Below are 121142 nucleotides of genomic sequence, written 5' to 3'. Positions count from 1 at the left end.
CCACCCACTAAGTTCACATTAATGGAATTTTGTGGTTCGTCAGTGAGAAAGACGATGTATCCCATGAATGATGTTTATTATTTATCACTGTGTTAGGTGAAATGGGAATGCTCAGTCATCGCCCTCTTGTTATTTTCAACCTTTGATAAGTTTGGATGTTGCATCTATAAGCAAAGAAAAAAAAAGAAAACACAAAGGACGTTCTGGTAGTTCCCTGGTAGTCCTCTAATGCCGAGCTGAGCTTGATTTTTAAATGACAAGGCTGTTAACATGTCTGCTGTGACGGAATAGATTGCGTCTATGAGCGCTGAGAAAGGAGAAATGAAACGGCCCAGTTCATTTCATCATCCCAAGTGCAGATGAATATTAGGCCACGGGGAAAAAGGTTTACAATGACGGAGGTGAAAAAAAAAATCTCAGACAGTATTTCAACAGAAAAGGATTATGCAAGACAGACTGAAAATACAAGCTTGCACAAGTCATCATGAGTAAGTTTAATTGTAAGAAATGACAGAGGTTTTTAAAGCAGATTTTCTTTTTTTAAAAGTGCTCTGAAATAGAGTTTGCACCAAGAAATGTTATTTGCACAACAAGAAAATAAGAAATCATGATCAGTTGAACCTGACTTATGAGCTTTAAGCAGCATTTAAACAACGAAGCAGTTTAACTTAAAATACCATGTAGGATTTAGTAGCATCTAGGAATGAGCTTGCAGAATATAAACACCTTACATCACTCTCCCCTTCCAAGCTTGCAGGAGAAACTATGGTGACTATACACTAATTAAAATATAATTAATTACTGACTGCCATATCCCTGTAAATCTTAAACACTAACATGTCTAAAGGGAAAGGTGGATTTATTATCTTGAGAAAATTCAACTTAAAGGCAGCTGACTTCACTATTTTTTGGGAGTTTTCAAATCAAACTGAAACTCCTACATCTTGAAATAAAATTCAAGCCTATAATACAAAAACCTATTTTGAGATAATTTACTTTTCCTCTTAGAAAAACGTGAATCTTTCAGTTTTACAAAAAAAAAAAATCAAAAATTGTGTAAATTCATTGAAGTGAAAGTGAATGATCATCGAAAATTTTATATTTTCAGTTGCAAGGATTTAGTTTTCAAACACCCAAATAATGACAAACAGCTCACCATTTTTTTTTAATTTTTAAAATACAGAATATTGGGGGTTTCTGAAACTCCAAGATTCAAATTCAGAAGAGAGAAGAAAAACAAAAGATTATAAATTGGGAAAACTTTGCAGAATTTGAGTCTGATTCAAAACTCAAAAGTCTGGAAATTTGGTGAAGACTTCTAAAAAATCCAAATTTCTTCTGAGCCTTGATGCAAGCCCTTAAGGGCGGATATTTCAGGCCATTATTAGTGGAGACAATAAACATGTCCCAGCTGGAGCTACAAGCCAGGAGGTGGGTGAATTGTGAGCTGGTTGGAGATGTAGACTGTCTCTGTAAGCATAGTAAAAACTGTCAGTCTCCTGTCTGAGGTGCACGGTGTGAGGGGAGATGGCAAGATGCTGCACTGCTGCCAGAGAAGTGCTGACTGTGATTACAGCATGCATAAATGACAAAATAACAGATTTGTGTAGATTTCTGTCTTTCGCCTCGTGGTCTGAATAACACACTAGATTGATCACTCCTCACTTAATTAATATAGACACTGTATTAAATATTTTGACTGTAAAAGGAGACCTCTGGTAATAGGTAGGTGGTGATATAGATAGGTAGTGGACCAAACCACTGGGGAATACACAATCTTTCAATTCTTAAAAAGGCATTGTTTTGCGTGTATAATTAACGCGTTTTTATTGCTTGGGAAAGTTCAGTAGTCCCTAGATATTGGTGGAGACACGTCCCTAACATCCCTACCCTACACCCTTGCCCTTATGTCCTTTTCAACACCAAGTGATGCCCTTGGTTTTATTTATTTACAAAGTTGTTAAAACTTAGTGGACCTCCTTAATTCCAAGCATTGCTGAGTAAGGTCTATCAAACATAGCTTGATAGGTCCAGTGGGAGTATAGGTTCACCACTAACTAATGAAACAAATCTATGTTGGCTATTTATGTCTCTAAAGATGCCTCAGTGGCGTCAGCATGATTGTTTTTCTTCACAACTCTGAATTTTTTCCCGGGTGGTCAGACCAACCTGATGAAAGTGTCTCGAAAAAATGTTTCATTTCTATCTGGTGGTATGAATTTCATAAGCCGACATGTTGATACGAAGACCTTTCTCATGCTTTTAGTTGGCATCTTCACCATTTGCTAATGCAAAAGAAAGAGCTGCCGGGAGAAGCCTCATGCTGTGCTTTATTGCTATCTTGTGGGAGTTGCTGTGTGCTGTATATTCTGTCCTGACTTTCATCTCCCTCTGCCCACATATCTGTCCTTGGTTTGGTTAGAAAAAAGCAAAGTAAGTCAAAATATTAGGGAGTGATGCATAAAATAGTCTTGATTTGTTTCTTTTCTCAGCCTGAGGGAAATGTACAGTTCCTTGACCTTCTGAAATGGCACACGGGGGAATAAGCAGGAGGGATTTGTCCCCTCCTCCACCAGATGGTGTAGCCATTGGAGGCAGTGGAGGCATTTATAGCAACAAGGTGGGGTCTAATGTGCAACCGAGGTGGGAGACTGTTGGGATACAATACTGTCTAAGTCACATACTCCCTCCACGTGACACAGGTCAGAGTGACTCCCATCACAACTGAAATCAACATAATGCCCGAAACAACTTCCCGCTGAATAGATCTCATTGTTTATGCTGGTGCAAAAACTTTAAATAGCAGAGTGCTTGAACTTCCGCTGCATTATGCTTTGTGATTGCATCCGACTTCAAAACATGTCCATGGATATTTCCCAACAGGCTTTTCTTCAATGTGGACAACGTAGCAATCACAAGACTCACAAGACTTGATTTCCATCTGAATTCCACTCATTCCAGATGCAGTCTGAGATAGAAAATATGCACTAGGTTCCTGCAACATGAGATAACGGCTCAGCACTTGAACTTCTGGGTCACTGCTCTCGTCTCCCTCACCATTGCCCTCTAGTGAACATGAAATGAGAAGTGAGATCAATATGTGAGGCTGTCAGTTAAGGTGCTTGGAGTTTTAGCTGCATAAGAAACAGCAACTCCAGCCATTTAGGCAGGCAAACGACATAACTGCATGTACTGCTGTGTACCTCTCTTTAAAACACTTGTAATTTAAGTCCAAGCCTTCAAATGATTGGTTTTGCACTTATGCTCTCATTAAATTGTAACAAAAGTAGATGTAATTGGTCAGAAAACAACACTTCAGATGCTAACATTGATTTCATAATTGGGCCATAACAGTCTGTGCCGCTGCCATGATAACTAAATTCTAACATTTAACACATGCATTAGTAAATAATGAAAAAATCAACATAATTGTACCAAAGTCGTTCCATTCCATGAGTGTTAGATGTAAAGATGGTTTCTGTCTTTGCACCTTAAAGGTGCAATCTGTAAAATGTTTAGCAACATTTAGTAGCAGCAAGTGGAAACTGAAGCAACAAATACAAAATCTCTTCAACTATGCTTTATTTTCTTAAGTAAACTTTATATTGGGGTTTAATTTTATAGTATAGTATACAGTATATAGAGTTTCATAGCAATACTATGTAACTTTTGAAAGGAAAAAATAACACAATATTCTTGTTACAAATTAAAAGTAGTAGTAGTGAAAACTCATAAGCAATAAAATGCACATTTGCTCAGTTCATCAGTCTCAGTTCTTCTATTGCTACAGTTTTATTTGGTCATTCATGATAGCTGATGTTAGCTAATGTAAACCAGCTGTAACCTCTATAATTGCTAAGGCTGCAGTGAATCTCATTTTTGAGCATACATAGCCTCGAGCAAGGTTTCTGAATGAAACTTTGAATGTTGTTGTTGAAATAAAAAATCCTGAATTTGAATAAAGCAGAGCTGCTCAAAATGGGGCATGTGCACCAAAAACTGGCCTCTCATGAGGTCATAAGGTGCTTTTTAATTTTTTGTGAGGTAAAAGGCTCTTTAAATATAGATCCTTAATTACTAATTAATTAATTGATTGATTAAGGTGTTTGCTTTTGTACCATGTGAAAAAGACTGAGCACCCCTTGAATAAAACGATTCATGGCATTAAAAGAGTTAGTATGTTTTTAAATCAACTTTCTTTGATAAATATAACTTGTCAGATTTCTGAACATAAATGTAATTTATGGTGCTGCTAGAACACCCTGTTAGTGCAGGTGCATGCCTCCCTTTGTGGGCAGCAAGCACAAGTTTTTGACCTCAGTCAAAGTTTTTTTTTTTTTTTTTAAAGGGTAATGCATGCAATATTACAGTAGATAAAACATGCTGTGAATTTTGAAAAATATAGCCCTTTTTCAATAAATTTTGACCAAACAAGTTGTTGGAGTTGTTGGGAATGAGCAGCCACCACTGGAATGTAATTCAACAAATAGTGTATATAATACTAATATTATTAGTGTAGCCTGACCTTTACTGAAAAAGGTGTGCTGCAGTCAAATGTTGATTTAGAATCTGAATGTCAACATTATGAACGAAACTTCAAAGCTTGAACTAACGTCTGAGCCAGCTCACTGACTTTCTTTCTGCTAACTGTTAGTACATTTTATCAGTATGATATAATCTGTGGCCACAGAGGCTGGTGTTCAGCAAAAGCTACACAGATTCAAGCTCTGACAGCACTCACACCTCAAGCTTCTGTAAACACAGCTTGCAAGACAAAGCGCAATGAGAGCACTGCTGCTGCTGGATGTGGGAAAAAGTGTCAGTGACGAAATGTCGTGATGAGCTGATGTGGTGATATATCAGCCACAAACATTCATCCAGTTTGTGTAACTAATGTTAATGACATTCTGAACGTTTTGTCCAACAAATAAACTGCCAGCTCATTACATGTTTTGAACTGTCTGTAAACAATTACGCTGCCAGTGACTTGACTGCCAACAACCCTGTACTTGAGGCCCTTGTCAAATCATTTTCTCTCCAATGAGGCTGTTTGCACCCCTGCTACTGTTGACAATAGTTTGGCCTATTTATCTAAAGCTACAAAAGTTTGTGATATGTTTTACTGGCAGTCATGTCTGTACCCCATCCTTCTCCTGACACTTTGACATATTCACCCCTAATCACATCAGGCCACAGTACATTCAGCCTAAACAGTTTAAAAATAACTGCTGTTATTAAGCATGCAAATTTCATTTACGCCACACTTCTATAAAACAATACAATAAATAAGCAGAGCAGCTGGGGGAACGAATCATCTAATTACTCATCTCTTCATGGCTCTCAATTTGAGTTTATTTCACCGCCACAAGTTGAGTTGAATCGTTGCAACAGGGTCGTTTTATGGGCTCCCTGTGAAATTGATTTCACTTGACTTCAGTCCGTCTGCATAGATTCTGAGTGACTGGGTTTTCAAGTCACTGAGAGTCATAATGAGACAGAAGTCTGTTCAGACGCTGGGAAGAGAAAAGCATCACAAATAACTGAAGTGAGATCAGTGAGCGAGACAAAACGTTTGTCCCCCTGCTGATGTTGTGATTACTGAAAAGCCCTCTTTTTTTAGATGCATCGTGCCGCAGCTCACTAACTATTCACTGACTCCCAATCCTGTCGAAAATGTTTGTGAGTGAAGGTATGCTGCATTGGAATTCAACAGTGTAGTTTTCATACAAGCAACCCCCCCCCCCCCCCCCCCCTTTTTTTTTTAAAAATTACATAAGCCATGAAATGGAAGTCATATTACGGTCATTTAATTTCTGCATAATTTTTTCATTAGGACAGTTCACAGCTTTTTCACAAATCAGCTCCACATTTTGCAACAGTACACATATTTTAGGGGCAAGGTATTGCATAATACAGCACAAGACACAGTGTCTAAAAATAAAAAAAAAGATTAGATTTATTTTCTCAACATGATTTGACCATAATTCCTACATCCCAAGGACAAACAACACTCCCTTTAAAGGAGAAAACTGTAATAAATCATAAAATGACCACAATGTGACGCTGGAGATCAAAGAAACATGTTTACAACAACAGTACAGCCATGATGTCCTCCTTTGATTTTTTTTTTTTCCGGCAAGAGTGACTGTTTCTTCATGTTTATAAGAGTTAAAATTAATGTCAAATGTTCACAGAATGAGTGTCTGGTTATGAGTCATAAGAAATCCTTAATAATCTTTTAGAAGTCATAGATGTTTATAATGGTTAAATTGAGGAATATGTTAATGGGGTCTGGCAGGCAGTGAGACAGGCAGTCACTCAAAGTCCAGAGTGTGTATTTTCAGGACAGTGACATTTGCATGCACAATTGCTTCATATTGCTCCTTTAACATTTACTTGCATCTAGAAGAAGTAAAGCTTTTGTCTGGTGTCTGTCATTAAGTTAATAGTTTGAAATCCACTAATATGGGTGGCAACAACTGCAGGATCAGAAAACACCTCAAGCCAGATTCAGTATTATAAAACAATATTAATACAATATTACACATTATAGCCTGTGGATTTTTAACTAGTGCTATAGAGTGATGTTTCTATTAGTGAGACCCAGTTTTGTTTGTTTCTTGCTGTCAACATGATACACATTAACGCCACTACTCCAGGATATTGGTAGTGGTAACTGACTGAGAAATTTAGCAATGAGCCAGCAAAGGTGCAGAAGACAAAGACTGCTAACGAACAAATATCGAACAAGAACAAACAATGCAGGTTCTAAATTTTCAAAAAATGCAATGAAACTGTTTAATGAGGAAGGAAATACCTTCAACATTTTGTTAGACCTCATAACATTGTGTGTTTTGGTCAGAAACTTTAAATATAATGTTCAAATCTCCATAGGGCCCCTTTAACATTGTGCACACAGGTAATATTGAAGTATTTAAAAGCAACAAATACAATCTAAATATATACAGAAAAATATGTAAATACAAACAAAATCTCTAAGAAGTCATACATAAATACATTAACCAAAAGAAGACAATCAACTTGAAAAAATGGGATTCAAATATGTAAATGGTCATGTTGTTTCACTGTAAAAAAAATAAATAAAAGATCAGCTGTAAAAAATCTGTCTGGACTGAGAAGCTGTCTTGTTGCCTCTCACTGAGGGTGAGACTGGTGTCCAGCAGAGGGCAATAATGGATCAACATTTCTGTTTTAATATTCTATACATACAAACTGTTGCTCACACCCTTTGCACAATCCTGACATGAATGTGTTTGCATATTTTCCGCTGCATTTGATTGTTTTAAGTAATCATTTGTTATCTGCATGTTGTATGCTGCCTATGTCTAACTGTCTCCTACTTCACTATCTCTGTTGACTGAGTTTAAGTTCTCTTGCCTCTCGCCAGGAAACATGCAATCTTATCTTGTCTCTTTACTTTTGCTGATTTCCTCCAATTCCCCATCTCTTTGCTGACCTTCAGCAAGAATAAAATTCAGTTTTTAATTGACTTGCCTGTTTGAAACGGAGGTTAGATTAATAATTTTCCTCCCCTCTTGGCGATGTGGAACTTAAAAGTGAGGTTTTTATGTACTTGATATAAATACCTCTGTGAGAGGAGATCTTTATAAAACACGCAGGAGCAACTATTAATCCCAAATCCCATCAAGAATTCATTTGAACTTCAGGTGAAGAATTTATTCAAGACTTAAGTGAGGGTCTGCCTATCTGTACTTATCATATGGTATCAAATTAAAGCACTGTCTCATACCCTGCAGGCAACTGAAATATGCCTTTTACATAAAGTACGGTCTCATTTCATCATATCCTCCTCACCAGCTGTGTCACTGACATCAGACTTCAGAATCTATGTAACCCTATCACCCCCCCCCCCCCCCCCCAGACGTGCAAGTGAAAAAAAAGAGACTCCTGTCTAAAGAGTTTGTGATAAACAAAATCCAAAAGCAAAATTCAGCTGTCACAATCGAAATGGTGCAAATCATTTTACATGTTGTGATGCTTCAGCTTTTAATTTAGCTCTGCAATATTTCAAATGAAAATAATGTTTATTCAACAGGATGTCTGAATTCAGAGGTGTTACTGCGAGGTGCTAGTTGTTCTTAGAGCAGTGCAGTGTCTGCCAAAAACTACACAGGATATAATATTAATATTGTGAATATTAAAGGCGCTATGAAGGATTTCTTGACAATCAATGTACAGATTCATAATAAAAATAATAGTAAAAATAGTACCTTTCAGTTGTCACTTTCAACTCACTAGACTACTAACACAACACATTAAATTGACAAACATGATATGTATAATTCATGGTGCAGTCCAGACAGAATTAAAGAATTACTTGTCTCTCGTCAATGATTTTCATTAACACGTCATAGTTTTTTAGAAGTTAAGTCCCATGGTAGTCCATCAAAAGGGGCGTGACTTCGCCTCTCTGTGTATTTTAAACAGGTAAGTCATTTAAAAGCTCATCCCCTGAACAGTGGTCATGAACAGGGAAATTAGCTATAGAGACCAAAACTGTTTTTGTACCAGGCTGATGTGTATTTCTGCTGTAAAGTTGGGACTGACTCACTATGGAGCCAACTTCAAGGAACTGCAGTTTTTGGCAATTCCACCTTAGCTTCATTTTTCAGACAGGAATATTATTATTTTATTTCTCTGATAGATTGCTTTGTTCTTTCTAACACTGCTCCTTCTCTTCATTCACTCTAGCAGTGTCTGTCTAGCTAAACTACGTCATCAATATTAGCTGCAACATCTTTGAACCATTTTAAAAATGTGTTTTACTTTTCATCATAGACGAGCGTAGCACATAGCTGTATGTACACTAAACAGGAAAGGAGAAGCCTGACTATGGTGCTGCTGGGTACTAAGCTTACTCCACTGTCACTGGATCACAGAGTGAAAGGGGGTGGGACTACAGAAGGATCAGCTGGACATCATGTCAATTATGAGACGTTTGGTGCATCTGATGTAATGTAGAGGCTGGGTTACAGTATCAGAGATCTGAGCCCCAACTCTGTTTAACACTGGAAGAAAACATCATGAAACACTTCTATTGTGATGACAGGATAAGCTGCTGCACATGCTAATCCAACTTTCTCCCCCTCTTACTCTCTCTGTGTTTCTAGGTCTTAGCTAAGCTTTAAAGTTCAATCCTGCACTGAGCCTGTAGTTTATTGCAGTTCAGCTCTGGTTTATTGCACTTCTAATGAGACTGAAATATGTCTCCATCAAACCCCTCGTTGCCTTCTGCCTGCATATCAACCATTTTCACACCAATGTGCCTTTAGTGATGACTGGATAATCTGCATCATATGCTAATCCAATTTGTTGCCATACCTAAAGGATTGTACAGCGCAGCTGAACAGATGAATTTCTTCCACACTTGGCAGACTACTGCAATTAGACACACAATCGTGCATGCACACACATGCACAGGCACACAAACACATTCACCATGCATGCACAGTTAAATACAAAAGTCGCAATTCCTCTGATGTGCAGAAGGGATGTTCCCCACAGTGTCTGGAGGCTGTGGTAGAGAAATACATAAACAGCAATTTTCCTCATGAAACTATGGGGGATTATTCACATTCATTTCAGCTCCTCTCTCTCAGGGGACCCCAATTCACCATCCAGCGATTTTCCATGATCGCAATCAGGTGTTGTGCAGACAAAGACATCACAAACTGTTTAGCAGAGATGACTTGGTTCCTTACTATCTGTCGTGATGCTTGTACAATACACATACTGTACTGTACAAAGTGTAATGTATATAATATGAAGTCTGTCTACCTGGAAACATTTCTACAGTATGACAAAGATTTTGTTCAAGGTTCAAAGTTTACTTTCTGCTCTTGTTTTATTTCTATTAACTATTGAATCACATGTTGAATTTGTTTTGCAGCATGATCTTATATACATATAGTTCTATTCATAATTAATAATATATTTAACTGTTTTTTATAGTTGGTAGTATGTAGTTTTTGTGAGGCTGACAATTCAAATATAGTCTTACACATTTGATGTTGTGATTTTTTTGCTGGCAAGTTTCAGGCAATATTAACAATACTGTAAAGACAATATCAAGAGTCTATAAAGTGATAGTAATGTCTGTGCTTGTCTCTATTTAGGCACAATGCTGCATGCTGATGTTTACCGGTTGTAATTTTTCTATGGCCACCATTTTTGGTGAGCTTATTACCATGGTAACATTGACTGATTTGCACTAAACACAATCTGTGGCTGAGGCTAATGGGAATGTTATTAGTTTTGCAGATATTTGGTTAGAAAAACAACATAGTATTGGACAAACACTATAGGCAAAGTCAGGGGATCACTGAAGTCAGTAGGATTCATCCCCTGGGGACAATTAATGTCTGTACAACATTTTATTTCAATCCATCCAGCAGTGGTTTTGATATTTCAATCTGAACCAAAGTGGTAATCCCACTAACTGACAGATTAACAACCTTAGAGCGTTACTGTGTGATTTAAGTTAGTTTTAAGGGTTAATGTTAATAAAGAATTTTAAGATTTGTGGTTTAAGACAAAATTATAGTCAACGTCACTGTTTGGCAACCTCAGAATTGCAGCTATACTTTTTGCAGATGATATGGTTCTGTTTGCTTCCTCACACCATGACCTTCAGCACACACTGTGGTGATTTACAGGTGGGTGTTAAGTGGCTGGGATGACAGTCAGCACCTTCAAGTCTGAGGCCATGGTTCTCTGCTGGTAAATGGTGAACTACTCCAGGTTGGGAGTGAGTTGTTGCCTCAGGTGATGGAGTTTAAATATCTTAGTATCTTGCTCACAAATGACGGTAAAACAGAGCATGAGATGGACAGGCAGAGTGATGCAGCATGAGCACTAATGCAGGCATTGTACTGGACTATTGTGGTAAGAAGGAAGTTTTTGATTTACCGGTTTCCTTCATAGGGAGGCTAGGCTCTGCCTTAGAGATAGGGTATGAAGATTGGACATCTGGAGGAAGCTCAGAGGAGAGCCACTGCTCCTTAGTGTCAAAAGCATCCAGCTGAGGTGGTTCAGGCATCTGATTAGGCTGCCTCCTGGGCACCTTACTTTGGAGGTTCTCAAGGCAGATCTAAATTGGAGGAGATGCCGGAGTAGATCCAGAACTGCTGGAGGGATTACATATCTAATCTGGCCTCTGAATCCCTGCTGGAGCCCAGGAGGAGCTGGAAAACATTGGTAGGGGGCAGGACATCCCTACGGAATACCCTGCTTAACCTACTGCTGCCGTAACCCCACCTTGGACAAGCACAAGAAAATGGATGGATGCATAGATAGACAGATGGGTTACAGTTTAGGATGGATGTTAGAGTAACATAGTAGGTTTAATAGGGGGTGTAGTTTGATCACCAACAGTTCACCACTAGACTTACTGAATATCAGAGTAATGACATTGAAAGGTCCTCTGTTAATTCTGAACAAAACTGTCCCACTTGTGTCATATGAAGCCATGCGAAAGGACTTTGATTTCCCTTTCTCTTTGGATTTTGTTTGCATTTAAAAGCTCTGAAAAAGCACTTCACATACACCGAGGACAGTTCAAGTGGCAGTAAACAATTTCATGAGAGCTTCTTCCCGTAAAATGTCGAGGAAGTGGCGTCAGAAAACGGCAATGGCAACGAAAATGGCAAGCCTGATTAATGTAAATATCACACATTTAATGGCCACTTCATTAATCGCTCAATGTTAGTTCACAAAGCGGCGGGAAAGATAGTGTTATTGTTATGTAAAACTCCAGCTGTTGTTGCAGAGAGATTTTATGTCAGGTCCTTGGTTTGGTAATTGGATTTGTAAAGTACTTGAAAAAGGTCAAACACAGATATGCAGATGAAAAATTATGCAGTGATGGAAAAGCTGACGTTTATTGACACCCACAGAGACCGGACGCCCCACACATAATGACCTGTTTCCACCAACATACAATACACAGTGTTAACAGTCAGAAAGGATGATGAATAAATGAGGAAATATGGTATATAATATGGCTTAAAGTTGTATTTCTGAGCAACACCTAACACTTTGTGAAAGCACAAATTTTCTTTGTTGACACCAGTGTCTCGTGTTGAAATTCTGATTTCTTATTGGGCAGTATTACACTGTGCACATAACATGGTGGGTTGGATTTCAAGCCTGGTATGAACCACTGGACGGGGTATTTATGATGAGAGCTTGACATAAATCTGGCATCAGCCAACCAGGAAACTTAATAGAGCTCATCCTGATTTGCCAATGCCAGTCATTCATCAATACGTCCAATTTGTTCTTAGGTAGGATCAAAATCTAAGACTGCCTCCAACCACATGTAAGCTAGTAAGCACAAAAGCCAATTTACAAGAACTCACTGCTCAGTTTCATGGGCTTCCAAAGAAAGTTTGGTGATATGTCTGACATATCCCAGTCCACCACAGATGCACCGTGTGCTCCCTTATTAATTCACATATACCACTGCTCAGCCTACCAGGTAAATCCACTGTACACGTATGCGCAACAGGCACCATCTCCACATCCGTTGTCCTTCCTCACAAGGTAAAAGTCCATTAAATAAACATCCAAACAATAAGTGATGCACAGAATCTGACTGCACCTGCTGCACATCTGACAGAAAAATCTCTCCAGTGATGCTCCAGGCGCTTATCCATGTTTGTTAAAATATTTTTTTTTTCTGTTTGGTGGCATTTCCCTTTTCATTTCATGTTTGTGAAGATTCTCAGTTCATGGTTCATGGTATTCATGGCAAGGGTTGTCATAGGCAACTGGACTTGTCACTGGCTTGTTGGTTCAGTCTGCTTGGCTAATATGGATTTACTGGGGTGTTTCAATATGCTAATTCCAAATTATCTAGCATGAGCATCCAATTTAAGATCAAAAGCATCAACATGACTGCCATGGTTGTCAGTGAACTCTTGGTAAATCCCACATAGGATTTTCTCATTTTCCTGTTTCTGCTTTGTTTAAGAACAAATATGAAGGAAAAATGAGAAAACATTCATGCATGAGGTCCAGTGTGTCGTCTGATGCCCTGGCATTTGACCTTTGTGCTCCTCAAAAAATTGACAACACCAAAGTCCAAGTTGCTGTGCCCCTATAAAAAATGTCAGTCCTGATGGTGTGCATACACACATTTTAATTTGGGAGAAATAGTGGATGGATGTTGGTGCTGTAAGCTCTGCAGAGACAGCTGAGGGTGAGTGAAAGCTGACTTCAGCTGAGCTGTGGCTTTGCACTGAAACCTGGATGAAGTGAATTACGAAATAATGCCCTCACCATGGCACACTGCAGTATTTTTGGCTGGCTGTTTTTTTTTGCCAGGCGTGTGATTATCATTTTTTACCCTGCTCACACCTGTGATGTTGGCAGTCGCTCTACCAGATGTAAAAATCAAACATCAAATTAAATCATTGTCATGGAAATGAATTGGAGTCACCCAACACTTTTAAGGAGCACACACACACACACATACACACACACACACACACACACACACACACACACACACACACACACACACACACACACACACACACACACGCACTTAAAATAATAAAATGTATAAAGACCAATGGTTACGGTATTAATCTACAGTATTTACTATGATTAAATAAAAAGTTAATTATTCAAATGGGCTGTAATGGTCTCTTGGAATTAGCCTAAATAACAATAATCACAAATCCAAAGAGGATATAGACAGCCTCTTACAAATTTTACACAGTTTAACAGCTTGATCAGATTGGGTAATGAAGCAATTCTGTGAAAATTAGATTTTTTTTTCTCTCTGAAGCTCTATTGCTGAAAATAGTCCCTCTGAAAATTACATGGGATGTTATTTGATATCACACTGAACAGGATATTCTATTGTAACTGTCTTTGCAGCTCATCTTTACAGCTGAAAATGGGTAGTAGCCTATTGATCAAAGTAATGGAAACCATTTTTCAACTTCCATTTCACCTAAACCCGCAAGTGCCTCAGCTAAAGTGCTTTTATCAATTCCCTGGGCTAATACACAGGAGAGCTAACAAAACATGAAAATAAATTAGTTTAGCTGCAGACACTGAGGTGGGTAGTCTGATCGTGTTCAGCAGGTTTTACAAAGCCTAAGGGGCCTTGATGGAGGGATCTGATCAACGATCATAAAGATGATCGGAACATCTTTATCAATAAACAGCTTATCATCACTTCAGTCAGCAACGTAATATGTAAACAGGCATCAATATAACATATTGTTTTCTTAATGTTTTCTCAGTATTTACATCTAGACTGGACTGATCAGGAGAGCACTGATCAAAGGTTATCAGAAGGCACACTGACTCATATCACTGACTCTGTGAGGCTGTACTGAGGGATAGCTGAGCTAAATGCTAATGCCAACAATATAAAGTGCTCACAATGGCAATGCTGACATTCTGATGTTTAGCAGGTAAAGTGTTTACCATATTCACTATGTTAGTTTAGCATGCTAACACTTGCTCATTAGCACAATATACCCTGGACAGGTTGCCAGTTCATCAGAGGGTGGACACACAGAGACAAACAACCACCCACACCCCCCTATTCACAACTACACCGATTAACCACAATGTCTTTGGATTGTGAGAGGAAGCTGGAGAACCCCGAGTAAACTCAGTCAGACATGGGGAGAACATGCAAACTCCACACAGAAAGGCCTCGCCACAAACTCCCCAGCCGGCTGGGGGATTCAAACTCAGAACCTTCTTGATGTGATGTGACAAATTTAGTTTTTCTGTTTCTAGAAAATTCAACACGTTCTCATTCCTGACTCTTTAAATACGATGACTTGGTCAGTGGTTTTGCCTCTAGCGTCACTTCTGCACATGCAGAACTCCGTAATCATGTTAGCAATAATGAATATGCCACATTTGAGTAGATTTTCAAAATAAAGGCACAAAAGCGATTTTGTTAGGTTTAGGAAATGATCCTGGTTTGAGTTAATGGTTGTTTGGTCTGTCAGAAAATGGTAAAAAAAATGTTCCCAAATCCTAAGCTGATCTCATCAAATGTATTGTTTTGCACATAACCCAAAGATATTCAGTTTACTGTCATAGAACAGTAGAGAAACCAAAAAAGGAATCAGACACTTTTGACTTTTTCCTAAAATAATACTCAAACCGATCAATCAATTATCAAAATGGTTGACAATTATTTTCATAATTGATTAATAATCTATTAACCGGTAAATCACTGCAGCTCTACTTTATACTATGTCACCTGACTTTGACAGCACATCAGACACTGGGCAGCTGCCTCCAGAAATGATGTCAGAGGTGGACCTGCATATGGAGCACTGACCAAGCTGCTGTATTTGGCAGGGCTGTACAATTATGATAATTAATCTTGAGGGAGGCCTGAATTAGGTACCATGACAACACATCAAAAAGTTTTAGAGACATTTCACTCATGGTGACAGTTGAGGGAAAACAGAGGATCTCCAGAGCCACTAGGATTCATCCTCTGGGCATCATCAATGTCCGCACAACATTTCATGTCAACACATTTAATAGCTGTCCCAATATTTCAGTCCAAAATGATGGACAGACTGACTGACAATGCCATCTTGAGTAAACATTTCAAACTAAATGAAATGGTTCAGCATCAGAACATCTTGAGAACAAATATGCCGTATACATGAAAAAGGTTGAGTGAGACCATTATGATTAAATAAAATTATTGTGATGAATATGAATAACCCTCTTCTGACTGTGGGCCTTCGACAGTTTCTTTCCAAACAAATCTTATGCATAATTCCTAAGAGCACGGCAACAATGATGTAAGTAGGTAAATTATTGAAGCTACTTTCTCACTCACATTCTGTGTCCTTGTTGTATCTCAAGTGGGATGCATGAGGCCACAAAGCAGAGCTAATCAGCTTATTGTCTCCTGAAGTGTGCTGCACTGGGTCCTTAGTCCATCTCCAGGCTGAACCAGTGATTTCTAACCCAATCAAGAGGCCTTGTTTTGTAGATACTTTCAGAGTATAGATTACAGATACTTGAGAAGAGTTGTTGACCTGCAGGCTGTGCATTAGCTGCTATTAACATGTAGCAAACAAAGCAACAGATGAAAACAAATTATTGGTGATTAGTGGAGATTAATTAGTGGCAGAGTCAAAGGCTTGAACAGATCAGTGGGCTTTGTTGTTGTAGACAGAGTGCCGTCTTCACCTGCTTGATCATTCCAATCAAGACAGACTGAAACCTGAGTGAATGAAATATATTTTATTGACATGTGCACAATAAAGATGAGACTTGTGAAATCTTAAAAGGGGTTGTGAAAGCTGTGATTAGTATGGATCGTTTTTCCATTGTAAACACTATGACTTGTGGGTGGAGCTTAGATGGAGGTAAAACAATTCCCTAATCATGTTAGCTTACACTTGCTAGCAGGTTTTGCTGATTTGTTCTTCAACAATAGCTGAAGTAAATACAAGCTATATGTACAGTCACTCACCCTCCAGGACTGCAAGTATTACTTCAAAAAGTTCACATTCACCAGTTGGAGCAGACTGGATGACCCACACACTCTCACTCAATGGATGGATCATCTTTCTACTGGTGCAGTAGGGTTGGACAGTTGACTCAATCTCTGGTTGTTGCTGGCTGATTTCATTTTGCTAATTTAATGGTCAGGTGCTGGTCCATGACACATTCAACGGCACAGAACACACCCACTGAGCTCCCAGTTTTCATCTTATTGCGTTTAACCATAGTTGTCTTCAGCCCACCAGAAAAATTCTGTTTTATATCTGTTTATTTTTTGGTTGCTTCCTCTAGTGGATGCAGTAAGTATGGCAGAAGTTTAAGTATGGGATTAATTGGCAATCATCCTATGCTGTCATGTAGATATGAGGATATGTTGTTTTTTCTACGAGCAGTGGCAGCTGGCATGCAATAAAGCATAAAACATCACAGCAAGTTGACATTTTCACTTGGTTATGTGGCCTTCTGCTCTGAGGTGATTTGTGTTTGCTGTCTTTTTTTCCAGACTAAAAGGGTATATAGGTAATCCCCCTGGTGGAGTAGAGACGCTGGTGGTGGTTTTGGTGGTGGCAAGGGGAGCTCAGCCTGGGCACTTGACATAAACAACTGGAGGAGTAAGGATTGGAGGGGGGCCACAACAATTCTGCACTGAAATGACATGATTGGCTGGTGGGGATCGCTGCAAAATCTGGTTGGCTCAACTGAAAGAGTAAAGAGAGACAGAGCAATTGTTTGAACTTTCGCCAAGATTCATTTGTCAAAATGTTGACTGCTCAACATGAGTTCTGATTATCGCAGAATGGAAACATGCAGAATGATTATATGTGGTCAGAGGTGAATGCCCCCCGGTGATCTCATTTCAAGAAGGAGATAATTAAATGGATCGTAAAGTATCTAATAGAAGATGCATTCTCTCCAGGGATTATGATGGCAATGGATTTGTAATTGCTTGACACGGGCCAATCTTTTATTCATAAATCCACTAATGTCCTTTCAACTATAGCAGGTTTTAAACAGAATCAAAAGGTTATCAGCATTCAGCACACGAGTTCTGTACTTATCAATTTATGGTACTTTATACTTTATACACTTTTTACTTAATTATTTAACAGCGAGCAGCTTACTAGCTGCTTTGATTACATACCCTCACCTTCATCTGCTCAGTTTGGAGTTGTAGTTGAGTTGTAAGTTGTAAATGCAGCATAAGAGATGAGCCCCTGAGGTCCTGAATTTTTTTTTACTCTGTTTCACCCAGTAATTACTTCTATGTACAAATTATTATATTGTCAGCATGAGAAAAAATATAATCTTTGGGAAGACTCCATAATTTAACACTCTGAAAGCATAATGAATACTTTTATTTTCTGGTGCTGTAATCAACCAGAGAAAACTCTGGTTGACTGAACTTCTACCTACTCTTCAACCAATTGATAAGCCAATAGGAAAACTAATGTTAACTCTAATTAAATGAGCCATAGTGCCACAAAACTATGCAGTGTTGCCAAGCACATGAATTTCTGCAGTTTGACCATTTCTTTTTCACACATACGTAGCTATGTCATTACCTTCAGCGGAGATCTATCAAGTAAATTTAGCGTTACATGTAGCAGCAATGCCGGTGACAACAGTCACAACAGTCACTATTGATGTAACAGATTTCTGAAATCAAAAATGGGGACGTTTTCAGTTCAGTTGAAATAAGTCAGCAGTGGACCAGACAGTTCCAGTTTTATGTATTTTGACAATGGTAACTTTTTAAACTGTGCCAGAAAATGATAGTTAACAGTACCACGATCTCCTCCTTCTTCACCAGTCTTTAAATATAAATAGTACATCATTAGATAAAAAAAAACTTTAGTAAACAGATCCTGCATGCCTCAGTTTCATATTTTATCTTTAAAAACATTGTTTTGAATAACAAATTGGTACATTCTGTAATCATATCTTTACTTTTCTTCCTGTGCAGTCTTTCTGAACACACATACAAAAACAGGAACATTTCTGCAGGGACAGTGTCGGCAAAATGGGGACATCTGGTCATCCTATTCTGTATACAAACACTTCTAAAGATAACACAGCTTGGCTGCAGAATAAAGATCTACAAAACAGTTAATGGCATCCAGCCTACTACTCTTGTTATTTAGTTGCTTCAGATGAGGCTTAACATTCACACAGTTACTCTGGACAGTCCTTCAGTATTACAACCTAAGTCCAACATCATCACAGTCTGTGGGAATAGCCACATTAGCGACATGCTGGCACCAAATGCAACACAATAACCTACAAAATAAACACTAGAAGAGCATAAAACATGGTAAAACTTACAGCTTTCAAGTTTGAAGACAGGTAAAAAGGCAGTCAGTATTGATCTATCATTGAACTTGAACTGCTAACATTGAGAAAGTAAAATCCACACACATGTTGTCACCAAAAGTAAATATTTTATCCTCTTTGCTCTTCTGTCCTCTGACGCTGGAGGTGGAGTGCTGATACTCTAACACGGTGTCAATTAGTTTAGAGCTGAGTAAATATTCAGTTAATAGCTTGTCACTCCAAAATAAAATACATAAGGTCTGTATTTGTCCTGTCCCCAAATAGATGGATGAAGAAGCACCTCCTGCTTCTTTTTAACCGGCTATTGTGCTACTCACTGCAACTTTGCCTTAGAAATCAGTAAAATGCTCACTCTAGTATACTGTAAGGGGTCTGAGTATGTTTTCCACCACTGCAGTATTATCATAAATTGATATGACACAACTCTGGAAACAGTTCAGGGAATAAAAAAAAGTTAAATGCCTCTACTAGCAAGATGAGATGAAAAGCAATGCTGTAAAATGCAGTTTTAGAATATAGATAAGTTTGTTAAACAACATGCCAGACTAAAATACAGAACATTTATCGACACACAATTGTTGGTGGTAAAAACAAAACTTCTAAGTCAGCTTTGTTATGAACTGAAAAGAAAAAAACTTTTCTATTCATCTTTTGATTCACAGAGGAACACAAGATCTTTCAGCTGAAGTTAAGCATATCACTAAAGCTGGAGATTTAATAGCTGCTGGTTTTCATGCTGTGCCCAGCAACAAGTGCCTCCTCCTCATCCGTCCCTCTCTCACTGGGATACTCAGCGATTTTCTTCATCTGACTGCATAAATTTTGAAGAGTAGTTTCTGATTAAATAAAGGATTAGAGCATTAACACGAATCCTTGCATAAATTTGTCATCGACTGTGATTAAAAGAATGCAAAGGAACAAGGCATAACAGTGGTTAAGTGTTTGTCCTCCCTAATCACTTGAGTCTTAACTAAATATCCCAATTTGTCAAAGAAAAGAAAATACAGTAATATTATTCCAAGATGAAGGGAATGAAAATGAAAATATTTCACAGTTTCACAAATTAACAATTAATCCAACACTGACTTACGCGCAAAATGTATAATGAGAGATGAGGTTAATAAATATGGCAGCATGTCAGAGAACTGTCTAAAATGTCTAATTGCAGATTCACTGATCCATGGTTGCTGGAAATTTAGAAGATTTAGTTTGACATTTAACACGAGTTATCAGAGATATTATGGGGGAAACTTTAATTCCAAATTTAAAACTAGAAGAGCGCACTCAGTAGAGTGCAGATTTCCACCAGGCAGCCCAAAGAGCATATTCAGATGAAACCTCTCTGCAATCACAAACATTTTGATAAGTATCTATATTGAATTAATTAATTCATTATTTTCTCATTAGCTGTAACACATAGACATATTACAAATATCTAACTGTTTAGCAGTGCTAGAATTTCATTAGACATTTATGTGAAATTTTGTCATAATTAGCATGTGAATTTTTGAGCTGTCACCAAAAACATGTTTTGTTCAGTCACAGTGACCTTTGACAACACAAATTAATCAGTTCATCCTTGTAGTGTGAAACGTGGTCTCATTTAGTATGCTTCTTTATTGCTGACTGCAGCAGAGATGAGTAAACATGAACATGAGCATCATGTTTTTGTCTTCAATGATTGAAACCCACTGTTTAAACAAGACCATAAATGCAGCTTACAGGTAGGATTCCTATCACTACAAGTTCAAGTGAACATTTCTAAGTTTGAAGAAAATCCCTCAAGGCATTCTTGAAGTATTGTGTTCAGAAGAAGGGGATGGACATGAAGTCAAAGTGACCTCTGACCACCAAAATCTAACCAGTTCATTCTTGAGTCCAAGTGGACACTTGTGTCAAGTTTGAAGAAATTCCCCAAGGCATTCTTGAGACAAGAATGGGACGGATGAGCCAAAACATAATGCCTCTGACTAGAGCTGTGACTGGGGTGGAGCCATGAAAAAAGGTTACTGAAGGTTTTTCAAAAATTCTGAATCAAAGAGGTCCTTCAGCATACAGTCATGAATGTGCACACACACAAAAATTAATGAATAATAATAAAAAAAAAAGGCTGATAGGTCCAGTATTCTGGTCTGTTGATCATGCACACACATGAGAGATAATGAAAAATCCCACCAGTCTATTAGGATATACCTCAAGACATGGATATCCAAAAAGTTGGATCATTCTTTCACCAATTGTTCTACAATCTGGAAAACACAATAGATACAAAAATAATTACTTAGAGAAGTCTTGCAAGTTGAAGTTTTAAGTAGGTTATGGATAAAACTGAGTAGCTGATATGTTTGATTCATGTTTGAGTTCATTTATCTTAGAAAGATTATATTCTATTCATGGATAGTCAGTAAGATGATGACAAACAAATCTTCACTCGTCCCACAACTGTGGTTTTATCTGGACTTTTAAATCTGGCAGTCCTTGTAAGCAGATGAAGTAGGTGACTATATGGATTTTTTTTTCAAATTCCTGGTATTAACACTATCCCTACTGTTTTGGTTTGCAAAGTAGATGGTGGAGCATACTTACCGTCTCATTATTACTGCCCCTGTGGAACAGTGCCGTGAATCGATTCTGGATCATTTCCACTATCACTGTAACCTGCTGTATAAAGTGATTAGATAGTCTTATCAAGGCTTGTCAGCATATTAATTAGAGATGAAGCTGATAGGTAAAAGAAAGGCACAGTTTTTTTGTTGTTCTCTCTGGACTTTCTCTTTGGATAAGATTGATCTTACTATGTCCTCTAATATAATCTCTATACAGTTGTGCAGCTATAGGACCAGTTTTTACACACATAAAGTCAATTACTGGAGAGAATTTCGTAATGCTGATCCTCTCATGTCTTTATCTGGTCTTTGGCAATATTGACAACAGGTTAGCTTAATGACAACTGGAATGGTGGTGCTTAGCTAGTTGCATAAGGAACGAAGATAAACACACTAAATATGTAATTTACTACTATTCAGTTCTCATCTGCATAAATTTTAGGACAAGCACCATTGTTCTCTTTGTGTCAAAACTAACTTTCGTTATGCAGGTACTGCCAAACTTCACGCGCCCTCTGTGTGACTTAACACCTGCAAAGGTTTGAAAATTGGATTGTGAACACCTTGAAAAACAAAAGAAAATTTCCACAACAAATGAAGATGCTAACCTCTGTGGCCAGACCTCTCTGTGAATCTATTGTGCCGTCACCAGACATCTAAATTGGGGGCAGTGGAAAGTTTACCTGAGGACACATTTACAACAAGTCTATTTTGAGAGGTTTATTCCGGCCTTTTGAGTGTTTGTCTTATCTCTGCTTTTGCCTTTGGCGGGGTAGCAGGGGGGATCGATGCCAATCAAAGTCGACTGAGAACCAAAGAAGTCCATCAAGGCGCCTGAAAAGGAGGATCTCAGTCCTCACACTCATGAAATGCTGTCCAGTGTGTTAGAAGTGAGAACATTTTGCCGCTGATCTAACCTGGCAGAATGACAGCTTAGGAACCTCCTATAGGCCTATAGGGCCATTTGTGAATGTGTGGATGTTGTATACTGAAAAAGCTGTGAATTTGAACTCAAACTGAATGCAAATAAAAAGCAAAGTTTAATTTACAGTTCAAAGATAAAAAAAATGAGTTGAAGAAGTAACCACTGCCTCTTTCTGACACTGTAGAGGAGCATTCCAGAGACTGTACCCCTGTTCCAAATGTATTACAGAAACAGTCATCTTCTGAAAGTTTTTACTTGGCTCCAAGTTTTTTCACCCTGTGCTTGAAATGCATAATAACCTTCTGACAAATACTAAAAGCATAGTGCACAGAGTTTGAGGCAGACTGATCTTGTGTCTGCGTGCCTCAGGTGTACCGCACATGACTCACCTCTGTGTAATTTAATTCAGAAGAAGAATCTGATTGACGTGTTGTCTCTTCAAGGCACAAAAGCTGATTAGCAAGTCACTTGTGACTGCTGCATGCCACAATTATAGATTTAGCATACAGTATAAGTAGACATTCTTAATTGAATTGACGACACGAGGTACACGTCTGCATACAAAATATGATCTCGAGATTTCAAGGGCACTGCTCATGCATGCAACTGATTATTAAGTATCCACACTATTTCTACATATATGACTAAACAGCTGAGAGGACAAATCTGTTTTAAAATGTCAACTGAGACTGAGGGCGTGTTCACACCATCGTGTTTAGTCCAGTTGAACCTTGCCCTGGTGTGTTTCATCCCTTGGTGTGGTTAGTTTTGGTTGATGTGAATGCTGGACTTGAAGTCAGGTGTGACCAAACAATCGCTAACCGGTCTGCCTCGGAGGGGTCAGTTGAGCTCTGAGCGTGTCATTTCAGGGCTTACAATTTCTGGACCTCTTGAGTCTTTGTCAATGTAAACAGTACCAGCTGGATAATTGAAACTATGTATGATCCTTACACCAGTTTGATTCAGGAACTTAACATTTAGGAATGAACCTGCCCTTATGGGCCAAAACTCTTTGCAAAATGTCATAGAAGATCTTTATAGGGACGTTTACCTCAACATGGAAAATCCTCTAAATTTGTAATGTTGCAGAGAGCACAGTCAACCCTTCATGAAGGTGATGGAGGTAATCATTAGAAGATCAGATTGGCTTGTTTGTAAGAAAAGGCAGTGAGGAGTGACCTGTCTCCTGCTCAACAGGGTATATATTGCAGCTATTTCTACAATGCTTCCATGAACAAAAAATGCTGCTTGCCAGGCTGAATGATAAGTGTAAATAGGCTATGCAAATCGAGCAGCATGCCTATTGTTAAGAGGGAAACGACACACAAAGCGCTCTCTATTCACCAACATGCGTGAATACATCAGAGGGATCAATACATTTAAATCAAAGCCTGCCATCATCCAGTTCAATTGCATGCTTTTTAACATGCAACCTTATTACTGAGAATAATTAGATTAATGGTATAGTTTGATCAAAGCTTTTACATGGTTCCCAGTAAGCCAATTCTCCCAGTGCGCCAGGTTTACGTGATCTGATTGGATTCAAAAGCATGTATACTGGCTCAAAGGAAAACACATTATCATCTAATTTTACTACAAAGTAAAATTAGACAAAATGTATATTGCGTCTGTGTAAGTTTTCTTCTGTTGTTTTTCAGAAATTATTGTCTTTTCTTACGATCAGTGGAAGCGTTCTGTAGGAGATCACACCTGCAGTGTGATGTTGCCTCCTGCTTGTTTCTTCTCCCTCACTGCTGCTTGTCTCCTACCAGGAAATCAATGAAATGCAAAGTGAGTGAGAGGAGGAGACAGATGTAAACAGAATTGAGACAGTCGTTTGCCAACATCATCATAAAAGTCCACATCCTGTGCAGATGAAATTTTTCTATTACACACTTTAGTCAAATATGAAAAAGAAAAAAAAATCAAATATGCTCCTTTTCTTTGAAGTAGCTTTAAACAGCAAATGAAGTCACACAAAATGTGCAAATTTAAGCAGTAATTGGATGTAATATTGAGCATTGCCTTTATAGCTTTGTTTTATATGCAACTTTGTTTCTGTAAGTAATTCAGTTTGTCAGCAATTGCTGTTATTTCTAATCAGTGTGAATATTCAACTTTAAACAGTGTATGTTGGGTAGAGCAGATCTGCACATTTATGGCCAGTGTGTAAAAAAAACAACCCTGATTTATTAAATCAGATATGACACAAAAGATCCATAAAAGATGTTGCACACTTTTGTAAATGGACATAAAGGAAGACATGTGTGGACTGCCACGTTATTTTCAGTTGGATGATTCATACATTAGATGTACTAATGGCACTGTCACATTACGCAACAAGCCAACCCCAAAACAGCAGTTCTGGATGGACAAATTACTTTCAGAAGTTACATTTTAAGATTTGCTCAGAGTTAACAGTTTTAAACAGCACTGATTAATTAAAAAGCTATTGGGCAGTCTAAAGACTGAAATTAAAAGTGAAGACGTGATTGTTTTTAAATGTGTCTGTGTAATTGTTTCAGTGTCGATCGATAAATAATGTCTAAGAGGAGAGGTGAAGCGGCAGATCCTGTGAATCAAAAGGCGGTATGGAACTTGGAAACCAGGTTGCGTCAGTGTCACAGAAATTTGCTCATGCCTAATATATTGAGTGCAGGTCGTTTGAGCATGATGACATTTTCATCAGCAAACAGAAAATGCACACAACTGAATTAGTTGCCTTTACACGCACTGTGAGAAGGTGAGCTTCCTGACTTTTTGGCAATGAGCTCTTTCTGGCAGAAATATTTCTGTCAAAACGCCCAGAAAGCAGGATGTGGAGGATGAATGAGTTAAGCATAGGAGTTTCACCTTGGTGGTATTTTTAGACTTAGCTGAATTATTATGTTTATTGATTTGTTATTTTCTATTTTCTGTTACAGTTTGACTAGTTTTATGCAACAAAACTCCTTGGTTAGTTTCAGAAAAAGATCATGGTTTGGATTAAAACATACTGCTACATGATAGAAAGCCTTGTCTGGCAAAATGATTTGAAAGCTAACTTCTTCTATGTGTCCTTGTATGTCCTCATAACATTACAGTCCCTATGTGATCATGAAACTGCACATTATTTCCAGATGAAGTTTTTCCACTCTTATTATACTCAAAAATGCACATAATCATCATCATTCAGCAGAGAGGTATTTAACCAGTGCCATACTTTATACATCAAAATTGCACAGTTAACTTTGCCATTTAATCGTTTTTCCGACCTCTCTGACCTGTAACTTTCACCCCAAAATGCCATGTTGCTGTTTGTAAAAACACCATTTTGCACTTGATTCAGTCGATGAATTCATCTTAGCAGGGTCTATAAATGCCACAGCAGGTACATTAAATAACAAGGGAAATAGTTTGATTTTTGTGTGTCTGTATGTGTTTTGCATTGTAGAGTTTTTCAGTTCATACATGTTTGATGTCATGCTTGAATCATGTTTTCCATGACTGATTTTGTATCGTTGGTTTCTACCTTTTCCATCTCCATCATATTCCATGAATACATTTTATTTATATTCTACTGACACATTGGACTTATTGCCTGAATTGTGTCCAATATGATTCACGTTCTACATTCTTATTTAAACAACATTTGCTGTGTCCTACCACTGCTTAAACCCCAATAAATCCAGCATCCCCACAGGGAACATTAAAAATGCATTGACTTGTTTCAGTTTGTTCATCCTGGAGCTGAATGTGCATTCATTAATTTCAGGATTCTGTCTGCCTTACGTTACTGTTGTTGCTGTACGTACCATCAATTATTGGGCCTGCATTATTCTGCTGCCAGAGACAGATGAATTCAAACGTCTTAGAGACAAATAACAAAATGGATGCAATGTGTAGGAGGAGGGGAACTAATTGCAAGAAAGAACCAGAGAGAGAAAATTAGAATTAGTGGTTGCCACTGTTGAGTTGCAGGGGCAGGGGGATCTTAGTGAGACATACAGTAATAGTTAGATTAATGTTAGCACCTCTGAGGCATCTGTTGCCACGGCTACATGCCAGGGATTAATAGTGGATATTAGTGTAGGTGGACTGGTGAAACAGTACTATTGAAAAGAGCCTTTAACAAATGAGCAAAGGTGGCAGTGTTAGGGCATGAATAACACAAATTAGGGATTCAGAATGAAGAAGATTAGCTCAAAGACAAATATTTCACAGTCGGGGACAGAAGTCTATCAGTGGACCACAGACAAAGGGGAATTAGAAAGCCTGTACGATAAAATTCCAATTAAAACTTTTCCTTTTTTTCTTTTGACCATGGTCTTTGTGAGCTTTACAAAAAGATCTTAAATGAATTTAAACTGCCTGAAGTGTCTGTGGGTGCAAATTGAGCATCTTTTTTTATTGCTGCTTCCCTCAGATCCCAGTGGGAATTTCACTTTTCTGTCTGCAGAGAGCTGCTGAAGTCATTGCTAGACGCACCAGACTCTCGCAGATCATTCCGAAGTGTATTTGTGACTGCTGCTCGACTCTTAAACTGACAAAGTGACATTCAGTTGTTGACCCCTTTGAATCTCTTCTTCGGGCTTCACTCAAGGAGCGGTGGCATCTGAAACAGGTGCTGAGACAGATTAGAGGGATGACGGCTGAGTGTTAATGGACCGGGGCTCTGTCTTAAATCCACCAGGAAGAGGAAGAAGGTGTAAAGTTCTAAGTGTGACAGAGACACAGAATTGGTGTTGAGGGAAAAGAGAAGAATTTTATGGATGTCAAAACCAAGTCACAGTGTTGCAAGGGGTGTTGGGAAACATATAATCTAATACAGCCCCAAAACAAATATGCATATTTGTTTGTCCTGTTGTTGTGACAACTAGATTGTTTTAGTTTAGTTTTAGAGATATCTGATGTAGATTCAAGTTTCAATAATTTATTACCATCTAGATGAGATATTGATTGGAATTTGCTTTGGTGTGTGCTCCAAACAACCAGACAAAGACACAATACAAAACAAATACAAATCATGGAAATATCAAAAATATCCCGGCAAGCTAAAACAAATTAAACAACAGCAAAAAGTAGAGGAGTAGATAAAACAGATTTACTCTATCATAGTAAATACAGCAGTGTCTAGTCATTAAAAACCCACTTGGGGACACAGTTAAGTAGAATTCATGAACAGACCTTAAGGTGAGGAGTTAAGGGCCTTCACTGCCTCAGGATATGTACTGTTACAGAATCGAGTGGCACTGCTCTTAATACTGCATAATTTTTTTCCTGAAGGAAGTGGAACAAAGAGGGGATTGGCAGGATAAGAAGGGTCTCTGATTATTTTCAGACCAGGCAGGTGTTAATGTAAATATCACAGATGCTTGGCAAATTGGCAATGATTTTCAGTGCCTTAGAGAGCCTTTTCTCCAGCATAATGGAACTAAATGGCACTCAGCTTGTTGTGCTTAAAAAATTACATTCAAAACCAGTGTCTCTTTCCAAAAATTATGACCCGGTTACTCAAGATAATCCACAGACCTCATCGTGAGCAGTTTCATAGGAACTATTTTCTTTCTAATTGAAAAGAAAGTAGTTCCGGTAGATTCTAACGCAGAAAGACAGTAGTTCTTATATGACACTGCTCACAACAAGGTCTGTGGATTATCTTACAGTAAGTCATAGTAAGCTATATGCTTCACTCGCCAGCTAGTCGTTAACTCTGTTGACTGGTTGTTTAGATCAGATCAGAACAGCTGCCTGCTGCAGCTGGAAACAAGACTTGATGACAGTGGTGGGGGGTGAACCAAAACATTAAAGTTGTGGGCCGTAACACCGCAATAATGAGCTGAAAGATGCTCAGTGAAGCTGAGGCCAGCTGCAGAAGCGGGTGATAATTTTCTATGAGTTCATCACTATGAGCAACAACTTTCACGTTACATGCAGCAATTTGATCCATTGTTAAAAATATTAAGTATTGACTAGGGCACTTTTTGGGGGGGAATTTCTTGGCATGAGAGTTTTAATGATAATGACAAAGTGAAAAAAGCTGCGACTTCAATCAAAGCTTTTCAACTGAACAATTTAGATTCTTATTGTAGATGCTCGTAGGGGTAAAATAACACAAATACAATGGTGACTAAACTGAATTTAGGTGGGACCGTTCCCATTTTAGCTTCTGTTGATGGCTTGTCCATTTATCCATTCACTGTCTATCCACCCATTTATTCATCCTTCGAGCTGCTTGTCTTGGTGATGGATTTTTTTTTTTATGACATAATGGACTGCTCTGTCATCTTTGTACGATCTTCAATGAATTGTAGTTGCTATTCCAATTACATTCCTTCTTGTAACACAGATATTATTACTGTATGTCACTTTCCTGGAAGGTAACATAAGACACTGTCTATTAATTCACAGGGAACAGATTTCAAAAACCATTTATAAATGATTTCTAAGAGGCATTTTGCAGTAATCTCTTTGTGACTTTAATATGAACTGGCAGGGGGACATTCAGCGTATATGCCATATGGCGGAGGCACAGAGCTCATTTGTTGTCCATGATATCATCAAGATTAATCTCTTTGAAAAATGAGCACAACAGCCCATTTGCAGAAATTAAATATGTCAATTAGAGTAATAACTTTGTATTCATGCACACAAGCTTTTAAACTACTTTATTACACAAAGACTTTTAAATTTGGATTTGTACAACATTATCAGATAGCCTTTCATGTTTGCTGAATATTAATAGAGTCAGATTACAGATTAAGAGTCTGGAAAATGTAATTCTCGCATGATGCAAAAAAAGTGTGTGCAGGTTAATGGAGGATTTACTGCAAATAACCATTAAAATGTGACAGGCCATAGGTTAGGGGAAGGTCTGGGACACTGTATATAGGAGGGGGAATGGTTATGAAAGGATTTATACATGCTTATTTTCATATTATACAACACAATTTAAACGGTACATCCTTGATGATCAGAGGGCCCACCCTTCATTGTTTTGTGGCTTACATTTCCTCCATCAGGATGTACTATGTTCTATATATACTATATCAAAACACACGAGGGATCAGCTCTGTGATTTAATCTGAGACAAAAGAGAGAACAGGAAATTAAAGCGTAAAGCTAACCTACACAGAGTGAGAGTGAACACACACATATATTCATCACACTGATTCATATCTTGTAAAAGAATCTTATCTTTACTTGTTCAAAATAACACCCCGTCTTTTGAACATTTCAAACAAAAATACTTGTCGAGGAATGAGGATTACATGACCAGTGGAAACCACAAAGGCTGATGGAAGTTATCTAACATGACACCTTTGGAGCAATTGTGCCATGCTGACCCAGCCATTGTTTAAAATGATCTGCCGTCTGTATGAAGCTCTGTGCGAAGTTTATTGCTGTAATACTTGATCTGATCCAGACTTAAATTGGAGAAATACCTGGGAATAAATCTGGATGGTGAACTATGGGATGACTAGTGCAGAAATGCTGTTACCTCTACTTTAACTCTGGATACCGAATGATCCAATTTAACTTTGTGCATTAGCTCTATATCGCCCTACATAAACTGCAGAAAAAACAACTCCAATATATCACCAGTTTGTTTCAGATGTGGCTTAAATGAGGGAAGATTCTTACATGCATAGGATTGGATCTGCAGAATTCTTTAGCGGGTAATATTACGAAGTCCAACCATGAAAATCGCCTCGCTTTTTTTTTTTTTTTTTAAATTTAACCTGTATACTAAAAGGAGAGATGAGGGGTTCTTGACTCAACACCCGGGGCAGCAGGAGCTCAGTCTTGGGGCGGCAGTAGCTCATTCTGTATGGATTTGGCTTGGGACGTGAAGGGTCGCCAGTTCAAGTCCCACATGGACCAAAAGTGTGGAGTGTGGACTGGTAACTGGAGAGGTGCCAGTTCATCTCCCGAGGCCTGTGTACGTATGTACAAAATTACAACCTCACTGCTCCAGGTGCCCGACTATATGTATGTGTACAGCCCCTTTGCTCTGACACCTCTCTCAGATGCATTTCTATAGGTCCTGTGTGTGCAAGTGTGTGTATTTCAGGCCTGTGTACGTATGTACAAAATTACAACAGACTGAAATGAATGCAATTTCCAGCAGCATACTTGAACATCTTCACAAGATATGGCAACCCTTTCTGAGGAATATAGAAAACCTCCCAGATTGATCGTGCGTCTGTATCATCCTCCCTTACAGACGATGTCTTTCACCTTAATGATGCTCGAAGTGAGATGTTGCCTTGTGTCTCTCAATGTTTTGTTCGTGTGGATGGTGCCTACTTAATTTTAATTTTGTTCTCTTTATTGTTTATTGTCTTCTTGGCTTTGTTTGTTAATGTGTCTGCTTCTGGAAAAGCAAGATAAAGTATAAACTTAAGGAGAAAAAAGAATAGAAGTTCCCCTAATGACTTCTCATCTCATGAGTTCAGTCGCAGAGCACAGCTGTCCAAATGCAAAATCACCAGTTGGCTGCACTGGGGACTCCCAGGTGCAAATACCAGTTGCTAAATTGTTCAATTAGGAATCAGAGTAGAGGGCCAAAGGTGTCTCTCCTGTCTTAGAGATGAATCAATGAGAGCACTGCAGTGAGAGATAGAGTGGGAGGATGAATAGACGGAAGACGAAGAGCATCCTGGGTTCTATCAATCATGGCTGGCAATATTTCCCCTGCTGTTCAGCCACACAGAGGACTGCCTGATAGAGAAGAAAACAAAATACTGGAATTAGCATCATCTCGTGAAAGGTGTGAGCCTCTTATCATATTCTTATTGTAATTTTTTATTTTTTTTTAGCAGATTGTCCTTCTAAACTGGTTCTTATAAAGATTTATTCATAGAAAGTCCTGTGTCGTCATTTGAATGGAAATTTTATCTGTTTGGAAACATGAAAGTTTCAAGAGATTGAAGAGAATTTTGCATTTTGTGTGCTGTAACACAATAACACCTCGGATTAAAAGGCGGAGAAACAATCACTGAAGTTGCTGAATACCTGCCTGTTGTCATTTAAATTTAAAATAATGCATATGTTCTGTGATATTCTTTGTTTGCAACGTGCAACCATCTGTTACAACAATCTGTTCTTCACTGCTCAGAGATTGTTTGTTGTTAACTGATACAAGCAGACCAAAAATTGAAATTTGCAGACGACAGTTAATCAGTGCCACTCTGCAACTCATATAGACGATGGTGCATTGTTGCCCTTTCAAGTGACTTAAATTTAAAGTAATCAGCAACTGTATCAGATGCCCCAGACTGTTGACGTAGTATAAAGAGGGAGAATGTCCACACATGCAGGAGGTGGGGCCTAAACCTACCCAAACTGTATGTAATCTGTCCATATGTCATAAGTTTTCATTGGCCTGTTTGCTATCAGATTGCCTTATTGGCAACAAAAATGCAGATGAAAGGTTTGGAGATTCATTGAAATGATACTCTGTACCTAATTATAGTTTTAAGTAACTAAGTAGATTACATTGTGTAATGCATACATCGGCATAAACATAAAGACTTGAAAATATACTCATAAAAGTACAAGTACCCCCCCCCAAAAAACTACTAAATTACAGAAATTTGAGTATTTGTAGTTAGTTGCTTCCACCCCTTCCACCAGTATGGCCACAAGATGAAGACAATACCACGTTGAGATTTCTGTACCATCAGTGGATGGCAGATGTTGTCTCCTGTCAAATAAAAAAAAAAAGAAGAAAGAAATTCAAACAAACAAATATGATAACTTTTCAGTTGTTCATATTTATTCATTTTTTAAATGTAATTAATGTGTTACTGCCTTTATGGGTTCTCATTTACGTGTTTACACCTTGGAACCAAACTTTCCTTGAAAAAATATTCTATGCATTGCTCTGTAGTATAACTTATTCATGAAAAACAGATGACCATCTGATGAGAAAGAGGCAGAGCCGAATGTCATGTCATGGTTTTACTAGACTGTATTCCAGGGTATGGTGCAGACCATTAATACAATGTGACATGTGGATATGAATATGAATGCAAAACTGAACATAAATGTGGTCTGCATACATATGTCCTTTTTGAGAAGAGGCAATATTCTGTACTGACTAGTGTAGTCAGTTGGGTGCACTCCATGATTTTGAGGTGACCTAGAGATGTTCATGATGTAATCATACTTTCTCGGTTACATTTGAGTTTGATGCCACATTTTACTTTACGGCACCACATATGTATGTAAATAGGAAATAATGATGATTATTATTTATTTATTTTTTTTTATTTTTATTTTACATGGATAATGCAATTTAACATAATTGTGATACAGAGCATGAAACTTTTGTTCCAGAGGCTCTGTAATTACGAGCTGGCTGCTCTCAGTTATAATTGCAGAGTGTGCATCTGTTAGAATGCACCTATGTTCCCACAAGACTAGATGTAATAATAAATCCTGAGACAGGTGATCAATTTACAGATCTTTAATGCAACTGTATGTGTGTGTGTTTGCTTGTGAAATATAAAATAGCACAATAAAGCTCTTCATAACTGTTCACTCACTCATCATAAAGGCAGTAGCAGCAGATATACCCTAGTTTACAACTTATATAATATTACTGCACACAAGCTGATGAACTAACAGCCATCAAACCTTTACACCGGGCTGATATAATACAGGATTTCTCTAGGAAATTAAATAACCATGCAGAAAACTCTGTACATCATTAGAAACATTATCTTCACAAATCACAGACGGTAAGAAACTGTAAGATGTCCTATCAGAAATATAACATGAATGTTAGCTGCCACTCATATACACAGTATCATAACAGTGCAATGACAACACATCAGGTAGGTAAATATCACACACAGGAATACAAACGGTGGATCAACTGTGACCTTAACTACATTACATCTAAACTTAAAGTTGTTCTGCTCACATAAACTCTACTCAGCAGAGTCCACAGCCGTGCCCCTGATGGCTGAGCCTGAAAATGTACATTGCAGTTATATCTTCAGAGCATTAGAGCAGATATGGAAAATAAAAGAAAACACATATGCCACAATATATTAACACACATGCACAAAACTCCAATATGCCTCAGTAATTTCAAACACAATTCGTTAAAAATGGGTACAGCTTTGTTTTGCTTTTAGATAGCACAAAGGATTTTATACTGGAATTAAATTGATTTCAATTACTAATATATTCCAGAGTTGCTCGCCCTTTATGGAGAAAGCTGATTGTCCAAGTTTAGACTGACGATGTGGTTTTTTACAGTTCCCATGACAGTGTTGTTCTTGTCATCTGTTGGTCCACCACTTTGGTCCAAAGTGAAATATTCCAACAGCTGTAGGATGGATTGACATGAAATTCTGTACAAATGTTCATGGTGCCCAGACAATGAATCCTACTGACTTTGGTGATATACTGACATTTCCTCTAGCATGCCATGAAATTTATATTGTAGTTTTTTTTTATTCAAATAACAAACAAGTATTGAATGACTTGCTATGGAATTTGGAAAAAACTTCCACGGTTCCCCAAGAATGAATTTTAATAACATTGATCCTGTGACCTTTCATGAAGACGTTTCCATCTGCCGCAGCTGTAGAGCCAATTAGCAAATGTTAGCATGTTAACACACTATACATTGAACACGATAAACATTGTAAACTACCTGCTAAACATCAGCATGTTAGTAGTGTCACTGTCACCATGTTGGCATTTTGCTCAAACCAGTGCACAGTCTATTTATAGCTCCACAGAGGTGCAAGCATGGCTGTAAAAAGCAAGACAATTATTAATATACCCTAATTTCTTAACTTAGAACCATGGACTAATTTAAACATAGCCCAAGCTGCATGTTAGGAGTGGAATCATCAGGTGAAAAAAATCTACCATGTCTCTGGAGTGATGAATTGGTCCCACTAGTCAGTTATAATATTTGTTGTCCTCTGCATTTGGCAAAAAGGTACACACAAAAGGCATGTTTTGATGCAATTATGTGAGAAGTTTGATGTACCCACTTAATATTTTTTTTTACAATAAATGTTGCAAGGGAGAGATGAATATTTTTTCCAGTTGCATATAATTTTGTGCATTTTTGTGTCCCTAACCCCCATAAATCCTTATTCAGTGTGCCAGAATGCCACATGTTCCTGTTAAAAAGTTGCAAACAATGATGGAAACCACACCGGAGATCCATAATTAACTGTGGAAAAAATGTCTGTGTTGAGCACGATGTTACACTTCCTGAGGGAAGAAAGCCAGTACTGTATGTCCTTTGCTGCATTCTGTTCGCATACTGTAGCTTCCCTCTCCGACATGAACTTGACATCTCTGGGGAAGCTGAAGCCTGAAGGCAGAGAGGTTTTGTTCTTGTGGTACCTATAGTACATTCAAAACGGCACATGACAGATGGTAAGGGATCACAATCCAATACACTGCATATCACAACCTAAATTGCATTTGGTCTTCCTTCAATGATCAACTGATAAGTCCTGTTTTATAGCCAAAGATCGATCCAGTTCAAATTATTTCACTGTCATCTTCTATGCCCCAGGCACGTTTTTTTCAAGTGAGGACAGCTGTTTCCAGCTGGAACTTTGTGTTCATTTGCATTCCTGGAAACAAGGTAGAAATAAATCACACAAACGGCAGCTATCACAGTCATGTGTCTTTAAGGGATTAGAGGACTTTACAGAAATGCCATCTGCATCCCACACTGAGCCACATAACAGATTAAATCCCACTGAGATGCAAAACTTGAGGGTGGTCAAAATTTCTCAGGATCTCAGGATGGTGTTTGAGGGATGGTCTGGTGATGAAATCTATTTATAGAAATATCAGTAAATATGTGATCCAGAAAAATTGTAAGATTGCTCACTGCCACCAGTAATGCTCTTCATCCACTACATTTAATGTAAAATGATTACATGCCAAAGATCATGCATACATTGGAGTGTGGGGTCCATGCTTTATTTTGAAAGACACTACCGTTTGATAGTGACATTCTGATGAAATATGTGGTCATAAAATAGAAATCATCGTGTTTACTAAAATATCTTATTGAACCTTTTTAAGCAAGATGGATTGAAGAGTTTCACCCTGAATTCCCTGCAGCCTTGTAGCTTAAAAAAAAAAAAAATAAATCAAACATACAGTACAGAAAAAAAAATAAAAAATCAAGGACAGTGAAGACTGAGTGTCTTGAGTATAGCCTTTCTCTGAGGACTGGAGAGTAACGATTGATCAAATTCCCTTTCTGTTTGCTCATTGCACTGCACCTCATTCTGAGGATGCTTCTTAAATTGAACACTTAGAAAAGAAAACCTGGTTAATCAAAGGTCTAACAGCCTCAGCACGGAGAAATTAAGAACAATAGCACTCAGAGGGGAGGATTTGTACTGAACACAATGCAAATCACCTGCATGCACATCAATTTTGATTTCATTTTTATTCTGATGATTAAAGAAATAGTGAGGAACTGTGGCATCTTAAAGGTACAGTTCATCCATGAATCAAAGCTGCATATATTTCCTCTTACTTGTAGGGCTCTTCATTCATCTAGACTGTTTTAGTGTCATCATTCACAGAGTTTTGAAGAGATGTCTGTTATTCTCCAATATAAAGAATGAAAGGGCACTCAGCTTGTGGTTCTCAAAGTTAAAAAAGCAAACAAACAACAACAATAAAAATGAGTGTGTTTGCACCAAAGTGACAATAGAGACATGGCAGCTATTTGGCTATTAACACCCTCCCCCTTAGTCTACCTATAAAAAAAACATCACATTCTCTATTGACAAGAGGTTGAGTGACAGTTCTGCCCCGTAAGAGTAATATTCTAGTCTATTGTGAAATTAGAAGCCAGTGTTAACCACATTTTTAGACTTAGCTGACTTATTTACAGTTTTTAAAATTATTATTTTCAGTTCAGTGCATCTACTCATGGATGAGAGGTTGCAGCTCAGCCAAGGAGGTCACCATTAATGTTTACATCCTGTGCTTTCATAAGCAGGAACCTTTTGTGTTACCATGGCAAAGGATCCTAAGCAGTCTTGTTCCTTTTGTAACTTCTGTCAACTATGTCCTTTCCTGTTTCCTGTGGGCTACTTATGCTATGTGCTTGGTAAAATGTTGAAAAGGAAACCAAATTTTGAAGATGGTTAAAAGATGCTAGCTAACTTGCTAGCTAAATTACATCAGTCATTAGCCAGCTGATTAGCGAAATTATGTTGCTGTAGCAATATGCTAGTTAACTAACTAGCTAATCTACATTAATCAGTAGCTATTTAGGTTAATCTCATGGCTAATATTTGCAAAGCACCAGCTAACTAGCTAGCAAATTTACACAAATCATTAACTTGCTAGTGTTTTGCTAACATTAGCTAACTTAAGATGTGACTATTGCTTTACTCCAGCAACATCTTTGAACCATTTTCAAAATTAGATTTTCTTTTCAACATTGACAAGTGTAGCCTGGTACATGAAACAGGAGGAGCAAGTTTGCTCAACTGTTATGTGAGCACAGAGCAAAAACAGCTGGATCAAATACACCAACAAAACAGTAAAATGCTATCCCTATAATTATTAGAGAGTATTGGTTTAATGAGTTTAAAACTAATGTTAAATGTTATAATGCTGAATGGTTGAAAGGCAGTCATATTGTCATTAAGGTCTGATAATGGCTGTCTAATTTATATGCAATGCTCTGTCCTGCATGTGTATCTATTATTGTTATGTGGCATTATCATTTTTATTTTGTTATATATGTATTGTATGCATGCCCAGGGACAACAGATGGAAATCTGTTGTGCTATATCTGATGCAATACATTTATTGTACATTGTTGGTAACTGTTCACTGTTTCAAATAAAACAATAAATGAAATGAATTGACTTTCCATCGGCATTGTTTCTGTGGTTCCAGCATGCAATTTTTAACACATTCTGTGCAACGGCTACATAAAGCTGTGTTAAGAGATCGTGGTCGTTTCATGTATTTCTTTAGGGTCATGTTGCTGAGACAATCAGATGGGCTTATATCAGAAATCCTCTTTAGACTTCCTCAGTACACTTGGCCTGCGTATCTTCAATTCAGAGACAAGTGAAGGGAGAAATCTCCTGAATAATGACATCCGGTCAAAGGAATGGGGAGCACGGGATTGCTTCACTGCTCATATGACAGCTCATGACAAAAGTATCACCTCTATTATGTATGATTTAGATGGTGAGGACCTCAGCGTCATTCAGTCAGTTCTTCATTAAGGCACTGCAGAAAATTCATGACGATGATGCAGATTGTGAGTGCCCCTCCAGTCAGATTGGATGTCAGTGGTTATGATATTTATTTATTTATATATATACTTGTGGGACAAGCCTTTTGAATACAAATAGCTGGGTTGGGGACTGTGCTAAATCTAATCAAAAAATTGGTGTACACAGCACAGGTAAAATTTTGCTAGAAATCCTTCAACATAAAACAACTGTCAGTGGAAAAATGGTAATGTTTTAGATTATAGCCAGTCAAGGGCATAGTTTTCATTTCAACATTGGGGGGGTCAGAGAGTCTTACCCCCAGGAATCTTGAGCATCAAACACTTCATCTTCTTCATTCTGATGATTTTTTTAAAGTACCAATTTGCATATTTTTCTGCATGAATTTATTGCGGCAATGTCTTTATTTGTATAGGAAAATTCAGGTCTCAGGCATAATGCAGTAAGTCTCTTAGTCATTCTGTATCGCTTTCAGATATTTATTTTCCTGTAGATCAACTTATAACATATTATTTCAGACTGTCATATGAATTTCTACACTATATGTACATTTCAAATGTCCCACTCTGTCAATGCTGCCGTTCTCTTGACAGTCTTTGAACAGCTGCTACATTTGTTATGCAAAATTAGCTTGTCTGAGGCTAGCTTAGCTAGTAGGCAAGCTTTGATTATGGGTAAGCAACATTACTTTAGGATTGGTTAGAAAACTAGTAGCACAGAACTTACTAAGTTTTGAGACTTTCTAAGAAAAAAATGTCCCAATATTGGACCTCCTCCTCTTTTTCTCTCAGCTCCTTATCAAATTTGGTTCTTTTTCTTTTCATTTTACAAAGAACATCATTTTTGAGTTTACTAAAGACATTGTTGCGTCATGTTCTAGCTGATGCTAGAACATCTTTCATGTTTTTATTGGGAGGACAAATTCCTATGTTCTAAATATTGAGTGGAACTTGTCCCCTGCGTCCCTGTGAATCCATTTATATGTAGTCAGTAAATTGCAGAATAAATATTTAGGGCTGTAGTCAACAAAAAGAAAATCTGGGTCGACTGAAATTCTGCTTACTCTTCAACCAATCGATTTGTCAATGGGGGAAAAAAACCTGCACGTTATCGCTCCATCAGGGATGTTCAACTGGTGGCCAGTGGGCCACATCTGGCTTCTTAGTTAGGTAACAATCTGTAGGCCGCTGTTCTGACTCATGCTCTGTGTGGCGTAAATTCAGATCATGGTTGCCTACAGAACAATGGAAAAAGGTCCATTATTGTCTGACATCTTTATTTAAAAATGCCCCCAGAATTATTTATAATCTCCTTGCCTCCTGAATTTTGTAGAGAAAGTTGAGTATCTCTGCTCTACATGAACTAAATCCTCCACAGTGCACTGTGACTCTATCTGGTAACCTAATTGGGTGCTAATCAAAGTTACACAGGGTTGCCAAACATACAATTATATCATCACCTTTAGGACATGTTCATCAGATAAATTAGCGTTACACACAGCAGCAACAGGGACCACAGAGCAAAACTGTCCAGCTTCCTGTGCTGCAGCATAAACTTCCACAAACAGCAACAATTACAGCATCTGACCTACTACTCTCATTATGTAGTTGGCTTCAAATGAGGATTAACGTGCACATGGTTCTCTTTCTCATTAGTCCCACATTGCCCAAGCTGGGGGGCGATGGTGGATGTGGGAATAGCCACTTTAGCAACATGTTAGCACCAAATTAAACAGACAAAAATGACAAATAAAACCTTTGAGTCTGAAGTCAGGTCACGAACAGCTGGTATTTATCCATCATTGAGCTTGGAACGCTCATTAAGAAAGGAGTCTGGTGAAGTAAAATCCACACACATGTTGTCAACAAAACTAAACTTCTTATACATTCAGCTCTTTTGTCCTCTGAAGCTGGGAGCCAATGTAGCAATCAGTTATTTGTGTGATTTGGTACTTTGACAATTAGTATGGAAACAATAAATGTTCATTAAATAGCTTCTCATCTGAAATAAAACAAATTACAACAATAGTAGGTTAAGAAGTTCTTCTCTCTTTATTAATATAACACTGGCAAACGTCCAACTCAGTGGCAAGGTACAAGGGAAGAAGTACAAGGAATAACAGGAAAACACATTTACACAATCATTATTTTGTGTTAATGATTAGAAAATGATCAATATCTAATCTTACTTCAATACTGGCACTGTTACTACTGACAACAATATTACTGTACCCCAAATTTACAACATTGGGACATGCGTGCAGGAACATATTTTCAGCAGGGGAGCTGCCATGGATACGTGCATGGACACGACAGCATACCAGTTTCTGGAAAAAAAAGAGATGGGTCACATACAGTTAAGTCTACCAGCAGAATGCACAATATATGAATCATATCATCAGGAACATTGATTCTCATCCTGTCTGTCTTCAGGATCAGATTCTCTGACAGGTCTTTTCTGTGCAGCACATTTATTTTGTATCTTTACCTCCATAAGTCATGAGTGGGTAAGTACAAGAGCACAACAAACGCTCTGTTTTCTGTTTTTCTTTCTGTTTTTGCGACCAGATCATAGTCAGAAATGCCCTGCACTGTGTGTTTGGAGCATGCCAAAAGCAGTCAGGCTCCCTGGTGCACCTGTGGCACACTTGTGTACAGAGTGGAATCAGAAAGATTCATATCACTGTAAATTATATGTGGGAGCGTTACTTTACTTTAACCCTCTATAAACACAACGCTTTCTATCAAAGTTTGGGGATCCCTCCTCAAAGACAATGTATTGTCTATTACTTGAAGAGGTTCAAATATGAAACCAGCAGCTCCAAAAGAAGAAGATGACTCTTTCAGTTGAATTCATTTTTTTTTTTTGACGTGCTCAGAGACCTCATGGTCATCATGTTTCCCATGTTTTCTGTGTGTAATAGTGTGCAATTTTATTTGTCATTCCAAAGAAACATACAATAACCATCTGCAGTTAAAATAAAGTAAAATATAAACATGATCTAGTATTATTGCATGCTTTTTCTTCTGGCCAGAGGTAGGCCTTGCAGTAATCTAAGAAAACACAAAGTTGTTGACTCCTTATTCCCCAGTTTCTTATCTTTTTCCCTTGTACATGCATATTCCCAGACAAGGTTAAAATAAGCCCACCTTGTTTCCCCTCAGTGATTGGTACAGTTGTTTTGACAATAGCTGAATAAACTTGCCGCCTCCCCTTTCAAAGAGATGGATAAACTGACTTTACTTGGCTTTACCCCTGACTACATCTCTGATCCTGGAAAAGACGCCTACTAGTCTAAAAGTGCCCTGTGGTCTCTTCTAAACAAAGAAAGATTCTGTTTGCATTCACTGTGACTCATTAAAACAAACTGTGTGTATCATTCCTCCAAAAGCATTTGCAAAGATGATCAAAAGCATGATTACAAACGAATGTAATGTTGCACTGTATCTGCAAAAAGACTGCTTGCTAACATGTAATAAAAAACCAGTAAATTAAAACAAGTAATAGTTGCATTATACACAGCCTTTCTTAAACAGATTTTCATAATTCTGCCTCTAATCTGCAGCTGTGCGTCTGGAAATTGGACTTCTGTGCAGTTATAAACACACAAACCCAACAGGGAAGGAATGAACGGTAAGAGCTTGTCTGATCCTCCTGGTGGCTGATGTTTGTCATTCACTCTTCGCTGATGATGTGTGTATAGTCAACTGTGCAACTATTCTTCCAGGTTAAAACAGTGCTTTAGAGGAACAAGGATAAAATATTAGTAATATTAATATAAGTCATCCAGTGTTTAAATACTGTACACTGCTTATATTTCTGCAAATGAGAGAAATCAGCTCAGCTTATGGACACTCAGCCTCAGAAGACATTATCATATCTGTCCCCAGGGTGCTGTTTGCAGAGATTTTCTGCTATGAACTCATTGCTGCAATTAGGTTTTCAGTGCTTTCACTCACACCTGGGAGCACCACATGGCCAAGATCATCTCTGGATACAGAAGATGATCTTTAATGAGAATGTTTATGTTTGACATGAACATAATTTCACCTCAATATGAGTGATGATGAGGAGGAGCAGATGTCCCACGTCTCTGATGGTTTGAATGAGAGTTTATAATCTCCTCGTGTCATGGACCAAGAGGCACAATATGGCATTCAACCCTGTTTCCTGAAAATTATGTTTGTGTATTACTAATTGTTTTTATAATTATGTTGTGGCGAAATGTAATCACTGCCTGAATTATGTTCAGAGATAATGTTTCTTTGGGCGAGGGAAACACAACATTTATATACCACACTGGAGTTGCAGGCAGACGGATGACTGAAATACAAAGTGCAGGACTGAGACATGAGAATGCAAGTTTGCTTTCACTACCATATCTGTGGTTAGATTTAGTTAAAAAACAAAACACTTTGGTTAAGGTAAGGGAAAGATTGTGATTTTGGTTAAATATTAATAATAATAGTCGCAGAGCCTGAACATAATCATAGAAAAGTTGAATATTGCTGTATTGCATGAGTGGATAGTGCATTGTAAGATCATTTTGTCAGAAAACACATGAAATACAATGTCAGTAAACATTCTACTGATACATTCACTAACAGCATTTTTGTGCCAAACATGGAACCAATTTTACTCAACATCTTTCAACATAAATCAGTTGTTTGAGGAAAACTGGTAATGGTTTTCATTTATAGCCAGCAAATTACAGAACAAATATTCGGAGGCACCCATAGCCGGTATAGCTTTTGCGTCTGAAAAGTGAAGCCAATATGAAAGTGCCTTAAAGCTGCATTATCTCTAATGGCCATCATTAGGCCCTCTCAAACTCCACTGGTTGCAAAAAAGTGGACTGATTGTACAGAAGTATATGAGAAAATGGCCCTTCTTCTCACTTGATTTATTGTCTCAGTAAACAGCTTTCTGGTGAGTTTATGGTTTAAATCGTTAGTTGAAGCTTCTTCAATACAGTATGATGTTCATTTTGGAAATCATCCTCCCATTTAGAGTAACATAGATAATAAAGCAGGGTATGCTTTAGGGTGTTGCTACATTGAGATTAACCAGCTTGTTTTCATTTCCAAGTTGCCACATACTGATGTTTCATCATGCCCTTGCGTGACTCATACAGGTGCACATGGTACCCCTTAGTGGCTGTATCTCCCACACCAGGGCTTTTGACGTCCTTTCACAGGTTGAAAAGGCTCTGCTAGCGCTAAAGGGTACCTTGTGCATCAGTATTATTAAGTTACTAACATGTCAAGTTGCTACCACAACGGACCCTCTTGTCCAAATATGGTCAATTCTAGCGAGCTATCGAAATGATAGTCCCAAACCATCACAGTAAAAAAGTTGACCTGGGTAGTGTATTGGGAAATAACTTTTGCAGAAAACAAATGAAACAAGTTATCATGGAACATTTTACTGATACATTCATTATCAACATTTTTGTGACTTGCATGTTAATTAACAACATTTCCTCATCAGCATGTTCCCATGTTAACAGAAAACAAAAACATATTTTCTGTTGCAAATTAGTTATGTACATTTATATAAGTATTATACTGGGGACAGCACTGTACAGTTTTAATGAATCTTAACCTTGGGTAATGTTTGCTATTCCACTGTGTTGCATGAGAGCTCTCAAGAGGAGTCTAAAACAGACATCTCATGCAATGCATCAGAACAGTTTCCAACACTGGGACGTGTATGATGCACAGTCACACCATCGTCTAAAAAAGGCCTCCGAACCAAAACCCATTCACACAAGGTTAATGTGAGGAGTGACATCGTGTAAGGCGGTGCTCTTTGTCAGGCAATTTCACAAAGGCACCCTGGGCGTGTCAGTCTAGCATGCAATATTATGATGAGTCTCATGGATGGAATCAGCCTCTGGGAAATAAAGTTGCTGCGATCAACATATTTATTCGTCCTCAGTGAGCAGATGTAGTGTCTGATGTGCCAGCTCACACAAGCTGCCTCACAGAGTGGCACTTTTCTTATGATTCTGTATAAGAGTTTCTCTACACACAACAGCAGCAGCAGCATCTCCGGCCTGGGAGGTTATTCCGCTTATTGAGGAAAAAAAAAAAATTAATAGTTGCAAAGCCTTCCCTCACAGCACACTGCACCTCTCCCCTTTTTAAAAAGACAAATTGAGGAGGGTATGAAATAACACCAAATTGCTGATTGCTATGAAATTAGAAAGCATTGAGAAGCACTCTATAAATGAAACAAAGCTTAATTTGTGCTGCCAGCTATGCCTTTACACTGTGTTTGAATGATGGTTTCATGCTGAAAATTAACACTGTTTTTTTCCTTCAGGGAAGAGGAATCTCTGAAATGCTGGTTTTAGTTCAATGTTCTGTTATGTTGGATGCTTCCTTGAGCTTGCAGAAAGCATCAAGGAAACAGTAGTGGGAGAGGATCACTTAAACCACAAGGGGCAGAGTGAGGTCAGCTGCTCTTTTAGAGAGTCCAGTTGAGTTAACCTGAAACCAAGCATGCTCACTTTTGCAATGTTGTGGTGCGGTGTGGGAAGAATTTGCGAGGAACTGAAGTCAGATAAAAAAATAAGGAACAGAGCAGGACATGTAGCCTGCAGGCATCCTTTTACAAACAAGCACATTTCTATTTGAAGTACCTTTGCATGGTTAGTGGAATACAAAAAACTCCATGACATTCAATTATAGTAAACCACAGGATAACGTTCATTTGTTTATGTTCACATCAAGAGGAAACTGCTCATATGTCATACAGATTAAGTCTTGGACAAATCTCTTAAAGGACCAGTGTGTAGAATTTAGTGGCATCTATTAATACCCCTTGCCTCTTGCTCCATGAAGCATGTAGGAGAACCTACAATGGCCACAGAATTTGCAAAAACGAGCCAGTTTTTGGTTTGTCCATTCTGGGCTACTGTAGAAACATGGCGGTGCAACATGGTGGACCCACACCTTCTGTAGATATAAAGAGTTCATTCTAAGGTAACAAAAACACAACAAGTCTTATTTTATATGCAAATGAAAAGGATCATTTATGCCTCCTACATTTACAAAAATAGATGGGTCCATTACAAATGATGCAGCAGTGACACTGCTCTGTTTGGTCCATATAAGCTTTCAGTAAACGTGCAGAAATACAGACAAAATTAATACAGACAAAAGGCTCTGTCTGCATCTGTATGTGTATTTAATGATGAGCATAAATGAGAATTAAATCTTACACCTTTAATATTAGAAATGCCAACCTACCATATTGTAAATCTCGTTGACTGATTGCAGAATAAAATCATGCAATAATCCTGCACTGACATTTGAAAGTTTGTGTTTTCTTCAAAATGTAACAATTTACATTTTAAATGTAGTTCAAAGTAGATGCTGTTTAATTATTATTATTTAATTGCTACTTTTATATAGTGCTTTACAATTTGCCTTTTATTTATCAGTTCACACACACTCACACACACACTCACACGGGTAACATTAAATCACCAACCCTGTGATTACTGGATAGCCTGCTTTACAGTTTTTAGAGACAATAAAATGATTTATTCTGATTTATTTTTACTTACTATAACTGACAATAGCATAATATTTTGAATAATAATGGCTTCCTTTTGCTCAAGGAAGGAAAAATATAGTTTTGTGTGGGCTGTTAGACTAAGACCTGAGCTGACAGTGTGTAACAAAGGTTTCTGTTCTGCTCAGGGTTTATAAATGTGGACTACACTGTATATCTTTATGGTTTTCCACCTCCTGAGGAATGAAGCATAGTGAAATTTTAGTTTCAAAGATTATGTCGTTATTTATTTTTATTTATTTTCTCATTTCCAACTCAATCCACCGCCTTAGGATTTTTCACTTCAGTCAAGACCTTTGTGAGCCAATCGTTTCGTTGCTTGTTACAAACTTCCCGTCTCTGCTGTTGTTGTCATCTGCCACCCCCGCGAGAGATCAATGTGACCCATGTCCACCTGGTTCACCTCCAGTTTCACCAGAGCCAGCTGTCTAATGATTCCAGTGAGCTCCACATCACATCCACCTCCGTCTTCAGCTACGTTTGTTGCTTTCCTCATCTTCAGCATCGAGACTCCAGGGGGATATTCCTGTAAAGCTTACAGCATGACTTCCCTCGCAAAAATGATAATATCACTGGGGTTTAATTGCCTTCAACTTTTTCTCATGTGCACACTATTTCAAATATAATCGTTTAATCACTCTTCAGCCTTTCTGTATTTTACTCTCCTCTGATTTAAATGTTTGGGTATATAATGTTTGACTTTGTATACTAAACACTTACTACAAGAGCAGGTTGTGTAGGTTGTTTGTATTTTTCCGTGAGGAACTTGGGTAGAGCTGTTGGGATTCAACCAACCTGGAAAATCAAAACAATATGTTGAAGCTTTGGCTTCATATGATTCAGTTCCCACTGCTTTTAATATAAGTTAGTCAAACGCAGTGAATGCATATTGTATTGTGTATGCGTCGGGTTTTCAACATTAGAAGTCATGGGCAGTGAATAGGTGGTTGGCATTAACTCACATGCAAGAATAAAAGAAACAAACATTACTCTAAATAAAGTGATGAAACGAAAAATCCGTCAAAGCAAATTAAAAGTGCAACCAAAGCTTCAGCTGTCAACATTAACTGAAAAAACACCCACATGACCTGCATCCAAGCAGAAAAAATGGGGTGGTACCTGACCTATGCAAGTGAAAACTTACAATAAACAATGCAAACAATAAATAGTAAATTTACAATAAAAAAATTTATGTTAAACTTAATTTGAGCACCAAACTATATGCTCATAAAATTAACATATGAAGAAAAAGACCACATCCATGTTGAGACTCAAAATGTGTGACAGTCCCTAAAAACAAACATTTAGTTAAAGAGAGACTAGCCTGAGGTTCCTCGGTTTACTAAACAGAAAAAAAAGAAAGAAAGAAAGAAGAACATATGTTCAAGAGAACGAGAACTCTAAAAGCAAAATGTGTCTGTAGGTAAAAGAAGCTGCTCTATAATGAGACCAGTCCAACTCTGTGGGTGGAGCGGGTGAATATTCTCCCTCTTTCTCCAGCCTTCACACTGACAAACACACTCCAAAGTTCAGCTCCGGCTTTGACTTTTTATCCCAGTTGATGTGTTTGTGCTGTTTTTGCTTTCTGTTTGTGTACATGCTTGCCCCCATGAGTGTGTATGCATTTGCATGTGTTTTGTTTCTTTGCGTCTATGAGGATAATCCAAGTGGTTGTTATTGCAACGTGGGGCTCAAGTGGATGATCTGAAATGACTGTGAGTAGTTTGTGTTATTACTGGGCCTCTTGGGAGTCTGAAGTGTGAGTTATTAGGGCAAAGATGAGAAAAGACTTGTCAGCTGCAGTCTTTGTTTTTCTAAAGCCTTTGTCTCAGAGTGTGTACTTTTCCCTCTTTGAGTGGTACAGAGAGTGTACAGCACACCTTATAAGAATGCTGCTACCTGAATAAATGTATTTGGTCTGTCATTTTTTTTTTATTGTTTTTTAAAATAAATCTTCTCACATTGCTGTTATCAGGCTTGTTGGTTCAGATAACACAGCTGGCTATTTGCGATCAGGCTCTGCTCTCAGACACCAGCAGTAATAGTGTATGCAAGTCTATATGTATAGTTTATACATATTGTACATATTTTTTATATATTTTTTCAGATGTCATTGTCAGTTTTCTATTTATGTTTCTTGACTTGCGGATCTTGCTTGCTTTTTATCTTTCTTTATATTTTTATGCTTATGAGTTTATTGTTATGCACCACAACACCAAGCTACATTCCTTGCATGCGAAGAATGTCTTGGCAATAAAAACTGGTCCTGATTCTGTTAGAAAAATACAAATTTGTATTAAGCTAAATATTTCAAACTTGTGTTTTTAAGAGGATTTGCACAGTAAAAAACAACTTTTGAAATTTAACATTACATGTGATCTTACTCTGTGTCCTTGTGAAACATCTTTTTTATGTCAATGTAATGTATTGTGTGCTTATTTTTTGCACAAAAACAATCATTTTCATCATAAATGAATATCTGTTTGTCTATCACATTACAAGGAAATAAACATTCCACAGATTTTCATTCAGGATCACTGCTGAAAACTATTTAAAAAGTTTGCAGATTCCTTGTGTTCATGCTTATCAGTGTAAAACCTGCATCTCATTCAGATTACCTACAGAACAGCCCAGTAAAACAAACTATTTCTTTTTTATACAGTTCAGGCGGGCAACACATGTATGAATGTAACAAGACTCATCAGGATTCAAAGTTGTGTTGCCACAAACAGCATGGCCACATGAAAATTCAGTGAACATCAAAGCATTGTGCTGTATGTTTATCTACACTGCATCGGGGGGATTTGTGATGTCTCAGTTTGTATTCTTTAATGATCTGCTTTGGAAAACACTGCTCAGAAGATATGAGATTTCCATTCACGCCTCACGGTACACGGACGATTCTCTGCTTATGATAAAACACTGCATTCGTCATGGCTCGGCAGGGAAGCAGAGTTCGCAGTGTGATGTGGGCAGATACTCACAAAGACACCAGTGACAACAGGTCATTTGGTTTAGCATATTAATTGCAGTACAGTTGCCTGCCTCAGCCTCCAGAGAGGTCATTTACAGTCTTTTAACGTTAAAGTCCCCTCACACAGGCCAGTGAACTGGATGGTTTAACCACTATTGCTACAGTATTTGTGGGCACTGCCGCTCGGTTGAGACCGAGCAGAGCGGTCAAAGGTTTTCCTCCATGAGGCATGTGTTTGACATGCCGTTCTACTGTTCTGTGGCACAGTGACTCATAGGCGTAGGTCACGGCTGGCAGCAGCAGAGCATAAACAGACTCAATTGCTCACATCCTCGGCCAAATGAACTGGGAGTCAAATGACTACAATGAGTGGGGCTTATCACTCGTGCCACCTGAGCAGGGGGCTCAATATATGACTGCTGAGCTGCACCGTCGAACGCCTTCTTTGCTTAAGTCACCTTGGGGCCGGTATGCTCCCTTGCATGAGGATATTTATTCGGCAGCTGTCGTTTCATTGACTACTCACGCTGAACCCCGCAGTCATGCTTCTGAGGCTGACTCGTGAGCTCATTTGTCCTTCTCTACTGTGAGGAGTCATGTTAAAGCTTAACCAAATTCTGCCAGTATGCTGTATAATGTTTAGCTGATGCTGGCTTTTTATATTTCAAATATTGTATATTTATAACTGTGTCGTATTTAGCCAAAGGCATTGCTTTGTTGTGTCTCATTCAGCCAATTGTTCTTCAGAGACTCCAAGGTGCACCTTGTGTGGTCGCACTTTATTTCACAGTACATTCATAAAACGAAACAAGCTGTACTTTGTATCAGATTAGACAAAAACTAGAAATGAAATGTTCTTTAGTAGATTAAAGCACACAACTATAACCTAATTAAATTCCATACCCTCACTGGTATACTAACAACACATAAAAAGAAGGAGACAGAACTTGACACTTTATCAGACACTCATTAGTGTTTATCGGAGAATATTTAAGGACACATTGCAGCAGGACTGTACTGTAAACTACAGTGAAATCACTTCCCCTTTTTAAACAATATGTGAACCAGATCTACCAAGTAAAGACCAAAATGACAGTGACAGTGCAGACTTATTGTCGGCAGATAATGTGCTTTGATCAAAGAATTTGGCATCAGTCTCAGCTCTGCCAATTGTACGTATGAGACCAGCCGAAGAAAGCGTCTCAAGTACATTATTGTACTGTAAAATGTGATCACTTACGTTCCCCCTGCCTGTGCAGTGGATTTCTCTGTGCTGTGCCCTTGCTATGAGCCACATCTCCATGACCCTTTAAGACATAGTCAGGCTGCAGATTCTCATTCTTTGAAGTTTCAGGTTGCCTTTGTCAGCCAAAGGAGAAATAAGTGTCATTTTTTTATTGTGTAGAAAAAAGGCCCACTTGCAGAAATTACATTCACTTGAATTAGGTCAACTAGACTCAAAGGGTAAAGGATTTCCTTTCAAAGAGCTTTCATCATGCCGGGGGCAACAAAACTGAGAGAAAACAACAGCAATGTTCTATTAATGTCAAGTGATTAATTTGGTTTGTAACCTCAAATAGCACGAGTGAAAAACAATAATAATCACAAGTTGCATCTCTGCACTGTACATCAGATTAGTCATCCTCGGCCAGATGAAACTGGCTTCTTATCTGCAGCCTATACTTACCTTACACTGAGTCATCAAGCACCCTGAGGCTCAGAATCGCCAGAGAAATCCCACATAAAATCAACAGCCTTTTATAAATCAGTGGTTGACTTTGGTTAAGTGGGATTATGTTTAAACGCCTTTGGGCCTCCTGATACCCAGGCTTCCAGATCTGAGGCTCAGAGATACGAGCTTTTTGTCCATGCAACCCTGATGAAATGTCGTTGGCTCAAAGTGAATCTTTTGTTGTTCAAACAAAAAGCAGAGATTTCTAAAGCCAGGAAAACATGCTGTACTCTATGTATCATGTAATGTCATGTAGGCAGAAGAGAAAAGTACCTTATTATTCTCTTTAACCTAAAAATACAAATATTTGCTGAGCTGAGATCCTACGTGATGATACTGCACAATATTTGACAAATGTGCTCTTTAAGCTCATTATTGTGATTTACAATTCCCTTACCTCAAGCCATAATAAGCCCAGAGGAGGCTACGATGAGCTCAAAACAAGTTTATCTGATAATTTAGCAAAAAAAAAAAAAAAAAAAGTTTGGATTAATTAGCAGCAGAATATCTAAAATCTATCTGAAATTTATATTCATAGAATTAGCTGAAAACATGATTACAGTTTAAAAAATGCATATGTTATTTTGAATAATATTTTTTCTTCTTTCCAAGTGTGTTTGGATTCAGCTCAATATAATTTAACGGATATATATTAGGAACTGCAGGAAAATTATTGATGGACGATGGCAGGAAAGGGGGAGGGTAGTGTTTTTTGTGTTTTAATATATAATAATATATAATAATATAATTTTTGTATTGTCCCTTAGACAGCAAAATGATACAGTGTTACTTAAACTAATTTCAGATCTTTGGGTAAGCATGTCAAAGAGGTGTTTAATTACAGACGGATATTATATTTATCACCATCATTATGATTATATTGTTTTTCTCAAGTGTCTCCACGAGAAGAGTGAGAAGGACAAGTGTCACTTGTTATGTAAGATGCATTTTGTGACAACACATACATAGAAATATTCATTTAACATTGTAATATACTTTTTTTTTTAGCTCATTTAATAAAATCGGTCATGATAAAAACATGCCTTCCTCCTCCAGTCAGAGAGAGCAGTGCAGTTCAGAGTGGGTGCTGTGGGAGAATTAATTAACTTTTCGGTGTTCTATTAATAGCGGGGGCAATTATAACATTGTTCATCATGCGGTCAAGTCAACATTCAGTTGCTGAACTTGGAACTGTGCATTACAGATCTGTGAGTACGTGATCTGAAAGTACAGGGTGGTAAAATGAGATGGAGGGCTGTATGTGAAGGCTTAGAGGGAGCTCAGGGAGAAAGCCTCTCGCCGTTGAAAAGGTCGTGTCTCAGATTTAACAGGTAAACAGCCAAGATATTAGAGTCAGTTATGAGGCACATGTCTCGTCTAGACACTTTTTATTGCACAGCTTTAAAGTTTTGGAGCCACAATTTTGAATATTTTACGTACTGCTATATTTAGAGGTTCATATTTAGATATTTATTTTTTAATCTTATCAAAAAATTGTTGCAATTTCTTTTGCAGCACACTAATAAGACATAATGTGCCATACACTGTATCATATCAGACAAGAGCTAGAAATAATATATTATTAGACATTTATTAGACATAAAAAAACAGAACTAAGAACTCATAAAAATAACAATACGCACCTAACAATACAAAAATAAGACTTAACAGCCCGTACATCGTATCAAATCAGACTTTTTTTTTTTAATTATTAGACAGCAGTAGACCCTGTGATGTGTGATTAGTATCTAACTAGATTTTGTCTAATTTAACATAGAGTGTAACTTATTAGTGTAGTATTAAGTGTGTGGTATAGCTGTGTTTGTTTACTGCCTAATAAAGAACATATAACTTTTGTCAAATGTGATACAAAGAGCATCTTGTTACATCATGTTAGTGCACTGTAAAATAAAGCATGAACCAAAAATATTGGTACAAAGAATAGTTTTATTAGCTGATTTATGAAGATTTTTGTTTTGATTTATTCATTTATTTTCCTGTTTTACCATGATGCCACTTTTGATAAAAAGACAGAAATAGCCATCTCAGACAAACTGAGTAAAGGTCACTTTATTCACAATGACTGAACTTTCAAACAGCAAATGTCTGTCTGTATTGACAAGTGTTAATCCATTTGATCCACTGACTAATGTGTTGTATTCTGCTGTGTTGTGGAGGGTTCTTCATGTGGCACATACTGAAACTATCGAACCAAACTGTGTATCCAGCTAAATCTGCTCTCAGCTGAGCAGAGAGAGAGAGAGAGGAGAGTCACTCAACCTTACTGTAATTTTAGTGTTATTTGGAAAATGTCAAGAGTTGGGATTACTGAACTATATGCTAATTTTCATTGTGGTCACCGTTATAATTATTTTCACATTTTAAAATCTCAAATAAGTCTTTAATGTTAAGGGGAAAGACATCTTCTTTGTGGAACTCATTCTTTCTGGAGCTTTTGTCACTCAAGTGTAAAATATTTTAACACTGCAAAAGAAAACCACCCAAAGCCTCTGGTTAAGGTCTGTTTTGTAGTGTATAGGGACTTGTTGCATCAAGAGCTGTTTATCTGAAGTTCAAACTCTGATTTTATATCTCAATGTCACATTTAATAGTCAGCTCTTCAGCTCTTGGCTTTAGAAATCAGTAGTGCATATTTGAACCATATTGCCAGACAAGAATGTCAGTATGAGACCATTCTTCAAACCCCCAGATTTTGTCCAATGGCGTGTTCATTATTATTAAATTATGTAAATTCACTAATAGGACACATACGGTCTTCTTTAAATTAATTAAAATGGTCAATCATCTACTGAAGTGAGCATGCTAACCAGCTAGCCCTGGTCTATCATGTCTTGAAATACCACTTTAAGAGACTCACTGGAGGGTCCGGTCTGTCCTTCCTCTGGCCCCTCCTCTGCATCAGGCCTCTCCTGTCAGAGTCCTGGTCTCGTCACAGTGGCCTCTGTTGGTCTCAGAGTCATCTTTGCTCCAGGTCCTATCATGTCACTGGAAGGCTGCTGAGCCTGGTTCCCTTGCCCACTTGCCTAGTTTGAGTGCCCATTCTGGCATCACTCTCCACCAGCATTCCCCACCGGATCCCCCACCCAGCATGGCAGGGATTTGCACTTTCATTACAACAGGCTACCTGTTTTGAAGGTGTGTCTTGGAACAGAAGATGAGCTTGGCTCAAGCAGAGCAGCTCTTAATTTCCTATAAATTCAGTTATTTTGTTCTTTAAATGGTTTTATTACAAAGCAGAAAAATCATGATTGCCTTTATTTTTTTTTTTTTGCATTATGGATATATTTTGGTTATTTACCACTGTATTCTTGCTTTGTTTTATATTTGTACACCATACCACATTGTGTGGTCTAGTGTAATTTAAAAAAGTGAAGCTGAAACTGAACTGACAGGGAACATAAAACTGTAAAATAAAGCAGATACCTGTAAGTACAAACAGCGACATAGGACAGAAACTACACTTCAAAGTGATTCAGTTAGAAGGTAGAAAAGTTTTTAGAGTTTAGCCACACACCATTCTTTGAGGGTGAGAAAGGGGGGTTGTCACGGGTTGGCCAGAGTCAATATAATGTCACTGCAGCCCACTCGGAGGCCCCGCTCGAGAGATGGTCCATCTTGGGGCTCAGTGCATCAAAAGTGGTAATGGAAGTGCAAATCAGCGCATCACTGCCAAAACTGGCTATGGGAAAGCCCCACAACACTCCCCTGGTGCTCCCAGTCTGAGCAGAGTGAGCTAATACAACCAGTAGCTACATGCCAAACTGAGCTACCTAACTAATGGAGGCTACAGTTGACAGCAGTTAGCGGTTACTCTGCTGATATGCTGCCCTTGTTTGTTTGGAGTCTGAATTCAATGGGTGGTCAGTTCTTACATATAGCACCTTTAACGAGAAGTACTGCATCAAAGGCAGCTGAAATTGGTGTAAAGTTCAGGAAGAAAATATAAAATGTCTTTAGAAAGTCCTTATAGATATCTCATGATATGTATGACTCAGACTTTTTCATTATGTAACTTTAATCCCCCCAAATAAGCCATTTCATGCTGGAAACGCATTAAATTTCTGTATAAACTTGGCCTACATCATAACCCCCTTTTTTTTGTTGTAGGCCTACTTAGCACATGAGCTGATTAATGGCTTTTTTCTATCTTCAGTACACATTTAGGCTATAGGCATCAACAGGTATGAGCTATGTGCACTGTCATCATATAGGCTTCCTCTGTTACTTTCCCGTCTGAACGCTGCTCCTTCCTCCCCCTCAATAAACACGACAGGTGGGTGGCAGGTGTGAAATGTCAGAGTGACGAAGCTCATGATCCGGTCAGCTCTGCCGGTGTGTCGCCTGTCTGTCTGTCTGTCTCTTTCACCGGGTAGCTGCTGCAGCACGTGGATGGATGAGCGGATGCGCGGCTGTGATTGGCCAGACACGCTGATCCCAGCAGGAGCTCTGTGCTCCTCCACTTGTCATTACTGTTGCTCCGATTCACAAGCCCATGAGCACCGCTGCATGGGCTCAGTGCGTCCGGCTCCTCTCGGACTAACTGGAATTAATCTGTCGGCAGTGAAACCATGGATGCGACCATCTATCAGATCATCCTCGGGGAGCTCGGGGACTTAAACTGTAGTTTGATAGATGCTTTCCAGGATACTTTTTTGGAAAACGCTTCATTGTCTTTGCTGAGCACTGATGGTAAGATGCTTCGTTTTATGTTGAATATTCACAGGTGTTGTGTCTTGGATAAGAAGACTGTAACCGTCAGGTTTTTTTTTGTGTGTGTTTTATTTATTTATTTATTTTATTATTATTTTTAGGTTTATATTGCAATGCCACAACGGATGAGATTGGAACCTGCTGGCCGCGGAGCAGCACCGGGAGGATTGTAGAGAGACCCTGCCCTGAGTACATCAACGGGGTGAAGTACAACACAACCAGTAAGAGATTAAGCTGTTAAAAAGTTTTGTACCATGCTTTTATTTGAACTGAATTATCTTGCACAGAACTGGATTGTTAAACATGAAAAAACTGATTCTGTGTTTTTTTTTTTTTTTTAATTACGCATAACATAGCCAGATGTGCTGGCTCCAGGCAAAAGTAAAAAAAATAGCACATTTAGCAAACAAATCCAACTAAATGTGTCTTATTGCGGTGGAGATGAGCCATGTAATAATTTTTCAGTGTTAAATTAGATGATTTGTTTTTTAGTCTGTTGAAGCCCTTCTGTTCTGCTCTGATGTGAAGCAGTGATGACAGTGAATCTCAATGATCAGCACACCTCCTGTCACTGGAACAGCTGCATCAGAATCAGCCTGTGTGCTGTTCATGAAATGTCGAAGGACAAAACTACCCCAAATCATTTCAGAGGAACAGTGATGTGGTTGTGATTCTTTGCCTGTTCTGTTAAATAGACAGTTCTGAGCTGGGGTTGCAAATATTGTACATTTTCCTAGTTGAAAACGTTAACAATCAATAATCAGTTAATCATTAATAATTAATAAGACACAAAACACACTTTTTTTTCTCAGTTACTTGTGTGAAACGTTAAACACAATTTTTAATTTCTGTCTCTAGGACTTTCTCTCACATCAAAACAATATAGCATCAAAATAGTGTGGGATCATGGGAGTTGTTTTCTCCATTGTTAAACAGAAACAAATGCTGATAAAAATCTATATGATATGACTCAGGCAGAAATCATGCTCACAGATGTGTTAAAGTTTTATTCAGTTACATTTAGTAACATCTTGTGTTTTCCCAGAAATTATAGCAGCGAGCAGCTAGTAGGAAGCGCACTATTTACTTGAATTAATTACAGATTTCTCTGTGTTTGACCATTTTTAGAAACATTTTGGATAATGTAACTACACAAGTCAACAAAATATATAACATGCATAGTATTTTAACGTGGACATGTTACATATTATGGCTCTAATTTATTTCTGACCTTAAATTCTAATTTATTTTGAAGCACAAAGAAATTGAGCAAACAATAATCAAACAATGAGGCTCTCACTCAAAAGGCTGCTCTTACATTCTTATTCAACTGCCAAGTAAAAACAATGGTGGCAACAAATGTGGCACAATTATTGTCATTTTTAGACCGTATGAGAACCTGGAGAAATTGTACACAAACATACATTATTGGTTAATAAATGTTTAATTGGTTGAATTAATGATGCCAATTAATGGATTAATCATTAACATCCCTTTTTTAAATCAGATATCTGATGGCCAAACTTGGACAATGTGACATCATCTTGAGATATTTGTTTCAGCTTCAGTGGCTTTTTATAAGAGTGGTGAAAAGCACTGTCAAGGCAATATGAATTTAAAATAATGGTCAACAAATCATAAGAAAAAGACCATAAAGAAGAAGGAAGAATTCATCTCAGGCAGAGCTACAGATTTACACTTGGGTGACAGCTTCAGTAGACCAGAATGTATTGCAGTCTGCTATTTGCTGTAATGTAAAGGACTGTCAGCCAGGCATACAGCACCATTTTCCGGCCACCCAAATCTGGCACAGAGTTGAGTTCACAAGGTCTCCTCCAGTCACATATGTTTTGCTGAATCCAGCCCACGGCAATTTCAGAAGGCTGAATTTATGGCAGCTTCCCCATAACCACACCTGTCACCAGCCTATTGGTCGTGATAATGACTGGATGAAGACCTGACTGGGTTCTTGTGGTTTGGGGTTGGTGATCTGATAAAAAATGTTTATGTGCCGCAAAGCATTTAAACAGAATATAGCTTTTTTTGAGATGTGCAAACTGGACCTACCCACTGTGAAGTGTCTAATCTTCCAGAAATACAGACAGACAGAAGAAGAAAAAGCGGTTTCAGTTTGTCGACTGCCAGGGAACAAAGAGGAAGAACTGTCCGCCCGGCATTTTTCAGGATGGAGCCACGTCTCCTTGGAGTAACATTAGCGTTTTTAAATCTTTTAAAGTTTGTAACTGAAAAGTTTTATCGGCTGCTGACCAGTTCTGTTTTGCTCAGTGTATGGATCAAATGTGCAAGTGGTTTATTTTGACCAGTATTTCAGGCTGTTGTTAGGAGGTGACCTCCAGTGGGCGTAGTAAGTATGACAGGACAAGTATAAAGAGCAAGAAAGTCATAAATCGATATATAAGTCATATATAAGTCATATGGATGTCTCAAACAAACACAGGTAGAAAATAAAAGTGAAACTTAATGTGGAATTTTTTAAAGTTTTATTATATTTGTCACTTTTGTCATGTGATATATGTAACATAATGATAATTCTTATTTTTTAAAGTTATGTTTTGGGGCTTTTTTGCCTTTATTAGATAGGACAGCTGAAGAGCAGACAGGAAAGGGGGGTGAAGAGAGAGAGGATGACTGACAGCCTCCGTACATCGGATGGACGCTCTACCAACTGAGCTAAATGGCCACCCCATTACATAATTATTTTAACTCCAACCACAATCTTTTCCTCAACCTACCAAAGTTTTTTTTTAATGGCTAAACCTAAAAAAACTGCAACAGTTTTACAATGTTAAGTACATGTGTAATGTCGTGTGAGTTATGTAACATAGTTAAACTTCAGTAAGCCTGGCGCTGCCAGTAGTCTTCATGAGTAATATATGTCGTTTGGGGAGTAATGTTGTTTTGCTACCAACCCCCATGTTTCTTTCCTTCCAGGAAAGTTGTTCATACCATGTCAGCTCCTCCCACATGAGGCATACATGTGCAGAAACATTACATTTATTCCAACCAGAGAGAAAGGATCAGAATAAATGTTTATATGGTTATTATTTTCCCTTTGAACCAATTATCAAAGATTTACACCCCTGCTGGATTGGGCCAGTGTATTCTGATTGAGGTTTTTACATGAGCCACCTTTATCCTGACTGGGCTGTTATTCTGTATGTTTGTGAAATTTATGCAAACGCCAATAGTGTGACAGAGTTGTGTGTATTTCAGCTGTGGTGGACTTTTATAAAGTTATAAAGTAAAATGCATAGAAATATAATTTTGCAAAAAAACAATCTTTAGGAAAAATATCATAAAGAAGAAGAAATTCATCACAGGCAGAGCAACAGATTTCCGCTAGGACAACAGCTTCAGTGGACCAGAATGTATTGCAGGCTGCTATTCGTTATAACATAAAGGACTGTCAGCCAGGCATGCAGCACCATTTTCCGGCCACCTGAATCTGGCACAGAGATGAGTTCGTGAGGTCTCCTCATTCACATATGTTTTGCTGAATCCAGCCCACAACAATTTCAGAAGGCTGAATTTATGGCATAACCACACCTGTCATCACAAAGCCTTTAGCCTGTTAGCTGTGATTGTGATCTGATGAAGACCTGAAACTTGGATTCTTATAAACCTCAGTCAGTGTGCAGCTGTTCCCCTTTTAATCAGCTGCACGTCTTCAAGTCTTAGCATCAAGTTGCAGCCGAAGTCACTGGTGATAACTGTAGGTCGCTGCTTTTACTGAAGGGATGTTTTCTTTTTTATCCCTCTGGCTTGAAAAGGCTGAGTACTTCCAAACTCAAACTATATCAGCCAACATTTCAGAGCTCTCTGCCACACCAACACCTTCATGTTATATAACTCCTCTATTAATCATAAGACTGATGAAGTTGTTGTTGACGCTCTCAAAAAAGAAGTAAATTGCAGCTTTAATTTCAAAAATAACCTCAGAAAATAAGTCCTGTGATGCACTGAGGCATTTGGGTTCAGAGTGACAGTGTTAAAGTGTCCGAGGCTGGAGTTTTCATTTAACACAGCTGTTATCGCTGTAACGGGCTCAGGTGCGGTGTCATTACCCACTAACCCCCCAGCACACACACTCACACACACACCCTGCTCTCTGCCTAGTCACCTCTCACTGCATTGATTCACCCTTTGCTCTGCTGGTGTCTCAGTATTAGTTGGACATGCCTGGCGGTTTGATCCACTTGGTGTGAAAAGCGCAATGTGCCAACACCCTGTCTGACGTGTACCTTCATTTATTGACGCCCTTGCGGATCAATAGGAGATTTTTTGACAGGCTGAGATGAGATATCATGGTGGGGTTGCAGTGATTGAATATTTGTGTAAAACAGATCAACAATAAGCCTGTCAAATGCACCGGAGTATAATGGTGTTTTTTGTTTCCTGGAGGTGATAATTGCACTACTTTTGTTGCTTCCTGCTGTTTTAACAGGTTGGACAAATCCAATAGCAAAGAATGAGCTTGAGAACAAAAGGGACTCTTTTGGGGAAATTAAGTCACATTACTCAATGGATTGTGGTTCTGAGGTCACAGACTTTTTTGTTACCTTGTATGGAGCCCATGAGCACCATAATTACAAGAATCAGTCTTACTGACAGCAGATTGTAGAGGTTTTATTCTTGAGTTCTCAACAACATTTATTATTTAAAGTGTCAATTAGCTTTTATCACAGATTGACTGTAGATTCAGTCGATTAATCATGTGCTTTCTACACTTATTACTACTACTTCATTAAAGGTATGATTGCAAGAACAAAATTCTAATTTATACTGATTTATCGAAACCTTTTAAGTTGCAAATATTATTTTGATGAGTTGTCTTGATATATCAGTGTTGGCAATTGCATCAGCTTAATATTGTGTGTAATTTATAGGAGTAATATGAAGCAATTGCTTGTGTGAAAATGAGTATTGCTGTCTGTAGAGTTCAGTGACTGCCTGCCAGACTCCATTAACATACTGCACAATTCAACTGTAATAAACATCTACTTTTTCAATTTTCTTTGGTATAAACATCTAGTTTTTATGACTCATAAACAAACACTTGCTCATTAGGCAAATTTCCGCAATAATTACGAACTCTAATTAGTGTGATGCTGGCAAACAAAAACTTTTATAATGGCCCAAAGCAGAATTTTCCAAGTGCCCCCACTGCAGCTGTAGTGTTGAATTTGATGAACTGGATCATGGATTTGTAGTGCAATTTAAATTTTTGTCGTTATGTGTTCAAATATACAACTGCTGTTCAAAATAACAAAAGTTTAATTGTCAAACACTTTTGTTATCCAATCAATTAATTTCTTTAAAGCTACTACATGGATCATGACTGGATCAATTTGATCCCACATTTTTATGTTTTTAATCATTGTCATGTTAAAAAAAATTGTGGTAACTTAGTAACTCTTTAAAATAATGTGAAACTAGTTATACATCATCAACACCAAAATTGTTGTTGTTTGTAATGTTATCTTTCATGAAGTGCTTTATTCAATGACTTCTGGTCCTTTTATCAGCCAGGAAGTGAAAGAACAAGCAAGACCAATGCTCACGTGAATACACCCCCTTATAAAAAAACCCACAGGCTTTGTAGCTTCAGCTGCTAACATTAACTTTTGGAGGGAGAACGTCATGACCTCATTCACATGACTTGTAGACATGTAGTTTTTCCAATTACATATCTTCATAGCCTGATACTTCAACAGTTTTACAGCAAACAGCGACTTTCTTGACTCGTAAAATTAGCATTTATATTGACAAACATCATATGTGTAATTTATGGGGCAACTCAAACAGAGTCAAACAATAATTTGTCTCTCGCCATTGACAAGAGATTGTTGAAAAATGAAGCAAAGTCACCTGAGTGGTGCTGAAAAAAGGAGGAAGCAGGCCCCAAAATGACTCAATCCACCCCTGCTCCGAACTCAGTGTAGTTTGTTGGTTATATTTAATTTCTTTAGAAGTGGTCATAATTCAAAACGATTGATGCAAACTGTTGATGCAAAAAAATTTGCTTTTTTGAGCCAAAACGTTTATTTTTAGAGTGTAATGTGCATGACACTGCATGTGAACAATCCTTTTATTTTGTTTATTTTCCACATTATGGACATGGTTTCAGAGATGGAACAGAATGAGGGGATTTTACACTTTGCAGTCATATAACAGAAAGTATTTTACAGCATCTTGCACACATTGACTGCAGTGTCTTGGGACTTTCAGCTGTTTCCCTTCTCAAGTCCCACTGTAGCAAAAGATAATAGACTTTTGGATCATGGGATTTTGTATCAGAGCCACTGTCGGTTTAGCTGTTGGGGATCAATTGTAGTATCTGAAAACTCACAAGAATCACACAGGAACTTTTATAAGCTGATGAGACTTTGCTGTATGAAAGTATTTAATGCACTTTTCATCATGTGAAAGAGCATTAGAGTCTCTGTAGATTATGGTAATGGTGCATATGAGCATGATGGAGTCTTTGAGGGGAAGTTGATGGGACTGCATCATGATAAGTTTAAACGTTGCATGTTAAGCCTTAACATGCACTTTTCATGGATCAAAAAGAGGTTTAATTCTGCCAAATCTATGATACAGTTCTACTAGCTCGTTCCTACTCTTAGCGCGTCTGTGCCCTTGTGCATCAAAATGTGATGCTGTAGGTATCCCTCTAGCATCATTTCACTAAAGCCCATGCCATATGTGCCGAATAAAAAATGTTATTTATTCAGATCGGAGACAGGAGGCTCATGGAAGGATGATAGAGGTGGAGGAGAATGATGAATCGAGGTCAGCTAGGTTCACAGTTTGGCGGGGGCAGAAGAACCTGGGAGTCGAGACTCATGATGAGCTTTGGTCCTTCATTATCCCCCTGTGGTTCCTATGATAGAAGTGAGGAAAGAAGAATTCATTGGATGAAGCGTCAGCTCTTTTCTTTGATTATGTGAGGAAGCTGGAACTGAGACAAATGGAAGAGAACAGTTAGACATGCCTACACAGGCACGCACAGGTGAGTGGATTAGATAGCCACAGGTGTTTGAATCAGCAAAACACTGGTGACTAGGTAAGTGAGAGTTTGAACGAATTAAAAAAGTAATTTGCCTGTTGCCCTAGATTACCATTTATATTTTTTCAGAAGTAAGGTCCAATGGTCCACACCACAACAGTCGTGTCTACGCCACTCTATGCAGTAACTTGAACAGGGCAAACGGGGGCAGATCAACACAAGGCTCCGGGTTTACCGTACCAACTGCTACGTTACTGACTGCGCTGACAACCCATCCTTGGACTACTACTACTTCAATAACATACCAAACCATCTGGGACAGGGTTATATCAGGTTATATTAAAAGTGCTGTGGTGTGTACTCTGCTGAGTGCTGCAGAGACTGACCACATTTCCCGTGATGCCAAGTTGTGCTGGAACACAAAAGCAAGTTTTCTTTTAAGTTTGCTGTTGTGTTTGTAATGCAAATGTTATAGTACTACTCACTAGTACTAATCTATTTCCCACTCCTCCTCACTGTAATTTCAGTTAAACAATTATTATGAGAAGAAAAAAACACAACTGGATGTGACTTCCAATCTGTTAAATTCATCTTATTAGGATGAATGTGTTAGCGCAAGCAGAGCAGTGTATTAAACAGAGTAGGGAGGTCTTTATAAATCTCTTAATTGCATCCACAGGGTGCTGCGTGTTTTAACAACAAAGTGACATGGGTCCTTGTCTAGATCCTGCTGGGTCACATTAGCTGCGCCCATTTGCAGCCGCGGATAAATACAAAATTTAAATGCCAAAATGGGTCAGACTAAGAATAGAAGGAGGGCCTAACATCACATGAGCAGGTGTTATTTAACACAGTGCAGCTACACACACAGAGTCTCAAATGAGTAGAATTACAAAATTAATTTGATGTGAAGCGACAACATGCTGTTTTGCAAACTAAAGCCTATAACTGTCTGTGTGAGCCACATATAGTATCTGACCTATGGGACTAACAATAGATTCTCCTCCATTTGCCTCCTTGGACCTAAAGATTTAATGCTACTGGCCTGCATATTAGAAAAGCATGACCCTGGATGGGCCACTGTTGTATTTTAAGGACATGCCCCTGTGCTTTGTGCTCCCAGCTGTTCAATCACTGGAAGATAAAAATGCAGTCACCTTGTGTGTAACCTTTAAGGATTTCTGTAGTACTTTAAGAACGAACGGCTGAGTAAGTTAAACAAGTCAGCAAAACGTTGCAACTCTTTTATAAAAATCAGAGGTTTCACAGACTTAAACAAGCCCACCCAGGTAAGGGGCTATAAATTCCTTTCCATTTCTTCAAGCGTATATAAATATTAATGTCTCTGCAGAGTGGCTTAAAAGGTTTATGCATTTTTAAACCTTCCTGTGTCCGTTGTCGTTTTTTTTTTTTTTGCCCTTCTTTTTTGGTCCATTTATTGAGCTCTGTGTTTTACATGACATGCACATCACCACGGCCGGGACAGAGTTGTTACATCTGGCTTAAAGTCTTTCATTGTCTCTGCTTTGTCACGAGCATATGATGTGCTTTCTAAGCCTAAGGCAAAACAAGATTTTCACACCAGTCGGGATGAATGATATCAACATTAACATGTCAGTTTTTCAAATTCAGTATATGTCAGTGACTTGTGTGCAGTCTCTCAGAGTGGAACTGTGATTCAGTGAATCACGTCTCGTCCTTCGTTAACCTCACCCTCTTTCCTGTGTGTCTTCTTTTTGTCACGGAGGAGACATCCTGTCAGCACGTAATGTACCTCTCTAGTCAACACAGCTCAAAGTCAGGATCACCGTTTCAACAATAGAACTTTATTGATTCTCTTATCAGGATTAATAAAGTCCGAGACGCATCAGCGCCGTGCTGTGTATCAGGAGCGGAGCTGCTGCAGCATTGCATCTTGGGAATACAGCTTTATTTTAAATAAGAGATTAGTCTGTACGACATTACCTCGTCTTTCAGAGGCAAACACAAACCTGAAATAGTGTGGCGAATAAACAGAGACAGGCATCATCATCAAACATGAAAATGGCAGCTTTCTTGAAGTAATGTTTTTCCTGTGGAGGTTCACGTTGATGCTTTAGCTAATTATGTGAGAGAAAGCACCGAACACCTGCAGAAAACAGCCGTCTTCCCCTCAGAAGAAAGACACTGGTTGCAATCATTTAGATATTTCATTTCAAGGATAAATCTCTTAGGAAAACTGTTCAAGAGCGTTCATGGTTTATTGAGTTCTTTATTGTTCAAAAACGTAGTTAGGGCTGTCACAATTTCAGATTTTCACTAACATGGCCAAAAGAATTTATGAGAATGATATGACTGTGTTAGAAAATTCTGGCAAACAAAATATATCAGACAAATTCATCTTTAAGTTTGTTTACTGTGTGATTTGTCTCTTTTTTGGCAGGTACACTTAATGGATAGTGAAATGCAACCAGATGAACTGTTAAAAGAGCGTATAGTATGTTTAAGAGACACTGGATTATTTACACAACATTATTATATGTGTACTGTTGACATGGTATTAATATTAAATGCATTAGATATCACAGTTTTCATCAGTACTGGTACACTGTGACCAGGGTCGGAAGTAACTCATTACAAATACTCAAATTACTGTAATTAAGTAGTTTTGTTGTGGGGATACTTGTCCTTTTATGAGTAAATTTTCAAGTCTGTACTTTTGCTTGTACTTAAGTACAAGATTTAATCTACTTAGTTACTTTCATAGTTGAGTACTGAGTGCAATTTGAATTAATATTGAGACCTTTCATCTGCATTTTAGTGGCCAATCAGGTGGTCTGATCACGAACGGGCCACAAAGACATACAAATGAAAAACAAGAAAAAATGCTGCAACAACACACATTTGGAGTGAGAATGTTAATGATTAATCATTTAATTGCTGTTTTGAATTTAACCATTAAAAAATATATCTATGGATATTTAATCAATAGACATGGCTATAACCGCACCTTATTTAACATTGTTTGTCTGGCAGAGCCGTTTTTTTTTGAATAAAACTAATTAAATGTAGATTTAAAATGAGAAAAAATAATGACCAAAAAATAAGGAAAAAAATATGTTTTGTATCTTATAAATGATTAATGATTAATTGATTGTTCGAATTTTCAACTATTCATCAAAGAAAAAACACAAAATTTGCAACCTTAATTTATAGAGGTGATGGTAACATCAATGGTTAAAAGTAACTAATACTCTGAGTAGTATTTGTGATGAATACTTTGTACTTTTTCTTAAGTTTATTTAGAACACCAGTACTTTTACTTGTAATTGAGTAATATTTTAATGTAGACATTATGGCATTGTGGTGATTCATCATGACAGTGGGCCAAATGGGCTAAATTTTTCTTTTTGGTCAGCAGCTGAAAAAGTTTGTGAACCCCTGGTTTAAATGAGCATAATAATGCTTTGCATCTTCTGTCATGGCCCCATATGTCCCCTGGAGGAGTAATATGAAACCCATATTTCTCAGTGCACAAGGATTGCATTTATTGACTCGAGGTGTCCAATTCACAGAACATTTTATTTTAAATACTCCTGCTGGTGTTTCCACGCGTAGTTTCTCATGCAGAGAATCACGCACTTTTGACTGCCAGAACTCAGCTATTTTTCTTTGCTGAATCCAGTAAATGCACCAGAGACCTCTGTAAAGTAGCTCTCCTGCTGTGAATCTAGCCCCTTGAAACCTTTGATTTGCTTCTCCACGGTGAGACTGGGTAAGAGGTTAGTCAGTCAGTAAATTCAGGTCAGCATGTGTAGCAAACATTTCACTAGCCACTGCACAACAAGTACCCCGGGGGGTCCAATCAGCACCAGGCTCCCTCGGCTGCATTCACCACCGGCTGAGATCTACACATACCACAATACAGTACAGCACTTTGACATTTTTTAAGACACCATACAATACTCACATCATGATTGTTGAGTATGGTGCTCTTAGATCTTAGATTAAAGGGTGTTGTTTTGTGTTATTTAAATAATATAATTTGAGAAAAATATGTTAATCAGCTCTTATTGTCCCACTATGGTTGTTTCCTTTGAAACGACTAATTTTACAATGGGTTGTCCATTATCAATCAGTGATTATTTAGTGGTATTTTCACACATTCCCTTGTTTTCCAAGAACATTTTGATTATTGAGTTGCCACGTCTTATTTTGACCATTTCTTCAAAGACGGTGAACTAACAACCCTATCTCCTCTCCTTATAGTTATGTGCAACTCAGTGGTGTGGTGGTATGTTGGTGTTTTCCATTCCTTTCATCCCTCCCAAATTGGCGTTTTCACACATCAAAACTCAGAGGACGGACCAGCTTGCTTGTTAGCGCCTAAAATCTCAGCACCTGTTAGCAGAGGTAGCAGCAGTCTCAGTGGTATTGATCAACAACACTTGTAAATCCCTGCGGTGCTGCAGCCATCTCGTCTGTTCCATCTCATCTCTTTTCTGGAGATGTCTTCACTGACAGACAGTTTTGTCTTAAATTAAAAAAAAAGTGTTTTTGTGTATGTCATATTTGTAGTTGTGCATGCATATGAGCATGACTAGCTAGCTACTGGGCTTTTCAACTATATCTGTCTTTTTCATTCCTTTATTTGAATCTCAGTGTTTTATTTCTCTTGCCTTAGATGTGGCACTGCCCTTAAGTCTAAAGTCAGGGAACAATCTCACATGTGCAACACTGCAGAGAGTGGTAGAATATAATTAACTTTATTATTTCATCGTAATCATATGTTAATTTATACTTCTGCTCCATCACATGATCTGAACTGTGACAGCATCACTGAGCTATTTTTGTTTGCTTGTTTGTATTATGATTGTCATTATCTATATGGAAAACACAAAAAAACAATAAGTATATTCAGGGTTTCTGCAGGTTTCAGTCAGTGAAAATAAAGACTTTTTATGACATTTTTATGACCATTTTGATTTAAATATATGACTTGCATTGATAAGTGAAAAAAATAAATGATTAGCAAAAATTACGTCATTAAAAATTTACTTGAAACATTTCTATGTATTCATCACACATTTCAATCCAGCGTTTTATCTGGACCTGCCGGAGGTAGTGCTGCAGATGTAGTAGGCCTACAAAACTGTGTGATTGCCTGGGCCCGCTGCAGACTCCTCACAGCAACGGTACGCTTCTCTGATTTAACATGAAACTGAAGGGCGTTTATGCCCAAACTCCACAGCTCCAACACCTTCAAATGTATTTGATGAACTGAAGGATGAGGCGTTCCTTTATGGTTCGAGAAAATTCTCCTACTTCTTCAGCTAAATGAGCGATTTAAATTCTCCTCTGATAAGCTGGACATTGCACTGTCAGAAGCTGAAAACAGGGCTGTTATTCATGAAAAGGTGAGATGATATAAAATATAATGCTTAAACAGTATATAAAGTACTTCAAATTAAAACCTTAAAAATCTGCAGCGGTAAAATGCAACGTTCATTGAAGCAGCAGTCATATTGCATCCTCTGCAAAATGACCATTGATGTGATCTATTATAAATCCACCCAGGCCAGGGGTGGGCAGATACCTAATGCTAATATGACACCTCTGGTTAATTTAGAACTAAACTTTAATTAGGTGTTTTAGTAGCCTAAACATTCAGTAAAAACTGTGGGACAAGAATCTCAATCATCCACCCTAATCTCCTCTTCATGGGCTTTGTGGAGGATAAGGACGTCACACTTCATTTCTTTCTTTCAATCCAATGCAGCAACAATCTTTCCCAGCAAAAGTATGGAATTTCATTTTTGACAGCGAAAATGTGACTTAGGAGTTATGCATTGTGCTCGAATTATATAAAAGTCAAAGGTCATAGGACCTATAAAATGAATTGTTTGGTTTTTTTGATAACAGTCAGACTGAAAAGAGGATTTGTTGTTGCAATGATCTGCTATAATTGGATACTTGGATAAAATACTTACAATGTGACAGCATATGCATGCTTTTTAGCTGCCTAATGTAGTATAACATGTTCTCATTATCTAAACACGCGATCCTCCATGTTTAGCTTGTTGGTATCCCTCAGGGCCACAGACTTGTAGCACACAGTCTTTTGCTCATTTTCTCTCACCAACTTGACTTCAGTGCAGCTGTGAGGTGTGAGGGTTTGACAGCAAACACACGGGCAAACATTTGAATCTATGACCTACAATTGCAGTTATTACTAATGTCTCATGAGGGCATGAAGAGGAAACCGGAAGCTCAAGAGACACAGCTGTGAGTAAAAGATTACCCAGCAACTCTTCCTCGGGCTCTGTTAGCCTGTCTGCTTCAGTGGTCATCACTCATGGCACGATGCTTTTTAAGAGAGATTCAGTGTTCCCTGCTAAATACAGGACTGACAGTTACACAAACTCATTTTCTTTGCAGTCGTTCATGGTGTGATGCTTGCGAGATGTGCAGTGATGCCACTTGTCATGCTTTTATCTAAACCTTTATTTGTTCAACCAAATAATCACAGGATGTTAAAATGATCAAACCAGACGCTGCAGGGCCTAAATCGAAATGTTCATCATGTCCACAGTTTGGTCACCACTACGAAAAATCTACATGATGGATTGGCATGAAATCTTGTAAACACTTTCAGGGGTTTATGACGATCCTATCTTTTCGTCTAATACCACCATGAAGCTATTACTTATGATTAAATGTCTCAACAACTACTGGATATGACATGAGCCACATCTGGACCAATTGTGGCCCACAATTCATTGCTGTATTTGTGCTGAACATAAGTGGGCTGTGTGGCCTGTCACTGTGCCAGAGCCATTTTTGCTATGACATTAACTGACATTAACATTTAACTCAAAGCACCGCTGTGCTTTCCGAAGAGAAACCGTGAAGCTCAGAGGGTGGAGGCTCTGACTGTCACCATCTAGATAGTGCCTGGCTCTTACTCTCCACTGATCCAAAAATGGGGATCAATGGATGCTAAAGAAGGTTGAATGAAATGGCTATCTAGTGGACGGTACCCATCTGTCACTCAAAACTACCATGCCCTTAAACTTTAAGCCTAAATTTAAACAGCTGTGTTATAAAAATTCAACCCCTATGCAGTTGTCATGAATGGGGAAATTACCTAAAGAGACAAAAAAACGTTTTTCTGCCGGGCTGTAAACAGGTTTATTTCTGCTGGAATGATGGACGTTTTGAAGTGGGGATCAGTCAGCCTTAAGTGGCCAATTGAGGAATGGCAGTTTGTAGCACTTCTGGATTGTCTTTATATTTCAGCCCCACATTTTGCTGTTTTGGAAAATTGTGATGGACATTTGTCACTAGTATAGTTAGTATTTCCTGACACTTAATGGACCAAACTGAGTACAAGTTTGATCAAGGAAATAATTGGCAAAAATATTTGATAAGGAAAATAATCCAGCCCTATTTGTATCTTGACTGTTGAGCATTAATTATGCACTAATTGGAATTAAAAACATTCACAATTACAAACACGATCATTTTGAAATATAAATGCAAAACATTTATTTATTAGAAATAATGGTAATAGTTATATTTAGAAAATAAATAAATAAATAAATGAAAATCCTCACCTTGAACAGTGCATCATGCCTCTGACATGTTCTTCTGCTCATTTTATGCAGTGACCTTCACAACCTTCCAAGTCTGCATATTCTTTTATAAAGAAACACAAACAAAATCTCTACGTGGAGGAACAATAACACATGCATGCTGTTGTCTCCTTGCATGTGTCCAGCAGTTCCAGCCAACTGACTCTGAAACCCAGACAAAACCTGCCCTCTTCCTTTGAGCTCAGCTTAGAAAAGCAGCTTTCTTTTCCCTTTCTCTTCTACTCAGAAATAATCACCCTATTAGAGGTCTGACTAATACTGAGTAGATTCAAAATATTCCTTTCAGGTTCATTACTGTTTTACCAGAGGGGATATTTAGATTCTCAGATGTCTCTAATGGCTATACAACCTCACCACTGGGCATAAGCAAGTAATACATTAAAACTAATGTCAAGTATGTATGTATCATGCTCCTTCCCATTACTTCATTTATGAAATTCAATGAACCGTCCCCTGTGTAATGAGAGTGTCAAGTTCACCCTCACAGGGGAAATAATTCTTCAGTCCCATCTACACAGTTGACATGTCAGATAAGAAACATCCTTAAATTCGCTGCGGGGATGACATAGAAATCTCACAAAGGTGTTCAGTAACCTTTCATTTTCTGCTGACATTGTACTCCGAGGTGAATTTGAATTTGGCTACCAAACCGAAAACGCTGTTTTTTGCGAAGTGGCAAAATTTTCACATTTTCTGACTTGTCCCTGGAAATAGCCTCCGCAGCCAAAGGAGCAGCCCTACTTGATCAAATCACGCTGACAGTTGGCTTGCTCCAAATCCTTCAGAAAAAATAAAACATCACTCCCAATTCTACAATATGTGACACTCAGCAAGGCCAAAATAAGTCTTTGTCTTTCCAGTTTTTTTTATTGATCTCTTTAACAGGATGCTGATTTGAAACAGTACAGTACAAAAGGTTAACTGTGAGACTGCAGTTTGGTAGAATATTTTCTGTATTCTGGCACATGGAAGTTAGTGATTGGGTCAAATGAAGTGAAAAGAAGCTGGTCTTTTAAAACAAAGAGTCTAATGCATTGAAATATAAAAACATTTTTTTAGACCTTGACTCTAAAAAATGGTAATGAGCATTGTTCACTAACTTCATCATACTAAATGAGTAAAAATACTTAACCCACATCCCCATAAATGCTAACATGCTAATGACACTGCTAACAGGTTGTTGCTATTTAGCTGGCATAATGTTTACCATGTACACTATCTTAGTTTGGCTTGTTTGCATGCTAACATTAAATAGTTAGCTCAAAGCATACAGCTTTTACAGTTTTTAAAAATCTCTGTCACTACAGGAAACAGCAACAACTTCTGAGCTAGTCACTAACAAGCAGAAAATGGCAAGTTACCGCCTGGTTGGTAATGGTGCGAGCCCAAAAAGCATTTTCTTCCATAGGCCACCATTTTAAAAAAGGTGTCTGTAAAACTGTTGACATTGATCCATAGGTTTTATATTTGTAACATTTAACTGCAGCTGAAAAAAGCAATTAAAAAAAGACAATGACAATGTAAAGTCTATGGGCCAAGCAGGAACTCTTTGAACCCCATCTTTGCATACTTGCTAGTTCATTATAATACATGTATGGTATTAACCAGGCTTCCCTCCCCATGAGTAAATGTTCCATCAAAACACTGTTGCTGCTTCCTTGGTTTTACATCAAGATGACAGGGATTGGATTATTGAAATACAAAAAAACCCACAGCATTTTTTCCCCCACAGCAGAGTCATCCTGTCTGGAGCCAGACCTTTCTCCAACACTGACTCAGTGCTGTGGAGAGACTCTGGATATATGAGACTATGGGAGACTAATATTGTCAGACCAAAGTGGTAGATGGAGCAACTGACAGTGGCAATAATAAATGCTGACTCTTTCTCCCTGCATGTTTCTGCATCTCAGAGTTGTAAGCTGCATTTAACCAGCCAAAGTGGAAAACAGAGGAAATGCACATGCTTATTATTAAACGTGTATGCTAATATAATGTCCTAATGGATCATTACAAGTAATTACATACAGCTCATGCAGAGTGCATTTGAGACTGAGCTTTTGCTTTACCACTGATGCATGTAATCGCTGGCCATGAAGCTGTCATTTATTAATATATCCTATGCTTGGGTGATTTTTGTAGGATTTGGCTCCATTTGCAAAGATTGTTAGATTACCTAATAGGCCCATATCTGGGGAATAAAAAATGTATACTTTGGGCAATTTGCAATTACATAATTTAAAAGACTTTTGAGGTATTTTTAGTCATCTTAAAGTTGTTTTTACTTTAAAATACAGAGACAAACAACATGAAGTTATGGCTTTGCAGGTGTCTCATTGTCATAAAAATCTGAGAGAGAATGATAACACTACATCTGTGTGTGTGTGACTGAGCTGTCTCTAAAAATTTTCCACCGGCTTCTCCTTGCTCTGGCAGTTTTTCTTGTTTTGCTTGATCATGACCCGTCTGACAAATATTCTAGCCCAGGAGTGTGATATTGAGATATGAGGGTTCAACATAAAAGGATAAGTGTTTACTTGGTTTCATGTGAGCTGTTATATCACAATATTACAAAATAATAAGGGATGCTCCACTTGGAACATGAGTCTGTCTCTTTCCACAGTAATGGCATGTAAGGGAACATATCTTATGAAAGAAAAAATATTAAATGAAAACAAGGTAGAGGCCTATATTTATTCTGAGAGAAGTAGGCGCCCTAAAATGTAGATTAATTCGTAAACATAGAGTGATTCATTTTCAGAGTTAGAGAAGGGTTAGGATTGTGCGTCTCAGTAGCATTTATTTGGCAGAAAATGCAAAGCATAAATACAGGTACCACGGGTAATCAGGTCATGTCTGTCAAGTATGTTTACATATGGCAACAACACATACTGGTGCGGATCACGCAGCAGAGGGGGGTTTTGTATAATAACAAATCCTCCTAAGCCGAACATTAGTTTAACATTGTACCAGGCTGTGGGAGTACAACAGATACTAGCCACATTATGCTAACACCAAGTACAACAGGTGAACCTGCAAAATAAGCAGTAAAGCAATACAACATAAACAAAAGGAAGGAAATAGTTACTAGATGTAACTCCAGTACTACGAGTACATGTACATGTAGTCCTCTACCTGCATTACCTACCTGCACATTAGCTTTGATCTATCTATCTATCTATCTATCTATCTATCTATCTATCTATCTATCTATCTATCTATCTATCTATCTATCTATCTTGTAGTAATATTTGTCCAACAATTTATTGATTTCCCAAAGATATTGGCTCATAATCATCAGATTCAGTCTTTTTCTTTAGCAAACAGGACTTGATTACAGCCAAAGCAGCACGACTTTCCATGGTGCAGAGTAACTGAAGAGCTGAAGTCAGAGACCATCTCAAAAACTGTATGCAAATTATCCGAGGGAGCTTTTCAGATTTTTTGTCAGCTTTCTCTTTATCTTTCATAGACACTTCAAACCAGCTGTATTTATATCTGGACCTTCTCCCATTACATGTATAACCCCATAAAAAAAATAGCACTGTGAGCTACTATTGCACATCTCATCTCAATAGCTCTCTCTCATGTCATTATTTTAAACTTAGACACTTCAGATCAAGGTTATATTCATTTAGGCCTTCTCTCATAATACGCTTTAAGGAAGAATCATGCAATATTGCCACGTGCTATAGTATTCTTCCATTGTTTAACTCATCAGTCTTTATCATTTTATAATTTCTTTTCTTCTGTCCTTGATGGAAGGACAGAGAAGTTGCAAAAGAAGAAATTTAAGTAAGGAAGAGAAACTTTCGTCCAATAGCAGTGAAGCTCTTAACAACTTCCCTGCTGACCCAGCTGCACACTTGCTCCACCCTCAAGAGAAACTGCCGGGGAAGAACATATATTTTTCAAGCCACTCAAAGTGACTGAAGGTTGTCTAGTAATCTTTTTTTTTTTGTCTTTTGAGGACTTTTTTCTGTCTTTTTTCTAATTTGTCGCATCACTTTCCATGCTGCATGGATGTTGGAAAAGACACAGTAAGCCACTGTATGCCACTATAAAGGATGGTAGTAGCTGGTCGCTCAGGCAACCTGCCAAAGATTTAGACTGACCCCATATGTCTTTTGTTGACTGGCTCAGTGGAGGTTGACCTGAGCTTGTGTAGTTCGGTGGTCCATGATGGTGCATCAGGTCTCTGTGGAAGTTTCTCTCTTTTAAACCTGCTGCAGCATTTCTAAAGCCGCATCTCCCACTGCCATCTCAATTGTCAGACATAGGAGGAGGAGCACGTCACAGAGCTTTCTCACAGAGAAAACAGTAAAACTGTGGCATTTCTACCCTGACAGGTTCCCTGCTCTAAATTCTATTCTGTCTTTTTGGCTCTAACACAAATGATCATCTTTTTTCTGCAATCCAACTGAAGTCTACAGATGCAGACTCAGACTCTTTATGTTCCTAAGATGCAGTCACTATAAACTTAAAGAAGCATCTACAGGAAGAGTGGGTGTCTTATTCTCTGCAAAATAAATAATTTCTTCACAAGTCACAAATGTGCATGACACAGAAAAATCTTGAATGTCTTGCTGTAGAGCTATTCCTTCCTTTGGGCTGCTCCCTTTATAGAAGTGTGTGTGTGTCAGAATGACACAGGGGGAACAGATGGCGAAACAAAGACATTCAACACAGTTTGTCAGATGTTGATTTGATATTTAAGCTTTAAAACTTGTCATATACTTTCTAACATTTATTTCATACGCATCTTAAAGGTCAATTGTGTAAGATATACAGGGATTTATTGGCTTAAATGGAATACAATAGTCATAAGTATGTTTTAATTAGTGTATAACAGGAGTGATCAACTACATTTGTTCATGGGCCAGACTTTTATCAGGCAGATACTGGTGGGGCCAGACTGTCAAATAAAAAAAATATATATTTAGGCCTAATTAGCCTATTATTGTTTAGATTTTCACTTTTTTTATTCAGCTTTATTTGTTACTGTGAACAGATGCCTGAAAACAAGGAAAATTCATAATGATAACTAGATACTTCTACAAAATGTTCTCAGACTTCTGCCAAGGAGGCAGTTCCAGAAATGTAATTGCAGAATGTAGTCCTGTTCAGGAAGAAATATTACTCAGCTTTAAACCAGTTTTGACAGTACTATGCAGCTGCACATTGTACAGTGAAAGGAGTTTGTGACCTAGCTGAGAAGTTGGGGTTGTGGAGTCTGATGCATGCAGTTCTTCATCTAACAGGTAACTGTGGCTGCTCCTTCTTGTTCCATTACTCCCTGCAATATTTTCAATCAATCTGCCAAAAATGAGCACTGACTCATTTTGCAGATGTAAATTTTGATGAATGATAGTCAAATCAGAGTCAAATAAATCAAAGTCAACTTGTGTTTGCTGCAGCAATGGGGAATGGGTGGTTTGAATTAGCAGCGAGTAAATACAGCATTTTTTTCCCAGGAATTTCACCAGTTTGTATAACTGAAAAAATACATATTGCATCACTTTCATTAGTGTCTATTCTGTGGGCCACCAACTGATAATCGCTGGTGTATAATCACCCGTTCCTCATGTTGAACCAGTGTTTCTACAGTAGCCCAGAACAGACAAACCAAACACTGTCTCTTTTCAAGTTTTTCACGAGTTTTGTGGCCACTGCTTGGAAGGGAAGGGTGAGGGGAAAGTGTTTGCGATTTGCAAGCTCACCTTTAAGTGCCACTAACTCCAACCTTTCTTGCAACAATTTAATTTTCCTCAGGCAATGCAGAGGACATAATTAGATGCAGAAATAATCTGAAAACAAACCGTTTTTTTTTAATAAGACAGGGCAGGTTATGAGTTAATAAGCTTTTCCCTTTAGCATGTATAAGCAATGAAGTGCTCATTCCTGTTACAAGTCAACAGTCAAATGCATATCTGCATCTGAAAATTTAAAAGCTCAGAGCACCGGAGTTAAATTGCAGCAAGAGCACCAGAAAGCTTTTACCCGGTGGAATGAGTTTAATTACTTTGTGATGTACGTGTGACTTGTGATCTACCGTAGTCTGAGCTTTCAGTACCTCCTCAGGATAAACCTCCCAGAGACGTATTTTAGGTAATCCAGTCATTTTTTGAGCATGTGCTGATAATGCCAGAGAGCCAGAGACTTTGTTTTGCTTTGAAAAGGATCAGCACCTCTGACAAATTGTATAACAGAGTGAATGTGACAAGGACAGGACAGTATTATTTTTTGTGTAGTGCTTTAGCTGCCATGTTGTGTTTGATCAAACCTGGGTCAATCAAGGGCTTGGGGATGGTTGCATTTTAATGTTGTAATGTTGGCACGTTAGTGTTGAGACTAACACTTTATGATCTGAACCACAGGTCATCTGATTCATATATATAGGATTTTTGGAAACTGGAGGCAGTCTGATCATTTCTGTCCAGATAGAGAACGGTTTGAGTTTTCCATTATACCACACAGAGGGAGCGCCTTGTGTGTTCTTTTATGTGTTTGGCAAACACATCATTTAGGGCATTCCTTTTCCAGCTAGATGATAAATGCAGGAAACGTGAGGAAAAGAAAAAAAATGATATTATTTGCCCTTTAGAAAGGACACTTTTGCATCTAAGACAGAAAGGGCAGGGGGGTCACTGACGCACATAAAAAAGCAAAAATAACATTCTTGAAGATGAAATGCAGGCCAACGAATGGTAAGAACAATCCTGGCACTGTAAAAATAAACATAACCCCAAAACTTCATTGAAAAGTAGGTCCAGACAGATATCAAAGATTCAGTGCTTAATGTGGCACCCCATAAAAAACACAGCTGGCACAGAGATAGAGATGAAAGTTAGTTTGAATGTGGCTGTCTGAGGTGCTATGTGCCACTTTAAAGTAAAGTGGTGCACAGCCATGCTATATTAAGAATAAATCACAAAACGTAAATGTAATCCACCCAGTGAAATCTAGAATGAAAACAAACCTTCACTTATTTATCACTGACTCCTAAAAACTTGTTGGACTCCAAACAGGCAGTTTAACAAGATTATAATGGATATGAAGAGAAATAGCCGCTCAGCTTTGCTTCCAGTTTTGCCTGGTGGCCAATCGCAGTATTACAGCAAAAAAAAAAAAAAAAATCCCCCATGGAAATTTGAATTATGAATTTTTGATTCATGGAGGTTATGCTTGTTAGCTATGTTGTATGTGTCAGGGGAGCAATTCCTATTGGACTAAAGGTGCCATCTTTGGTTGTCCAGGTCTTAATAATTCATCCATGAACTGGAGCATCCTGGATTTGTCAGATAAAATGGCAACGTTGCCCCTGTGAGTCACAGACTTGCAATACGCTTTGTGATTAGGTGGTGTGTGCTTTGAGTGTGTGATTATTTGACGAGAACTTGGCACAGTCTCCAAATCAAATTTTCTCTCATGCACTAACACAGTTGGCTCACTCTTACAAGCCGACAATGCAACAAAACAGTAAGAGAAGAGATCAGGCAGTGGTCTTGCATGAGTCTTTTTTATTCCAGGCATTTGCAGTTTTACAGGAGGTTCTGGGGTCATTTCTAATATTAAATTATGATGCTTTTGGGAAACACCTTTGACCTCGAGATGATTTTTCTGATCATCTTAGCCTTAAGATGTTTCAGATGGTTAAATATTTGTCATACCCACATTATTTCATATATTTTTGTTATAATAACTGGCACGAGTATTTATTGTTCAGTAAGTGCTAAAGATACTTTCCCATTTTCATGATTCTTGGTGCTCTGTTGTCATGTTATATTTGCATTTTCTGATCTCCTCTGGTATTCTCAATTCCCCTCCGGTGTCTGCAAATGTGACATGGCAGTTTTGCTCTATTTCTTGCTGCTTAAATGAAACATCAAACTGCAATGAGCTGTGAGATTCCCTTGCTGTTATGATATGGCCTAATTTACTCTGTCCCCTGCTCATGAAATGAAATTTTAGATGGCTTCAAGGAAACGCTGCCATAACTGGCTCAGGTGTGCAGCTCGCATGAGCTGTTTTGATTGCTCACCTTTGAGATATTATAGCCTTTCATCTTTACTACAATTTAAAACTCATCCAAATAGACGGCTACAGCTTTGCCGACTATTTCATAAAGCAGCTGAAACAAGTGGGTAATTTGTGATAAGCTGTGAGCAGCAGCAGCAGCTCGGTCTTTGAGGAGGCGTAGCAGTCATGTCAGTTTTTCTTTTTTCAGTGGAGTCCATCAATCAGGAAACCGACCTACTGACTCAAAAGTAACACAGAACTAAAGAGACACATGACAAACTAAAGCTCAGAGCAATCAAACACCCAACAAAGAATGGCAGGCTTACACAACCTTTAAGTGAAAAATGTTGTACTGAGGCATTGTTGCAAGACCCACGGTTGGCAGCACAGATTCAATCGGCTGAAAGAGAAAAGGTACAGCTCAGCAGCAGTGAAGGCAGACTGTTTGAGAATTTATTCCTAATTTATTTCACAAAAATAAATGAATCTATAATGTTTTTGATCCCTTCTTGAGGAACCACTTCACGAACAACCAAACCACACTAAATTTGTGTAATTCAAAGCCCCTTTCCTCATTTATCTCAACAAACAAGCCTCCAATCTTCTAATCCTCAAAATCTCGTATGGTGTTTGTTTGCATGAAGGCCTACATGTTTGTGCATCCAAGAAAAACAAGAAAGCTGGCACGGTGGGTAGCAGAGGAGGTGGGCAATGCTGGCACAGAGTGAGCCAGATGGGAATTACACATTTCTTTCGTCTCCTTATTCATCTTTACACCGGTGGAGGGTGGTCACTGTTTGGCTGCTTACAGCATTGTTAACACCTTCACATGGCAGCTTTGTGACTTACCAAAACTCACAAGTGACTGAGTCATTTGGAGATTTTTATAACTAATGAGTGTGAATATAATTCACTGTAAAGAAGAATGTGAAGAGAATAGCTTTATCATCCGTAAGGCACAGATGGTTAGTCAGAAATGTGCTCTGCCTGCACCAGTGCCTTGAATTAGTCCCGCCTCAGTGGAACAGCTCACAGGGACAAAACTCACAACCTGCTCCCCTTCCTCTATTCCTGCACCATCACTGCTTGTTTCACAAACACAGTGTGATATCTGCCTGCAGAGGCCAAGAACTTCATCTGAAAAGCACTTTGTGCTGCTACTGTAATGTTTGCTCAGACAACAGCAAAGGCTATAAAGGTATTATATTAGTTTTCATGAGTTTGTTTGCAGATATAATAAGTTTCAGGATAAGAATAGTGCGTCTCCATCATGTTTTGACAGTAAAGGTGTAGTTTAAAAGAGATTGGATTGACAGATGACAGCCACCCCCTGACTGGCTCGGTTGTCACTTCAGACGTTGCAGACTTACCTGACTGGAGGGATTTTAGCTTTTGATGACTGACGTGTTTTCAGTGTCATGTTGATGCCGTCATACTGACTCTCAGTTTGATTCCCCAAAACAGTTACAATGCCACAAAATTCTTATGATTGTTTGTCTGAATGGATTATCTGTGACGTTCTTTGTTCAAATAATTGTGTTGGAATGAGGATTTATTGCACACTAAAGCATCAAAGGTGAAAAAAAAACCCCATCAGAGAAGTAGTGCCTGCTAATTAGGAAAAACTTCACGCTCTGAAGATGAAACACTTTTAAAACACGCTGAAGTGAAATACTTTTTCTTCTTATTTTTATTTGCCTTATTGGAAAAACACAGCATATGTTCCACATTCCCTGGTGCATTTTGTAGGTGGTGTTGGTATAATTCCCATGGACCACACATAGACAATGTCAAATTGCCACATTTTAGTGCGGAAAAATTTGAGCTTAATTAGAGAAAGAGTCACAGTGATTCATCATCACACCTTCATAGTTAAAATTAAAATGCTCTCCCATACAAACTCACACTGTTGGAAGACAGGTTGATTACTCATAGCAGCAAAAATCCACTGTAGAAGAGTCATCAGTGAGTCTCTGCAAACAGTTGATTAAACAGAGAAGTAAAGTAAAGTAAAGAAGTTAAGTCTGACTAAAATCACCATTTTCTCCATTTACACAAATTAATTTCCTATCCTAGTCAATTCTGTGATTTTGCTTCATAAACACATAAACAAATAAAGGTAAAAGGTAAAGGTGCATCAACTTTATTTATCAAATATATATTTATATTGTGTAATGTTACACGTGCGAGGGCCGTGCATATCATATTAATTTCACAGTTCATACTGTTCATACTTAATATATTTTAACATTTTTTCCTTCCATTTAACCGGCAAATTACCCTACTATACAGATGTTACTCTGCATTTAAACTCTCACTCAGTACTTGTACTTTTGCAATGACAGTTAAGTTAAATCTAATCTAATCTTTGAACTGAAAGATTGCTTCTTTAAAAAAAAAAAAAGATTTTCTTTCTTTTGAAGTGGGCTGAGGTTATCTTCAGAGTGACTGCAAAAATAAATTGGAAATGACAAATGCAATAACTGAAACCACACATTTAATATTAATATCTTATAACCGTGTGTAATAGGTCACCTTTTACAAAGGGTTTGAGAGTTGTATGAATAATGTACTGATAGGACATAGATCCGTTTTAAGAGATTAATAAGAACAACATTTGGGTTGTGATTAGTTTAGACTGATTATATATAGTGTCTATTTTGTAATGCAGTAAGAAAAGTTAGTATTTTCATGGTTTTCTCATGTCACTCTTTAATAAGCCATCAAGTCCAGAAAAGTAAATGTTAATAAGTTATTGATAGGATTAAAGGATTTAGAGTGGAGAAAAATCACTACTTTTGCTGCGTTACATTTGGATAAATTCATGTCACTAAGTTTATTTATTACTTATTGTTTTACACACTCATGTACATTCTGTTAAGAACCAGCTGATCTGCTGGTCTTAGGTCAGCTGGTGCTCTGTGACATGACAAAGCACCATAATACCTAAAGCTGCAGCAGGAGCAACGTTATGGCTTTCAAATAGACGTAGCAGCTAATATCTACAGACAAATTAACATGACACAGTGCAGCGGGCTGAAGTCAGTAAATCAGAGAACGTGGGCACTCTGAGCTGACAGACAGCAGTAAATGTGTCTGTTGTGTAATTGCTAATAAGTTTAATAACATATGCACGCAGTATATCATACTTCAAAACGTATTACTCCTGCTTTCTGTAATGTAAATATTCAAGCTAACAGTGTACATTTAGTTAGTCATGCTCAGAGTCACAGAAAAGATGCCAAATAAGACAGGAAAAGACAAAAAGACATGACTGATTCACATGATTTTATTTGTTAAATCATGATAAAGCAATTTCATTCATTTCATCACAAATAACTACAGGTGTATCATATCCACATCAAATAAAAGAAGTTTTTTTCAGCAGTACTTTTGTACTCTTACTCAAGTAGTTATTTTGATGGCTTCTTTTGAGTACTTGTTTTTGCAAAGTACCAGCACCTTAACATGAGTACAGTTTTTGGCTACTCTGCCCAACTCTGTCGATCAGAAGGATTCTTCATGATATTTTAAAGAACTAAGAAGACAAAGGAAGGGCCATGCTGGTTAAAAAACTGAGTTTTCATCCAGTGTCTATAAAGCATTCCGAGGAGATGCATTAATTATTAGAAATAAATTAGAGATATATCAAGAAAGCCATTAATTGCAGCTTGTACACTGTCTATCAGAAAATGAAAATCCCATGATATAAAGCCCATTACGGTATCACAGAGCTCTCGATTTTCCTTTTTCAAGTCTGTAATATGTTGTTTTTTTTATTGGGCTGCATTATATTGAAATGTGTATCCAGTACAACAACAGAAACAGCTTTGAAAATTAACAAAGAGTTGAAGCAGCATGTCTCTGACTGCTGTATCGAACTACATTATGGTTTTTCCACTTTTTCATGCCACTTAGTGTGCAGCACAATCTATCACATACTGACTCCAAATGAACGTCATTTGTCACTATTACGCGGTGAAAAGAAGTAATGTCCCTCGTGAAAATGACTCAGTGTCCTTGCTGATGATTAAATCAAATACCGCAGCCCTGATTCTTCAGTTTATTTGCCTCACTTTGCGTTTAAATCATGCATGAGACAATCCCTGCCGTATCACGGTTGCTTGGACTGCGCAAGAACTCTGTAAATGCTACGCGGCAACTGATCATTGAGCATGTAAATGTAGTTTTTTCACAAAGTCAAGCAAACAAGCACAGTGTGTTACAGAGTGTGTTGTGATTGAGTGTTTTCTTGTTTCTCAGGGGATTCACATTCCAGCCATTCAAGTAGTTTAGTGATTTAACCGACTTTGATTTATTTACCACTGCGATAAACAGCTCCCACTTAAATGTCTGAGAACTGGGATTTTCCTTCATGAACAGCACAAAGCTATTGTCTAGTCATAATACAGTAAGTGTCGCCAGAAGTCAAATCAAAGCATTTTATAAGCCTGTTTTAAAGGAGGTCTCTGTTTCTAGCTGCCACAAGCTGTTTTTTGCTCTCTGCCCTCCAAATACAAATGTCACATTACATAACATTATTTCGAATGCAAAGGATCTTATACTCTGCTGCTGTCACTGCTGCAAGAGTTGCTGTAGGCACTGCTGAGGTGGATGGTTTCCTCACTTTCCAACATATTTTTTTTTCCTGTTGACAAGAATCATTGAGTCGAGATGAGTGCATATAAACATTACAGTCTGTGCTTCTTTGAGATTTGTCTGAACTGCTGATCCCCAAGGGGAAAGAATAAGTATTATACACCACTCTGAACGCTGAGACAAACATCTGTAAAGCATTTATGGTTGCACTTTATTTTACAGCACACTAATAAGACATAAAAAACATCAAATTAGACAAAAAATAGAAATAACATGTTCTTTATTAGACAATATTAGACACTTTTAGATCCTTATACCCTCATTAGATTTTATTAGATGTAATGAGGGACACATTACAGCAAAGTTGTAGTGAAAACTGAAGTATGTAATTTCCCACTGTTCCCACTGACCCTAAGACTTCCTAAGAGGGTTATTAAGGACTCCTTCCACCTCCTGCCTGTGTCTCCTGCTTCCTGATTGCAGCACCAAGTGGGCGTGGCTCATGATCAGTTTGCCAGACCCGTCTCTTGGGCTTGTGTTAATCGTTGCATGAACTTGAAAAAATTAGCATTACTGAGACACTTTTAAATCTACCTGGGACTCGGCCAGGCTTCAGATTCAATAACTGATGAAGTCTTTGTTCACGTAGGAAACAATTGTGTCTAAATACACAAGGAACAGGGAAGCTGTTCCCCTTGCTTTTTGGTTTTTAATCAATCAAGATATTTATTTCAGTAGTTGGCCTGTTTGCCTGTAAAACCTTTCCAGACTCTGTTAATAATGTCTAATAAGGGTCTAATTATGAAAAATAACACACATTAGTTTACAGTACAGTGCAATGTGTCCTAAATAACCCTCTAAGAAAGTCTAATAAGGGTGTAAAATAAAATAAATTAAGCGATGATGCAACCAAAAGACACAGCCTTGGTAATGACTACATTGATGTAGTTTTTTCATAATAAACCTTAGTTTTCAGTACAATTCTGTTGCAATGTGACCCAAATTACCCTCTAAGAAAGGCAAATAAGGGAATGACAGTAGGAAATAAAATGCTTAAATTTACAGTATAGCTCTGTTGTAATGTGTCCTCAGTTGTCCTCTAAGAAAGTCTAATACAGGATCTAAAACTCTAACAAAGAACATATTATTTCTAGTTTTTGTCTAATTGAGCTTTTTATGTCTTATTAGTGTGCTGTAAAATAAAGTGTTATACACACTAGAGGGCTTGTGACAGTACTGTCTGGTAAATAATAAAAAAGGTGCACTGTTCTATTATTTTTAATGCGTTTTTGAAAACAGTATAAATCAGGCAGGTGTAGCTCCTGACAGCACAAAAAAACATAATTAATGTGACAGTTCAGTCTCAATAATAAAAAAAAAGCTAAATAAATGATGTGTATCTTGGTAGCAGAGTGTTTCATATTATCACTTTAAGTGGCTCTCCATAATAGAATAGAAGAAAATAAACTTCACACGTATATAATATTGCTCTATTCCCGCCCAACTCCTTATAGGTTTCTCAGTGTTTAAGAGATAAAGGGTCCTCTGAATGCGAAGTAAGGAAATGCAAAATGAAAAATTCAGTTCAAAGTTGATTGCGGGAAAGTGGGTTTTAAAAGATATGCAAATAAACTGACAGAGTAAGAGGCTTTGCATTTCCCCACAGTGAATAAAAAATTGTTGTTGAATTGGTATTCTGCATGAGGCGCAGAAAGATAGCGGCGCTTAAGTTTGAACTGAGCTCTGAAGAAATTACAAGGATGTTTTAGCTTACCTACTCGGCAAACACTTCACTCCAACCTTGCCACAACAAACAACAGGTTTGCACTAGCGCCGACTCATGTGTCTGATGGTGAATACAGATGAGAGGCTTGAACGGACGAACCGAGCTGAGTTCACGAGTATTTGAAAACATCAACAATGCTTGCAACAATGCTACAATTTCATTGTTTTCTCAAGCGTGCTCCTCACTCTTGTCTTGCAGGGAGCGCTTACAGGGAATGCATGGATAATGGGACATGGGCGTTGAAGAGCAATTACTCCAATTGTGAACCCATTTTGGAGGAGAAGGTTAGTGTGGCCTCACAGGAGCAATACTGTTATATTCTTCATTCTGCAAGCACTCTGTTAACAATCTTAGATAAATGCTCATCACACTTTCTCAATATTACACTAATGGGACACAGGGAAAACCAGTTAGATTTAGCACAGGAAATTTGGCATTTTGATTGCTTAATGCTTCTCGAACTGCATTTTCTATTTTCTATGTATCACAGTAAAACGGTTTAAATAGTTTGTTTCCAGACGACTTAACAAATAAATACACATAGTTTGGTCAGTGTGTCTATAAGAAAAGCCTGAGGTATGTAATCAGGTTTTGGCCTGATTATCTCACATCTTGTCTCCTGATCATGTGTATTTCTGGGTCTTGCTCTATTTTCTCAGATAAATTTAATCCTGACATCTGAAGCGTGTCAATGACATTTACTTTCTCTGTCTCAAGTTTATCCTCAAAAGAATGAAGTCTAGACAGAAAAATACACATAGATATGCTTAACACAGGGTATGTTTGGTGTTTTGTTTTTTTTTACTGAAGGCAGTATTTTTTGAATTTCATTTTATGTTCTGTTTTTACTTATCTGTGTACATATATCATGATGTTACCTGACTCAGATTTTTGTCTAATGTATCAGAATAGGCTGTCCAATACAAATATTCAATTCAAATATATATATATGTACATATATGTGTGTGTATTTCTAACCTCTCTTTGTTCTGTTATCCAGCAGTTACATTAAAGAAGTAATTCCTGTGTTGTCTTTGCAGAGAAAATATCCAATGCATTATAAAATAGCGCTGATCATCAACTACCTAGGCCACTGTATCTCTGTGGGAGCTCTAGTCGTGGCCTTCATTCTCTTCTTGTGCTTAAGGCAAGTACAGAAATAGTACCCATCTAAATGTGTCCTGTATGCATGAGACCTCGTAGGAGACAATCAGGGAAATTCACGTAATATCCTCAGACTGCTTATCATTAACTCGCTTATGTCAAATAATAAGAACTCTGCAGCTCGCCTCAGATGGAGCACTCAGACTAAGAAAGACATAATGTGTACTTCAAAACACAGCTTTCTTCTAAGCAGCCGTGCCTCTTTTCATGTCCTCGTTTAAACACACATACACACACACACACAAACACATCTGCTGACAGAACAGGGCTGATTCTGAACAGCCTCAGCTGGGCTTTTCACTATGGTTTGATCGATGTGGGCTTCTGAAGGCAAATATTGATTTTTTCGGCTGAAGGAAAAAATAGTCAATGTTTTGTTCTGAAATTAAATCTCTCTAGATTTCACTGAACAATCTACAACTGCTTAATGTTTTCCTCAGACGTTTATTCTTGGCACGACAGGGAATTCTATGAAACAACGTTTTGACTGTCATCCGAACCTAAAACTGTTAAAAGCCTGACAAATTGCTGTAAATTATTTATCCTTTTAACGGCTCCTGAAAGCATGATGACACACCATGTCTAAAGTAGAGTACAGCAGTCATTAAACCCCAGTTTACATGAAAAATCTCACTGCTTCTTAGTCATAACTCAGTCAAATGTATGTGGACTAAAAAATCCTATTCCATGTATCACAGACTCTTGAATATAACATGATTAATTGAAATTTGGTTGAGAGATATAAACAGAGTGTCTATCATGAAAACACAGCTCCCTCATTTACATGTATTTGGTCACAGGCCAGTCTTGACAGGACCAGAATGATGGCGACTACAACAGGCTGAAGCGGTCAATGCAGTGTCTGTGTATTATATGTCTATGCCTGCATCCAGTGACATCACTGGATGCAAAAAGAACAACAGATGGTGCGGCGTGAGAACGTTCTTAGTCAATATAGCTTGCGTGTGGAAGTAATTGCTGCAATTGACAAAATTCACCATCAACTTGACATCCACATGAAAAATGCCAAATGTTCCCTTTAAAGGTCCATTGCGTAAAAAATTCATGGGGGTTTATACGGCGGGAATATATTCATGTACATTCAGAGAGGCCCCCATGTGGCACCGCCATGTTTCTGCAGTAGCAGAGAACACTGGCTCTACTGGTAATATTGAAGCCTCTGTCTGCAGTGATTCGACTGGCCAATAACTTACATACAGGATAATAAAAGGCTGATATTGCCTACAGTTGCCCTCTGGCATTTACATATCTAGAGACTCACTTAACTTTCAATAAGTTTTACTGCCTCTATCAAATTGTCATAATAAAACATGTCCTTCATCCAACTTGCTTTGCAGGAGCATACGATGTCTTCGAAACATCATCCACTGGAACTTGATCACCACTTTCATACTGAGGAATGTTATGTGGTTTTTGCTTCAGTTGATTGACCACAATATCCACGAGAGCAATGAGGTAACAGTGTTTTCCGTTAAGAAAAGTACTATATTTCTTTTGCAATTTACAACTAACTTTGAGGTTTGCGTTGTTTTTTTCAGCCTTGGTGTCGATTAATTACTACAATATACAACTACTTTGTGGTGACAAACTTTTTCTGGATGTTCGTTGAAGGATGCTATCTTCACACAGCCATTGTTATGACTTATTCAACCGATAAGCTCCGAAAGTGGGTCTTCCTTTTCATCGGCTGGTGTGAGTATCTTCATGTTGACAGTGCATTAGTAACATTTCACTCTCTCCGTGGTTGTGAAGCACACACAGAGTTCACAGTCTGGTATACTAACAATATATTTAATTTTGAATGAAAATAGCAAACAGTGTTTTTTTCTTCTCTTTAAGCATGAAATGTATAAATGCTAGGTTTTCTGGGTTAACATTTTCTTAGTTTTGATAATGGTTTTTCTTGTGGATTTTATTTCAAAATTAAAAATATTAGAACCTGAGCTGAGAAGTCAATTTTATTTCACAGTGTAATGGATACTGAATAATGACACCATCTGCATTTAGACTGGTGCCCTATAAACTTTGTTGTCATTAGGTGTAATTTTTCCCAGGAAAATTATGTCTCCAAAATAGTCTACATGAATAAACAAATTCTCACTTTTTCTCCTAAAGTCTTCTCCTAATGTTAATACCCTTTTCATCCCGAAGGCAACTCCTGCTGTAGTTATTTGTTGTGTGAAGCACTAACATTTCTCCAACTGTTATTACTATGCGATGCACATCATTACAATAGAGAAGGCAGACATCTCTAAATATAAACATAGATGCTTATAAATTTGCTTTAGTATTGATGTCTGCCCCAAAATGTCTTATTTCAGAATTGGATATGTTCCTCAGCATGTTTGTCAAATGTTAGGAAAACCAGGTTGTGAAACAACTGGTCCACAGTATTATATGACATTTCTCCCCAATTCAACATAATGTTTGCTTCAATGGAAGCACTTGAGTGAAGTCTGGTCAGCGAGCGAAACAGAGGGAGACCCATCAGTGCTTCAAGATAAGATTTTGATTTCATAAGAGAACTGAGCTGCAGTGAAGTGTGGAAAATGTCATTTTTTTGTGCTTGACTTCCAGTGATAGAATGAGTTTTGAACATGGAGCAGATGCCCCGTCATGACCACATGAATTATCTATGCTCACCTTGACTTACAGTGAGATATTGCAGAAGGCCTAGTGTTAGAATATTCCATATCAAGGCAGTAAAATGCATAAGGAAACATATTTGTATGCTTTCCTCAACCAATCTTTTTTTTTTTTCTTGTAATGGACATCATGTGTTCTTGCAGGAAGGAAAATGAACACATACGGTACTGCATTTAGGTCATGCAGCAAAGCTTTACAGTAAGAAAACAAGAATGAAAAATAAATAGATAACTAGCAGATGAAATATGATTGGTAATGACACATGGCTGACATGACTGGGAAACTCATATTGACTTTAAGATAGAAGTAACCAAAGGCAGATATCAGGCATATCAATCTAGTTTTAATGATCTAATGTGATTAGATTATCAGCGCAGCTTCTTTGAGGAAGGTCTCATCACTACTAGAAATTCTCTGAACACTCTGCATGTGGAAATTAAACTTGATTTTTGTTTTAATTTTTAACACAATGAACACAGTATCTTGAAAAAATTTAATTTTCTGTAAGACCAGATAAAATAAATTTGATTCTACATCATGGTAATTTACTTGTTACACCAGCTCAAGTGTGAAAAATAGAGGTGGAAAAGGGTGAACGATGAATAAAGATAAATATGAATAAAAATAAAAACTATATACACTCATTGTTTCCTCTGCATCCAGTTAGGAGTGGTGGTCCACCACAGCGTGATGAAATGGGAAATTGAACATTATAATCTAGACAACAAAATAAAACAAAATCCACAAACAAGGATAAGGTCTAGTGTGTAGAAGTAGGCGTTAAGTGATGATCAAGTAACCAAATATGAACATTACTGCTGCAACAATAGCACTAGAACCAAAATTAGCCAGCAGGGATAGACGTGAAAGAAATCCCAAAAATTACTCCCTGCCAACACTGCAGCAAAACAACTGATCCTTCCTAAGCTCTTCTTAATGTTGAAAAGAAAAACAATTTTTGAAGAAAGTTAAAAAATGTTGTTGGGGGACCTATAAAACTAATATAGTCACATTTTAAGTTAGCTAATGCGGTGGTTCTCAACCTGGGGGTCAGGATCCCCATTGGTGTCATGAGATAATGTCTGTAGTTTGCCAGATGGTTGTGAAGAATAAAATAAAATAACATAGAGTGGCAAACAGCATGGACTGAGAGCCAGGACGCAGCTCTCAGCAACATCCGCTCCTTAATGACAGTCAACATAAGAGCCAAGCAAAATACAGCTGGCCTCAGGAAATGTAACAGCAAACTTAGTTAAAACTAAAAACGGCGCAAAAATAACAATTGGCAACATAAACAGGAAGCAAACCAAACATTTGCATTTTGTAACATAAGATAATAAACTTCACAAACTTCTCAGCAAGCATGATGGGAGATGAAGGCTGTACATATTTACATTGCCTGCACCACTGATATGATGTGTTTTTGGTAGCTTTGGTAGCTGCGTTTGGTTGGTTATACAATAATTCCCGAACAGTCTCAAACAGATCCAGTGTGGTCATGAACATCAGCCTAATTTTCTGGGGGGCCGTGACTCAAAATAGTTAAGAACCACTGAGCTAATGTTAGCAAAATGCTAGCTACCTATCTAGCTAACCTGTTGCGCAGTTGCTAGCTGGTCTTTTGCTAACATTAGCGTCCAGATGTAACCAGCTGCTAAAAACTGATGTTGCTTAGCTAGCCAGTTAGCTACCGTTCTGGATCAAAACATTCACTAACTAGCCATTGATGCAGATGAGCTAGTTAGCTAGCATTTTGATATCATTTGACTATATTTCTCTTTCATAGATCCCTCAGCAACATCTTTTAACCATCTTCAAGATTTGGTTTTCTTTTCATCATAGACAGGCCTGGCACATATCATATCCTAGTAAAGGGAACAGAAAAGGAGAAAGTTAACTGATTTTCCAAAAGGGACAGAACTTAGAGAGTTTCATTTACAGAGGAAATACTGTACTCTTTATACACCTTTCACCTGTAGGCCTATACAGATATGTGAATAATCACACAGGACAGTCACACATAATGCCCACACAAAAATATATATAATTTTTTTTTTATTAATGTCCATCATTTATGATATTCCATCTGTGAAAATAATACAATATCATCTTCTTGTTTAGGAAATTCACATGTTACAGCAGCAGCAGAAAAAAGAAACATGTAACTGTAGTTTATGTATTATACATAATATAAATAAATGTAATAGGTATAATAATGAAGAATAATGTGTCCAAATGACGTGTTCATTTTGTTGCATTGTTGAAACCTTGAGTCAGTTAAGAGCTCTGTCATTATGCCACTGATATAAGTCTTAAGAGACTGTTAATTAGAATTCATTAGGAAATGATGGAAGTGGGGCAGATTAAATCTGTCTTCCACCAGAGGCCTGATGTTAGCTGGCATAGAAGGTTAGAAATAGGTTTAGACCTGTGTTCTTTCAGCTCCATTAAAGGTCATTTCACCGAACGTTTCACCTTTACGAACATCTGACCCACTTTGTCTAGCTGGAATCAAAGGTCAAGGATCAAGGATATTGTTCTTATCCCTGAGAGGCACTTTACCATCAGACACACAATAAATACAATATAGCTGGTCACAAAGTTCAGCACATTCGGTCAGCTGTTTGTCACCGTCTTGTTAACACATCAGATTTCCCTAATGATTTTTCACACACTCAGTAATGACTTTTTGCCAGAAGATGTTTTGCTCAATTAGATCATTGGCAGGGTGAGAAAGTCAAGACTGAACTACTTGTTTAAAATGAGCTGACTTTCCTTCAGCTGCAGACCTGAGTGCCAAGCAGTGTGATATCCCAAAGGCTTTACTTAACATGCAGCGAAAAGCAGAAAAAAAAGGTTCTGATGCAGCACAGTCTCAAAAGAGAATAAAATAAGAACAAGATCTGAAGCACAAAAAACATTAACATGGAAACAAATCAAACGTCGCAGACTGCGATAAAGTGAAAAAGAAATCTGTATCTCATAGAAAGTCCTTACAAGTTTGTCCATCTGTTTTTAAGAGAACATGACAGCAAGTTCAAATGGTTTTATTTTATCACAGAAGATTCGAGCACACTTGGTGTTTTTTTTTTTTTCGAAGTCAGACTTGATCAAGTAAAATGCTCAGAGCCAAGTATGCAGACATCCTCTCCCCAAAAAATGTCACTACCATGACCACTGTCTAATCTTTGGTGTGCACTCACTAGACAACCCATGCTGAGTCGATCACTGTTGAAATGGGGTCCATGTTCAGGAGGGAGAGCTGCAGTGGGCGTAAACGATGGAGAATTCAACATGGATTGTTTTTTTTTTCAATATTTGGCCTCTCTTTAGTCACTTTTTAGTCAAATCTTTCTGATATTATTTTGAAGTTCCCACGATATGGCTAGCAGAGTGCTTTTTGCGTATGTGCATCCTGTGAAACAGGCAGCTAGGGAGGGAAATTGATTGCCGTTTATGATAGTGTTGGGCCCCCTGCCATGCAGCTGAAGCAGTCCATGAATGTAGGAGGGAGACTGGTCCTATTAGATAACGCTTCCCGCACTGAGAACACAGCCAGTCCAGGACCAAAACAGTCTCCGAAACCAGTGGAGGATAGTTTGATGACAGGGAATAGACTACAGTACCAAGGTGGCTTTCTCTTAAAGTTTTGCTCCCTGCAGCATGTGGCTGAGTCACTTCTAACTGAGCTAACGGCAGCTAGTGGTTGGCTAACTTACTTTAGTAACAAGTAAGGCTATTTTTTAATCAGGGAGCTCTGTAAACAACCTTGGTACTGTATTCCCTGATAGTCTTGGAGGCTGTGTTCACTGTTAAGATGCTGAGCCCGGTTATGTTACCAGTTACTGTATGGGTAGCTACTTTAGCAACAAGCAAGCTAAAGCTATCTGTCCATCAATCTCTGTAATTAAATTGCTGAGAGCTGAAGCTGAGCAGCCAGAGGACATCAGAGGGGAAAACAGAATTATTTTCTCTATCTCCAGTTTCACTCAAACCGGTAAATAGCCTAAAGTTATAAAGTTGTGCTATTGTACAATGGCGCCCGGCCCCCAGAGGCACTCAAGTCCGCTCCGGTGAATGAATGTATTTTCCTTCCATGCTCCACTGCATCACAAATGAGTGCAGGATGAGTTATCAAAAGTTTTTAATGGTTTTCCAGGAAAAGACAGAGTCTTAAATGCCATTAAAATACCTGAGGATAACTACAAAATGACTTCTTTATGATTGCGGGGCTAGATACTGGTATATAGCTCAATTTATATGTGATAAAAAACACTTAAGCATCAATTTTGACTTCATGGGGGCTTTAATTATTTTTCAAGCTGTGGACAAAGTGTCTGAGTAGATAAGCATCCATCACACAATATGTGTTTAGTTCAGTTGTGTGCATATGGGCCTATCCATGTGTGTTTTGGACCCCCGTGAGGGCAGCAGCTGTGATGTCATGTATCAGTGTTGTGCAAGTTCACACTTCACAGAAGGTAGCTCGAAATTCAGCTCACACAGATTAAAATGAATTTGTTCGTTTCTTCTGTTTTCTAGTACAATCTGTTCTTGTTTGGAAATAGAGGTAAATGGTCCGTCACAGAATACGTCCTGTGGGTTTGACATGCGTGGAGGAATTCTGTGGGTGTTGGCTTGTGATCTTGTGGCCTTTGTTAATGATTTCTTGTGATCAGCATTCACTCACAGATGTTTCCCAAGACTGGATGGATGTTTTGACTTGAGGTGTCTTTTCAAATTCGTTGCAGATGTGACTGACATTTGGACGTGTTTTTTCAGACCCAGCCAGCACATTGCATAAAAATCTGGAGTTTCTCTCCACTGGAATCTGTACTGGTTTGTTCATAAAGCTTGAATATTCATGCTGTATGAACTGGCTTCAGCAGTATCGATAGCTGCATCTGCCAGTTGCACTCGCCATGCTGGACCAGCATTCTGTAAAACACAAACTTAACAACACTCAAGTTCACGTTAATTAATTGTAAAGTGTATATTTAGTTCATCTTTTACCAAAAACATGAATATTAAATGAAGCAATAAATGTGCTTTTTTAATGCATTCATGCACAACACTGCCTGCTGTGCTGCTGCAAAAGAAAGACAATAATAACATTTCTGCATTCAAATGTCTAAAAGTGCTAAACATATGTTATATTTTTTGTTAAACTTTGTACTTACATTTAAATTATTATTTCAAGTTACATTATCTAGGTAACAGTTAACTATAGCTATAGCTGTATAACTCCTGTGAAAACACAGAATACGTCGGATGTGTCAGAGAGTGAGCGTGGAAGTCAGTGACTGTGACTAAACATAACATGAATAAACTTAAATATTACGTCTTTGATGAACATGATTCCTCCTGGGTCATGACAAATTTTCATCTGGTTCTTCTAAAGTGAAGAAAACTCTGATCCTATGCTATTTCACAACATCATCAAATTACATCTTTTAATGCAAGACAGGAAGCTTGCAGCAAAACTTACATAGTGTATGTTCAAATAACACATTAAACTGATATATTTATTGAGCTTATATGCACAATAAGGCCGTTATTCTGTAAATATGTCTTCTTTATTTATCTTTATATTTCTTTATTGCAGGTATTCCATGCCCTATAATAGTAGCCTGGGCCATAGGAAAGTTATATTATGAAAATGAACAGTAAGTGCTGAGGAAAAAAAAGAAAGTTATGTAAAGTTCATCTAATATTTTTTAACATGTTTTCTTTAATTCATTGGTATTGATTCTTTCTTTTGTTCTGTCAACAGATGTTGGTTTGGTAAAGAACCAGGAAAATATATGGACTACATTTACCAGGGACCAGTTATTCTTGTGCTTCTGGTGAGAAACAACACACAAAGCCATTACAGACTGTTCTGTACATCCATTGCTGTTATTTTTACACTGTTTGTAAACTCATTTTACACCGACATGAGATGCATTACTAATGCCTGCATGTAGGTGTAAACTGATGAAAAAATTTCTGCCACGAAAGGAAAATGGTTTTATAATGAAACCCATTTTCATCCTGCATCTCAGCTTGTTGGTGGAATTAATCTGCCTGATGGGTTAAGGTGTTTACACTCCTGGAAATAAGAAACTGTATTCATAGGAATGTATCCACTAATGGCTATGAACAGGCTGTTACCAGCATGCAGCAGCGCGATGCCCAGTTCTGATTTGTGTGCTCATCTAACACTGTCTTGTCGAGAAAGGAGGTGACTTGTGTTGCTGCTCCTCCTGCTCAGCATTTAATGAGCAGTGACTGTACACAGCATAAAATTGCTCTCATATATCAGTGTAAGCCATTAGCACAGGGGTCAAAACTAATTATTTTGTGTGTGTGTCTCTTTCTAGATAAACTTTGTTTTCCTCTTCAACATAGTAAGAATTCTTATGACCAAACTAAGAGCTTCAACCACATCTGAAACAATTCAGTACAGGTGAGTTAATGATGTCGATGATTGTGTCTGTTTCTGTTTGCTCGTTCCAAGGACGGCATTCGATGTCTTAAGGCTGTGGAGAAATGCATTTTGAGCATCAAAGTAGCCAATTTTGAAAACAAACTAATTTTAACCTTCATAATTAATGTCAGCGATTAAATTCTGTCTTAATTTCAAGCACATCTGTGAGCTTTATCCTCCAAACACCCTCTGGGAGAGAAGATATATTTGGGGATCGAGCTCATAGCTGCTCAAAGGGAGGATATTTGGGAATCCAAGCATGCAATATAAATGAAAATCCAGTCAAATCACTGCCAAGTACAGTAATAGTAGAGATCAATTATTGTTTGATAAATACTGCCTGTAATTGCAATTATTGTTGGTAAATCACCCCCCCAAAAAACCCATATTCCTTCAACTGAAGCACAATACATCAAGCAAGTAAATCGTCTGTTTTAGTCAGAAAGTGTAAATAGACAGATGCTTTCTGATCTTTTACACATTAATTTCTTCAGTTTCATTTGTAGTATGTTACCCTCCACTAACACTTCCACTATTACCTGCATGAATAAGTTGAAACTTACTTTACAATATAAGTTGAAATTTACTTATTTGGTGATCTAAAATGGAATCAAGTTTCAGAGAAAGATACAGGACAAGGATAACCCCTAAATTTGGTAGCCAAAGTACATTTTTGGTGACCCAAATTTAAACTTATTTAAAAACAATACAGATGGAATGAAAGTTTCCAGTGGTTTTATCCACTTTCACTGACGAGCCTATGTCAAGTCATTATGGATTCCTTTATATGGTCATCTCATCTTGCACATTTTCTAGGTTTTCTTCTGATGTCCTCCGGTTTCTCAACTCTCAGTGATTTACAGACTGTCTGATCGACAGATGTCTTAACTTGTTGCTAAAGTAGCTAACTGCTACTGCTAATTAGCCATACACTCCCCCAGTGTTTTGAGCTCCGAGTTCGGGCAGAGCAATTAGCCGATAGCGGCTAAAGTAGCAAACTGCTCACAACAAGTAAAGCTTTGAGTATCAAGAAACTCCATAAATCACACGAAGTTGAGCAGGAACAGCTGGAGGATATCAGGAAACTGGAGGCACACACCACAGTACATCACAACCTTAGATGTGTCTTATTCTAGCCACTTAAACTCTTGCTTCCTTTCAATCCAAAATTTTTGTTGCTGTTTTATTTTTTATAGTCCATCTTTTGCGTTCCTGGCCCTTCTGTAAGGATCATGTTTGGATCAGGCTTTGTAAACCTAGACTTCAGTGCCCCGACATATCGTAGCTAGCCGCTGACAAGTACTGTTTGTATAGAATGTTGAATTAAAAGGCACAAAGGAACCGGGATGTCTGTGAAAGTGTACGTTTGTGTTGGTAAAGGCTTGCAGTGTGGGGATAAAACATGGTGGCCTCAGAGGGACACCTACACAGGTGATGTGGTGGCCAGAGATTAACTTTTTGTGAAAATTTCAGGACAGAAAATCCCCATAATATACTAATTGATGATGAACACCATAACAATTGGTGAAAATATTCTGATCAAATCAGTTTTGGAGGAAATAATTCCTGCTTTTAGTTATTAATAAATGTCCTGTTCCTCTTTGTAATATATGTAGGAACTGATGTGTTTTGATTGCACTAATTAAGCCGGCATACCAGATTGTTGAATAATTCAACTTAATAAAAAATTTAGAAAATGTGTTTCTAAGCTTCTTCAGCTTAATGACAGTTTTAGTTGCTGAGAAGATACACCGTGCTTCATATGATCCTCACAACTTGTAATTGATCTTCCTAATATTAGCAACAAATTAAGTAGACAGGAGTAGACAGGATTTTGCATTGTGATAAAAATGCCTGTCCAGACAAACAAATTATCCTGAGTGAGCACACAGTATTCTAATATTTCTTGGAAGTGACCATTCTGTTCAGTCCCAGCAGTAACCTTTGAAGGTGGAGAACCTCTCATGTGTCTGACAGGACTTGATGAGTGAATACACGCAAAGATTTGGCAGGTGGAGAGGATAGCTGTATGCAATCCTACCCCATGTTGTCATGTTGTGCATCTGACCGCTAAATTGTGAGAGTGTTTTCTCACCTTTTACTTTAAGTGTATTTTTCTGCTTCGGGAATGATTTAGAGTGTACATGGTGTTTACAGCGTCACTGCTCAGACAACCGCAATTCAGGCTTTTCGGGATTGAGTTGGATTTACGGTTGTTGTGTGACAGATATGCTGACATGAGCCCTGCGGATTTAAGTGAGTAGAAGACAGGAGAGCCAGGCATAAATTGTTGACCTAAAAATAGAGCATAATGGTTTCTTCAAAAATGACACCCGTTTTACCAGAATTATATGAATAATATAAACAGCGAGATAAATGCAACCAGGATGGGAATTTCTCTAATCTTTCAGTTGCATGTCTTACACGTCATGTCAAGATTGTGGACAGGAAACATATTTTTTAAGGAATATATCTTCTCATATTTAAAAGCCCAACTTCATATAAACATTTTTGGTTTCCTGATGCTTTTCGTCAGCTCTTTAGTTAACCAGAAAAAATGCTTAAACTGACACTTCAGCCACTTACCGTCTGGAAAAGAGCTGCAAAACCTCTAAACCCAAATCAATTTATTTACACCTGCAGTCTTAAAGCTTGAGTGCAGGACATTTACATATAAATGAACGTCCACATTCAAGCCCTCGCCAAACAAGTTCACACAGTGCTGATTAAGCCTGTCACTGCCAGGTAAATCTCTCTGTATTTCGCAGTATCCCCAAACTTTTACATCTGGTGCTGTGGTGACATTTCCACACTGGTGCACCAGTGATGATGTGTTTTATATCAACCAGCAATGATGAGTTTGCCAGGGCTGAAGAGGGGAGCAACCACAGAGGCAGAGCAGGCCATAGCCTCACTCTAACTGCCAGGAGGGTGTGTAGGGGAACCTTTGTTAGATATTTAACAACATGACAGACTCCATGGAAGAGGGAGAGACTAAACTGGCTCCCTGGAGGTGCAGATGCCTCCTGGTCCACCACACCCCTACTCTTCCTCTGATTGGCTATACCCTTCTGGGCGTTTGCTAAATGCAACTGTTTGCTCACTGTGATGCTAACCAGCACTATGAACTCGTCAGGACTATGAGCAGAGCAGCTTACCCACTGCAGCTCATGTTTTTGTTCCCAGGGTTGTGCAAAGTCTGTTTCCCCTTACCTTAACCTCAACCCAACCTTATCCTAACCCTACCCAGAAATCTGGCACAACAGCTGGCCAGTCACACGCACAGACCCCGCTGTGAGCTGGCTGAGAGATGGGTCTCGAAGGGTCAAAGATAAGGCTGGGTTGGGGACAATGTAAAGGGAAACACATATCGATTGGGGAAGCAGACTTTGCAGAACAATGGGAACAAAAAACAGTGAGCTGCTGTGGCTGAGCCACTCTCCTCCCTCTCCTCTAATTCACAGCACCAGTTAGCATCATGGCTTAGTGTTAGCCTTCAGCTTTAGCAGAAGCCTGGCATGCCTGAAAGGGTATAGCTAATCAGAGCAGAGTATGGGCGTGTCTTCCTGCAGGGCATGTTGGGTATGTGTGTCCAGTGAGTAAATTTAGCCTCTCCGCCATGTTTTATAATGTGACGGTGCTGTGGTTCAGATCTGCTCATATTTGGGGACAAAACACACTGGTTAGGGTGAGGTAAAGATCATTGTTTGGGTTAAAATAATCACTCTTGTGAGAACTGTTGCGGGTTACCATCTGGAAGCAACCAAGTGGACTGCGCCATCTGTAGATATAAAGGCCTCTATTGATTCTACGATTCTAGGGGTGGCACGGTGGTGCAGTGGTTAGCACTGCTGCCTCACAGCAAGAAGGTCCTGAGTTCAAATCCCCCCAGCTGTGCAAGTTTGCATGTTCTCCTCGTGTCCGTGTGGGTTCTCTCTGGATACTCCGGCTTCCACCCACAGTCAAAAGACATGCAGCATTGCATTAATAGGTTAATTAATTGGTGACTCTAAATTGTCCATAGGTGTGAATGTGAGAGTGAGTGGTTGTCTGTCTCTGTGTCAGCCCTGCGATGAACAGGCGACTAGTCCAGGGTGTAACCTGCCCTCACCCAATGTCAGCTGGGATAGGCTCCACCCCCTGCAACCTGTCAAGAATATGTGGTTATGGACAACAAATGAATGAAAATGAATCTAGAATTCTCATTTTCAGGTGACAATACACTTATGAAAATTTACTTATGAATACTGTATTCCTTTCCTGCCATATTCAGCGCACTGAATGGTGGTTCGCTGCCATCAATGCGTGAGGATGTGGAAATAGATAGCAAAAAAGTTGTAAAGAGCTTTGAATATAAGTGTCGTCATGTACTAATTATAAACCTTTAATAGAAAGTGGCTCAATAGAATGTGACATCCATATGGCAAACTAGGCTTTGTCCCTTCTCTCTGTGTTGTTTTTTCTGTTAAGCAAAGCGTTGGTGTGTGTGTTTTCCAGTGTTTTCCTCTAACACTGAATCATGCCAAAATCACCAAAGATGAAATCCAAGTTCTTTTTATAGTAACTCTATGAGCAAAGCAGCTGATGTTCCATCCCTGTCTTCACAGAAAAGCCGTGAAAGCAACACTGGTCTTGCTACCTCTGCTGGGCATCACCTACATGCTCTTCTTTGTGAATCCTGGGGAGGATGACATCTCACAAATTGTTTTCATCTATTTCAACTCCTTTTTGCAGTCTTTTCAGGTGAGAACACAGAAAATGATACAGAATGACACATTGGCCAGTGCTCGACAACCCCCCTCCCACACACACACACACACAAAGTGTATACAAAGTGAGTCATGCTGATTTCTTAATGCGTGTTATCGCAGAGCAGTCTCACTTCTCTCAGGATGACGTTTCAGGTTATGAGCCTTCTTGTGGGACGTTGATGTGAAGTAGCATCTTGGCTGTGCTTACACACAATATGGCGCCCCTGCCTCATGTTCACAGCTGACAGGATTAACAGGGCCATGTGGGCATGATTTCTCTTCTCTGGACATTTTTTTCTATCTTTCTATCTGCTGCACTTAAATGTGAGACTGAGTGGGAGGGGGGAAAAAAAGGCATTTCAAGCAGAGCGTCTTTATCATCAAGAATTATATTTGGCATGGTAAAATGTGTTTCCAAAATTGAATGCTTAATTTCTTTTGCCTTTTCCTCTCATGACTGCAATATCTGAATTCTCTGATGTCTAATTAGGGTGTCATTATACAATACAGCTGCACTTTCAACTGCTAGTAATAGTTCTATGTGTTATTCTGCAGGGGTTCTTCGTGTCTGTGTTTTACTGCTTTCTAAATGGAGAGGTGAGTCAATGGAGGTTTGCAAAAGTCTGTATTTATGATTTTAATTAAATCTTCAAAGTCTGTCTTGATGTATGATGTTAATAAAGCTGCACATGGAAGTATTTGATTAGTTTAGTGGTGTTTTTTTTTTCCTTAACTTAACTCCTAGTTACAATTTTTGCTAAGTTCAAGCAGAGGTGGGATCAGGTAGCTTTTGGTCTCCATAATGAAACTGTAGCATTTTGATGATGGTCCATTAAAATAAAAGCAAATTTTCTGGAATTTCAGTTGTTTGAAAGTCATTAATGCTGTTATAAGAATTACACATTTGTCAGTAAGTGAAAAATGAAGGATCATTTTACTGCTCTCATCCAACCCTCAAATAACTGAGACTCGGGGGTGGAGAGGTGCTTAATTTGTACAGAGGAGAGTTTGAGTCACCCCTCTTGAATAATTAGTAATACAAGTTAAAGACTGTCATTGTCGGCAGTGATTATGGTGGCATTAAGGAATAGTTTGGAATTTTTAACTCATAGATGTAGGGAGGTTATTTGCAATATATTCTCACCTTGTCCTTCACATTTCATATCTCATACATCTTTATCTCATATTCTCTCTGTAGTCTCAGACAGGAGAGTTTTGGGAAATATGCTTATTTGCTTTTTTTGCCAAAAGTTCAAAAAACCCACAGTCCTGAAAGCAAAATCTCTTTCCGACGAAGGTCCATTGCTCCAAAAGAACACACTGTCCCTGCAGTTGTTAGTTCAGTGGAGCCTTTGGAGCAATGGGGTTTTGGTCCAATTGGCCACTTTTTGGACTTTTGGGGTTTTGGAATGATGGGCTGTCAGAATGGGCAATCCCCATTTGTTAAGTATGAAGCTACACCCAGCAGATAATTATGGTAAAAACGCTAGCCTAGCTCTGACACAACTTGTTGTTTGTACACTGACACAAGCACCATGTAATGTGTTAATTAGTGAGCTTCAGATGTGCTGGGAGGCAGATTTTTTCACCTTTAGTCAGAGCCAACTTTAGTCCTCATGCTAAGCTAACTGTCTCCTGAAAATAGCTTCAGTCAGTCTTCTCATTTCACTCCTGGCAAGAAAGCCAGAGAAGGAATAGCTAGTTTGGCTGTTAAAAGAAATCCACCTACCAGCAGATCTTAATTTGGGCCGGAGCTGTCCGGGGCTTAACCTATGACAGAAATGTATTCAGTAACATCAAAACAGGAAGCACAGTGATTGGATTTAGTGCAGCAGACATTGAGAGAATCACTGCCCCTGGTATCATCCAATCACCTAGAAGCACCAAAGGCTAAGCTAACCCAGCTAAGACAGCAAGCGAGTGAGATGCGTCGTCTTCTGAATTTCATTATGCATCAGCCCACATCCTTCTTCTCAAGCTGCCCACGTAACAAATCTCAATTTAGCCCCTGCCTACCATCATCCTTAAAGCAAAATTGCGTATCTGTGTTAGCAGTGATAAGTTACAATATCAAACCAAGTAAGATTGCCAAATTGTGATGTTTAAGTAAAACATGAGACCAACCTGTTAAATTTCCATTATCATCTATGTCTGTTTCAGGATTGCAGCTTTATATTTAATAAACCGACCCACTGTAAGAATGGTGTAGAGCTCAATAGCGACCACCCACATTTTCAAGTTTTCTGGAAGAGAATTTCACATTAATTTATTCCACTGACATTTCAGAAAATCCTTACATAAAGCATTTTAAGCCTGGAACCAAGCCAACTAACTACAAGATGAATTATGACCATAAAATATTTGATTCAGAAAGAGAAAAAGGATTAGAAAGTGGCAAAAAAAAAAAAAAAAAAAGCAAATGAACAATACTGTTGTGAATGATAATGCTTCTTCATAAATGTAAATTTTGTCACATAGGGGGGTTAATTCATATAAACAAACATTGCAGTGTTTATATTGTGATTAACAGTAATATGTGTATTTTGTGTTGTGTGTGTATATGTATTATATTCATTGTGGCATAACAGCATAATGATTAATGCGACTGATGTTAGCTACCTAACTAGCCAGGCTGCTAACAGAACTACCAGTTAACGTGTGCAGTAAACATACCATAGCTCATGATTAGTCTACCTTGGATGGTTGGGACATTATGGCAAATAATCTAAATCCAAAATAATATCGTATTTATCATCAACATTTTAGGTCCGTTCTGCAGTGAGGAAACGGTGGCACCGTTGGCAGGACAACCACGCCCTTCGAGTGCGAGTGGCACGAGCCATGTCCATCCCTACATCTCCAACCAGGATCAGCTTCCACAGCATCAAACAGACCACAGCTGTGTGACCGTGGGAGCAAGCACATAATCTCCAGTACAACCTCTAAGGGAACAGACTTAATCTTTTTTGTCCAGTACAAACAATGAAGTGATTTACAGAACAGACTGATTCCTCCAATGAGGCCACAGTGTGTCCAGTGTGACTGAAGAGCCGGGCAATTTCTGCTGTCTGGTGAAAACAAGTAAAGGCATCTAAAAGTGCTTGTGAGGTGATTGGACGCATGAGATTCTTGGAGGATTTACCTCCCATAATATACTGTACATGAGATACAGGGTTTGAGTTTTTCTGGAGAGTTTAAAGTACATACATCGTCATCAAAGTGTCACATCGCAGCAAGTCTTACCATCTGATCTTACAGTGATCTTATCGCTGTCATGTTACCACTCAGTGGTTATTAATGGAGCAAGATAGTCCTACAGGTTTGCAGCAGCTCACACACTTGTAGGCATCTGCTCCATTCTTACTCAGTGGGAAGGCGACACTGAACACTTGCAATTAAATCCGATACATGTGCCAAGATGCACTCAAAATGTTGCAGTAAAAAACCATTTCTACTGAGTACGATGAATATCAAAATGCAAAAATGCTCTTTGAGCGAACTGCTCTGTGGCATCAACAGCTGCTTGGAAAGAGGCTTTGGGGAAGAAGAAGCTGCACCTGAATTAAATATCAAAAACTATACAGTATAAAAGGCAAAAGATTCAAAAGAGGCACTGCTCTCTCTTGTGAAAAGAGAGATAAATAACTTTGTGTTAAGAGAACAAATGGGATTGACCTTATAGGGATAGCTTGTATTGTTATTATTATTATTATTATTAGAAATGTAATTGTATGAGGTACTTATCGATACACAGTGATAACTCCCTTTTTTATGTGCTGTCAATGAACTGTATTTTTTCATGTTATTATTAGCTGTGCTATTTAAACTGATAGTGATTTTTTTTTATTTCAGGTGGCAAAAATACCTTTTGTTGACTATCCTGTCCGCAGCAGTACATTGCTTAGCTTTTGTGCTGGTGCCTCTTACCTTCTCCAAACTGAGGGCGTACTGACCGACAATTGCTGTAAAAAAAAATACACTGACTAATGATAAGTACCTCATACAACCCAAATCAAATAATCTGAACTGTCCCTTTAAAACACATGGCGATACGGACTATATACAAATGATACAAAATATACAAATTTTATACAAACAAGCCATTGTAATGGAGACTTTTTAATGTGTCCTCAGAGAAACTTGAGTCTTCTTCTTGAAGTCTGCAATGTTCAGTCCAGTTCTGAACTATTATGTGTTGTTAAAGCAGTTCACAAGCTAAGCTTCCCCTCTGTTCCAGCTATTTATTTCAGACACTATGTTGCAATTGCCCTCTGTTGTTTTTTTCTTCTCAGAGACAGAATGTGTGAACAGAAAGGGCAATTTAATGTGTTGTGTGTTTGAACTCCCTGAGGCTGCTGGATGAGCGGCTTCAAATTAAACCTCTCTTCCAAACGGACACAGATATTGGCCTATATATTACATACTTGTAGAATTGGGCAAGTGATTTGAAGCCATTTATGTAATATATATGTTTCTGTTAGTACCATGCATGGACTTATCATGTATGCACAGTGCAAGCAGATTAAATTCTTTTGGCTTTATGAAATCCTTGTGGCTTTCCAGTAATCAGTGTCACTACTAAGCTGTTGGTTCAAGAGACGAGAGAAGCTTGATGAAGTGAGCACCAATTGCCAACTCTTACATCTGCCCGGGCTGCTCACACAATAATGAGAACAGCAACGATCTGCGATGGCAAACTCTCAAAAATACTTTTGTTTTCTGCAAAAGGGTGAAGAGGGGAGATGACATGTTACCTTTCAAAAGGATTACAGAGAATTCAAAACAGTCTGTGTTGTGTTGCAAGCTTAAGTTTTGATGCAGATGCTCATTTGTGTGTCTGTCAGATGGTACAACTGAGAATGTTTGAAAGGAGTTTGGCGTTTTGGGAAATACGTTTATTAGCTTTCTGCCAAGAGTTAGATGAGAAGATTTGTATAGTACTCTCCTATGTGTTAATTATGGCGCTATAGCCAGCAGCCAGTTATTTTAGCTTAGCATAAAGACCAGAAACATGAGGAAACAGTTAGCTTGCTGGCTTGCAAATGATTGTTTTTACACTTTGGTCTTATTATGGATTAAACAAATGAGAAGCGACATGTTATTACATGAGCTTCACAGGTGTCAGTGGGTGAATTTTGTGACTTCAGGACCAAGCCAGGCTAGCTGTTTTCCCTTGTTTTCACGAGCCTTTTCATGCTAAGCTAAGCTAACAGGATTCTGGCACTCACACACTCACAGTCACTAGAGCAGCATAGAATGTAAAGTCCTAAAACCTAGAAATGAGTAAGCATATTAGCATTTTTGGTTTCCTCGTTTCAGTCTTTTTTGTTTTGTTTTGTTTTTTTGTTTTTTTGATGGCTCTTTGGTTATTTGCCTAAAATAAGGTTTGTGATCAACACAAGCTTAAGAGTTTTTCATATTTTTTTTACAACATAAAATATGTCAGTCCTTAAAATTTGCAATGTTTTGTTTACCAAAGAGCTTATTTTCTGCAGTAATCCAAAAGGGAAGGGAACCGTAGCAATGCTAATACCTGTGTTAGCCTACAAAAATATGTCATTCCTGCAGCGCTCTATTGATCTTCTCATCTAGCTCTCAGCAAGGAATCAAATTCACAAATTTACCAAAATGTTTAACTTTTTTAAAAAAATGTTTGTTTTTACTTATTTATTTAGTATTTATTTGTTTATTTATATTTATTTCTTTATTTTTTGATAATTTTTATCAGGGTTAAAATCCACTGGAACTGCAGTGGAGATAGGATCTTAAAAGGTAAAAGGTAAAGATGTTGTATAGAACATAAAATATTTCATCACTCCTTACTCTGAAATGTATATTTCATATTCATATTTTGTACTTTTTTGTTACATCACAGAATATATGTTTTGTTGTTGTTGTTAATGTGATGCTCGACTGGACTGACACTAGTCATTATCTCAAAGTGATTTTGATGTAAATATTTCAATATACAGTCAGTATCTCAACGCGTGCAGCTTTTTTTCCTGCACACCCTTCCATGACCTCATCATGTTATGTAAACACAAAAAGAACATTACCTAATAGAAAACAGACCATTTCTTCAAACTCACCAAAGAGACAAACCATGTTTACCAGCATCCAGAGTTTTTATTGTCTACATATTTCTATTGTTGCCACTGCACTTTGTAGACCAAATCTTGTTGATTTTATTTTCTACACCATTTATTGTACATGACAAAATGTATTCAACGCAGTGTGATGTCAGATTTGTTAACTTATTACAGTACATGGATACATTTGACGTACTGATTTTATGGAAAACTATTTGTTGAACCACCCATGTTGCCTTACAAACAAACAAAATGCATTTTTTGTGCAAAGGAAGCTAATGTCTCTGTAAATGATGTACCATTGTGTTACTGATATACATTTGTACATGCACATGTGAAGGAAAAAAAAAATATTTGAAATAAAATTATACTCTATATATTTTTGCTCTGTGGCTTTTCATGTTAAAGGTCTCATATTTTCAAGGACTCTAGTAAACAACAGTGATCCGTGTTGACAGATTATATGATGCATTATGTCTATTCAGTTACACTGGGCAATCCAGTATTAGATACAGATTGCACTAATGGGATCTGTTTAGTTGATTCATTTGCTGTTTACTTTTCTATCTCCAAGCAGTACATGAAATAAACGCAGCAGTCTTACAATGACTCAATGAAATAATTATTCATATAATAGAGTAGGCTGCTGCAGCCTCACTGGCACTGTGGCATGTAATTGTCTTACTTGTAAATATAGTTCTCAGTGATGGTAGTGGAGATGCCCTGAGAGAGTGCAGGCTCAGGGTTATGTAATATGAATGTAGATACAGTTCTAATACATTTCAGGCCAGGCTGGAGTGAAGTGGAGCAGAAACTGCTGTCTGTGCCCAAAACCCCGAGGACTTGATGAGTTGTACATCCCCAAACAATTAGCTGAGACTCTGATGCAACCTAATAAAGGCTTGTTGTGACAATTAATGCTTTTGATGGTTGACAACAGCATGAAAGGCGGACAGTGGATGCGACGTTCCGCAGTGTACCATTGCCAGAGGCGAGCAGCACATCTGCACTTCATTGTGGATTGTTTGCCCCGAGCTCCTCAGTGTCTATATTAAACTCAAATGGATATAAATGACTGACATGATCGCCTGAAGCTGCCGCTACTGTACAGTCCTAACACTGCTGCGTCATTTATAATGATATGATGAGGTGTTTCCCACAGTACTGGTTGATTAGGTTTCCAAACAATTGAAAGGATAGTTCAGTTTTGTTTTTTAAAGTGGGGTTGTATGAGGTACTTATCCATAGTCAGTGTATCACCTGCAGAAGACGGCGGTTGGCAAAACATAATTTAGTGCACATAAAAAAGATTCACTTAAAAATTACTTTAATCAGTTTAAGTTTAAAAGTAGAATCAGCTGAATTTGTCTCATTTCCAGGATGTGAAATACAGATGTTTTGGGTCGGTAACTGCAGATGCAGCCATAACCACACACTTCTTGAGGGTCATTAATGATGATTGAAAGGGATTATGTTTATATGAGTCTAATTTATCGTTTTTTTTTTTAGGGAAATGTTTTATATTATACTTGTAATGCTACACCTAGGAAAAATGACTTTATATGACTTTTCATTTAAGTGGCAAGCCCACATTAAAAATCTGAACTATCCCTCAAAGGAATTATTGCTGTTAAAAAGGATGATCTCCTCAGACATCCTTTAAAAGAGCACCGTGTGGATTTTAAATGTAAAGGTTAGTTTATTTGTTATTGGGAGTTCCACTCAGCCTGTGAAAACAGCTGTATGATATCTTCTGTGAGGAGCTTTGTCAAGTCTGACAAAAAAAATCTGATGAATGTATGTATGAAATAACAAACTGTCTTGTACTTGGCTTGCAGACTAATTGAAAACAGCCAGTGTTCAGGGCCCCAGCCCGTATGCTAGAAATACTGAGGTTTTGAGTCCCCTCAGTGGCCTCAGTTCCCAATCCCAGGCCAGAAAATTCCAACCAGACACCAAAAAATGTTTTAATTTTTTGAAATATTGACATATTATTTGTTCATCTGCTCCAGTTTTATTTTTGGGAGGTTTTATTCATCAACTTCAAGCTCTAAATGTTGTTTACACACACCAATGAATGCGATGTGATCATTTATTTATTTATTTTGTTAGCTTAAGAGCAATGCAATTTGAGTATTGTAGTGTAATCTCTCCTGAAATAGCTAAACCCCCAAATTCCCAGAAAAAAATATTGAGGACATTACCTCTGTGCCTTCTAAAACCCTGCCTGCATTACATGCTGGGGATGTAGAGTTTGAGATTTTACAACACAGCGAGGGTCTCACAAAAAATATTGTTGGTTGCATTATGGGAAATGTAGGATCCAGCATTTTTCACCTAAACCAAGACCTAAAGTCCTTCCTCCAGGAAGCATCTGCTGCCAACAAATGATTCACTAATGGGAAAATAACTCTACTGATGCCTGTCTAATGGACCTACTTGATATCTGTGACAATGAAGCTGAGACTCAGAGGAATGCCAAAAGAACAAGATACCATAGTTACAACCTATGGTAATAAAATGCACGGTGAAGGCTGAATATATCTGCCTAATTAATCAAGTTTAACCACAGAACTTCAAATGAGAACATTTTAAATCAGCATTATATTTCCCCCATAAGGATGAGCCTTTGGGAACTGAGCATGATTAAAGTGCACTTTAACAAGAACAGCATTGCTATTTACCTAGAATCCCATTAAGGGAAATGATTGAATTACGATACTGCTGCTTCACTGAATTGCTCCTCCTGTGCAGAGTCAAAATATCCCAGCAACCATATACTGGTGGGCTCTTGGAGGTCTGGTGGAAAATTGGCTGTGCAAATAAAGGCTAAATATATAGTCTGATGCCCAGGCTGGAAGAGGAGACCTGACTGACAAAGATTATGTGGTGTGATGAATGTCAGCTGGCCAGAGAAGGAGAGGTGCTTGGAAAGCTATTTCTGAACATCAAGGTCACATTATTGTTCAAATTAAAATAGTTTAAGTGGATTTGTTTCTAAATTAGTTCATCCCCTAATACGGTGGTAGGCTTCTCATTAAACGATCATGCTAAGCATCGTTAAAACCCACAGTTTTAATTCTAGAGTATAACCAAACCCATACTAATTTTGGGGATAGGGGAGACTGGGGAATGTTGTAACACTGCTAGCATGACCATCAAATGCTGCATTCATGTTATTATTATTATTATACTCCCATTTTCTTTTTGAGCTCACAGGAGAATTAGCATGTCTATGTGAACAACATTGTGCATGCTATGATCATAAAAATTACTTTTAGAAAGAATTACCTCTGTCACATCTAGCCCCAGTAATGGGGTAGGTTGTAACAACTGAACTTTTTGTATTTGACATTAACTCACTTAAACTATGATTGCGCACTAGATGTCCAAGTGAGATTCATTTGCATTAATTAAATATAGATGTGTCAAAGTCTGACAGATCTTGCTTGAACAACCACTGAGTTACTGAAGCTCAAACAACAAGTGTTATTACCATTCCCGGTCTCCCCTATGTGTAAAATGATGTACAAAGCATCTAGAGCATTTCTATTTTAAGGTATGCTATAGCTTATAAACATGTTCATATACTCTTGCTTCAGTGAAGAATTAAAATAAGCTAATATGATACTGTTAGCTGTTTCAACTCAAAGCTACATGAGGAGAAATAAAACAGGAAAAATTAACTGTCTGTTGCCTCTAGCAAAACACTTTGAGTTACACAAACATGAACATGCTGATATTTGCTGGCGTTCTTAGTAGCTATGAGGATAGCCCATAGCAAAGAAACGGATATTTCATGCAAATCCTTTTTAACAGTGTAGCAGTTAGAAAACCACAGTGAGCTAAGTGGTAAGTTAGCATGAAACACCAAACTACTGTGAACACCACAGACTTTTTACAGCAGTGTAACAGCACAGTATGCATCAATTTAAGGTATCAAATGTTGTTTTAGTTTAACTGAAAAGGTGTGTTTGAAAAAAGACAGACAGGACATTCAAGTTTTGATTCTTCATCTCATTTTACATTAAATGTGGCATTGTATTCCTGTTTTTATGTTTTTTCTCTTTTTTATTTAAAGCACCTGGTGCATAATTTCTTTGTTGTAAAGCACTCAGGGCACCATTTCTTGTATGAAAGGCGCTGCACAAATAAAATTCATTATTATTATTATGATTATTTTTGTTACTATAATTATCAAAGGCCAGAGGAAAGTGAATGCATGGTTTCCATATCTGAGGGAAAAAACTTCTAGCAATTATGTTAATTAGGCTGATTATGCATCTGTTTTAAGTGTTGACAGAAATAAATTCATCAGCAATGTGATTGTAACTGTGCCATTAGTTAGATGACATAAAAAGAAAACGGTTTTACAAGTAAATGACATTCAATTTTGTGGCACCAGCAGGATGAATGGGTTGTGACAGCTGAAGTTGAGAGATTTATTATGCTCTCATTTGTATGTAGAAAACTTTGAATCTATTAAGCAGTGAACAGTCTGAATCAAGCTTTAATTCTTTAATTCTTCAGTCATTGAGCAAAGAACTGACATGTTTCTCCCAGTGTGCATTTTAAGGAAACTATGGTTAGAATGATGAAGGATTATTATTTGAGCAACAGCTCTCCCTGCTGGCCAGTCATGAGAATTACTACTATTAATGACAGGCCTGTGTATGGAGGCACATACTGTTTTATCTTTTAATGCTGAGTGTTGGGTTGATGCAGCAATATTTTATGTTTTGTCTGATGTTTTGAATTTTTTGAAACTCTGGTCCTTGAACTTGAATTTTGATCTGTCTTCTTTATTACAAAAAGATAGGTTGTCATATTTTGAATACAGAAAAGTTAGACTGATTTTATACTGTTTCAAGTCTTCATACTCTGTTCGTAATCTTCAAGTAAAATTATATATAATTAAATTAATTTGACCACAACTTTACCCTGTGCTTATACTACAGATGTGTGAGAAAATGAAACAATTCAAAGGAAAAAGTTTTAATTACCACACACTGTCAGCACTGAGGTTGTTAGCACCAATGTGTAACAAAGGATCATGATTAAAAGGTCTCTCTACTAATGATCTCAGTGGTGACAGTGTGCCAGACTTCAACTTCTTAATGAAGTTTAATGAATTCCCTCTTTAATTACTTGTGGAGCTGATCAGTTATCTAACATGTCAAACTATCTCCCGTGGAGGATACAGACAATAAACCTCAGCTAAGGAGCATTGTTTTGGAAAAAGAAAAAAAAAAAGAACACCATCCAAATGAATTAATTTATTTACCATGATCTACAATATGAACAGGGGTAATGTGCAATGTATGCAGAGCATCAACACATGCAGTCTTAGAAAAACAAGTGAGTGAGTTATAGATCTATCTGCATGGAAATGAGAAATATACAAGATGGGATTTACAGAAACATACAGATCTTCTGTGGTCAAGAATTCAGGGTCTTGTTTTTCTACTGACAAAGAAACTCATTGTGGACTCATATTGATTTAATGATGCAGAATGATGTAGCACCAGAAAATGAGGTATCCTTTTTAAGATGCCATGATGTATTTTACAAAAGCTTCATAATTTATGCATCCATTAGCATCCTCTTGGTTTTGCATAAGCTGCTCCACCTCGTCCTCCCTCAACTTCTCACCTGAAGGAAGAAACCAGGAGAACTGTCAGCTCAGTATTCATCCTTAAATTGACACCTCTCTAAAAATCATTTGCAGTAAGACTGTCCAACTCACCCAGTGTTGCCAGAACGTGCCTGAGCTCAGCTCCCATGACTGTGCCATTCCCCTCCTTGTCGAAAACCCTCAGACCCTCCACAAAGTCCTCAAATGTTCCACGGTCCTTGGCCTTGCAGATGTGTTGGTGTATGGGCAGAAACTGGTCAAAGTCAAGCATCTTGGTCTGCATGTCTGTGGAAAATTATGAAAGTGGTGACTTTACGGAAGGAAAAACAGAATCAGAGCCAAGGAGGAGTATTAAATGACCAATGTGTTGGATTTAGTGGCATCTGTGGGTGAGTGGGGTACTCATGACTACTACACTTTAGGAGTCATCGACTACTCCCAAAAAGTAGCTGACTTTGATGTGAGCAAGCTTTGCTGACCTGAAGATAGTTTGACTGATTGACCGCAGTAAAAACACAACAAGGATAGCTGGACTCTTCCCTTCTATAAATACCTTACAATCTGTTTAGTTAACATAGCTGACCAAAGATGAACAAATACGCTCCAGTGATACACAGTGTTGACTTGTGGTTTTGATAGTTGACTAGTCGGCGAAACCACTAGCTGTGAGCTTGCAGATTGCAAACTTGTAGGAGAAACTGTGTAGTCTGTGAATCTAATGCCAGTGTCTTGTTTGTCCTTTCAGGCTACTTTAGAAACATGGCGGTGCAACATGGCGGCCTCCAAGAGGGCCCGTTCCCTCTGTAGATATATGCATATTAGATAGGTATTCCATGTCTGTCATATTCTGTCTGTAAATCTTACACACTGGACCTTTAGCATTAATCTGACTAAGCCCACTGACAAAAGGGGAACCACTCAATGCACCTTCAGCCTTGGGCTTTCCGAGGACATGCATGATCTCTGCCTGGGTAGGATTCTGGCCCAAAGCTCTGATAAGGTCACCACACTGGGCGTAGGTGATCTTCATCTCGTTGGCTGGTGTCCTGTCAAACAGCTGGAAAGCATCTTTGAAGTCTGTGAAGAAACAAAAGATAATAGAGGTTCTGGATGAAACCTGTCACAGATAGTTCAAGGTATAACCCTTTATGTTGGGTTCTTGGTAGAACTCTCTGATGTGGAAGCCTCAAACCTAACAGTGTTCCACTGATGTGTGCATTTATTTTCCTTAAAAGGCATAGACTTAGATAGACGCGTTAACTTTAAAATAATAGCTTGTATCATCAGCTGTTGCTGAACATATCTCACACACTAATGAAGAGCTTGATCACACAGAGCCTTCATTCCCTCTATAAATAGCTGACAGTCCACACAATACGAAAATGACAACTGTAAAGACAAGCTTACCCTCAATCTGCTCAGGCGTGAATTCCAGCTGAAAAGACACAAAGCAAACATGCTGATGATCATTCAGGAATTAATACAGTTCAAAGGACAAGTGAATGGGTTGACAGCAGAGTAAATGAATTAGAAAAACTAGAGAGCAACCCGTTAAGCCTGACCCATGACTTTGCCTCCACCCTTATCATGCCATTCTAAGAGATCAAGTTACAGTCTGCCTCTGTTCAGATCACAGTGCATTGTTTATCAATGACCTTCGGTCCAACACCCCCTTTTACAGTATGTGTGTTGTCTGCTACTGTCATTTGACTTCATCTGAGTTTATTTTTAGATGCAATATGTGGCAAAGAATCTTGCACCAGCAGGATCTAACATATGATCTCAACAGGTGCAAAGATTAACAATCATTCTGCTGCATATTTGCAAATCGTCCCAGTCTGGTGAAACCATGCAACTCCAAAATGTCAACTTTTCATGAGCTAGGAAAAACAGTAATGTCTTCAGCTTTGTGGCAATGCATGTTTCAGATGATCCAGTGGCTTTGCAAATGGTTTGCTTGGCTTAAGAAATGGGAGATTGTTTCAATTCACAAAGGGGCAATTCCTCCCTCGGTTTTACAGCATAGCATGCAAGCTGAATAGTAACAATTAGAATAAAGGGAGAAAAAAAAGTCAGTCTTGTGAGTTGAATTAAATTAGAACTTGTTGAGTGAAAACAAGACGGTGATGCCCCTTTTGTAGATGTATCAAGATAAATTGTCCTCTAGATGCCCTTCCAGTGCAGAAAACATGATGCTGTGCCATATAGGCTGCCCTACATACTAGACAATTTGCTGGTCTCTATATGCTTCTAAATGGTTAGATAGTTAATAGTTCCTTGAGTGTTTTATGATAGAGTTGTGGTAACAATTTTAATCTAAACCAGGGATTGTAATGGTTTCACCATAAATGCATCACACATTTTGGTGCACTGTAAATGTTTTTTTGTTTTTTTTTGCCCTTGCCCTTCATGTACAACACAGTGCAGTATTTCCATGATCTATACTAGAGAAAGAGACTGTTAAACCAGCTACTGTATCTCTATGACAACTGAGTCTTACCATCTGCATTGCACTCCTGTTTAATGTGTTATTCTAAGTCTAAAATTAAATCATTGTTAGATTATCCACCCATCCTCAAATGTTGACTATTTATACTCCATGTTTACTTTGGACTCCTGTCAGATAGTGCCCCCAGTTTCTGTCTGATGTCTGGATATCTGCAAACCCCAACCCCTCCATGAAGCTTTGTAAAAATATTATCCAAACACTTATCTAAGCATGTTTAAAGATGGATGGCGATGGATATAATTATCTATATTTTTCTTCCTCCGGGTTTTTCCACCCTTTTGCCCTCAGAGGGATTGGTACGGGTGGTCTGCTATTCACAGACATAATGAAAATCATATTTTGTGGCTTTAACCGAGCTCCATTGTAACATGGCGGCTTGCTCGACCAGGAAAACATTTATCCATTGAGAAGGGGCCAAGTCAGCAGAAGATCTTTCCATGATGTCTGGTATCAGCGGGTTTGCCCCTGAACCTCCTCCTAACTCAGTGGTTCTAAAACTTATTCTGGTGTGCCCGCCTTCACAAGCCGAAAAAAGTTTATGCCCCACATCCTGCAGTTTTTTTAATTAATCAGGAACAAAGACAGGGGACGCAACTAATGAAAAAGGATCTGAGTTGAATTTTATTTACATAAATCATCCTCATTCAGCTTAGTTCACTCTATATTTGCCAAACCACAGTGTGAGAACCACCGCCCTGACTGTATGACAAACTTTGTTCAATAAAGCTTAATAAAGAGGTAACATAACCATAAATATTATCAAAATTGCCGGAACAGCCATAACCATTTCCAAAGGATGCTGCTCGGCTTGCACTGCCAAGTTTAGGTCACATGGGGTCTCTGAAGCTCTTTAAACACCAGCTTGGCTCCTAACCATTGACATTTCACTTCATTTTATTTTATTTTAACCTTTATTTAAGCCAAAGATTCCAACTAGGAACAAGAGGCTCTTTTTCAACAGACCTGGCCAAGACAGTCAGCAGAAAAATGGTTACAAATAGAAAGCACTAAAGTTAAAAAGCCAAAATACTATTAACAAGCATAGCATTTACTATTAGTAATAGTAAACAGAAATAGAATACGATGTTGACAATTTTATTGAAAAGATCTCTATATTTTATTTCAATTTCCAGTGCACTGTAAAAATGAAAAAGTTAAGAGAAGTGAAAATTTCACTTACATCGATAGGTTAAGTGAAATTTTGAAAAACTTTGGAAACCCAGAAAATGTATTTCAAAAATTATGAAGCAAAAAGTGAATATTTGAATGTTTTCAATTAAAGCCATTTAATTCCAATTGTCAGCCAAATAATGACAAATAAGGGTCAGAGTTCACTGTGACTGAATTTTGAAATGCATTTTTTTGTTTCATTGTTCAACTATAACATTAAAGGTTTTTTTTTTCAAAACTTAAGATCAAAATTTAAAACGACTTGAAATTTTGAGTTGTCTCATTTTTTTTCCACACTGTTCAAAGCCTAAAGCACTCTAATCTTTCTTAATGTACAGTGAGTTCACAGATTCTCTACATTTTCTTAACATTGCTGTTTTTGATTTATTTTACCGTCACTGATGTTGGGTCAAACTCCGGGGTCTTGGGCCGCTCGGGCTCTGGGGGTTTTGGGGGTGCTGCTGCAGGTTTGGGCTCTTCCTTCTTCTTGGGGGCCATTGCTGGAAGCTCTCAGGAGACAGTGGGGAGGACCGACACAGCAGCAGGATCAGGCACACTGCGAGGTGGAGGGGGCCCATTAAAGGCTGGGTCCCTTTATCCCCTGTTCACAGGTGTCATCAGCCCCCCTCCCATACCCAACCACGAGGCCAACAATAGGGGGAAGACTATAAAAGGATATGCTTTGTGCTTCTATTTAAGACAGAAGTTATTGTGTGTGTGTGTGTGTGTGTGTGTGTGTGTGTGTGTGTGTGTGTGTGTGTGCACTGTACATCATCAGGATATGAATGATGCAAAACTGTATTGGCTGAAATCCAGCCAGGCCTGGAACCTTCTGTTAACCAGAACCAACACAAGTGAGCCCTCGTGTGACCTCCTTTATGTTGGACTGTTGACCTTGTTCAGTGAAGTGTGGTGGTTATTAGTAAGGAGGCGAGGAAGAAAATGATGATTGCTGGACAAGGGGGGGGGGGGGCAATTATTTAAATTATTATTTCGAAAATGCTGTATGATGAACTGTAATGCCCAGTAATTATCCTCCTTGATTATTATTCAGAATTGCGACCAACGAGACGGTATTATTCGCCATGAACACAATGTGCCAGGACAAGCCTTCATGAAGACAATTTGTCTGGTCTGATCAGAGGGATTTGAAGAGCATTAAGATGAAATCCAGCCCAGAATAGGACTCACAGAATGCTGTTTCTGTCTGATTTGGGACTTTCGAGTGTGGTTACATGTGAATGACCCTCTTCTGAAGATGAACGTCAAGAACATAGAAGTCAGGAAAGTAATCTGGGATGACACTAAGTGCCACTTTATGAAGCTGCTGCTCACACTTGAATGGAGGCTGTGTTTGCAGACAGAGTGACAGCCAGGGTGATGTTTTTGGTGTTCTTGTTAAAATATAGATCCTATGTGAATGAAAACGACTCCAGCAAACATTCAATCGATTTACAAATTAATAAAAAATGGAGCCTCCAAAGGTCATGTTTGACATCAATCAACGATAATTGCTTTGATTTTTAGAATTCACAAATACTAATTAAAGGTGCAGTGTGTAAGATTTAGGGGGATTTATAAAATATGATTTAATATAATATTAGTAAATTATCACCTAAATTGCCTATATCTACAGAGGGGCAGGTCCTGTTCCATGGAGGCTGCCATTTTGCACCACCATGTTTTACAGTAGCCCAGAACAGACAAACCAAACACTGGCTCTAGAAAAAAATAATAAAGTTTTTTATATAAGTGTATGGCGATATAGCTGATACTGATATATACTGATTTAGCTGTTGTAGGTCAGTATCAGGTGGATAATGTCAGTTGACCAATATATCAGTCGAGCTCTACTAGAAAAGGGAGAGTTAAATGAGGTGTCTGCAATCTGCAAGCTCATCCCTACATGCTACTAAATCGTACACACTGGTCCTTTGAGAGTTTCATTCATCCTTCTAAGTGAACTTTTCTTGCTAATAACATTTGTTACAGTGCGTCCACACTGTAACTTGTGTATTTACTTAGAAAAACTGTTTTAAAAAGTACATAGGTTACTTTATCTGCCGTGCCTCCAGTCTATAAACCCAACAGACTTCTGCAGTCACAAGACAATAGAGACAACAGAGCATTCAGTGTTAGTCGTAAAGCAAGAAACAGCCATTTTCAATACATTTTTGTTTAGTTTCACTTTTACTTCTACCTTTTTTTTCTTGTTGGTATTTGTCTGCATCATAAAGCATTTCTGTATGCTGCTGCATTAAACTTGAACTTGAAATTTTTGCAATAAATCAAACAAAGTCCTGCGATATTAAGTCCTTTGAAGGGTGTAACAATAAAATCTAACAGTAAGACATGATACCGTAAATACAATGTGTTTTGTTTTGTTTTTAATAAAAGAGCTTTTAAAACCTTTTTCAAGGCAATAATCAAAGTGTTACCAAGGATGATGTGCCATTTCCTTGGATGACAGGCAGCTCATCTATTTTCATGACAGCAGGTACGCTGAAGACATAAATAATAATCATAATTACCATAATTGCGATGACTGAGTCACTTGGTTCAGTGGTTCAGGTTTATTCAATTATCATTATATCTTTTTTTTTTCAAAAGGCTCTACAGTTCAACAAAACATATTCTAATTAAGAAGTTGTGCAAAAAAAAGAAAAGCTTACAAATTATTCCAAGGGACATGCATGAGTTGGTCTCTCTTATCAGGGGTCCTTTGCTTAAAAAGAAATATTTGTATGACTGAATGAAATATTGTGTACTGTAGTTAAAGACTTACAGTTCGGGGGAGTGGGTGGGGTGTGTGCAGCGTGGATTGAAAAGGACGTTTTGATTTTGTGTGCAGGTGCTATGATCTATTTTGATCTCGTCCTTGACGTATAGAGGATGAAATATGATCCATCCATGAATAAACAGCAGTGTAAGGTACAGAAAAAGAAAACAATTTCTCTTCTGCAACTTCCATGGCTGATCAAGCCATATCTCCTGTCAGCCCATTTACAATAAAGTGATACATATAAATTCTTGCACTTGAATGAATTTTTCATCTCGTCTCAATGTGCCTAATAATCTATTCTCTCCTTCAACAGACTGAGGATCTATAATGGCACAGACTTCATTACATCTCTTTGTCTCTGCACTGACAGATGTTACTCAACAGCTGCTCTGAGCTTGTATTTAAAGAATGGACTCCCACCCATTTCATGTGTTTAAAGTGACAAACAGTCAAGTGGCAAACAGAGTTTTGGCAAATCCATTCTCAGGAACCGGATCCATAGCGTGTTTTATTTATTGGGACTGCAGTGCTGCAACACACACAGTACATTTGTCTTATGTTTATACACTAAAATAATTCAGTCATCATCCACCCTGACTGAAAAGTCTTTGCTTTTCATTATGAAAAGGAAATCAATATATCACTGTAATACTGGATTAACATTAGTCAGTACCAGTGGATTTTTATGGCCCAGTTTTTGGTGTTTTTTATATTATTGTTGGGCTACTGATTATGTTAGAAATAAGTATTTTCACTTTAAGATGCTGTCCTTTGGATTGTTTTGCTTTTGTCTGCTAAACCATAATAAACTCAATCAATAAAGCATTCAATACTGAACCCCTTTGTTGAGTGGTTTTCTATCTATTGGTCCAGGCTAAAATTAACCCAATATTACGTCAGTGCTATATTTAGTCCACGCTATGTCAATACAGAGTGTCTTTTACCTTCAAAGTCAGTCATTTGCCTTTAAAACCCAGCTTTCTTCAGAGGAGATAAATGAGTTTTTTGATTCCCTGTTGACAAAGAAAAGTAAAGACTTTTAGGTCAATGTGGATGTGGATGGAGCTGTGAGATATCCTTTGCTATGTAATGACAGGCTAGGAAAAAACAGCAGTTGGTTCAGGAACATGATAATTTCATTGTAATGAAATTAGCTGTCAGGCATGATTGAAACAAAATATATCCATTGTCAATCAAATGCAAACCTTTATGAGCTAAACAGAGATGTAAGATGTAAGATCCAAGAGCCTGCATCCACTCAAGGTTTCTGATCATCGATTGTATATATAAAAATGGACATTATAAGAGATCCCCAGAAGTGAAGCCAAAACGTAAAGCGTGGCTCCAATGCTGATCACTACTGTTCAGACTCCAAATGTTGTCAGCAGCACTTGTATCCAGCATATTTTGGCTTCGGTTTTTCACAGTATACTATGTTTGAAGTGCAAAGCGACAAATTGTTGGTATTTGACAGGTTAGGAATGAGAACAGGCTGGGCTGCCATAGGTTCTCCAACACACTTGGAAGGGGAGGGTGAAACAAGGTGCTTGCAACATGTAGGCTCCAGATGCCACTAAATTGTACACACTGGTCCTTTAAGTCAGCATTATTGGAGATTATGTCAGATGCAACATGGGTTTTGGACCAAGATGGTAGCTCTCATCGTTGCGGATTTGCCAGGGCTGTTTTGTGATTGTTGCAGACATCTTGATATGTGATAGCAGGCTGATGTTGTTCATTGATGCAGGAGAAGACATTAAACCATAAACTAAGATCAAGTGAAGCTCATCCTTTCGATGCAGTTAAGAGTAACACACACATAAAATAATTAGGCTCGCCCTGCTTCTCCTGCTCCGTCTCACAGTCTGCTGTGGACGAGATGCGACACTGGAGCATAAAATAATCACCAGATTAGTACGTGCTGGAGAAATAATAAGTCATGGCTGCAGTTTGTCCCTCGTTATTTTCAAACAGCACATGACTGGAGTTGTCAGTGTTTGGCTGGAGCTAACCTACATAGAGACACAGACGGAAACTGGGTATGTCAGTCCGAGTATAAATGGACTGCATAGCTCAGCGCCAGCCCCCTTTCAGATCCCACCAGGTGATTGCCATTGACAGGCTGCAGCAACAATTCACAACATGACCAACTGTATACAGTCAAGCTCTTAAAACATCCAAGACCTGTGCAGTTTGCTATTTTGGAGTTTGTCTGTTGTCTGCCTGGTATGTACCTTGGAAAGCCTCCAATCTGTGTACAATGCCAATTGTTATTTGGACCCATCAGACGACCTTCACTGCAGCTGTAGCCTTTTCTGCACTGTGCTGAAACAGCCTGGATAAAAGCAGGGAAGTGCAATTCTGATACAACAATATTACAATCATTTAACATGAAATCTGCAGCCGAAAGCTTTCAGAAGTCCTATTTTCAGGTGGAAGAGATGGATGATGAAAAGGAGTAACTCTGAAACTGACTGTTACAACAAGAATGTTAAAGGCATACTAATATATAAACTATAGACAATAATTCCTGTCAATAATCAATTATGTCCCATTAGAGTTGTGTGGTGGTGTCTGTATCCACAGAGACTCTGCCCAGTCACAGTGGTGTGCAGCCCTCAACCAATACAGCTCAGTGGGGGTGAGGCCAGGACTACAAAAACGTAGTGACCAACAGTTATATCTCTGTCTCTGTCTCTCTCCTCTGCTCTCTGTCTGTGAGAGCTACAGTGAGATATGCACACACATATACACACTGGCACAGAAGATTGAGGATCAGTTCGGCAGTATTTATACAAAATCTAGTGTCATGCAGGAGTGTGGGCCTGTTTATTTGTACTTTAAAAATGTGAAACACTTGGACTATACTCATACATTCTCATTTCCAACTCATGTCACCACCCTTCAGTGACTTACACACCAAGAGTGCGGACACTACCCATTAGTGGCTGCAAGTGATGCATGTGATGCTTTCGACACTGTATAAAGAAGAAGAAAGCTCAAGGATAGGGGAGGTGGGGGCGGAGGATGGCTCAGACAAATGCAGTACTTTCATGCAGGAGTCGTGTGCATCATGTGACTTTTGTCATAACTTTTATCTTGCTGTTGCATTGTCATGTGACATATGTAACGTAACCTACTTATTGTAACCCCAAATGTGGTCTTATCCTAAACAGGTATTTTTTGTGTCTAAACAGAACTGCCACAACTTTAACCATGAGTTAAAAGGGCTTTCAGGCAGAGCCTCATTCAGCTGCGAAAGGAGACCTTGTGCCTCGGTACGACATGCCAAGGAGAGGTGACAAAATGTTGGTGTGTGACAAGTTGGGATGAAAATGGGTTGGGAAAGGTGGCCAACTTTGAATGGTGCATTTACAAACAGTAACTGACAAATCCTGCATATTCTCTCTGTAAATCACTCAGTCGATAATTTTATCAAATCTTGAATGTTGAATATGAACCATAGGCCATAGGATTAAACTCTGATTCTTAAACTAGTCATTTGTACATTATCTTTTTGAGCATGAGCAGTTTCAGGTTGGCTGATGTCAGTTTTTGCATTGTTGCAATGGCTTGTTTGCAAATTTAAATGCTCATCAGTCTTTAAATGGAGCTACACAGCATTATATAATACATGTTTTATCACTTGTGTTTAAATAAATAATAAAGACAGCCTTTTCCCACGGTTTATTTAAATAAATAAATACACCCAGCCTCAGCCTGGTTCATTAGAATTGATCAACTGTCACACCGTGTGAACAGAAATAACCACAGATGTAAAATGCCAATTGATCTCAATAAAATAGCAGAGTTGAATATCAATGAGATATGTTATATGATATCTTTCAATCGGTACAAAAAAAATTAACCATTACTCATATAAACCACATAAACCTGATATATATTTACATATATGGTTAAAAAGTTAAGAGTTATGAATTTAAACTGAGCATTTTGTCTGTTTCACAGTTGATCATATTTAAAATACGGGCTTGTTTCCTGCTTTTTACAACCTATTCTAAACTAAACCAACCAGCAGAAGCAGCAGAAAGCATTAATATCTTAGAGGCAGTTGTTATCTAATTCAAATGCCTGCCCATCAGTTTGGAAGCAGGTGCAAGTTCCAGTCTTGGCCCAACCCTTTTACTTACAT

General features: G+C 38.1%; 2 protein-coding genes across 2 annotated transcripts; one reads left to right on the top strand and one right to left on the bottom strand.

The window, feature by feature from the left end:
- Positions 1-54520: 54520 nt before the first annotated feature.
- On the top strand, positions 54521-101909 carry crhr2 (corticotropin releasing hormone receptor 2). The gene is made up of 12 exons (XM_084731482.1): positions 54521-54667; positions 54790-54909; positions 83952-84037; positions 84794-84900; positions 86276-86393; positions 86477-86630; positions 93190-93250; positions 93358-93430; positions 93947-94032; positions 98661-98796; positions 99360-99401; positions 101571-101909. Exons 1-12 carry the CDS (start codon positions 54547-54549, stop codon positions 101709-101711), a joined length of 1245 nt encoding a protein of 414 aa, XP_084587608.1. The 5' UTR covers positions 54521-54546; the 3' UTR covers positions 101712-101909.
- Positions 101910-110154: 8245 nt separating this feature from the next.
- myl13 (myosin, light chain 13) lies at positions 110155-114786 on the bottom strand. The gene is made up of 5 exons (XM_084731414.1): positions 114601-114786; positions 111936-111963; positions 111456-111605; positions 110640-110813; positions 110155-110545 (listed from the first exon to the last, which is right to left on the bottom strand). Exons 1-5 carry the CDS (start codon positions 114703-114705, stop codon positions 110439-110441), a joined length of 564 nt encoding a protein of 187 aa, XP_084587540.1. The 5' UTR covers positions 114706-114786; the 3' UTR covers positions 110155-110438.
- Positions 114787-121142: the final 6356 nt, after the last annotated feature.

The sequence above is a fragment of the Lutjanus erythropterus genome, chromosome 12 (assembly GCF_056507025.1).
Source record: "Lutjanus erythropterus isolate fLutEry1 chromosome 12, fLutEry1.hap2, whole genome shotgun sequence".
Lineage (NCBI taxonomy): Eukaryota > Metazoa > Chordata > Actinopteri > Lutjaniformes > Lutjanidae > Lutjanus > Lutjanus erythropterus.
Note: the sequence above shows the minus strand (reverse complement) of the source record. Positions and strands in the feature narration are given on the sequence as shown.

Excerpts from the sequence above, each read along its gene's own strand:
- crhr2 (XM_084731482.1), top strand. The coding sequence starts at position 54,547 with ATGGATGCGACCATCTATCAGATCATCCTCGGGGAGCTCGGGGACTTA. Across the intron at positions 54,668-54,789 it reads GTCTTTGCTGAGCACTGATG|GTTTATATTGCAATGCCACA; the intron begins GTAAGATGCTTC and ends TATTATTTTTAG. Across the intron at positions 86,631-93,189 it reads CTTCCTTTTCATCGGCTGGT|GTATTCCATGCCCTATAATA; the intron begins GTGAGTATCTTC and ends TCTTTATTGCAG.
- myl13 (XM_084731414.1), bottom strand. The coding sequence starts at position 114,705 with ATGGCCCCCAAGAAGAAGGAAGAGCCCAAACCTGCAGCAGCACCCCCA. Across the intron at positions 111,606-111,935 it reads CACGCCTGAGCAGATTGAGG|ACTTCAAAGATGCTTTCCAG; the intron begins GTAAGCTTGTCT and ends GTTTCTTCACAG. Across the intron at positions 110,546-110,639 it reads GCACGTTCTGGCAACACTGG|GTGAGAAGTTGAGGGAGGAC; the intron begins GTGAGTTGGACA and ends TTCTTCCTTCAG.